The sequence below is a fragment of the Pseudochaenichthys georgianus genome, chromosome 8 (genome assembly GCF_902827115.2).
Source record: "Pseudochaenichthys georgianus chromosome 8, fPseGeo1.2, whole genome shotgun sequence".
NCBI classification, from domain to species: Eukaryota; Metazoa; Chordata; class Actinopteri; order Perciformes; family Channichthyidae; genus Pseudochaenichthys; species Pseudochaenichthys georgianus.
This window is the reverse complement of record NC_047510.2, coordinates 21915814-22059992: the sequence shown is the minus strand read 5'-3', so window position 1 is coordinate 22059992 and position 144179 is coordinate 21915814. Positions and strand designations below refer to the sequence as shown.

The window sequence follows — 144179 nt, the reverse complement described above, 5'->3', positions numbered from 1 at the left end:
CTTAAAATCCTCCCCCATTGCTCGGCACTGGGAGTTTTATGGGCGCAGTCGATGGAGTGTCACTGAGGAATAGCTGCACCATCAAAGCTCTAATGATCCTTAATAGCATATGCATGTATTTTACATCTGCGCTGCTCACAGAAAAAACATAATTATATGTAATATCATTCACAAGGTGTAGTAAAACATATATATTTTTGGAAGGAGGAGCTTAGTTTGTGGTGTTAGGCACCCAGACAGGAAACAAAACGTATTTTTACAGGGCTAGGGCACCCGAAAGTAATTACTTATAATATAGGTTGAGGCTTTTAATAAACAATTACTTGGATTAAACCAGCGTATAGCCTCGTAAACACTGTGTGTCTGAACAACACCTGAGTTTTCAGCCCGTCTGCTGGATGGGCCAACGCACTACCTCATAGGAGAACCATGTCTGACAGCTTGGCAGTTCAGTAAGTACAGGTTTTTACAAATGCTCTCATCATGTTATACTTTATTAAGATTATCCAAACTGTAATAAGGAGGTAATGTCAGTAAAGAATGGTCTCGAGACAGCAGTATAAACTTTTCCTGAGAGAGAAGCGACAGAGATCTGTAACTCATGATCTTTCAAAGAGTTGAGGATCATCCACAAATACACTGCAGACCATGTGGCCCCCCCTATCCAGCATAAATGTTCTCTTCCTTTTTCCCCAAAGGCAAATATAACAAACAGCATGGACTCCACAACACACTAACCCCCCCCCCCCCCCCCCCCTGAGTAGATCACTCTTTTTCTCCTTGTCACATTTAACTCCTGGACTCCTCTCTGCTCTGCACTAGTCAATTCTCATAGAACTTTGTAAACAGTAGATACATGACTAGATGAAGTAAGGAAGAAAATAAATGGTGGATTGTTTTTCATTCTGCCCTTTCTTTCTATGCTCTATCCTTCCCTCTTTCCTTCACTGGCCTTCTTCCCGGCCAGTAGGCGTAATGCTGGAACTCTCTGTATGCATGTTAGTCCTGAGCCTAGCCTGGCAGCTAAACAGCCCAGCACCCCGAGACGGAGCCAGGAGGAGTGGGATTAACATGAGCCTGGAGTCATTACACTGTTCATGAGCCGTGTCCAAAGCAACAACTTTTACAGCACCTGTAACACACCAGCTAATCTGTCCGACACCCCTGGCCAAATAAACACAGCCAATACCCCAGCCAACAAACACACACACACACACACACACACACACACACACACACACACACACACACACACACACACACACACACACACACACACACACACACACACACACACACACACACACACACACACACACACACACACACACACACACACACACACACACACACACACACACACACACACACACACACACACCACACTAAAGCTGGCTTTGCCCATACTCATACAAGTTGCCTCGAGTGTTTGTTGTGATTTTAAAATGCAGTAGCTAAAGGTGAAGTGAGGTTTATTGACCTTTGACTTCTGGGATGGTTTCTTATGGGCAAAAAGCAGGAACAGGATAGCATGCTCGCACATTATGCCAGACCCTTCTCTGTCTCCACCAACACACCACTGCCTCTGTCTTACCCATCAGTCAATGTCAGGGCTAATCAGTCAAAAAATAAATCCAATAAACCAAAACGCAGACCCCTGCATTTAATTACAGGAATTGGGATGTTGGAGGAGGGAGGACTCCACAAACACACATACTGGCCCCTCTATTGACAAGCATACTGGACTAATTGCAGCGACTGTGATTATATAATTTAACTGTATTTAATAACATTACTAGAATAGTGTGCACTACGGGCAGTGGACATAATCCTCAGGAAGAGGAGATGTATATAATTGAATAATTTCCGATTCACAGGCTGATAAGGAGCAGAGTAAAGAAAAGCAAACCTCTCCATGTTGGTTACAATACCCTACCATAGTCTTCTCATTCGGCATAGTCAAAGAAAGCCTTGTGGGTTTGCCCTGGGACTATAGCTCTGTGAGTGAGAGAAAAGGAATAATGGTATTCCCAGGGAAGAGGGGGTTCAAAGGTCACCAGTGATCAAGATAGTAATGGTGGATGGTACATTCTCATACTTAAACATATTTGGGATATTTAAAAAATGCTACATATAAATAAGGACCCCAAACGTTTTTCTTTCTTAAAAGGTCCCTTATTATACTGTTTTTCATCAATGTATTATAGGTCTCAGATATATAAAAAACATGTCTCTGAAGTGTTTGGCTCGAAATACCAAACAGATCACCCATTGTAGCATCCCATAATCCCCTCTGTTTCAGCCCTGTTTCCAAAGTGCTGATTCTCTGTCTGTTACTTTAGATGAAAATAAGGAGCCCCTCCCCCCTCTGCGATATATTTGGTTAAAAAGAACACAATGGTGCTCTAGGAGGAGATTCAGGTGATAAGGTGGGGGGTGTCACCTTGGTTGGTGATTGGCTAATGGTTACACAAGCCAAAAAATCTTTATGACATCATAAAGTGGCCAAAATCAGATCAGCTAATTTTCAGACAGGTTTTTATATAAATGGATCAGGACAAAAAGTGAGCAAATCTTTATTCCTGAAACTTTTGGAATCTCTTTACGCAGAGGGGAGGGGACACATGTTTATGTATACAAGACATGAAAAAGTGGATTTTGCATCATAGGGGGCCTTTCAGTTAAAGTTAAATACGTTTTACAAATGTTCTTTCTTTGCCAACACAGGCTACTCCTTTTAATAAGACAAATCAAAGTATAATGTACTGTGACAACATGTGACAAGACCTTATCATTCCACTGATGTGGTGCAGACACAGTCAGGCACAAATATTTTCCGGTATACTCCTGAACTTTAAAAAAGTAAATCTATATATAAACTATGATGATGATGACGACGATGAAGATGTTGTTGCAACATGACAGCGCTGATGAGCCGGGAGATTTCTCTGGCCTAGAGAGGAGCAGAGAGGCCCCTTCAAGCGGAAGTGTGGGTGATCAGCCGACGGACCGGGACATGTGGCCGGGGTCGAGGGTCATCTCACCCCCACCCTCGCTCCCCCTCACCACTGCACACAGGAAGTCTGGAATCATCACACACACACACACACACACACACACACACACACACACACACACACACACACACACACACACACACACACACACACACACACACACACACACACACACACACACACACACACACACACACACACACACACACACACCCACACACACACACACACACACACACACACACACACACACACACACACACACACACACACACACACACACACACACACACACACACACACACACACACACACACACACACACACACACACACACACACACACACACACACACACAGAAGTGAGTGTGAACATACGTTTGAAGACAAGCATATTCACACACAGCAAGGAAAAAAAGATTCCTGGTCGTTGCTCCGGGGCTGACCCAGAAACAGTTCCCCTGCAGCCGCCGTACTCTCAGCGCAGTGATGACCTGCTCCTGGAGCTCGTAAACACAGGCCACCCAGAGAGAGAGAGAGAGAGAGAGAGAGAGAGAGAGAGAGAGAGAGTGGCGGGGGTGGAGGGAACTTACATTAGCCTAGAGGCTGCTCTGCACTGGCCAACTGTCATGTCCTGTGACCTGACCTTCTGGACCTATAGCTGTAATAACACGCTCATAAACTGCACTCACACATCTGGAAGAAAATCCAGCCCTGTGAGGAAGACATGTTCCGCTTCTAACGAAAATGTTGTTTGGCTAAAGGTATTTTTTTTAAATGGAGGAATCTAAGAAACAAGACACCAAGAGATTCTTCAGGGGAAGTTATTTAAAAAAAAACACACACATTAAAGTCCCATTTTTAGACTTGAATGAGGAAGAGGTGTAAATATGCCACAGACTTCGCTGACGGATCAGTATTACAGGTGGAACAGACATGCTTCCTCCTTAGGTGTTCATGCAAATATCCCGTCAGGTGAAGGAGGAAGTGAAACCTGTTAATGGGTTAACCCCTGGCCAGCATTTGCACATTGTGCTTGCCAGTAGGCCAAACCAAGCCTGATGATCTCACTGTTGGTTTATCTGCCAGAACGCCAACACTAACTTACATGATTTATTTGCATAGCTAACGTTTTTTTTTCTCCTTGTTCTCAGTAAATGTCTTATATCCCACTTTGCTGCTAAACTGGGTTCAATATCAAGCTCCAGCCTGAAGCAGAAATTAACAACTGCAACTGCACGGTGGCAGTGTGTTTCAGAAGTTACCAAATGAACTACAAATGTTCTTTTAGCTTCTAAAAACGTCTATAAATGGCTCCTTTCAACCAAACTTTTTTTTGCTTGTCCAGAGTTAGTAAACAGAGGTTCCTGTGGGACAGAGCATTGATTATGTGCAGGATGTGTTTGGTACTGAAAGATGTTGGGGGGGGGGTGTTCCATGAAAAAACAGTGTGATGACTGTTCAGAATCCCATCACAGACACAGACTTTCATTAATGACTAGGGGTCTGGTCGTGAACTTGTGGCCTGGTCAAATAATGAGCGCGTTTGTGGCCCGCGAAGAAAATAACTTCTCTCACTTCTGAAAAGTAGCAACTGAAGGCAATGTGTTATGTTGCTGCTGATGTTGTTAGTATGTTCCTTTGAGACCTCTCCTAATTCACTTTATCAGCAAATGTGTGTATTTGTGTGTGTTGTGTTGCACGAAGTGCCAGATGTGTCGGGCACCTGTAGTGTGCTGTCAACGCTGAAGAGAGGACCCAGCGGCAAGCAGGACAGTCGAGCTTGTCAGGGCAGACACAGATGCACAGGGTCACACAGGGCGGCCATTGTGCTGACACCATTCATGCACAGACACACACACACACACACACACACACACACACACACACACACACACACACACACACACACACACACACACACACACACACACACACACACACACACACACACACACACACACACACACACACACACACACACACACACACACACACACACACACACACACACACACACACACACACACACACACCTGGGATGGGAGGCAGCAGCAAAGTGCCATTGTGTTCAACTGAATCAGAAAGACAGCTGCTGTCTTGCTGTTACGGGGATCAACCAGTATGCAGTCTGCATCGTTCAAGTCCATTGCAGTTGTGGAACTACAAGTTATATTTCATGTGGACACTTAAATTAACAAATACATTTATAACTCAGTTTAAGAGATAGGTACGTGCCAACATGGACACCTTTATTCTATAAAAGGAACGCTTCATGCTGCCATGGTTATCCGGTGATGATTTGAAAGGAAAGTCCCATATATTATATTTTGGCAGTTGATGCCAGTGAGGCGATGATTATATTAGCCGGATTTACAAAGAATGAACCCATGTGTAGTCAGTTTATCCGATCAAAAGACCATCTATTTGAGTTTGAACACTAATATATAAACCAGATTTACTGCATATATCCCAAGTACACCAAATTCTGAAACATCAATAACAAGAGCGGTGTGGTGGAAGACATTTGAAAGCATTTCCCTGAATCAAATTAAGAAAAACTGGAGACGTGTTTGCATCACTATAACGGCCTGATATGGAAGCAAAAATAGCTGCAAAACAGGGTGACTCATAATTGATCATCACATACTGTACTGATATCAAATAAACACTATTTGTTAACAGTGTAATGCCAGCCAGGTTTCCCCTAACAAACAAACCTTGTATTTATTAATCATTATGTTGATTGCATGACCGAAAGAAGCAATGCTACGGTACACATTTGATGATAAATGGATCAGCAATGATATTTAAGTACGAGAGGGTGTATATCTGATAAGAGGTCAGATCATATTGTAATTAAATGCAAAACTCTTCACCATTGCGGGTTGATGATAACAACATTCTTCCAGTGTTCAATGTTTAAAAATGCAGATGTCAGATAGGCCCCCGCCCTTTCCCTGCATCCCCTCTTCTCGTCCACTCTTGATCTCTCCTCTTTGATTTATTCATTTTCTATGTTGGCGAGCCAGACAGTACAATGGCTTCTTTCATAACTGAGGCTGTGTTCCCACTACCAGCACCGAGCGGTCCCCTAAAGTCCCTCATCCACCATGCCAGTGATGTGACCTGGTCACGGAGGACTGCTTCAACATGGGAAGGACACAGAAACTAAATTCTATCGGGTCATATATGTGTGGCGGATACTATTACACTGTAGAACTGTTGTTGGAATTGTTGCTTTTGGTTTGGCTTGTACGATATAGTATGGGACTGCTTCATCACAAGTTGAAATGTTACATTGGAAATCATATACAAACAGAAGCCAGAAAATGGTTGTACCTAAAAGAAAAAGATGAAAAGCCTCAATGGATTCTATAAATCACCGGAAGTTTCATTTCTCAACAGATGAATCAATTGGTGTGGGAGGAAAATATGTAATGAGAAAAGAGGGTCAAAAGCTGAAGGGAACGAAGGAGAAGAGAGGAGTGTAGTCAAATGAGGAGGGAGTAGGGCTGAGTAGGGGTCATGTTGCCTCCCCCTGTACTTGCTCTCTGAGAGGCTGACTGCATAGCCAAGGCTCCTGCTTAGAAAGAGAGCCTTTCTTTCCTCCAGGCCCTCTCTAATGCAATTGAGAGAAATTAGTATAATTATGCTCCATATTGCAGATTGAGGAGGCAATGTGGCCCGTGGGATGAGAATGGGGAGGGCCAGCTAACGTGGGTATTTGCTGAGGGGAATAACTAATTCATCAGCTACTTTTGCCATTTGTCAGAGTACATTCTTGCATTTATAACATTACAGCTAATCAAATAAAGAGCTCCTGGAATGCGGCATCTTTCTCAAAATGGGATTCTGCTAATGCGAAAATGACTCCTCCTCCCACTGGCCATGTGACCCTCTTATCGACCACATTCCAGCTGCTTTGCCAAGTTGGTCGCAAGAAGAAGATTCTGTCCAAGCACCATTGTCCCTTACGCCCCGTCTACACTACAGGCATCGAAAAATGCTTTCAACGCTTCGCCCATTCATTTGAATGGGGTGACGTAGAAGATTTTGAATCTTCGCCGAACTGCATTGTGGGGAGCGGAGCATGGCTTTACAAGCATCGTGAGCATCAAAAGTTGAGCAATGTTCAACTTTTGATGCTCCCGATGCTTTCGAAGCTGGCATCAGCCAATCAAATCCCGTTTATGCAAATCCCGCCAGTACAAGCGCTAGCCAATCAAACCGCGTGCAAGCTGGGAGAGCCAGACTGCAGTTCATTTCCTCATATTCCAAACGAGAAATTACGGTAGCAACTCACCCAGTTCCTTACGACCAGAACTATTTACCGGGATACAAACCGGAGGAACCAGGCATGGAGGGAGGTGGCAGAGACAGTGGGTGAAACTGGTAGGTTTTCACCTGTTTGGGGAGTTTATATCCAGTTTACTTCGTTTTAACATTGCTATTGCTTTGTATGCCGGGGGCGGGCGGGAGATTCCTGACTGGATGTTGGTCGCCTTGGGCGCGAGAAATCGCCAAGCCTCAGACACGCCCAGCTTCAAGATTTTGTGATGCCTTTGACGGGCCGTTAAAGTCATTGCCAAAACTCCAGTACCATTGTCTTTCATTCAATAACAGATGCACATACGGTGAAACACATGTGAGTGCACTGCAAATGGAAGATCCATCTGATGAATCCAAAGACAGATGTCCCCAACTCTGACGCGTTTATGGAAGAAAAAGTTTAAAAAAGAAGCAGTGCAAAACAAATCCATGTCAATAATGTATTACCATACTTGACGTTGGCTCTGGACTTCTGACGAAAAGCACAGGAGGGGTTCTTCCAAGCCTGAACCAGAAGTATGCATTTCTTACCGCAGTTTGGCTGAACATGGTTTTAGAGCCTTGATCCATGATTTTATATGGAACTGTGACAGTAATTAAAGAGTGCTGTATCCAGGGGTCAAAATGAGGCGCATAATGATGAAGAAAGATTGATTTAAGTACAAGAGAGCTTAAAAACAACACCAGGATAAAGAAAATGTAGATTCTACTTAATTATCAGCAACATATAAATGATGTGTAGAAGTATTAAAGGTCACCAATTATGCAAAATCCACTTTTTCATGTCTTTTATACATAAACATGTGTCCCCTCTGCGTAAAGAGATTCTGAAAGTTTCAGGAAAAAAGATTCTCTCTCTTTTTGTCCTGATCCATTTATATAAAAACCTGTCTGAAAATGAGCTGATCAGATTTTGGCCACTTTATGATGTCATAACGATTTTTTGGTTTGTGTAACCATTAGCCAACAACCAACCAAGGTAACAGCCGCCCACCTTATCACCTGAATCTCCTCCTAGAGCTCCATTGTGTTCTTTTTAACCAAATATCGCTCAGAGGGGCGTGGGGAGTGGGTCCTTATTTTCATCTAAAGCAGGGGTGTCAAACTCAAATACACAAATTAAAAAATCGGCAATAGTCGAAAGGCCGGACTGGTTCAATGTTTATTGCAAAACGTATTGAAATGAACTTATTGCACATATTAAACCTGGAACTAACAAGCTTAGATTATTGCCTATAAAAAACAATATTAAACATTAAATAATCAGTTGCATTCATTTCTTATGGCTATATCTGCAGTTTTTCTGGAGACATTTCTTATGATTACATTTTTCCACAGGCCAACAACAGCTTCAAAAAAACGATTTCCCTCAAAGAAAAAACCAAACATGCCCTGTTGTCGTGAGAGAAAAAGTGCAAAAGGAAACATCCATTGAAACTCTGTTTGCTGCTCTGTGATGCTAGTTCAAGCCAGATACATGGCATCTCAGATACATGGCAGTTCATCAATGTTTGGGGTCAGGCTCTGAGCTGAGGAGACCCTCAGGATTGAGTGAAGGTGTGCGTACAATATACCGGCAGGCCAGATCTAATAGTAATTAGAAATTATTCTGCGGGCCGAAATTAAATCCACCACGGGTAAAAGACAGAGAATCAGCACTTTTGAAACAGGGCTGAAACAGAGGGGATTATGGGATGCTACAATGCATGATCTGTTTGGTATTAGGTGCCAAACACTTCGGAGACATGTTTTTTATATATCTGAGACCTATAATATATTGATGAAAAAGAGTATAATAGGGAACCTTTAATATCGAGATGATTCACAGGAAGCGAGGAGGATGCAGCCTGTGTGACAATGAGATCACGGAACACTCTTGAGGATGACCTCCTCTTCTTTAGGCCGTGCGTCCGGACCCCACCCTGCAGAGAGGTGGGGAGCAGTGGGGGGGGGGAAAGAACACCATTTGATCCCTGCTCCAGAGAGCACCAGGCCTACACACCATCTATATCCTGTTTGGGGAAAGCAGTCTTTTGAAACGCATCTGCTCATCGCTCCCAATGGCATCATCAAAGTACATAATGCTTGAGACAAAGCCTGCAAAATGAAAGAATCCGGAACCAAAAAAATACTTTTCTTGATCAAAACAATTCAGGATTTTTAAGAGTTTTAAAAGCTGTTTCACATATTTATCTTCAAAAAAATGGAAAGTAAATACATGAAGGGAGATTCAGCCACAGAGCTGATGTCCACCCACTCAGATGTCCACTGATAATATATTAGATTTTCTTTCCTTTTAGGAGTTCGTAGGTCGAAAACCAGATGATGCCTGGTTTTAGTCCGTTATATTATATGCTTACATCATGTGTGTTGCAAGTATGAAACAAGAGTCCTTCAGAGTATGAATACACATAAGGAGAATAAGACACAACATGTTTTGAAACTAATAGATTTGAACAGGTTTTAAAGCTAAAATAATTAAATTCAGAAAAGCAAGATAGAAGGCCATGTGAGAGAAATAAGCCACACATCTGATTAAACCAGAAAACAACTTATATTGAATCTGAATGACATAGATTTGTTTGCGAAACAAGAAAAACTCTCAGTGGGGTTCACTAACATGCATGGGGAATGTGAAACAAAGCAATAAAGACAAAGAAAAAGAAGATCAGATGACATTTTCTAAGTTTCAATGAAGATTACAAGATGTAAGGAAAATGTCCTTTCCACATGGGACATTTTATTTATTCATCTATAATTGAAAATGTTGTTTTGTGTACAAAAAAAAAAAATAGTGTTGATGACAATGACACAATGTACAAGAGTCATCATCTCTACTGTGGAACTTTTTTAAATAAATGATCTGAAAAGATGTAACAGATGCTGCAAAGCAAAAACATATGACTGACACAATAATGTAACAACCCATCAGTAGGCGACCATTAAAAACACAACATTAAGAAAAAATCATTAAATGATATTAATAAATATTAATTACAGAAAAAAAGGTTAAAACTGTTTAACTGCTCATTGAAAAAAATGGTTTGAGAGGAGATTTGCACTGGAGATTTGTAGCAGTGCAGAGTAATAAAATATTTTGTGACCCAAAAAAAAGACTGTCAAGGTTGTCGAGACACATAATGTGGACCGTTAATCAGTCACGGAGTGAAGGGACGGCTCCCTCAGGAAGCAATTAGCTGTGTTGGACCAGTTGCTAATAAAACACTTGGGTTACAAGCTACCCACAGCCCAGCCAGGCCAGAGGACCCACAGTACTTGGTGTGTGTGTGTGTGTGTGTGTGTGTGTGTGTGTGTGTGTGTGTGTGTGTGTGTGTGTGTGTGTGTGTGTGTGTGTGTGTGTGTGTGTGTGTGTGTGTGTGTGTGTGTGTGTGTGTGTGTGTGTGTGTGTGTGTGTGTGTGTGTGTGTGTGTGTGTGTGTGTGTTACGAGGCCTAATAGACACAGAAAGCTACAGTAGCAGCAACTGGTTTGTCATTTTCAGTCGTTGTTTATCCTAAAAGGCTCAAAAAGAGTTTGTCATATGGCCAGCCAACCGTGTCTCACAATGATCCATTCCCAAACAACTGAACTGCATTATGTTTTTTTTTTAAAACATTATTTTCTCCAGGATTACAGTAAACATTTTAAACATGTGGTTAATGTTTTAATTTGAAACATTGTAAAAATGCAAAAAGGTGGCTCGCTTACATTTAGGTAACACAACTACTTGGTTAGGTTTAGTAAAACATTGTGGTTTGGCAAAGAAGAAAGTTTGTTACATCATTAAGATTGCAAAATTGTTCTGAATTAAATGAATGTTGACTCTTGGTTTCACATTTGTCTCCTGGAAGTCTAATGTTTGTTTGACCCATTCATCAACAAGCCCAGTTCAACTTCCCTCCTACTGTACGAAGACTTTGCAGAGTAGGACAAACAAGTATTTGTGATATTTAAATAACATGTTGCACCGAAATGTAATTGACAATGCAAATCATTGTATGTGACTGGATTTTTAAAGGTGACAGAATGTGTCAGTTTAAATGACAGAGTGAAAAAGTAACTAAACGTCAACAGAAATATCTCCTCATTCATCTAGGCCAGAAATAATACAGCCTTCATTGAACCATATCTGCCTTACGCTGTACATGTAGATGTATTTTGAAATTATGAATTTGGTGGCACTTGGCAAATAACAAGAGTATAGACTATAGTTAAACCAGGTAATGGCTTCCATTGAACTTTGAATTTCTGTGAGTAATCTGAGCACAACACAATTGTTTAACTACAGGTGGATAACACTCTAATTTAAATGATCAAGTTAGTAGCCTTTGAATAAATATCGATGATGAAATGTGCTTAAGCTAAAAATGATTTTAAACTAAATATATGTGTGGCTCAACACGCAGCATCAACAATAATTAAAGTGCTTATTGAATCTCAATAATAATCTAAAATATGTGACATCAACTTTTCCAACTGGGCCCTGCACACTTTTAATAATAATGATGGTATGAATTTAGACAGAAATACACCTTTTTCTCAGGTGAAATCACAATAAAAACCTGTTTTAATGTTGTAAGAAAAAGCTGTGTCTTGACAGTATGTAGGACCCAATCATTCACAGTAAAAAACGAGGCCTTTAAAGCCTACAGGGAATTTGTTTTGAGTATAACATTAGAGTAAGCTATACCAAAAAACAGTTCAACCAGCGGGGGTAGTGGAAGGCACAAACCATTATCTTATGATGGAAAGCCATTGCCCTCAGTAGGGAGCCTGTGAAGTCCAGAATAAAGCGGCCAGCAGCCACTAAGAGGATCCCAAAAAACACTTCTTGCGGTGTGGCGGTCGCCGATTAGGTTTCAGCTCAGCATCCATGAGGCCCTGCTGAAGCCCAGACACTAGACACAACAAAACCAGCCCGTTTAGGAAGCAAAGCCAAATAAATGGTACTTCAAACTCTTCCCCGGGGGGAGAGACAGGGTGAGAAGAGATAGAGGCAGAGGAGAGAAAGACAAGAGAGAGAGGAGGAGGTGGTGGGGATAAGTGGAAGCACATTGACAAGCTGTGGACAGCAGGCACTTCTCTGCATGTTTAATGTCCCATCCAGACTCCAATGTTTAGGAGGGATCTGTTGAAAAGATTGGTTACTGACTATACACTTGGGAGCCAGAACTTCACTTGATGGCTTTTTTTAAAGGAGTAGTATCCACAAAAGCTCCCATTTTTTAGATTTTGAGGAAGGTGTTAACTTGTAAGCCCATTTGGCTGGCAAATAATAAAACACTGCTTCTCTCAAACATCCATCTTGAATAATAACACAGGAACTAAAGGGTGTAAGTTAAATACATCATTTCAATTATTATTTGTTGACATATCTAATGTTCATTATCACCATTTATCATTTTACCAGCTCCATTTAACTTCTTGTGTAGCCTGCATGTTTGAAGTGAAAGTGAAGCAAAGACTTGTGTCAAGGGGAACTCATTTAGATGCAATCTTATTTTAAAGGTTAAAAACAACAAGGATGTTTTCTGCAGCCTTGTCATGAAGTTGGCTTGTTAAAAAAGTGACAATTCATTCATTATTATTTGACATCCTATTTTTATTATGTATCTTTATTCAATTAGTTCAAGTTTACTTGTTTGCCATGTAGAACGTAGAAGCAGAAGCAGAATTAACAGTGGAAAATGTTAGTGAAAAAAACAAGGATTTGACTCGAGGAATGCCACAGTGGTTGTTTTTAAATGATGACCAACAAACTTGAAATGTTTAAAAGAGCTTTCCAAATGCAATTAGTCATAGCAGACACACACAAAGGCAGAGTTTATTCAATCTAATTAGAACCGTACAGGTCAATGTAATACATATTTGGAGTCTTTCAGGACGCTAATTAACAAAGAAATTAAATTAAACCAGCATTTTAACTCACAATTTGGCCATCTGCATTTAACAATAGCTAAATACATTCCTTCTTCTTGGCAGACTGAGCAAACAACATACTAATTCAACTGAGATCCAGACAAATCCTCTGTTTGCTTTCAGGTATTTAGACTGCACCAGCCAGTATAAAATATCACCCACTTTAAGCGACTAAACACAACTAATCCTGAGTTATTGCTTCATAAAAAAGAGGAGGATTGTGCATCTGTCAACTGGGGTGTGAAGTCATTTGTTGTGGGAAAACATTTATGTATGTTTCATTGCGAAAGGAAAACCGAGGTGTGTCTTCGGGGCCAGATTTTCACACACTGTGTGGTCCTGCCTCCAGAGGTGAGGAGAAGAAGAACCTCACCCTTTGTCAACAGAACCTGAGAGTGTGTTCTCTAGAATCTCTGTGGAGTGCTGATTTGGTTTTTCCCAGAGAATGACTCAACAGAGAGGGAGAAAGAGAGAGAGACATTATTAGACCTGGGGGAGCCAATGGCAGGCCAGATATTCCCAATAAGGCGGGTTTCACAGAAGAGATGAGTCAGCATATACGAGCAAGTAGAAATCCATCAGTCAAAAGCCGGATGATTTAACAACGAAAACAGAGAAAGATTTTCTGATGTCCGAAGATGAAGAGGAGTGTGAGGGAATGGGGAAGAACCAAGGAGCGGTGAGGGAAGGTGGGGGAATGCTCCGAGGAATACTCCATCCACATCCTTCTTTTTTTATTGAAACAATTTGGGTCAGGCGTGCCCTCCTCCCCCTCCTAGCCTGAGGGTCTCCCCAGCACACATGTTCACTCTGCGGCCAGCTTACAGTGATTAGCCAGGCCTTCCTCTCTGACAGGTGCACCGTCACACTCTCACAACCCGGGTGAAGACCCCCCCCCCCCCCCCCCTAGCCCTGCTCCGCCGTAAATAATACAGGATACGCTTGGGGCATCCCTCATCCATGTTCATCTGTGTAGAAACACCAGCAGCTAGAAGTTCATTCAAACAGGAAAATAGACAGTCAATTACATGACGCTAGCTCTTCAGGTGGAATTATATTCAGGCAATACTTAGATGTTGGAGAGTATTACTGTCTATTTTATTCCAGATGATGCTTTTCTGTATTATTACCGATATAAAATTCAAAGATATCTTCCACAATTTATGATCTATGGGTAACAGCCACTAGCATTTCCTCTGGATAAATCACATTAAGACAACATACATTATTTTCAAAGTTGAAACATTTAATGAAACAGATTTTAGTTAGAACACTTTATGTTTCTCGAGTTCTGCGAAAACTCAAAAAAGCTTGCTGCTTCGCCTTTTTCTTTAATTGAAATGGCCTGTAATTACTTTCAGTTCATGGAATCAACTTTGGTTTTTACAGTTGGCACTTAAGGAAAATTATTTTCTTGGCAACTGAATTCCACTGTGGCAGAGCTCTGCTTCCCAGGTCCACACCAGTCTGATCGAAAAAACACCGGCAGCAGCGCTGTGGCAGCCTCGGCGTTTGGCAGGCAACACAATGCCGCAAACGCAGAGAAGAATCGTAAAAAAAAGAAGGAAAAAATCCAGACACGCCGTCTGTCCGCTTTCCTATTCATTCTAGATGTACGGTAAAGTGTGACACTGCTTACTAGGGTGGTGGGTGTACGTTTTACAGTTAGGAAATGTAAGGACAAACAATAATAGTGATTGTAACCAGAAGAGATTATAGTGCTGCAGGCAAAACAAATAAACCAAAAGCCCACTCGCTTAGTGAGGATGCGTTACACCTTTCAAATAGACAGCATTATTTATGATTCAGTTATACAAGACAAGACAGGCTTCTATATCGCAGAATTAAAATTCAAATGTAGCTATAGACTACGATCTCAAAATTACATCACTCTGTCCGTCCCCTCAGTACGCACGGTGCTTGGGAAAAAAGCCATATCATACTCTGCCCCTTCGACCTGGAACACACTTCAGCAGGAACTTAAAGAGCCTGTGACACGGTTTTCCCCCATCATCCAAACCCATCAATTTGAGTACATATTGTCCCCTTGAAAACCGTTACTGAACTGATTTTGGATATTTGTACTTTGATAACCATTAATCTGCCTTCAATGTTGACAATTTTCTGGATCTTCTCACGGATTCTTCAAGTCCCGCCAAATGATGGGTGACGTCATTGCGGGCACAGCGCTCCAGCTGCACCGTCCAGGATCCCAGCATCTGCATGTAAACCTTTATATATATACAGTCAGATGTAAACGCACGATGGCGCACACAGCAGCAAGCTCAGACAGCGATGACAGGTTAATGTTGAACGTGTCTGAGAGCTCATATGAGGCTGAAGGATCGGTTTATGTTGTATCTGTTAGAAGTTTAGGAATGAGGTGCGTCAATATGGGCGATCATATGGTCATGTAGCCAGTGGGACTGGGACTAAAAATCATCCCGGGACTCTCGACCGGCCCACTTCGGTACCGCTAGTAAATTGTCAACGGGGGGAGTGGGGGATGTCAGGGGCGGCGGGTGCTGTAGATAGTAAATGTAAATATGTAAATATTTGTGTCACTGCATCCTGGTAAAATACAAATATAATGTATAATGTCTGTGTCTTTGACATTAGCGCTGCTAGCCACCTGTGCTCTGCACTACGAAGCCAGTTCAACAGACCCTGGATATGTTTGAGTAACAAACTAACTAACAACAACAAACTAACAAACGAGATCTCGCTAAGCGGTCCTACGACGCTGGTTATCAACTCGGTAAATCAAGCCAGGGTTTCTCTCTCCAGCTGAGAGCGCGTTCACGTCTAAGACACGAGTGGATCTGACTTTAATTACATTTGTCTCGAGTGTTTCGTCAACATAATGTGTTGCTTAAAATAATACTTCTGCATACAGTCTGTGACACTGTGAGTGTTGCACGGCCAGATGAGGCTGGAGAAGCTGACTCAGATAAGGAAATATATGATATATTATGATATTATATGATCGATGATCTGATTGATGATGTAATATGAATGATAAGTGCGACACGTCGGCGTCTTCTCTGCATACGGCAGTTTAAACTGTATTTCCTTTATCCTGTAATATGACTTGAGAGATTTAAACTCCGCACACTGAGTTGATCTCTTTTCTATAGACGCCGGAGGCGGGCAGCATCAGGTAAAATAAGTTATTTAGCCTTCTCAAACCTGAGCCTCACGCGCCGCCTATGGGGGATGTGCTAGTTACTTATCCGACCGGCCCACTTCGGTACCGGCCCATCGGGATTCGTCCCGATGGCCAGTCCGCCACTGCACCCAGCCCACGAAAACTGTCAATGGGGGGAGCCTCGCTGCGGGGAAACGGTGGACCTAGTGTCCCGATCGGAGTGGGAATAATAATAATAATCCGTGCATTTTATCCATTAATTTCCCCAACATTGTGGTAAAAAACCACACGTTTAATCCATGTTGTTGGTGTACTACAACTACAAAAAGCATCGGTTTGTTTTCTCATCAGGAAATGCAGACCGGCTCAAACAAACGATTTTTAGTCATCATCCTCACGATCATTTAATGTATCATATGTTCGCCGAATTGACATGAAAGCACTAATAAATGTAGTTTCATCCACTTGAGTTTACAACTACAAAAATAATCGATTTGTTTTTATATCACATCCGACGGGAGGAAATTCAGCAGCTCTCACTCCCGATTTTTAATCCTAATGTAATCATCATCTTCACCACGATCATTTATGTTTATGTTCACCGAATTGACATGAAAGCACTGACAAATATGAATATACTGTAGTCAACGTCATTAAAACGTTATTAACGTGCCTAATCTCAGTAATTCACCATTTCTACGCATGACAACACACTTTGTCCGTGTTTGGCTCTCGAAGCGTTCCCGCATTGACGTCACTTCCGGCTTCCCCCAAAACTTCAAAATGAGTCGAAGGAATTTCCCCGCGATGTTCGAAATTATTGATATTTAACGGAACGGTATCGCTTTTTCTTTTTTAAACTGACGGTTCGAGATTACTAGTAGCCCAATATTTCATTGCACAACAGTTGTTGGGATGGTGTCACAGGCTCTTTAAGCTGACCACTTTGATACCCATCACAGATTTTAAACTCATTTTAAAAAAGCTGGAGAAATCATCTGTGGGTGTTTGCACCTGCTATATCTCACTACTGTATATGGATTTTAATGACTACTTTTTTACGATTATTTTAGTGTTGCCATGTGTTTAGTGTCTTGTCTGTCTGTAACTATGTGTGATAGTGTTACCACTGACAGGTCTCTCTTGAAAATGAGAATGTGTCTCAATGAGATCTACACCTGTATAAATAAAGGCTAAATTAAAAAAAAATATTTAAAAATGTGCACAATATCATCCAAGTCTAATGTCTTGTTACACAATGTTAATGTTCTTCATGAACAACACTAAATAAAACACATATTTTCTCAGTCATTATTTCACATGTTGTTCTGCCTACTTTCATGGCTTACATTTCAAAAGCAGGATTTTCATCTGGATGTATCTAAAGAGAATATATTTGCTTGAGTTCTTTAGATACATGTTCTTCTTTCACTTAGACTGAGCCTCAGTGAGGACATGCTTCTGTGAGTAAGTTAGAAATGAAGCACTTTACATGGCCAAAACGCTCCACGTTAAAGAGTGTCCAAGTGAGTTTTGATGCCTCTGCTGACCTCATTTGAAAACTGTCCTGCAGATGCAAATGTTCACTTTTGCATTTTGTTTTGCATTCAAAACTTTCCAGTTAGCTGTGGCATGCTGTGCTGTATGTGTATGGAGGCGCAGGCCCGAAAAGAGAGTGGTGGTTTTGAATAACCAAATAAGTTCGGGCTCAGCTCTATACATTTTTCATATGGCCAGGGCCTTTTTTTAAATGCAAAGTGGCCCACTTGGAGAGATGCCTATCTTTACATATGTTGCTGTGGCTGCTGACAAATAGGGAAATTAAAAAGGTGACAGGTATGACAGTTAGCTGGTACTGGCATGTCTTGCTTACTTCCCTGTTCTGTTGGAGTTCAGTTTGGCTGTTTGCATGTTTCATCCTCACACGACATTTAAATATACAAGGTAAAAAAATTAACAAGAGTTATGTTAACAATTCCTGTAAGTATGAGTGTATGACAGTAACATCTCATTAGGTGCAAGGTTGGACATCTCTCTCCCTCGCACACACACGCATAGATAGAAAATAATTGTATTGTTGACTAAGCACATAATAACACACAATCCTTGCAGACCCCCTCCCTGGGCTCCTAACTTCTGTCCCCCCCCCAGCCGTGTCCCGGGGAGGTGAAACCCAAACCAGAGCGCAGAGAGCTCTCTCAACTCCTCAACCTCTCAACACATCCTCAGCACTACCCTTTGAAAATAAATCACGCCGGCAAGCCCCCGTCTCAAACTCGCGCCTCAAATGTGAGCACACATGCCCCTCTCTCCGCTGGGAGCTCTTTGGAGACGCTGTTTCATGAAGCAGATGTGAGAATGGCGGCGATCAGACCTGACGCTTCACAAGGCAATGTGGAGACCATTACTCTCACAGTGAAAGATAAGCAGGAGAGGTGTAGCGCGTCCTCTGCAGAGTTGGTTTAGATGACACATGTAGAAGAAAACATGTAATCAGCGCCTATCACCAGCATTTTGATTTATATCGCCAAACTTCTGACCTGGAGTTTGACACAGAATGCAGGGCTTAACAAATGTGAAATGACAAATGAAGTGATGTAAATGAATGTGATGGGAGTGTGTAATTGGCCAAAAAAACGGCACAAACAATAACTTCCACACACCCACGAGTGAGCACAGAGTTGATGAAATATTTAGTGATTTTAGACCAATGACACTGCAGCTTCCCACACTCTAAAACATGTGGAGAGATGGAGCTCCAGATGGCTGGAAGCCTGCGTTTTCCGAGATCCACCTTCTAATGATGATCTCTCTCACACTTCCACACAAACTGTAATGTGAGCAAGTGAGGAGCAAACAATGTGTTTCTGCGATATCAGATGAACCTGATGACTGATAAGCAATGGAACAATAACCTGGAAGAATGCATGAGGAGTGCGTGAGGGAGTCATGGTTGCTCAACTATCTGAGAGAAACTGATATTGATCAGACTGCAGCATCTCTCAACATGGCTAATGCCACATGATTGACGGAAGACCACCGGCCCATGAAAGGAATGGAAGTCAATCAGAAATGATGAAAGAAATGACAACTACATGATATATTGCCAGTGGAAGTACTTACTTTTTTTACTCTAAGAGACAGGGAAGAATCAGCTCGATGGAAAAGTAGCAAAGAGAATATTAGCATTATGTCATTTCATCGAGGGGCGGGAGAGTCAATATAGCATTTTTAAAAGGATTGGCTTCAGAGAGAATGAAAACACTTTAAACACACAGAGACAAACTCACAGACAAGGACATAGGAATTGAAGAGTGAATATTCCTGGTAAAACATTGATGTAGTTGCTGGTTTGACAAAAAGAGAAAATATACTGTACGATTGTTGTTCAGTGCTTGCTTGCAACTGGTGATAGGGATGTCTGCAAGTATCTCAAGGCCAGAATACTAAGTGTGAGGGACAGAGGGCTCTTTCAGGGTACAGCCCAGCGGCGCATAGTGTGTATGAAATGACATTCACGCATTTCCAGGGTAGGACAGAAGGACTTATTATCAATGTGGCTAAATTATTGCTCACGCGAAGGGGGACGGGTACACTTAGGAGTGGGGGAGGGAGTCATGTGCGTCAAATCTGTCATCAAGGATACAGAGAGGCTTCAGTTTAAGACACATATTTTATAAAGCCGGGAAAAAAGTTCACAAAGCCCACAGCATTTCAAACTGTCCAACTCGTTTGTATCTCATTAGCATATTGCTTTTATGATTATCAAAAAAGCTTGTTTTTGGGACATGACGGCAGAGAGAAATCATACGCAAACAATTCATCCATATTTTGGTTGGGGCCTTTCCCTCAGAATGCATGTGTACAAAAAAGCTAATTAAGGCGGAAGATATTTTTAATACCACCAGTGTGTCTACAGTTCTAAAGCACATCCACGTTTTTATGGATTGGAAAATCTAATAACAAAGCAAATCTGTGCATGTTATGTCACCTTGGTGCAGCATGGTGTCCCCCTGCAGAAAGGATGGTGTGATATTTGATCTGCCTCAACAAGAACAGGAACACTCGCCTGCAGGACTTCCTCTCCTTTCTTTCATTCCTTTCCTCTCTCCATCTCCTACCACCTCTGTTTGAGCTGTGCAAAGCCGGATGAGGGTCATCTTACCAATGTCCCTGTTGCGATGCAGAAATCCAACATTTTGGCAGCACCCCGACTTGTTAACATCTAAACTTCACAAAGCTGACAGGATCTTCCTCTGCTTTCTGCAGCACGATCACTGTCCTTGTTTCGACTGCTGTTAGTGAAATCATAAAAATACACAACTTTGCACAAGGAGTTTAAGTGAGGCAGCACTTATGGCAATGTTTGTGTGTTGTTGTAATTATTTGTGTTGCTTTCTAACTTTCTGCCAACATTCTCCCACAGTATGAATGATTCCAGTGATGCACACTCGTTTGAGTGGGCCGTATTTCCACTGAGGCAGTCCTTTGACATGTGCATATTGCTGTATTGCTGTCTTGTGGGTGTTTCTGTGTTTGTATTTTGACATGGTATAATGTTTGTTTGTGTGTGCATGCTGGGGTGCTATGAGGATGTGTGTGCATGTGTGTGTGGGTGGGGGAGGGAGGCACAGCTCTGCAGCCTGATATTCTGGGAACGCCAGGGTGGCGTTGTTGACCCACCTGCTCCCTTCTCTCTTCAGCTGGATCTAGTCGAATTTCAGCAGCTGCATCCCTTCACAAAGCACCTCTTTGTAATCTTCCCAAGGCGCACAAATACAACTGCAACCAGGAGAGGAGAGAGGAAAGAGGAGGGAAGATGGACAGTGGAGACGGAAAGAGGAAAAAGGGTGGTAACTGTTCTGTCACTGGCAGATCATACTGTATCTTTAAAAAGTTATATAAAGTAGCAAGTGCATTTTTAATGGAGTGTTCCTTGTTGGAATGAAACAAATTCTACACACATACACACACGCACACACACACACACACACACACACACACACACACACACACACACACACACACACACACACACACACACACACACACACACACACACACACACACACACACACACACACACACACACACACATACACACACACTTAAATAATCGGTTTAAGAAGGTAAATGCAAAGCAGTTTTGCAAATGAACGCCCTTAAAAAGGGAAGAAAAATCTAATGCAGCAAGCATGATGAATGGTGACAAGAGCTGCGAAGTGTGGCCCATTTGTTTCCCATTAGTAAAATGTTTCCCTGACATTCTCACTTGCAATGGAACTCAGGCCTCCTTTATAAGCCATGCCACATCCATGTCAATTTGCACTTCACACAACACAGAAAAAGCAAGACTCTGCCTTTTCTCTTACCACCTTCTCAGCCACAGACACAGTTTAGTTCAAGCCCTGCTCCCCAGAATCTGCACCCCTAAAACAAGGCCCCGTTCCCCCCCATCCTGTCTGCAGCACCCGGTCCCTGTGGCCCAAACCCAGACTCACTGGTGGCAGAGGGAAGGAGACGTCATTAGGAGATTAACTACAGCAGCCTACTTTACTGCCATCATAAATACATGTACCTGAGTTTAAGGCCATAAACACACCCATGAAGCCAAAATTGGGCTTTTGGGTTGGGGGCCGAGGTCATTGGTTCTGATTAAATTTGGTACCAATTAATCCAGCGCACATGTGGATAACTCATGGTGGGCTAGTGAAATAGTCTATGCTCCATACATCCCAACACAAACATGTATATGCACATATAAAGGCGCAAAACAAAAACAATTTTCCAATTTATCCAATTAAGGGTATTCTGCTGTTTTATCTTCAAATGCTTAGCCTGGCTTTAGAGAGTCATATCAATGTCAAAATGTCAAATTAAAGATGATGAATTAATCCCCAAAACCAAACAGGGGAGCTCAGAGCTTTAAAATACGATGCAATAATCAATCAAATGAACCAGCAATGACATATTCTTCATATAATCCATAAAAGTAGGCCGAGTTTTGCACAGAACCATAAAGCAGCATCTTGTTAAATGAGAGACCCTATAGCTCAGTGGATTTATATTCTATGTTAAACGTAGCCAAAGCTGTCCCAGGGGCTGCCGTTAGCAGACACAAGAGGTAGGTGGTGCAGGGGAGGGGGGGCTGAATTTGAATTTGGCCCAAAAAAAAGCAGAGCAGTGGAAATGAAATATTTGGTCAAATTGAAAACAACCAAAAAAACACACTAAAGAGACTAGAGAGAGAACACACACGTACACTCACACGCACACAGACCCACACACAGTCCAAGGTGAGTGGAATCAAGTTTTGTTGATTTGATCTGCAGTACATATGTAATTTCATCTGAGCACTGATATTTGCCGGAGCTGAACAGAGTCACCAGTCAGTAGAGGTTAAACGCTCTGAACTTCACAAAAGGTGATCCTGTCACCCACACTGATCTGTTTCCGTAAATGCAACACTGGATTCTCGATTAAAGTGTCAGCCATTCAACAGAAACAACTTTAATAACTGGTCAGGGTTAGTATGGATACACAGCAAGCTACTAAGGAAAGTTAAATTCCTCTGTGAATGAGAAGTTCATACTCGGTGGTCGACTGAAAAGAGTCTTTATATCCTTCTTGTAACAGAAGGACTTCCGTGGTCTCTTTTGTCCCCAGCTACACTCTGCACCTCTTTAAAGGGAACAGGAAGTGACCTTTGTGACCTTGGACTCCCACACCATGTGACATGTAGCTGTGCACCAACATGGCCAAAACTTCCCACAACCAAAAAAACTCAACACAATTAACCTGCTTTGATGACAGCCATGTTCAAGTGTGATTTTACCCTTGAGTGCTGTAAGAGATTTTACATTTATTTTTATAAAGAACCTGAAAACTACAAAATGAGACTTTTTTTACTCTGTTGCTTTGCATGTCTGCAACAGTTGGAAATAGTGAAGTGATTACCAGGACACTGTCAGTGGAAACAGTTAAGAAGTGCTTCCTTCTTTCCCTGCCTAAGGCAAGTGATGTCTATTTGACAGTTGGTATCACCTATAGGCCTACAGCATTTTATGGATTAAAAGTGTCAACTCAAAGTAGAGAATGACATATCCAGTTACTGAAGGTTGAAAAGCAAGGAAACTATAGCAGGAATACTTATGGATAGAAAGATAACTCAATAGTCAATTGCTTTATAAATGTAATCACAGGATTGTGTTAAGGTACACTGACTTGTTGAAGCCTCTGGCTGTTATAATGGCAATGCTAGTGTTGGCTTAGAATGTTACTTGCATCGAAAAATGTCTTAGATTACTTGTTAAATATTACAAACTTTAAATGTAGATATGTTACTCTATTAGTCAAAATTATTTGGCTACATGGCTCAGCTCCTTTAAAACCTTTACACACACAACACATATCTTGTATTGAACACATGGTAAACAAATAAAGAAAAGATGAAAGTCTGGTTTACATTTGGGAGGTGTTTACAGACCATCAACAGCTAGCTTAACGTTAGCACTCCAGAGGTCTAGCCCTCGTAGTGAGGCTGAGTTCATACATCCTCCACCTCTGAACAAAACCAGCTGATTCCTGACCGTACCGTAGGCTAACAGTACCAGTGGCTTCTTCTTCTTCCTACAATGTTTTAGCCTTGGAAAATTCCAAAAACAAACCACAACTTTTTACCACCTGATAGATCACATAGCTCCTGAAAATGAAGATGAAAAAAATACGCAGTTTTTACCATTTCATAGAGGATTTAGGGAATGCTGCCCCGGCCCAGTTGATAAAGTGCAAGGCTAAGCAGAATTCCCATGGTGAGGACATGTCAGGCAGCATGATTTCATTTGAGCCTTTTTGACAGAGATCTGAAGCAATGTGCGGAATATGTCTGTGCATGGTGCTAATCTCTGGATAATGTTGCGATGCTGGTTCCTCTAGTCCGTATCACAGACCCAGATGGGTGTTTATGGCATTACATGGATACGCTTTGACAAAAGACAGCATGTCATGAAGGAGCAAATGTTTTTTCTGCAACTTTGAACATTCCTAGTTCGCCTATGCATACATATTGATGTATATAAATCTATAACTATGTAAGCCCCATGTATAAAAAGTAAAGCTATATTTTTACTATACAGTAGGGGAAATTCTCAAGCATAAACCAGTTTTTAAGTGTGCAGTAAAATAAACCCCATCAACCCATTTTTCCAGAGCTAAAGCATCATATAATATAATGCAACACAGATAATCAATCAAAACTTTATTACAGACTCAGGGTCGAGATAAAGATGATAATAACCCACTTGGACTCTTCATATGTTTGTCAGCAGGTGTGTTATGTATTTTACACTGCATTATCTGAATCAGATGTTACAGGCTGGAGACAGACAGCTGACTGCTGCTCATAAACATTGAACGTTTTGGCTGGTACACTAAAAGCCTAATCGGAGAATTTGATCTACTTCACCAATTGTCTTTTTCATGGCTTATAAATGATCCTGTAAAATATGAATTGTACACAAGAGATTAGTGTGCTTCTCTGTAAGCACTGCACTCACTTGCTACACATTCCTTTTGTGTAATCATGTGTATGCACGTGCACATTCTGCTCGTAAAATGGTACATACACATAAGCAGTGCAAATGGCTTTTTATTCTTGTTTTAATTATCTGCAAATAAAAACAACCCACCACAGTTATCTTAGCGCTGTGCGGCAACGCCAGACAAGTCTCTAAATAGTCTCTCTTTTGTGAAGCTGCCTCCCATTTCCCGTAAAGTCAAGGGGTGGGCTCTCTGTTCTCTCGCCGCCCCGTCCTAAATGTCTACATGTCCCGCACCATCTAATTCACAGGCAAATTAGGGAGATGATTTATGAGAATCAAGGATCAAAAAAGTAGACAATGTGGAAGACTGAGCACACCGCAAGTTTTATTCAGAACATATGCCGTGAAGATGAGAGGGAAGAGAAACAGACAGAGGGAGTTGTAGATCAGAAAGTGTAAAACAAAAAAAGAACCCACATACACCCACGCTTCTCTTGGGACAACTTTGGGACAAGATACACCATGGGAAGTGTCATCCCTGCTGAACATCTTAGCATTTATGCTCTCATACCAGGAGAAAGATAACCAAGAATAAACAATTAAATATGTCCCCTGCACAATGAATATGTAATGGAAGTCTGTTCTCCTCAATCAACCTTGAGCTCAACGTGCAGGCAACGTTCAAGCAGAACTTCTGTGTTAACAGCTGAAACTATTATGCATGTGAGAAATGTACGAACGATGTCATGGGAGTCACACAACTAAGATCAGTTTGCGGATCAAAAATGTACAGGAAAGCCTTGAGGAAACCAGAGAAAGATGTAACATGCTCCCCCCCGACCTGCTACCACAACAGCTTCCAAAACCTCTCTGTCCATAATCTCTAGTTCACATGAACATACAGAACTATCACAAGCAAAACCGCTGCCTCAAAAAACAGTTTATATGTCAGGGAGAAAACACAGCAAATAATCTGGAAACACTTGAGCTCTTTTATACCCTTGACGTTAAAAACGAGTGTGGCCGAAGGCCAAACACACCCTGAGACGTTTTGGACTAATTGTTTCCTTCAGTCTCTAACACTCCCCCTTCAATCTCTTCAAAACTCCCTTCCTTCCCTCCTCACACTGCAAACCCTACCCTCCACCTCTCTGCTTCTACTAATAGGTTTAAATAAAACCTGCAATTGGTCCAGTAAACTCCTCATTATGGTGTTTTAATAGAATGAATTTAGGATGGTGCAGGGTCAGGGGTCAATGGGAGGTCCTAACAGACAGCAGCTGTCATGGGGGTTGGACCGTGATTAGAAGCAGTGGAGTCAAACATCCCCGGGTCCTCGACCTCACTAAGTAGAAAACCTGGAAAATAGATCTGGCAGGGGACCAAAATGGAAAACATCCACCGTGCAACCTCCAGAGGGGAGGGTGGAGATGGGGCAGAGAGGAGGAGCAGATACATCCATCACTGAGAGTCCGCTTTAATGTTTGAACCTGGCTGGAAAATCTTTCCAACTAAAGATGCAACACATCTCAGCCTATAAGTTCACCAAAGCTGTAGGAAAATAAATGTTCTGTCAGTGCCTGGATATTGCCTTTCAGTTCAGTTTGCTGCAATGTACATTTTGCACTAATTACCTTCTTTCAAAGATGGACGTGGTCTGGTTGATGTGGTGCTGGGGTGAAATACGGCTTGTTAGCAGCCCAGGAGCTTGTTCCACATGTGGCCAGACAGTGGTTGGGATGGTCTGGGTGAGAGGGAGGGCATGCCAGTCCTCCTGGTTCAGAACGTTTCCACTGACTCAGTGAGCAATCAGGGAGATTAGAGACACTGGATTCCACAGTCGTTACTCATGTGGAAATTAGAAAATAAATCTATTGGATCCTGCAGAATTTAAACATCATGCACCACCACATGAATATAAATAATATATTTTTGTTGGATGCATAGCAGCAAATATTATTATTTTCTCATGGCCTTCATGCACTCCTCAATCAGTTCACATCTTGCCATAATATCTAAAACGTTTCTGCACAATGCTATGCCAATTTAAGTTTCACTTTTTGACATACTTTGTCCGATAACTTGGCTCGAGTGAAGAAATGTGCCTAAATGTATTGAAACACAGAAGCAGAGACCAAAGGGGGAAAGATTCCTGTGGGTGCCTGTGTAATTTAATTGTGTCTGCACATTAGAAGCCATAGAGTATAATTTACACGTAGCAGAGAAGTGACTATAGGGCCCGGGAGAACTGGGCTAACATGCTCTGCTACGGCCTGAGAAAAAAGGAAATCTGAAAAACTTTACCCTTGTTTTTTCTTTGAGTTCCATCTTACAAAAATATGAAAATTAGAACCTTCCTTCATTCTTTGGAAAACTTTAGGTTCATACGCGGTTACCTCTCCTCTGTTGCTCCTTCCTTTTCTAATCAAGCGCCCACAAGCTCTGTTCAGAGTTTCTCCCCACAATACAGGGAGGGGGAGGCTGGAGTCTGTTGAGTCTGTCTCCTTCTCTCAAACCAAGACGGTCTCCTAGTTACTTATTCACGGCAGCTGTCAATCACATTGGGCTCAACCTGATTTATCTCCAGTGTTATCGAAAAAAGGAGGTGATTGGTGAGGAGTTTTAGGTTTGGTCCTTCTCTTAATAGTAGAATAAAACCCCAAATGGCTCAATAACACTTAACTTAATATTGAAATAATGTTTACAGATAATGCTTTCTTTTGTCCAATAATTACAAAACAATAGATGCACTATTTTTTGACACACTGGTTGGATTAATGTTGTTTTATCTGTTGATCTGGCTGTCGGCAGGAGACATGAACCCTGACGAAAGGTTTTCATGACATTTGGTGGGGAGACAGGACGTGAGGCAGGAACAGTTGATTGGATTTAAATGGTGATTGAGAACAGGGATTACATGTGACACAAATAATTAGTTTCAAATCCAAAAGGAAAATTGTAAAAGGATCATTCAATTTGATTTATGATTAAGTGACAGGAATAATGTGTTAAAACAAATTGATAATTAGTGGTATGTTTATACTCACTAGTTAATTGGGCGTATGATAATAAAATATATGCTCACATAACACATGTTTGAGTCTACATATTTGTCCTCTCTGACACATGCATGCACACACACAGTAAATACTTTTCCATGTGTTGGGACGAGAGGGAAGCCAGAGTCATTCATGTTTGACAACTAGCCGCTGTCCTGTCTGTCTGTTCACATACACACACTCTCACACAGACACACACATACTCTCACACACACACACCCACGTGCACTGAACTTGACCCAACCGCGCTTTGACAGCAGCTGTTAGAAAGGCAGGCTGGTCCAGACTAGCCAAAGGATAATCTTTTTTTTGTGATAGAACTGTTATTTTGTATTACATACCCCTCTCCAGACATGAAATACAAGTCATTGAAGTTGAAAGCTTTTTGCCTCCTAAGCTTATTGTTAGAAAAAGCCAAACAAGGAAACGTCCTACCTTACTTTCTTTGGAAGCTGTTTGCTTTCTGTGCTGCATGTTAAAGCCACATTGTCATTATTTCCACACTCTCTTCTTCTCTCAGCCACCTGCAGTGTGCATGGAGCGGGGAAACTGCCGTCCAGCACACACACACGCACACCTTGTCTTTTAACGGAGAGGCCAGTGATATAAATCATCCCACAATACATGAACACAAAGACACCTTTAACAAAGGCAGTGATTCCATCTATCCTCTTATCTCTGCCGCTCTATATATCTTTAGTGTCACAAAAGATAGTGAGACATGAACTTCCTCATGTGAACTTGGCATATTTATTAATGATTTGTCTCTTTGTTTTGTTATTGACACAAACATATGTTTTAGTTAAAAGTTGATTCAGGAATTAGAGTTTTTGTTTGGAGTCATGTTTGGATTGGACACAATTAAATTGCCTAAAAATGTTGACATTACTAATTAATGAATTGATCAACCAGTGATTAATTCATTATTAAATATGGTATTGTAAGCAAATAAATAAATGCAGCCGTCAGTTTAATTAAAGAGGGGGGTGGATCATCCTGCCTCTTTGAGATAAAACTTACGTTAACTATTTATTTGCTTTAATTTGCAACCCTGCTGCAAATTAGTTTATTACAAATTTACAACTAAACTAAAACATTTTTTTTTAAAACACAACAACTAAAATGCATACAGATAACAAAAACCTGAATATCAATCTTTACTTTAGTCTTTTTTTGTGGTTGATTTTTGGTTTGCATTGGATGTTAAAGCTTAACATTCCTCTATACAAAACTAGTTGTGTTTGAGGTATTGAATTTAACAAACTTATATTTGTTGTCTTCTGCATATAAGATAGAATATGTTTGCTTTTGCTGTATTAATTATAGAACAAATCAATAACATTCAGAGGGTTTGTTCTTATTGCATTATATAATTGTTTGTCATACATGTAACTTGTGCAACTTTAGTCAAATCAGAACAATGTCACAAATGTAAAAAAAGAAAAGACAATTATTATTATAATGAAGCCCACATAAAAGATTGAACCAATGGGGGTAAGTGGTGATTTGTTCCAGCCAATCCTAGGAGATGGGTGGAGTGACGATTTTAAAACTCCAACTCAAGTTGCTGTAGCGTGCTGCTCCTCAGCTCATATTGTGGACCACAACTTTCACGACAGCACCTCCCATGACAGCATAGGAAAACAAGGCTGACGAAGACAAACAAACAGGGAAGCAGAAGCAAAACAACGGACTCTTATTCAGTGAAATTGTTTAAAGGAATTTACTGTGGCGCACCGTGCGTAAAAGGCGCACTGGCCACTCTGCTGCGTGCTTCCCTACAGTTGTAACATTTGATTTTTTTGTTCACTGAAGATTGTCGGATTTGTAACAGATAATGTTAAAAATGACCGAGGAGCATGAGAAGTGTGGAAGCGACCAGCCGTGCAGTCCATCGGGCACAAACAGCTCCATGTCCCAGGACGACTCCGACTCCGATGCTCCGTCCTCACCGACGGGCTCTGACGGCCGAGGGTCCCTGATCGCCGGTTTGGGCAAGAAACTGGACCCGGAGGAGGACGACCGGTTCCCAGCCTGTATACGGGACGCCGTGTCACAGGTCCTCAAAGGATACGACTGGTCCCTGGTGCCCATGCCGGCGAGGGGGAACGGATCTCTGAAGAATAAACCTCACGTCAAGAGACCCATGAATGCCTTCATGGTTTGGGCGCAAGCGGCCCGCAGAAAGCTGGCGGATCAGTACCCTCACCTGCACAACGCCGAACTGAGCAAAACTCTGGGGAAACTGTGGCGGTAAGGACACGTTTTTATTTAATTAAAGAGAAATGCAGGGTTATATAGCGTGTACAATAAAATTATTAAAAGTACAAATATCAGTACCCTTCAAGTGCATGGCTGCTGAATGGGACATGGAGACAGTCATTTCATAATAATTGTATTCATTTACAGCTTTGGCAATTATATACAAATATAGTTTCAAATAACTAAAAAGAAAGCTTTGATTTTTAATGTAATTATTTTTGAAGAAATAATGAAAGCAACATCGGCATTTTCTTATAGCTTAATTCTTTACAAAAAAAATAAAAGCTTTTGAAATAAATTGGGCTCTCTCAATTTTATCTTTTTATTTCTCATTTGTTTGACTACAGACATTTTAATGTTTTATGATTTTCTTCCACTATAGTTTGCTCTCAGAAGGTGAGAAGAGGCCATTTGTAGATGAAGCCGAGAGGCTCCGAGTTCAGCACAAGAAAGATCATCCAGACTACAAGTACCAGCCACGGCGACGGAAGAATATGAAACCAGGCCAGAGCGACTCAGACTCAGGAGCTGATCTGGCTCATCACATGTATAAAGCTGAGCCGGGGCTGGGACTGATGGCTGATGGACACCACCACCCTGAACATGCAGGTATATTGTCAAATTGAATAGATGAGAAAATAAGAAAATATACAACTAGTTTGTGATGTTTATTTAAGAAAGTCATTAAATTAGGCTGCTGAAATCTTTTTGAAAAATGTAGTTTTTGCAGTGATGAATCCTTAATTTAAAAAAGGTACATGCTTTTTTCCCCCCAGGTCAGCCTCATGGTCCCCCTACTCCACCCACTACTCCCAAAACAGAGCTGCACCATGGGTTGAAGCAGGATCTGAAACATGAAGGCCGTCGTCTAGTTGACAGCAACAGGCAAAACATCGACTTCAGCAACGTAGACATCTCTGAGCTCAGCACCGATGTCATCAGCAACATGGAGACCTTCGACGTGCACGAGTTTGACCAGTACCTCCCCCTCAACGGCCACGTCTCAGGCCCCTCCACCCTGCCTTCAGACCACAGCCACGGGCAGGCTCCAGCACCTGGGGGCTCTTACACTTCCTCATACAGTCACGCAGGCATCAACGGGTCAGTGTGGAGCCGCAAGAGCACCATGTCCTCCTCCAATGCGTCCGCCAGCGACGTGGGCCAGCACCGGCTCCATATTAAAACAGAGCAACTGAGCCCCAGTCACTACAGCGAGCACTCTCACGGGTCACCCTCTCACTCCGAGTACGGCTCCTACAGCAGCCAGGCCTGTGTCACCTCGGCCACATCAGCTGCAGCCTCTTTCCCCAGCTCCCAGTGTGACTATACTGACCTCCAGAGCTCCAACTATTACAACCCTTACTCTGGCTACCCCTCTAGCCTCTACCAGTACCCCTACTTCCACTCATCCAGGCGGCCCTACGGTAGCCCCATCCTCAACAGCCTGTCCATGGCTCCGGCCCACAGCCCCTCTGCCCCCAGCTGGGACCAGCCCGTCTACACCACGCTGTCTCGACCTTGAGGTGCCAAAAACAGTCGGTTCCACCACAGACTCATTCAGATTGATGCACTACTAATGAAGGAAGTAAGGAGCAGGTGGCAAGTTTGTGTAGTAGGCTACCTGTGACCATTTAAACATGAAACAAGACAAAAAAAAAAGTGCCTGCTGATTTTATACAAAGTTTTATCGCTGCAATTAAAACACAGACTTTTTACACAAAGACAATTGTGTTGATGGCGAGCCAAAATTCCTCCATGAGGACATGTCGCCTACGCCTACATCCTTTACATCCCCCATATTTTCAAGTTTAAGATTGCACGTGTTTGCACTCTTGAGGTAAAGCAAAGGCCTGCCACTGAGTTGTGTAGGAGAGAAACCGTTTGGCTCGATTCCGTTGTGAAGCAGATGGAGAAGCAGATACATAGGAGAACATACATGGGAAACGTTATGTGACTTTGCAGTCAGATTTACAATAATGGCCAGAGATATATATCACAGCCATTCGCATCAGTCTTAACTAAATGGCTCATATGAATCTATAAGTGTCATTTTGGCATAAAAGTCTTATATGTATTTATGTTTATGCATTATTGTTTTTTTTCCGTTTTTAGGTAGATAAACACATGTAATGTGGGTTTGGTTATTCACAGTACAGTTTGGCTTTTAATGAAATCAAGGTATATGAAGTAAAGGACGATACAAGTACAATACTTATTTTCAAAATCATTCCATTAAAGACCAATTTACATTAACATCTCATTCCAAGTTACAAGAAAACAGGTCTGGACCAACAGTCTATACGCGGGACACAACAGGTGTCTGAACGCTACGCTTGGCAAATTGCGATTAGTCATGATCTAGGGTTAAAGGAAATGGGGTAAAATAACACCACACACTCTGAGTGACATGTCAGCTGGACCTCCTGTATACACGGATGGACAGCACACGGATATGTGTACTTAAATGCATCTGTGTGTGTGTGTGCGTGTGCGGGCGCGCGTTTGTGTGTGAGGGTGCATCGTGGGATAAATTACTTTTGTACGTGTGAGCCATTTTCTTGGGAAAAATAAACATATCCCACGACTTAAACAATGTGTTACTGAATCGTTGAATTGATCCGTTCCTCAAATAAGTGTTTAGATAAATTAGGTGTGTGAGTATTTGCCCATATCTATCTAATCAACCATCAAGTGCCAACTTACTGCTGCAGTCTCGCGCAAAACGTTTTTGTGCCTTCTAATGCTTATTGTCAGTATTTCAATATGAAATTGAATTATTAACAAACTTCAGGCAGCACGCAATCAGCAATCGCCACCAGGGATTCCGACAGTTAACCTGCTCCTGATTATATCCTTAATTTGATATCATTCCTTACAGCCTTGGTTTGTAATGTTCTGTGAGAAACATATGGAGCATCGGGCTCCAGGTTTATCCACAGAACTGTGTTTTGTATATTATTCTGGTGTATAATTTTGAGAAAGGCTTTGAAAATTATTGTTGTTCTATTAACTAGTTTCATTCACACATGCACAGCTAACCCCTTTGCTGGCCTTTTCTTTTTTAAATAAAAATATTTGTTTTCTTGATATTTGTCTTTGTCCTTCTTATTGCATCCATATTCAAGTTACCTTGTATATTTATATATTGAGGAACAATTTGTGAAAAATATAGAACTAAATAAATGTGGTAATATTTATGCATTGTTTTCCTTTGCACTGGATACCATCTGTACTGTAAGCTACAGCTGTGAGGGTTAGTGACAATCATTCTCAGTTTTCCAAAGTGACAGAAATTAAATCTTCTTAGTAAATTAAATTGTAGGCTGCTCAAATTAGATAGACATTGAAAACTATCAAGTACTTTTGCAAAATATGCTTTAGTATTCTGCTGCTGTAAAGCTTATACACTTATCAAGGAATAGTTTTTTCATAAATGTACAGGCGTTGAAATAAAACGGACACATGTTGCACCTTCTGACCTGCATGAGTAGACACTTTATATCTGGCTATAGAAATATATACATATATATAAACCAGAATATTAAGTTCAGATTTTTTCGTTAAAACACTGACAAGAGAGAAATGAGCAGAGATCACATCTCCTCCGGTCAGGCGGGTAGAATGCTCAAGTTGGCCCTGGCATGCATGCCAAGCAGCCGTCCCTAACCAGCCCAGGGAGAAGCCAAGTGCCAGGGCCTCGCTGCTGAATTTTAATGATTCATTATGCTATGGAGGGGCCCCATTGTGTCCCTTTATCCGGAGAGCTAGAAAGGAATTAATTGGACAGAAAATGGAAGGGCAAGGGGAACTGACAAGCCATTAAGAGGGTGCTGAATGGACAATTAGATGCACATGGGGGAGGATTTCCCCCCCCCTCGCTCTCTGATATCACAGTGATTTACAAACAAACAAAATCAACAAGAACAACCACAATGACCACATAACTGTAGAAATCATATCAGCGCACATAATCTGTAGATAATAAAAGAAGATAATACCACAGCAGATGGGGTGTGGGTGGCTCAAGAACGACTTGTTGTTTTCTTCCCTCAAAGTCTTTTTTTCTTCACCAGTGTTTGCCAAATACTTTCAGGAGGAACTCTTGAGAAAGAACAGGAGTGAATAAAAGTGAGGCAAAAAGGCTCTTCAGGGTGCTTGGGTCCTGTTTCCCTGGAACCTGTCCACAGTTTCTGATTGGGCCTCTTGAAAGCCCGACTGTAAATAGCCAAGAAGGAAAAAGGAACGAGAATGGAGGTACTTCACTGAGTTACATCAGCACAGTATACTGAATGAATGAAGGAATGAATGAACATTTTTACACGGCAGTTTCCAACTTTGCCTGAGAGGGCTGAGCATTTGAAGACAGAAAGTCACATTGGGTACAACCATTAAGCACCATACAGAAGATGCTTCCGTCTCCCTCCCCCACTCGCATATATGTAGAAATTGGAAATGAAATGTAATTTAAAATAATTGTAACAATGCAGCACTGAGGCTGTGCTACATTCCAGCTGTCACAGTTATTGTTTATGGAGGAAGGGCGTTATTGGCCAAAGTGCGAGTCGTGGTCTCGGACCCGGAGGACGTGGGAGGAGGGGGTGAACGAGACGAGATGAACCCAGGGAAACTGGTGCTTAGACCACCTGACCAGATCCCATTGTTAGGAGCAGGATAACTCGCCTGGTAATAGTCTCATCCTGTTTAATGAGCCTGGCTGACTCAGGGCTCGTTTCGGGGAAAAGAGGGTGCTGGGAACTGTGAGAACTCTGAGAACGCAAGGCTGATTTGCAAGTGAAATGAAGTGGACATAAAACATGGTTATTGCTTGCCACTGAATCTGCTCTCTCTTTTAAGTTGTCCAAGACATTACAGCCAATATCCCATAACTGATAGAATGTGTGTGTATCTATAGAAGTAGAAAATATGTAAGTAAATGAGGAAATAAGTTAGATAACAGATGTAGTAATGATGGTGTGAATGTTTTAATTAGTAAGTACTATATCACACTTCCAGACACATGCCTTTGGCACTAGAGATGTTCTCCTAGTTTATTTTACTGTGAAATGTCACCAATTTTCTAGTAATATTGTAATTAAAATGTTTGCATTTGGAACCTTAACAACGTATAATAAAATGCCAAGTTGTATTCTTTTTTTTAAATCTGCTCCTTCCAAAGCAAACACGTTCAACTGGAAACCGCTCCGCCCAACTAAATGACTTCCTGAGCCTTATTTTGCCTCGTTTCCATGTTCCTGTTACCAAATATAGTCATTTGTATTATTGGTGTCTCCTGTACATTTTCTGGTGTGACCAGGCCAAGCAAAATAAAGAAGCAGACAGGACCAACATTGCCTTCCCCATATTCCTCACGGATGGGCCGTCACAGAAAAGAAGGAAAGGAAACAGCTAGCTGCTCCAAGGTAACCTAAGATATCCTACATCTACCGGTTCCTGGGAAGACCTAATGCTAATTTAAATCAGTTTAGCTACTGAAACAGAAAGAAAAGTGTAAAAGAAGAAACATTGAAGTGTTGAGAAGTCCAAACAATAACAGTTTAGTTAATGACTATAAAGTTAAAGTTTGTTTGTACTTTAAGGATTAAAATAGTTCTTGGTAAAACAAGGGAGATCAATAAATAAAGCTCTTTGAAACTTTTCAGATAAACTAAAATCTGGGGCTTCAATCAGGCATGGAAAACAAATACCATTTTCAAGTAAATCTGTCCCAATGGAGCCCCTGATTATTGTTGTTTACTGAAAAGATAATCAGACCTGGGTCTAAAACTTTTGCAAATGATTCTCAGTGTCTCTGTAAACCTGCTCAGCGTGCCAGATGGGGGGGGGGGGGGGGGGGGATTACTGCACCACGGAGAGGCAGAGTGTCAGTTTACTTTAACTAATATTTTGATTAATGAAACTTTCTGGCCCTTGTCAGAAAATTCGTATTTAATAAACCTTTTTTACAAAAATGACTCACTCACTCACACTTTACTACAATAAAAATGTGGATATTGTTTGAAAATAAATGAATATTTTACCAAGTGGGGTTTATCGTGACTGTAAATGTGTGATGGTGGGGAAACAAAATGCCACCACAGGTGCAGTGTGGCAAAACATTTTTTTTAAGGAGAAAAGCAATTTGACATCTGGTCATGTTCTGTTCTCTGAACAGTTGTCCACAGTCTTTCACTATCTTTTTTCATTTGTTCTCTCCTTTTCACTTTTTCTTGGCACATCTCAATTGTGAATGGGGTGGCAACATAGCTGCTCATCTTCTTTCCACAGCTTTAAGACTTGTTGATTAGTAACTATGGCTGTGTTTTCATTGTCACAGCTTTCTGCTTTTGTTGAACTGTGGCACGGTTCCATCGTCATGTACTTTCTCCATCTTAACTTGAAGTTGTCTCATCTCAACCTTATTCTCTTCACACTTCCTTTCTCTCTACTAATCACACCTTGACTTTACTGTCCTTTTTTTGTCACACTGAGACATTGAATGATTGACAGTTAACATAGCATGTCTTTGTCCCCTTTTAAATTCAAAATACAAAAGGAGTAGATTTTAGTCAAATGAAAAAATATCCAGATCTGCATGTATTTGAAAATGGGCAAGTTGGTGAGGTGGTAAGAGAATAGAAGAATAGAATATCTTTATTTGTCACCATACAAAGTAGTGAGAGGCCACCATGTATCTTAATATGACCATTTGTTTTTACAATGACTGTAATTTAAGGTTCCCAAATCATTATATCTCAAAATAAGGTAAGCCATTTCATCGAAAATCCAGCATGTGACCCCCCCTTTACACACACACACACACACACACACACACACACACACACACACACACACACACACACACACACACACACACACACACACACACACACACACACACACACACACACACACACACACACACACACACACACACACACACACACACACACACACACACACACAGACCCACAAAAGTTGCACTCCTGCATCACCGATGACACAAGAGAGAGAGAGAGAGAGAGAGAGAGAGGAACTGTGAGAATGTGGAGTGTGGGAAGAACATTAAACTCTTCTTCTCATGTACAGAGGTAGTAGAGGAATAGACTACAAGATAATATATCATAAAAGGGAAGAGAAGTCAACAGAATATGATGAAGAAATGACATCTCTCCTTTAATCCTCTTGTGTGCGGAGCTTCTTGGCAGAACGTGCGGCAGGGACAGCAGGACCAGAGTTTTAAACGTAGCTCAGTGTTGGCAGAGCCGTGTGTGAGCGCTCTCTGTGGGAGCACCAAATCTTGTCGCCCAGCGAAACATGGCATTTCAGACAAAACAGCAGAATCCATGAAAACCCATTTACCCTGCTATTGTGTGTATACCCCACCGGCCTGCGATTGGATTCTCTCTGCTTACTATATTAATTCTCACAAGCCTGTATACTGTAGTGCCACGAGGAATGCATTTTAAAACCTTGTCTAGGATGCCACACTTTCTCTGGTTTCTGGGTAGTACTAAAACGGACAGTACACCGCAACATATTAGGTGACCAATGCAATATTTGTTTAATACGCATATGATCAGCAACACATGCATATCCTCTCACACTTGATATCTTTTGTGGTATGACAAAGAGCAGTGGATAGGGGGAGAGTGGGGAAAGGGAGAAAATAGGGAAGAGTTTATTCTCCCATGTGGTTTTGGCCCGTTCTGATGGGCCTGGAGCAACGCCAGTCTATCCCTGGTCCAGCCTTTGATATGGATGGGGTTCATTATGTAACTGAATCTATTGTCAAAGAATAAAACAATATGGGACCAGCAGCGGAGGTTTGTGTGTGTTTTTAGGCCAGAGAGGACCTAAAAAGCAATTGGTTAAGGGGCATTTTCACAACCCGTCCTCATCAAAGAGGAGACGCCGTCAAACTCTCCTGAACCTTACTTTGGCATCTCCTAAAAGGTTTCTTACATCCTAGTTGTAGCGTAATGTGTTACAGCATTTTGAAACAAATCTTTCAAGAACTAATTCACAGTCTTTTATTCCTGTTTTCACTCCTTTTTCTTTTTGCATTCACACCACAGTAAAGAAAGCCTAATCGTAATTTCAGCAGTTGTTGCCACCTTCCAAATGTGTAGCACCAAATGGATATGACACTGCTCACCTCCTCCCTGCTGTTTACTTCTGACAGAACACAAAACTATCAACATTTTAGACTCAACACCAAACCCAAGAACTTGATCAGACTGCATTCAGTCAAAAAGAGAATCACAACAGTACCACGACAAACAAGAGAATAGCAACCATGACACTTGCTTTCCCCCACATTCTCTGCCTTCTCCTTCTCCTGCTACAGTTAGACCCCCATTTGTCTGCGGCCTCAGCCAGGCTGGGGAGCTGGGGTCTGTGCCTGGTTGTGAGAGGAAGCCTAAGCCTTTTAGTGGTCTGCTGAGTTCATTACGGCTGAGCTATGGTGAGAGCAACAAACCTCGGTGTGGTTTCAAAGGTCACCCACTGCACAATGCTCTGGCGCCTTCAACCCGTCACTGGGTCCCTGACCGTCGCATGCTCTCGAGGAGACAGGGGGGGACATATAGACCCTGAACGTGTGGCTTTAGGACATTGAAACAGTGTTTGATGTCACCGCTGTGCTGGAGATCAGCAGTTTGATTTGACTTGCAGCAGCTACAGTAAATGCTGCTCAATGCAAATGAGTGCACCAAGTTATATTTGGACCAGCAGAAGCTGATGATAGTTTGAATAAATGGAAATTAGAGCAGCGTATTTGCTGTTTGAAGGCAAGATATTAGAGTGTAAAAGATAAAGCTTGCACACACTTTACAGCCCTTTTAACTTGTTGCCAACCACCACACCAAATTTGGTGTTTGCAAAGCGCATGACGTGAGAGGGAAGCGATGACTCGGTGAAGATTAATGGTCAAAGGTGGAGTTTGTGTCTGGAAGGGTGAACCTTGACCACAAACAGCCAGTAATACAATACATGGAATAAGACTGAAGTCTGTGGTTTCAAATCCTGCTTTTTCTACTCCATATTCTTAAAGGTAATGTTTTGCTTGGTCCTGCGCCATCATTTTTTCCCACGTCAAGAATCAACTTGACAACAGTCCGTGCTCAGGGACAATTATGTTCATGATATTTCATAGAGAAGCAACAACGATGTTTGACAGCACTATGTTGACTTTTCAGGAAGTCCAGGAATAAGCATAATGCTCAGCATTCAGTAAGGACACCCACAGTCAAAACGCCAAAAAGTAAAACGGCCTGGTTTGGGTTCAAAATCAACAAAGCCTATGATCGAATATGTGTGCTTACTGTAAATAGCCTTTAACCAGCTTACTGGATGCGTAATCAGAAATAAAAACTCTCAATAAAAAGATTAATAAAACAATTTAAATTGTTCATGCTGGATGCTTAAAAAGTCCCTCTTACAAGTCTCTCCTCAGTTCTCAGCCAAGAGTCAAAAGAAAAGTCCAACTAACTTCCAGTCACTTGTGTCAAACCAGCAAGCACACAAAAAGAAACAACTGTAGACAAAATAAATCAACAGTTATCGCAACTATGATGTCATATTGTTATGAAGTAATGGCAGTGTCAAGTTTTAAAATCTGAGACAAACACATGAGAGGACAGAGGGAAGACGGAGCTGCATGGCTGCAGGAAGGCTGACGTATAGAACCTCACCGGGTCCAGAATAACAGACTAACTGTTCACTGTAGCAGCTAATGAGCTTGAACTCTGACTCGTGGCTAGGCAGGCGGCCTGGTGCCCCTGTACTGCCTGACTGTTTTTATGGTTTAGGCTGAAGGGAACATATTTAGACTTTCCAGAGAACAAGAGAGAATATATGTTGCTACAGAGTTTACTATTACTCCTATTTCAGACATGTAGCCCGAAGTACGTGACAACAGAAGTCCATGATTTTAAATGATCTGAAAGAATGCTCGTTCTTTTCTCCGTCCCTGTTCAACTTTGTTCTAATTCAATCCGGATCTCTTTGTATTGAGTTAGAAATGCTATCATTATCTTGTCTCTGCCAAATAAGAAAATGCATACAAATATACATGCACAGCCAGACAGGTCGCTAGCATTTCACTTCCTGGCCGTGTTCAAGTGGGGTAGAATGGTGTGCAGGGATTAAATGATCAAACGGGAGAACTGATCCGTGGTATGGGAGGACTGCTTTTTTTAATAAAACAGATCTTTCACTGCTTCACGGTGTGATATCCCTGAGAAGAGGTGCTCTCCGTGTTGCAGGGGAGAGAGACGGCACAGGGCAAACAGATGGGCCGGCTAACTGGTGAGGGTTACTGGAGGTCAGAAATCCACTGAGTAAGAGGTTCTCTCACACAGGTTATCTGTATTGCAGTTTAGGCAGAAGAAATACAGGCTTTTATAACACCATCTCAACTACAGCACACGTGTTGCCTGTATTGTGCTTAATGGCATGAGTAAATGGAACAGAAATAAATAATGTATTAGATACATCTTGCTCTGACAGTCCCCCCCTAAAATAAAGGTCTGAAAATCCTACATCTAATTCTTGTCATTGTTTTGTTTAGCTTTTTTGATTAGCCTTCATAATCGCACTTGGGATGCTATTCTCACCAACACAATGCTTTTTTACGAAAAAGTAACTTATAACTGAATCTTAGCTCTGTAAACTACATTTCACTTTGGTGAAGCTGACTTTATTTATGCTGCTGGTTGTGGTTACTCAGGAATTCTTTCTTTTCTTATTTCTCATTTTCCCATCAGTCTTGACACTTTCCTCTCTTTCTCAGCTTTGCTTTCCTTCCTCTGCAATTAGAGGGTGCATATGCATGGTAGTGTGTGTGTGTGTGTGTGTGTGTGTGTGTGTGTGTGTGTGTGTGTGTGTGTGTGTGTGTGTGTGTGTGTGTGTGTGTGTGTGTGTGTGTGTGTGTGTGTGTGTGTGTGTGTGTGTGTGTGTGTGTGTGTGTGTGTGTGTGTGTGTGTGTGTGTGTGTGTGTGTGTGTGTGTGTGTGTGTGTGTGTGTGTGTGTGTGTGTGTGTGTGTGTGTGTGAACCTGCCTGCACACATGTAAATGTAGCCTCTCTCCCAGGATAGGACTAATCCCGGGGTGGCAGGAGAGCAGGGGGAGCCAGCACATGTGCAAATCTTTCAACTGTGGTTTGCGATGTTTAGTCTTGCTTCGTCAGCACTTCTTGAATCACGTCCAGAAAAGCTTTCAATCGCCCATAATTCTAGACTCCCTCTGCATCCTAACGCCCAATCAAACTCTCTGCCCAGAGGACTTCCCCATCACAAGATAACTAAATGAATATAACAAAATCATCATCAAAATGTGATCAGGAGGGAATGAAGGAGCACTTTTGGTCTTTCAGGTTGTTGCCCTGCAGGGACTTTCCAAATATCACTCATGATCTTTCATCGCAAGACAGGTTGGCACCACCATACGGGTATAACTTACTTTTCATCCCCAATTCTCTTCCGCCTCGCTCTATCATGCAGCTGATTTGACTGGCAAAAGAAGTCGCCTTCTGGCAGTGGTTGAAGGGGGTTTCCCTACAGTGCATGCTTATCAAAATACAACTCAGGCATGTAATAACATCAACAAACATCTGAGAGGAAGCTCCACGCTTGTCACATGTCGGTTTAATTACATATCTTAAGCAGTGGCGGTTCTAGACCAATTTGACTGGGGGCGCCACTGGGGGGCCAGTTATTTTCTGAGGGGGCACAATAAATGCAAGACGAAAAAGAGAACTAGACAGTATGAAGTAATTGCGCATAAGAAAACAATGCAATACAGTTATTGGTATTTATTCAGTACACTTATTTATTTCAGATAGATCTTATAGTTATTACTGTTAGCTTCAGCTTAAGTTATAGTGCAATGTTTGCACTAACACCATATTTATATAAAAATAAAGGCAATGAACAGTTACATCTCTACTTTACATAAGGGTGTCTGCACAATCTCACATTACAGCAACAAAATCCTGCGTTTTTTGGCAAACCGAGTACTAGAAAATATAGATTTAAAAAAACAAAACAAAAAATTCATTGTTAGGGGGGGCCACAGGGGGATCAGCGGTCAGTGTTAGGGGGGCAATGGCCCCCCCTAGAACCGCCCCTGATCTTAAGGACATTCATTTAGCTTAGCAATACAATCTGATTTAAGTGTACCTGCGTCATTCTTTCGTTTTTGTCTTTTGCATACATTTAGACACACAAAGTAATAAAATAATTAATTGCCGTTTACTTATACATGCACATATATAAAAAAAGGACATCTTCTCTGCCCTTACTTTCTTTGTGGGCTCTGCACCTACAGCTATAATAACACTCAGTTGCAAAACACATGACCAACTGCTCAGCACAGTAATAACTTTGCATCTGTCGACCAACAGATGCAAAGCTGTCCGGTCACCCAGGTCTTCAGTTCATAACAACAGCTGAGGCCAAACCACTTTCCTTGCAGCTCCCTCTCCTGTCATGAGCGGCAACATAATATCAGTCCCTCTAAGGCTCTGCTCAAACATGTCTGCTGATCATTTTAACTTTTTATGATCCTAAACAATTCCTGTAAGTAATTTACAAATCCTCTCAATAATTATCTAAAACATAATAAAAGCTTTGTCTCAATTCAAAGGATTTTCAACCCATTTAATCCAGCAGAGCAAAGAAGAAGAAAGCTGGGCGCACGCACGCACGCACACACACACACACACACACACACACACACACACACACACACACACACACACACACACACACACACACACACACACACACACACACACACACACACACACACACACACACCCACCACACACACACACACACACACACACACACACACACACACACACACACACACACACACACACACACCACACACACACACACACACACACACACACACACACACACACACACACACACACACACACACACACACACACACACACACACCATGTATACATCACTTCAGGGGACATTATATTGACTTACATGCATTTCCTGGAGACTTATCCTAACCTTAACCATAACCAACACATGCCTAACCCTATCCCTTACCCTAACCCTTAACCTTACCCTAACCCTAATCCTAAACCTAACCAAGTCTTCACCCTAAAATGAATGATTCCCCTTATGGGGACCTGAATTTGTCCCCATAAGGGAGGCGAGTCCCCACACGTGACTGTGAAAACAGATTTAGGTCCCCACAAGTATAGTAAAGCTGGGCGCACGATACACACACACACACACACACACACACACACACACACACACACACACACACACACACACACACACACACACACACACACACACACACACACACACACACACACACACACACACACACACACACACACGTCCTCTTTCTGACCAGGGGGAAAGGGACAGCATTAAGAAGAAACTAAAAATGTACAAAGTGGGGCATGTGTGTGTCATCTTGACTTTTCCCTGGAAAATAAAAGCGCCACAGGTGGTTAGAGCAGCTAGAGAGAATTCTCCCCAAAAAAAGGCCGAGTTACACCTGTTGTCCCGGTTACCACAGAAACCAGCCACAGCTGAGTAACATGACATTTATGAAGCAAAGCTGTACATCGTTTCGGATTAAATGTGAAAAAATGTGTACTTATAGATATGGTATGTTGTTTAATATGGATGACTTATGTATTTCCATAAAGAGTAGTTCTGTCATTCAAAAGGCCTGAGGACTGACTGTGGAGACACATTGAGGAGTTCCACCACAAGATGGCACTGCAGCACTAAAAATCACTTCATTTTTCATCCTGGCATCTATTGCTCCACCGAGTGTTCAAAAGAAAATATTACACAACAATATACTACTTTCACTTAAAAACAATCTGCTGACACTTGATAAAGCACGAAATCCATAACACCTGTCTAATGCTCATATGAATATTCAAATAGTGTGACCCAATTACTAACCAGTCACAGTAGAAATGTGCATATTTCTATAGGCTTCCTCATGAATGAACCACTGAATGAACATTACTGTTGTTTTGATGGAATGAAGTAGCCTGCCAAATTAAGATTCATTCGTGTCTAAAATGACTAATTTCCACTGCATAATTCGCAAAAATTCGCGTATAGACATAGAAGCAGAGAATGTTAATCAAGTTTGCCTCAAGACCAAATGAAGATGTGAACTATGTCATTCTGTCGGCACATTGCAACAGAGAAATCACAAACGGCACAATTTAGCTCTTTATTATCCCGTTTCACTTGCCAAACTAAATTGGTCTGCATTCATTTCCTGGGCTCGCTAAATTATTTCAGATAGATGACGCCTCATTAAACTCGTATCCACTGTGGAACCTAGCAACCCATCTCCATTGCACATTTCTATTTACCTTAGCAACATGTGGAAAGTTTGATTCTTAAACGCAATTCAAGTTAACTGCAATTAAGTTGAAGGCATGGTGGGTAAATTCCTGGTTAGTGTAAAATAAAAAGACAAAAGCCCTAGTAGGCTACAATGTGACAACTGATCCCATTGCAACATTGATGGTGTATTAAAGTTGCATTCAATCAACAATAGTTTTCCAGTTAAAGGGAGGCATTGGCTTTTAACAAAGTGACATCATTGTCAATCCGATGGCCAATGACACAGCTGTTTTTAACAAAAATCTCCGATTGAGTGAGCAGCACCAAACAGACAAAGTTAGCTAGTAGCTAAACATGGGAAAGTATCTTACTGCTAAAGGGCACGATTTTTTTTAGTCAGGAGAAGCGAAAAGCAAAGCTAAAGAAAAGTAAATATTGGATTTAAATAATCAGGTGACCGGAAACAGGATTCCCACCATTTCTGCTGGATATGTAGTTAAATATAGTAACTGTTTGCTAACACTTCATACCTGCTCTAAAGATGTGTGCTGACCCAAGAGGCCAAAAACACAGCAAAACTATGAATGTAGTTTTAAATAAAAATATATACACATCAGAGAAGTGTTCTTCTATCACTTGTTGAAACATGTGTTGTTGGGTCATTTGACCATACCAAAGAACTCTGGGAACTGTAGTCTGTCTCAAACTCAAAATTATTGATTTTCTGGGAATGAGAAGCCACGAGTGACATTTGGCGAACATTGTTTTTACTTAAAACCCGTTGTGTGGGTTTCATGTCATTCCCATGTTGTGGAGAGACTACCTCTTGGCTTACAATTTATCGAATGAGCTAGTTTTGGGTTCTAATTTTTGCAAAACACCCCAAAAAATCTGTTTGACCATATTGACAACATTGCTGTTTTTTATTATCACTTTTATAATCCCATCACTTCACCCATTTTCATTAAGACAAATGAAAATGGCAAATTGACAAGCTAAGTGAGCCACTCTCATAACTATTCAACGGTTCTGTTATTGAGCCCTGGCGTTAGGCTGTTACATGTGCGGAGGCTCTGTTCTTATGAAGTAGGCCTAACGCAGCGAGATCATAATGAAAATCAATTTTCTAAACATACAATGCTGCTGGGTGATGGCTCATTGATTTGACTTACTGTGCCTCTGGAAAAGTGGGTTTATTTGATATAAATAGGATTGAGGCCACGGGGAATTTTGTGGAGATAATAAAATCCCTAGTCAGTGGGCCTTTTACGAATAGGCCTACCATTCTTCTAGAATAAGAAACATTATCCAAAACAAAAATCTAATTTAAGCAGATACTGTATCATATGTCATGACCGAAAGAACGAGATCGCGGATACAAGCGGCCGAGATGGGTTTTCTCCGCAGGGTGGCTGGTGTCAGGGATAAGGTGAGAAGTTCGGTCATCAGGGAGGGACTCTGAGTTGAGCCGCTCCTCCTTCGCGTCGAAAGGAGCCAGTTGAGGTGGTTCGGGCACCTAGTTAGGATGCCACCTGGGCGCCTCCCTAGGGAGGTGTTCCAGGCACGTCCAGCTGGGAAGAGACCAAGGGGTAGACCTAGGACCAGGTGGAGGGATTATATCTCTTCGCTGGCCTGGGAGCGCCTTGGGAACCCCAGTCAGAGCTGATTGATGTCGCCAGGGAAAAGAAAGTTTGGGGCTCTCTGCTGGAACTGCTACCCCCGCGACCCGACCACGGATAAGCGGGAGAAGATGGATGGATGGATGTATCATATGAAAAGAAAACATTTTCCATCTTTAATGAATATTTAATCAAGAAGGATTGTATTTGCCCCGACTGATTGATGTACTTTTATAGTCAGCATTCAGTTCTGAAGCATGCATACATATTGATGTGTGCTAAATATAGATACAACTTATTAAAATAAAACAAATGAAACAATTAGACATGCCCATTACCCTCATAAGTAAACAGAGATTTCATTTCCGAACTCATATTGACATATTTTATTAATGCCATTTCGGGCGGGGAAATGAATGAAGCCAGATTAGTTTGCAACAGAGAGCGAGGCTTGTGAGCTGAGTCATAAGTGCAGACGTTAATGTGGCTGCTCCATAATAATGGGCTGGCTGCACACAGCAGATGTCTGTTATTACAGTAGGCTGTGGGCAGAGATTTGTTCAAATTAACTGAGAATGAACACGTTTGTGTATGCATACCCACGTGTAACACATTCTAAAGGTGCTATGATTTACAGTCAACAATCATTAATTAATCAAAAGTCAATAAGCTAAATAAATCATCATACAAAATAACTCTTAAATGTATTACTTTATAAAATAATTACAGTTAGGGTAATTTGAGAACATTACATTTATCTCAAAACCGCTCTCTAGAGTCTACTGTCCATGTTCTGCCCACCCACAAACGCAAACATGAAGCTAGTGTTATGAATATCGCATCACTGAGCTTAATGTGTGCTCAGCCTGTACTGTACATGTGTTCTGGGTTTGTCAGAGAAAAGAAGAGGAGGTGGGAGGAAAAAGAGAGAAGGTTTCATGCAGCAATAAGGCCAATGTGGCAACACCTTCCATCTGAGTCCCTGTTGTCATGGAGACAAGCAAAGCATGCATAAATGTGTATTTCAAAAGCAGACCCAAATCACAGTTGTAAAGTTTGTAAAAACCATACTACAATCAACATGTTCTTATGATTTAATGTTGATTGAGCATACCACACAACGTTCAATTACCATGGATTGATTAATTCATTTGAGTTCAATTGTATTGTATGGTTTCTCTGGACAATGAAACACTTGCACACACATCCACAGCCTATTGGTGGTGAGAGAGGGGGACATGAGCCCAACATTGTTTTGCATTTAATAGATTAATAATAATAATAGATGTATTTTGTTAGCGCTTTTACAGGTGCTCAAAGTCGCTTTACAGAGATAGTGAAAAGAAAAGAACAACAAATAAATATAGTTAAAGTCAAATTAAAATCAAGCAATACAAAAACAATCACACATTAAAAGCCAGATTGAAGAGGTGAGTTTTTGAAGTTTTTTGAAGGTGGTGAGATCAGTGCAGTCTCTGATGGGTTGTGGGAGTGAGTTCCAGAGGGAGGGGGCAGCGACAGAGAAGGCTCTGTCTCCCCAGGTCCGGTGCTTGATGCGGGATGGATAAGAGGTTGGCTTCTGATGAGCGGAGGCAGCGGGAAGGGGTGTGGTGGTGCAGCAGGTCTGTGAGGTAGGGGGGGTCTGATTGTTGAGGGCTTTGTGCATTACATTTGTCCTACATTTGCACATTTCTTGTGAATGTCAACCTAAAAAGTAAACATTATAATCTGTAATCACTCACATTTGCTGAGGAATTATAACAGGAAGAGAGAGCATTTAGAAAAGTAAGATGGACCATAACTTTGATCTTTTTGTAATGTGAAACAGACAAACCAAGACTTAAAGGTGACATGTCATGCTTTTCCGGTTATTACCCGTCCCCTTGTGTGTTATGAAGGTTTTTATGCATGTAAACAGTGTGAGTCAAAACCCTCAAAGTACACCATGTACAGTAGGGAGTAAAACTCTAAAACAGAAAATACCTCCCCAAAACGCCTCGTTGGAGATACGTCACTGTCCATTTGATTCTTCCGGGGACATCATGATGTCATGTCGTCCCCGGAACGAAATGGACCAATCCGTGGAGCCGTTACGTTACGTCCGCGGAGCCGTTACGTTAAGCCCCCGCTGATTGGTCCAAATTGACCAATCCACGGACTTCCTCACACACTCAGTGCAGGCAGCTCTGCTGATCTCTCCTCCCTGGCTGCAGGCTGATAACAGACAGTTGGGATCGCGGCGAAATTCTCTCTGCAGACCCATTCTCACAGCGTTTATCAACCTTTGTCTTACTCAATATCAAGCCACACTTATTGTTTTTACTTCGGCTGTGACTTTATGTGTGCTCAGGGTGAGTTTGGCTGTGGTTCGCTGTGTATCGCCAAACAAGGAAATCACACCTCCACGGAGCTTAGCGTGATTCAACGTCCCGACTGGTCCCGACCAATCGGAGCACACTGGGCCCACAGGGAGGGGGGGGGCAAGAGCTGCACCGAGCCGTTTAGTGGAGAAAGTGAATACTGCTAAATACACATACTTTACACTTTACAGAGATGCTGTATGCGAAACCAATGTGAGTTTGGAAAATTGCACAGTATAAATCTATTCTAGTAGACCTCAACAATGGAATTATGATCAGTGGAGATGGCCATGACATGTAACCTTTAATTCCATATAGTTTTCTCCCGTAGAAGCCTATCTTACATTGGTACAAATACTGTGCTGTGTACACATAGACTACTGTGATGCTCAACATCCTGCACATACCAAAAGATAATCACATATCACTGTCACTTACTTGTGTAAGTTGCGAAATAACAAATATGCAAACACATAAATACAATACTCCTACTGGTAAAGCCCATGAAAACATTACAAAAACATGATGTCAACAATCAACTAGCTCAAAATAATAGTTTTAGGAAAGGGTTTTGGTTTTAGGGTTAGTAGTTGCCAAAGTAAAGCTGATAACTTCACTAAAGCAGCTGTTCATCACAGAGAGCTTCTGCAGAAGATTTGTCTGTCACCTGAAGTAGGTCCTGTGTGATAACACACACATGTTATATAATTAATTGAACTCGAATCTTTTGTATTGATGTCAGCCTGCCTTTTTCTAAAACCCTCTGTCCCTTTTCACTGTTACTGCCTTCAATTATGCCCAATTTGCTAGCTTTTGCTTATGTCAGAGAGATTTTGAATGAAGCAGACCATGATGAATAGCCTTCACATGAATGTCAAGGATATTCAAGACAGCTGCCTCGGGTGGCGTCGACATGCATGCACACATGCACACACAGAACAACTCACTCCCATTTTAACCCCAGCTACCCTTGGAGGATACTTTTAGGATTCATAGCTCTGAGAAAGCGACCACACAAATTATTCAAAATCCTATCCTTGAAATATTTATAACATATTATTATGCCAATTGATTCAACTTCAACTTCAAAAAGGGTGTACATGTTTTAATAAAAGCATAATTTTATACATTAGCCTGGTTATAGTCTATTTAAATGAATATGCTTCATCAGAAGGTGATTTGAACTAAATTCTATACAGTCATTTTGGTGAATTGAACAGTTGCTTTTGGTTATTGCAAAACATAGCGATTTTGATATATGGAGTATCATTAATCACCATGTATTTTCTGACATTTACCACACAAACCTGCAGATATGCTCACAAGGCCACTAGATGGCATTTCAATACAATGCTGAGGAGCAATTCATATTTTTGTTATCTGAAGACTGAGCTTAAATACACAGCTTAATGCAACAACAACAAATCTAGTGGCAATGTATCTTAGAATTTTACAGTAACATTTTATGTATTTAACTCTCCTGTGGCCCTTTGCTGCATGTTGTTACTGCTCTTTTCCTCCTATCCTATATTTTGACTCTACTATAATAAGGGAAAGGGATGTGGAGGTGATTTTGACGTGTGAAGGGATGTGCATGAAAAAAAAGCACTTAATGCAATACATTATTATATCCTGTGATGAAAAAGAACTGTAATAAAATAGCAACAGATAATTTAAATAGTAATAATTTGAATGCATTGTATTGTTCTCTGAAAAATACTTAAGAATATTTATGAGGGTTGTGATGCAGCACACTTTTCAGAGTGAAGGAACCCCAAAGAAAACGTGATTTTCGCACATCATTTTATACCTAATTTTAACATTGTTCCCTTAACATCTGCTCAAATCTCTGATGCATCCTTTTTCCTCTTTTATATTTAAAAGAAAAAGCGTACTTGTTGGAGAGAAATTAGTCAGCTTATACATTAATCATGTTTTACTTCTCCAAAGCACGGGTAGACATCAAGAGTTTCACTTCAGCAGTTTTGTTCGAGCCATTAGTGAGTCACAGTGTATGACACACACCTGACGCTCAAAGGACAAACCAGCAAAACAAGAAGCAGCAGAAGAAAGGTTCTACTAAACGACATGATGTACCATAAAGGTATAATTAATAACACACTGGGCTGTTTATTGTCCTTAAACGCATCAGGATGATGTAAATAAGTCTGTTTGACCTGTCTGAGTTGTGCAAATATCAATATTATTTACTTTAATTATTATTAATTCCCTATTCTTGCCTTTAATTTCTACAGAAAGACACTGTACTAATTAAAGACATATTCATAATAATAATAATAATAATAATAATAGCAACTTTAGCCTAAGGTTTAATTTGTAAGGTTTAAAATGTTACTCTTTGAATATACATTGTTTAATTTATATTACTTTAATGGTATTTATTGCAACCTTAAATGTAGTCCTGAATGTTGAGAAAAGGGCTGATTATTCAAGGTTATCATATATTGTTCATAGTTTATAGCCACAACACATATATTATTTTAATGTAGTCGTGACAATCATTTCTTTGAAACCTTAAAACATTAGTCTCCTTCTGCACATTTTATAAATAAAGTTCCAAGACAACACTCACATATGTATGACATTTACCTACATATATTTTCAAAGCCATATTTCACGATGCTCATAAAGTGTTGTCGGATTGTGTTTGAGTCATATTTAATGTTACTGTAGCAACAAACAGAACACACTTACATTCTAAAAAGGATACTGGGATTATGTACTGCTAACATTGCATGTATCCATATAACAGCATCTAAAAGAATAGTGCAGTGCGCCTTTCCTACTAAATCCCATCTAAGAGTTTGATCACATTTAAACTTGCAGGTCAAATACAAATACAAATTACATCTCTTAATGTAATATGTGTATCTGATTTATACTAAAACCAAAGTTCCTATTTCATAATGGTAGAAGTCTGCTGAGCAGGGCATGGGTGCAGCTTTTTAAAACTGAGGGTTTGTGTTTTTTATCCTTTGTTTCCACAACATTGTTTTGTAATTCAATCACAGTCTCTAATAAAAAAGCTTATAGTGTTACCTGTGACCCCATGCCTGTAGCTACAAGTGAAAAACAAGTTGGAGTTTACGGAGAATTATCTGTCACCAAGAAGGACACAAACACAACACAAGAGTATACTAAAATGTCTAACGGTGTTTGTGGCAACACTGTTCTGTTGACCGACACCAGCAGAGGTTAAGAAGAAGAATATTCCCAAATAGAAATATCCTGTATAGTGAGGGAATCGAGATACATCAGGGTTACTGTAAGTGCATTTAAAACAATCTGAATTCAAACCCTCAGACAATATGAGAGTAATGTTTTTTTTTTTAAGTGCCGCCTAATGGTAGTTTGAAAAGGACTGAGATAGAAGACATCCCTCTTATAAATGAGACACAGTCAACAGTTGCATAGCCACTTGATTGATTTAAGCCTGAAGGAAAGTTACATGTTTTCCTGTGCTGAAGAGCAGTACATTTCTTTTTAACGGTTCAGCAAAACAACCACAGTGAGGTGTTTTGAATGAAGGGGTTCTGCCAGACGCAAACAAGCGCCAGTCGAGGGCAGTGGGAGTCATTTGTTTGCTCTAATGGGGCTGGAATAAAAGTGAGTAATGGAGGGCAGGGCAGGGCAAACAGTCTGGCCTCTTAGCATTCTCCCTGTTATGCTCAATGGAAATATAAGACAAGTAACAGAAGCTCACAGGTAAGATTGCAACTGCTTGACTGGATAAAACAGGAATGGTGACTACTCTGTCCAACCAACTTCAACTTCTTCAAGGTAACCGCATGAATAACATTTTATGAAAAAAACACAAACCAAAGTTACCATTTAATACAACAAATCAATATTTTGTTTAGGGTGTTGAAAACATTAACTGTAGAGTCACATAATAAATACACTGAACAAAAATATAAATGCAACACTTTTGTTTTTGCTCCCATTTTTCATGAGATGAACTCAAAGATCTAAAACATTTTCTATATACACAAAATAACCATTTCTCTCAAATATTGTTCACTGTTACGCTCCCTATTGGGCTAGGGGAACCAAAAGGGAAGCAACACGACCAGATTGGAATTGGTAATAGTTATAAATGGTTTTATTATAAAGCAAGGTGTAACAAAATGGAAGGCACGCAGCCTGAACAAACAAAAGAGCCAAAAGGGCACCGGTTGACGAATAACCGAACAAAAGGAGGACTCAAAAGGAGTCTAAAGGCATTCAGAAAAGAATAGATAATAACGGAACTATTTAGAAACAAAAACCCTCACTATAAAAGTGGTACAGACTAACACAGGAAATATATACAACACACACAGCTAAACTAAAGGCAACAGTCCCAAAACCTAAGCTACTCTAACTTCTAACTAAGCTACTCTAGGCACTACTAACACACAATATCACACTACCTGACACAGACCGCACAAGTTAACCACAGAACGAAAGTAAGTAGCGAGAGGTGTCTGTCCCACAATACAGAGCCTCCAGAGTGGTGATAGTCCGCGGCCTTTGTACTCCTCCCCAGCAGATGTGCGCCAGCTGTGCGCTGCGATTGGACGACGTCAATCCAATCACCATCTTCAGAGGCGGACCAGGAGATGGGCAGCCAATGATGTTGGAGCAACCACACAGCTCATTTACATAAACACACACACAGCTGAAAACTATAGGTTACTTACGTAACCCCAGATCTCAGAGTAACATGTCGTGAGATGTCTCACTATGGGATGCGCCTCATCGCGGAGCAAACAGAAGCATCAATCTCATTACGCCAATCCTGATTGGCTGGTGATCTTGACGTCAGCGTCAGGGAAATGACCCCCTATAAGTAGCTTGCGCCACGACGCATGCGTCATTCAAAATAAGCACCTCTTCTCGCTTCACCATAGCAAGGAGGGCCGTCTGGTGAGACATCTCACTTCATGTTACTCTGAGACTGGGGTTACGTAAGTAACCTATAGTTCTCATTCATAACACTCCGTTCGATGTCTCACTATGGGAAATTGTAGCTCCCGTATTGTCAGACGAGCTTATCTCGAAAATCACCAAACCAACCAGAACTTTAACAGGTAGAGCTCTGACTCAACCAGGTGCCCAGCACTGCTTGAGTCACACTGGGAGTAGAACGTCCAGCCTGTTAAGAGGCGGACAAAAGTGAGCGGCGAGGACCAGCTCGCCGCTTGCACCAATGTCTTGGATAGGAGACATCCTGGACAGAGCCCAGGATGCAGCCAGACCCTGAGTCGAAAGAGCTCGCGGACCCGAGGGTGCCTGCGAACTCTGACTCGTATGGGCCCCAAAGCAATTGCTTCCACAAACCAGTGGGAGAGCTGTTGCTTAGTAACAGGCTTGCCCTTATAAGATACTGTCCAGAGGTATACCACTGTATGCAGACTGGACTCTACATCCAAGGATTGTGAGCCAGCTGTGGGTGCATTACGGCAGAGCCGCGGTGGATCTGTTCACATCGAAAGACAACGCTCAGTGTCAGCTGTTCTTTTCGATGCGTGATCTAAATGCACCGTTAGGCGTGGATGCACTCACGGTACGTGCGTCGCTCTCAGAGAGAGGAGACGTCAACCGCTCCATAGGATAAGTTTGCGCGCCAGTGTGTATAACTGGAGAGAACGCAAACCCCCTTGGCGGTTAATATACGATATTGTGGTCGTATTGTCTGTCCTCACAAGGACGTGATGTCCCCTGAGGAAAGGCAGAAAGCTTTTTAGGGTGAGGAACACCGCTAAAAGCTCCAGGTAATTTATGTGCGCCCGCTGGAGGTCTCTGCTCCAGAGACCCCTCACCGGGCGACCTTCATAAATACCTCCCCAGCCTGTCAGACATGTGTCCGTGGTGACCACTTTCCGTGAAAGGACAGCACCCATAGGCACACCTCGTACTAGAAAAGTCGGGTGCAGCCAGTGGTGCAGTGCCATTACGCATTTCACAGTAACCATCACTCTCCAGCGCTGAAACTCCCTCATGTGTAAGCGTCCCAGTCGTACGACCAGGATGGCTGACGCCATGAGCCCCAGCAATCGCAGGCATGATCTGAAGAGAACATGTTTGCGCAGCTGGAAAAGAGCGAGACAAGCTCTGAAAGCTTTCACTCTTTCCGCTGACAAGCGAGCTGAAAAGGGCACCGAGTTCAGGCGTAAACCCAGGAAGAGTATAGTCTGCGCGGGGCACAACATGCTCTTCTCTGTGTTTATTATGAAACCCAGGTTGAGCAGGTGCTTTACGAGGACATTTGTCTGCGTAACAGCCTCCTGCTCCGACTGTGCGAGAAGCAGCCAGTCGTCCAGGTAGGTCGCCAGGCGAATACCCTGTTGTCTCAACGGGGCTATCGCGGCTTCCGTACATCGTACAAACACCCTTGGACTGAGAGACAGACCTTAAAGCCCCAGCCGGCACTGCGCATGCACATGACGGCGGTGTCTTCACAACTCCAGCCGGCACTGCGCATACGCGTGACGGTGGTGCCCTTAAAGCCCCAGCCGGCACTGAGCATGCACGTGGCGGTGGTGCCTTCACAGACCCGCCTGTAATCCACCTTTTGAGAGATGCCGTAGCTGCTCTCAGAAGGGGGACAGTTGACGGGCTGTTTATTGGTTTTATTGTTTTTCTTTTCATTTTTTTGAGCTGCGCCCTCGGCCTGAAGCCTGGATGCGTCAGCGGAAAATGTTTTATGACAGAAAAATCAACAAATGTGTGACATGTGTTTGTGCGGACTTGAGGATGTTGTTGAGGCATCTCTCGAGGCGGCGGGAACACATTTAGAGCTGGGGAACCGTGGACTTCCAGCTCTGTCACAGAGGGGAGAAGGAGGGGCTGTCACTCCGCTCGCTTCTTCTTCCTCGACTGCTGGCCTAAATTCTGGGTTGGCTGCGCCTGAGCTGCAGCCGGAACCGGAGATTTTCTAGGCCAGGCTGGAGACGAGGGCGAGCTGCGACCTCTGCGTCTTCGGTGCTTTAAACCGAGCAGGGTTCGAGGCAGCTTGGGCGAAGGACTGCTGCTGCGAAGGACTGCTGCTGCGAAGGACTGCTGCTGCGAAGGACTGCTGCTGGACCCTTCGAGGGAGGCAGAGGTGGAGTGCCTCGTCCTCCATCTTTTTCGACTCACACCTCCTTTGCATGGAGGCGAGAGCGGAGCCGAAAAATTCCCTCGGGAACGATGGGCATATCCAGCACATCTTCCTTTTCCCGGTCTGGGAGGTTGGTGAGGTTGAGCCATCTCGCTCTTTCCTGCACCACCATGATCCCCATTGCCTTGCCCGTGGCCTGGACGGCGCAGCGTTGGACACAGAGACACATGTCCGTGACCGCTGCCATCTCGTCCAGAGTGGCTGCCCCCGGGTTACCCGACAGGTCCTCGCAGAGCTCCGCTTGGTAAGCGGTTAGCAGTGAGGACACATTCAGGGCCCTGGCGGACAACGCTGCGGATTTGTAGGACCGTTCAGTCATTGTCGACTGAAATCGGTCCGACTTTGCTGGCAACGTGGGGTTCCTGCTTGGTGACGGGCCCATCCTCGGTAGGAGTTGGGCCGCTACCAGCGGTTCCATGGGCGGTATGCGGAGCAGGCCGAGTTTCTCCATTCCGTCACAGTCTAGGGAGGAGGCACCCTGGATTGGGACCTTGTTGCTGAAGGGCCGGTCTCTCCACGAGACCGACACCTCATCCAACATCTCCGGGAAGACCGGAAGGAGTTTCCTCTTCGTCCGCGCTGGTTGGGGAAAATGTTTCCCTTCGTAGCGGGACCTGGAGGTGTCCTTGGCCATTTCAGGCCACGGGATGTCGAGTCTGGCCGCAGCGCGTTTACACACGGCCTGCAGGTCCATGCTCAGACAGGGCGAAGCTGGTGTGCTATCGCCCGGGAGCGCAGCCCTCGTTCCAGGCTTTGCAGCCTGAGCCGATGACATGAAGGTGTCCTCTTCATGTTCATCCGACTCGGACAGGAGGAACGCCAAGGCGTCCTCTTCGTCCTCATCGTAGTCCAGCTCGAGGACATCCTCCGCGGGTGAGACCATGGTGAGGTCTAACCGGGAACCCCAGCTTGTAAAGCGTGGGGTCCCGTTCTCGCGTGTCTTGCCGTCACCGGGTCCCGGCCTGCCAGGGCGCGGGATTCCGGTTCTATAGCCATCGCAGATAATGAGCCCCAGACCGACACGGAGAGGGGTTCACTCTCTGCGGCGGACGCCCCCGTGTCTTGACTGCCGGCCGTCGGGTCAGTGGACATAGGGGGGTCCTAGCTTGGCGCGCTAGCCGTCGGCGGAGGCTCTTCACGGTGAAGCGGACACAATGTCCGCAGGAGCCGGGGTTGTCGATAGCGCCTCGGGCGTGTGCCAGCCCGAGGCAGGACGAGCAGACCTGGTGTGTGTCTGCGCCCGAGATCTTCAACCCGCAGCTGCAGAGTCGAGCCACCAAGTCCCTGACTCCTCTGGTGTGAGGGAGAGAGGCGTCCATCTTGTTCGCCTCGTGGCGTGGAGAGGGCCCGCTCTCAACAGGTAAGTTGGGAGAAAAAGATGTTACCACCCTGTCCTTAATCCGGAGAAAAGGACGGTGTGGGTCTTTTATTCCCGGAGAATACTGACTGGTGTGACAGCATGCTCCTTTAATCCTTTCTTCCTCCGTGGAGAAGAGAAAAGAAAAAACGTCCTCGCTACCGTGGTGTCGATAGTGAGGGAGCGAGCTAGCAACAGGTGTGTTGCTAGCTTAAAAGAATCAGACCTACCTTACTTTCCGGGGGAAGAGAAGGGCGAGGTCGATTTTAATACTAACGGCGTTCGTATTACCGTCTTCCTGCAAAGCAGAAGGAGTAGCCGGCGAGCGCCCATAGACCGAAATGGATATTTGGGTTCAGTCTGTGGACCGTTAAGCTTGTCCGGCTACTATAGAGATGTGCTCTGAAGCGAGAAGAGGTGTTTGAATGACGCATGCGTCGTGGCGCAAGGTACTTATAGGGGGTGAATGCCCTGACGCTGACATCAAGATCACCAGCCAATCAGGATTGGCGTAATGAGATTGATGCTTCTGTTTGCTCCGCGATGAGGCGCATCCCATAGTGAGACATCGAACGGAGTGTTATGAATGAGAACACTCACAGACAGATTAATGAGCAGACAAACAGCAACCGTAACATTCACAAATCTGAAAAAATCTGTGATAGTGAGCACTTCTCCTTTGCCGAGATAATCCATCCCACCTCACAGGTGTGGCATATCAAGATGCTGATTAGACAGCATGATTATTGCACAGGTGTGCCTTAGGCTGGCCATAATAAAAGGCCACTCTAAAATGTTCAGTTTTATCACACAGCACAATGCCACAGATGTCGCAAGTTTTGAGGGAGCGTGCAATTGGCATGCTGACAGCAGGAATGTCCACCAGAGCTGTTGCCCGTGAATTGAATGTTCATTTCTCTACCATAAGCCGTCTCCAAAGGCGTTTCAGAGAATTTGGCAGTACATCCAACCGGCCTCACAACCGCAGACCACGTGTAACCACACCAGCCCAGGACCTCCACATCCAGCATGTTCTCCTCCAAGATCGTCTGAGACCAGCCAGACTCGGACAGCTGCTGCAACAATCGGTTTGCATAACCAAAGAATTTCTGCACAAACTGTCAGAAACCGTCTCAGGGAAGCTCATCTGCATGCTCGTCGTCCTCATCGGGGTCTCGACCTTACTCCGGTTCGTTGTCGTAACCGACTTGAGTGGGCAAATGCTCACATTCGATGGCGTCTGGCACGTAGGAGAGGTGTTCTCTTCATGGATGAATCCCGGTTTTCACTGTTCAGGGCAGATGGCGTGTGTGGGTGAGCGGTTTTCTGATGTCAATGTTGTGAATCGAGTGGCCCATGGTGGTGGTGGGGTTATGGTATGGGCAGGCGTATGTTATGGACGACGAACACAGGTGCATTTTATTGATGGCATTGTGAATGCACAGAGATACCGTGACGAGATCCTGAGGCCCATTGTTGTGCCATTCATCCACGACAATCACCTCATGTTGGAGCATGATAATGCACGGCCCCATGTTGCAAGGATCTGTACACAATTCCTGGAGGCTGAAAACATCCCAGTTCTTGCATGGCCAGCATACTCACCGGACATGTCACCCATTGAGCATGTTTGGGATGCTCTGGATCGGCGTATACGACAGCGTGTTCCAGTTCCTGCCAATATCCAGCAACTTCGCACAGCCATTGAAGAGGAGTGGACCAACATTCCACAGGCCACAATCAACAACCTGATCAAATCTATGCGAAGGAGATGTGTTGCACTGCGTGAGGCAAATGGTGGTCACACCAGATACAGACTGGTTTTCGGACCCCCCCCCAGACCCCCCCAATAAAGCAAAACTGCACGTTTCAGAGTGGCCTTTTTTTGTGGCCATCCTAAGGCACACCTGTGCAATAATCATGCTGTCTAATCAGCATCTTGATATGCCACACCTGTGAGGTGGGATGGATTATCTCGGCAAAGGAGAAGTGCTCACTGTCACAGATTTTTTCAGATTTGTGAACAATATTTGAAATAAATGGTTATTTTGTGTATATAGAAAATGTTTTAGATCTTTGAGTTCATCTCATGAAAAATGGGAGCAAAAACAAAAGTGTTGCATTTATATTTTTGTTCAGTGTAGAACCCAGGATACTATGGCTTTAATGGGCACATGATGTCGTTTTAAAAGAAAGCTCAACCCATGCAGTCTACTGTCATATAATAATAATATTAATAATAATAATAATAATAAGACATTTTATTTATCAGGCCCTTTTAAAAGTGCTCAAAGACGCTTTAGTATAGGGCAACATAAACTATTGCAAAATGATTAATAATGATGTCTCTCTTTCTTTATTCGTCCTTAGGTGTTAAGTCGATCTGATGAGACTCTGTTCCTCAGGTATGGGTTATTCAAGACTATTGAACCAAATCTTTCATGTGAAAACCCTTCAAATGTAAGATGGCAATAGAAGTGATGCCAGTTAAGGGACTTTGGCTCCTACTTTTAGTTTTATAATTAACTTAAGAAACAGAAAAAAACCAAGAAGAAGAAGTAGAAGTTGGGCTGTTTGTTTATGCATATCGCCGAAGCCCCCTAGCCGGCGGTGTACTAAGATCAAAATCCAAACTGGAATGTTCTCAATGGCCATATGGCAGAGCAGCGACTAATAGAAAAATAGCCAATGGACTCTGATCACTGCCATGTGTGCATGGTTGCAGGTCCCGATGTCACACGTGCAGTTGTAGTTTTGCCAAATGGCCTCGGGGGCCTGTTAGCAAATGATGTATGTTAGTTCCACATTGAGTACATGGACCAACAACTTGATGATTTTACATTCATCCCAATAATCAATAATGAAAAGACCATCTCAATATGATGTCTCTTCCTGAAAATAAATCCTAAACTCATGCTTTTAAAACATTAATCTACTTCGTTTTCAGGTTGATACTGTATCTCAGAGATTTGTGATGCCTATGTGTGCCTGATAAACAATAACCAATGAGTGTGTGTCTTTGTGTCAGTGTGTTTTCAAGTGGATGTGAACAGAGCACGTGTCTGGAGAACTGAAGGAGACGTCAGCAGCTCAGTGGGATGGTTTCAACGTTGCTTTCATGTGCTCGACAGTATGTTTCTCTCTGAGTATAACCTGGATCACCCAACCTGTTGCAGGGTCTGTTGTCTGCTTTCATACTCATCCACCTCAGGTGATAATGATTTACAGGTGCTACTACTATGAATACCTGCTCTAAATGCTACAGAGATACGTTTGAACATTTAGTTGAAAAACACTGTGTTGTCATCCAGCCTCAGTGGCTATACTAGTAGGGGTCACTATTACATTACATTACATTGCATTTAGCTGACGCTTTTATCCAAAGCGACTTACAATAAGTGCATTCGACCAAGAAGATAGAAAACTTGAAGAGAACAGAATCATATAAGTACATCAGGTTTCATAGAGCCATCATGGATCATTTATAGTTTGAAACACTATGTACAATTGCCAGAACATGCAATTATCTAACATGGCGTATAGTACAAGCTGTCTACACGCATATTCACATAAACAATTACAGAGATACTCAATTACAAAGTGAAGAGACATTTCCAACAATACTCAAGGTAGTTTTCCCAAGTGACATTTTTGAAGACAGACAGTTTCTCTTTAATCAGTACCATGATTAGGGTCAATTATGGTAAACTGTGAGCATAATATGTCAGCAGCAACACTCTTGGAACACCAGCACAAGATGTTACAAGAAGTGTAATACGAGACCTGATCATTGAATCTGCATGATGGCTACACAATATTCATCACACAGCATTGCCATGGAAAGAAGGCAAGGAGGTAAATTAGTTAGCCCTGCTTCATATCATATCAGAATTAATTATTAACAATGGAATGATTAAGAAGTCCTTGGCTGGAAAAACGACTTAGTCCATTACAGACTGTCCTGGACAAACGCTGTTTCTCAGAAATTATCTGAACACCAATGAAAATGCACTCATAAGAAAAGCTCTTGTGTTTAAATTAATGCAATTTATAGAATGTCACATCACTGAGAGTTCTGAAAAATACCAAGATGAAGAAATGAAACGCTGCCCACCACCACCAAAGACTAGTATATGGCTCACTTTTAGGGAATATTTGGACTCCCCTGCAATGAGGATGTCAGTGAGTTAAAGGAAACATCTATATTCTGCTTGTGTTATACAGTATAGAGTATAATGACATTTAACATCTTGTACATTTCCAATATTGTTTAAAATAGCCGTGAATAAATTATCTCTCTAAATAAACTGAAAGAAGAACATGACCCAGTTTCCAGTTTAATTCCTAAATGTTCAGCACATGGTCATTCTATATTTCTGGAACATATAACAAAGGCCTCAGCTAAACAAGATGAACATTGACCTAAAAACAACAGATCAAACAAAGCAAGCGGTGTCTTTACTTTTAAAGACACCGGCTTTTGTTTAATTATCTATTTATTCATTTATTTATTTAGTTATTTATTTATTCATTTAGTTCTTTATTTTTAATATTTAAAACATAACATAGGATTTCATAAAGTATTTTTTAAATAGTTTATACATTATTCGAATATAGGAATAGTAGATAGGATTACTTAAAATATAGTACCTTATATTTAATCTTTTTTCCCTTTAGACCCTTGCGGTTTATTCTTAAAAACCCTTACCCACCCCCCATTTTCCCTCTGCTGGTCTATGGCCTTGTAGAGGGTAACGGGGTACAGAGTCGCTTAGATAAGCGGGGGAGTGCAACTGACGAAGAGATAGGTTGTTGTGCTCCCTATCTCTGTTTCTTATCCTATATCTAATAGAACTGCTCGGGTCTTGATATATTGAGTGGGGAAGTTCATAAGATCTTTCTAGAGGGTTATCAAGAATAACTTTTATCCAATGACCTTTTCCCTCTCTGTCTGTGTCTGTGTATTATCTTGTTCCGATTAACCCAGCCAAATCTCTTTTCTTGTTTTGTATCTATATCTATGCCGGGATCCGGAGTCGAGGCTGATCCTCTTGCTGTAGTCCTGTGTAACTGGATCCTCTATCTGTCACGATCTGTCTGTGTTGTGTTTTGTCTTTTTCTGTCTTTGGTTTCCTGTTTTATTTTGAAAAGTGTTCACCTCCTGTTTTGCCTGTTGGTTTCTGTCTGTTTTCCCTCCCTGATTACCCGATTGTGTTCACCTGGTGCCCCTGTGTTTTCTCCTCCCTCCTCACCTGTCTCTTGTTTGTTTGATTAGTCATGTGTGCATTTAGGTTCTGTGTTTTCTGTTAGTCTTTATTAGTTCCTTGTTGTAGTTTGACGTTGTTCACGGGGAAGAGTTCTGTTTTGCTCTCTCTTTAAGCCTTGAAATAAAGGTATTTTCTGTTTTTCTGCATTTGGGTCCTGCCTGCTTCGCTCTCAACCCTGACAGAAGGAACTAACCAAGGATGGACCCAGCAGATCCTTTTGAGTTGGAATTACTTAGTTTTTCCTTTTCTTTAGCTGGCTGTTATGATAAGTGGAGGGGAGCATCTGGAGTTCAGCAGCGAGAGGCTGCTCTGGCTGAGGCACACCAGATGGCTATGGAGAAGCCAGATTTAGTGAAATTCTTACCTGGCTGGATTTTGGATTTCCTCTCGGTGTGTTATCTAGCCTGCTAGCCCCAGCCATGCTGGCTCCCTGCCTCCCAATTCCCATTATGACACCACACGCATCGGTGTGTTCCGTCTGGAGTCAACCCTTGCTTCTGCCCCAGTTCCTGCTCCTGTCCAAGAGTCGTTCTCTGGAACTCGTCTGGCTTTTGGAGGTCCACGGAGCCTCCAAAAGGCTCTTAAAAGAAGGAGTTGCAGGTCCAGGCTAGCAGCCCTAGCCACAGAAGCCATGCTTTGGGCTCCAGTACAGGCCCCATCAGCCATGGTTCCAGCCCCAGTTCTGGCCCCAGCAGCCATGGTTCCGGCCCCAGCAGCCATGGTTCCAGCCCCAGTTCTGGCCCCAGCAGCCATGGTTCCGGCTCCAGTACAGGCCCCAGCAGCAGTGGCGTAGCCAGGAATGATTGTGTGGGTGGGCCTGGAGAAATGTAGGTGGGCCAGGGGGAGACATATTAAGCGTGGGGTCTGAGCTGAAACGTCATTAATGATTTTTTTAATGCACTAATAGAACATAAGCATACATTAGCAGTGAAAACAAAAAACATAGGCACGGTGGCCTCAGAATGTGTGTAAAACTGACATCCACATAGGGATGGGTATCGTTAAGGCTTTAACGGTACTACTACTTTTATCGATGGCGCTTATGCTTATGCTCCAGGTTCAGTACCAACCACATCATAAAGTACGCTGACGATACAGCAGTGGTGGGACTCATCAGGGACAACAACGAACAGGCCTACAGGGAGGAGGTGAAACATCTGACAGACTGGTGTAACACCAACAACCTGATGCTGAATGTCGATAAAACAAAAGAGATTATTGTCGACTTCAGGAACAAAAAGCACTGTCACCCACCACTCCACATCAACGGCACAGCAGTGAAGACTACAGCCAGCACCAAGTTCCTGGGGGTGCACATCACAAGCAGTCTGACCTGGGGGGTATACTGCGAAGCAGGATTTTCGCTTAGCCGGCTAAATTCAGGGAAAACTCCGGCTTTCCGGTCATCCGAAGCTGGTTCTCTTTTTAGCAGGCTAGATCTCCATGGTAATATATGCTAAGCAGCTAACCTGGTCGGGACCAGGTTAGGTTGCAGGCTAAGAGCTCAACTCAGTGAAAGCACCGCCTGCTGACCAATCAGAGCTCAGTGTGCGGAGTTTAAAGCGATCAAGTCATATTACAGGAGAAAGGAAATACAGAAAAACTGCCGTCGCAGGAAAGACGGCCGGCAAAAATCACCGACTGTGTGAACGTGAACATCAATAGAATATCACCTCCCATCTTCAGAGCAATCTGACTATTATAACATTAGCGTTAAGAAAGCTTACTTAAATATCGGCCACAACATAAGTAACCGGATCAGAGTACATTAAGTACAGTCCGCGGCATATCACTTCATAATGTATCATATCTCCTGATCTGAGTCAGCTGAGCCGTATCTGGCCGTGCAACACTCACAGTGTCACATACTGTATGCAGAAGTATTATTTTAAGCAACACATAAGTTGACGAAACACTCGAGACAAATGTAATTGAAGTCAGATCGTGTTTTAGACGGGGCAGTGATATCATAAACCTGTTAATGTACGCATTCAAACACTTTTTCTTTTGCCAGCTGTATTCACCTTGCAGGTGCAGCTATGTGGCTTTGATCCTGGATAAAGTGTTTAAGTCATGGATGTTTAAAGTTCACTTTTCATTCAGGAAGTATGACGCTGCGCTGTCAGTACGCTTCTCCATGTTTGTGATTGGTCGAATGCTCCAAATACCACCCCTTTCATGTGAACGCGCACCTAACTAGATAGGACACGGCTGGCTTGAGCGATCCACTTGATAACCAGCGTCGTAGTACAGTTTAGCGAGAGCGCGTATGTTTTGGATTAGGCCAACCGGCTAACTCAAACATATCCAGGTTAGGTTGAACCAGCTTCGTAGTATAGGCCCCTGGTCCACTCACACTACATCACTATTTAAGAAGGCACAGCAGCGCCTACACTTCCTGCACAGCTCCCCCCTCCCATCCTCACCACGTTCTACAGAGGAACCATAGAGAGCGTGCTGACCATCTCCATCTGGTCGAGAGACTGCAACGTCAGCACGTCAGCACGTCAGCACAGCACGTCACGTCACTATTATTTATTTATATGTACAATTTTAGCAACAGAATAGCTGAAACTTTAACAAAATAAATAACTCAGTTTCCTCTAATCATAACCCATGTTTGTATAATGTAGTTAACTCCGTGTGTTGCTGCTAGCATACATAACACCTGACGTGGAAACGTTACTCGTGGATGGAGCTACAGAGCTACTAGAAAGACAGTCCAACCCGGTGCATTCCTCCGTCTGGATGTGGAGCACTTTTGCTAAATGTTTAGATACATTGCTCGTGTTACCGCCCTTAAATGCTAAACTCTTATTCCACTTTTGGTAACTAGTATTGTCCCCATCGACACGGCTATAGTTTAACCACACCTCGGAGCGCGTTCTCTCCGCCATCTCCTCCGTGTGTGTGTGTTGCTGCATGTAGCAGCTGCGTGTGTGTAAACTGCCCCGCCCCCTCGCACGCAGACGGGGGATAGATCTCTTAAACGGAGTTGGCGACACTTAAACTGCAATGTAATGTTTGTGTAGCAATAATACATACAACATATATCGGGGGCACAGGTTGTTTATCCTTGACAGTCGCACAGTGGGCACACACTGAGTGTTTTCATATTCAGCAAATGTGTACACGCTAAACTGCAGACCTCAAGAAGAAATAATACTTTCATTCACTCACGGCAAAAGTTACTTTACTTACTATAAAAACTCACGGTAAAAAAATGCACTCCCTATTCCATTGTCATGAAGGTGGAATCTAACTATATCCAGAATACGTTTTTATTGGATCCAGGCTAGAAACATGTTTATTTCTGCTGTAAAGTTGGCCATTTTAACATGGGGGTCTACTGGAATTGCTCCTTTTTGCATCCATCCCCTGTCGGCCACTAGATGAACTGCAGTTTGTGGCACTTCCTTCTGGGCTTCCCGCCTCTGCGCTATGAAGCACTGATTGGCTGTGGGTGGGCCAGACGTGCATGTGGGTGGGCCCGGGCCACAGCTACGCCGCTGCCCAGCAGCCATGGTTCCGGCCCCAGTTCTGGCCCCAGCAGCCATGGTTCCAGCCCCAGTACAGGCCCCAGAAGCCATGGTTTCAGCCCCAGTTCTGGCCCCAGCAGCCATGGTTCCGGCCCCAGTTCTGGCCCCAGCAGCCATGGTTCCAGCCCCAGTTCTGGCCCCAGCAACCATGGTTCCGGCCCCAGTTCTGGCCCCAGCAGCCATGGTTCCAGCCCCAGTTCTGGCCCCAGCAGCCATGGTTCCGGCCCCAGTTCTTGCCCCAGCAGCCATGGTTCCGGCCCCAGTTCTTGCCCCAGCAGCCATGGTTTCGACTCCAGCCCCTCGTCTCTGGCCGACGCCAGCTCCCAGTGTCCTGTCGGCGTACCGGCCGACGCCAGCTCCCCGTGCCCTGTCGGCATTCCGGCCGACTCCACCCCCCCGTGTTCTGTTGGCGAACCGACCGTCTCAAGTCTCCTCTCAAGTCCCCTCTCAAGCCACATCTCCAGCTCCCTCTCGAGTCCCCTCTCAAGTTCCCTCTCGAGTCTCCTTTCAAGTCACCCCTCGAGTCTCCTCTCAAGTCACCCCTCGAGTCTCCTCTCGAGTTCCCTCTCAAGCCTCCTTTCGAGTTACCTCTCGAGTTCCCTCTCAAGTTACCTCTCGAGTTCCCTCTCGAGTCCCCTCTCGAGTTCCCTCTCGAGTCCCCTCTCAAGTCACCCCTCCAGCTCCCTCTCGAGTTCCCTCTCGAGTCACCTCTCGAGTTCCATCTCTAGTCACCTCTCGAGTTCCATCTCTAGTCACCTCTCGAGTTCCCTCTCGAGTCACCTCTCGAGTTCCATCTCTAGTCCCTTCTCGAGTTCCATCCTCTAGTCCCCTCTCTGGTCCCTCCCCGAGTCCCTCCTCTAGTCCCTTCCCTAGTCCCACCTCGAGTCCCCTCTCAAGTCACCTCTCCTCTAGTCCCTCCTCGAGTCCCCTCTCTAGTTCCCCCTTGGTTCCCATCTCGAGTCTCCTCTCAAGTCCCCTCTCGAGTCACGTCTCAAGTCCCTACCTAATGTCCTGGTCCGTTGGAGGTTCCGCTGGGGGTCCTGTCAACTCCATGTCCTGTCCTGTTGGAGGCCCTGCCGACTACTCCTCTGCCGGGGGTCTTGCCAACCCTATGTCCTGTGCCGTTGGAGGTCCCGCCGACTACTCCTCTGCCGGGGGTCCTGCCAATCCTATGTCCGTTCCGTTGGAGGTTCCGCTGGAGGTCCTGCCAACCCTATGTCCTGTGCCGTTGGAGGTTCCGCTGGGGGTCCTGCCAACTCTATGTCCTGTCCCGTTGGGGGTCCCGCCAACTACTCTTCTGCCGGCGGTCCTGCCAACCCTATGTCCTGTGCCGTTGGAGGTCCCGCCGACTACTCTCCTGCCGGGGGTCCTGCCAACCCTGTGTCCTGTCCCGTTGGGGGTCCCGCAGACGACTCTTCTGCCGGGGGTCCTGCCAACCCTATGTCCTGTGCCGTTGGAGGTTCCGCTGGGGGTCCTGCCAACTCTATGTCCTGTCCCGTTGGGGGTCCCGCCAACTACTCTTCTGCCGGGGGTCCTGCCAACCCTGTGTCCTGTCCCGTTGGGGGTCCCGCAGACGACTCTTCTGCCGGGGGTCCTGCCAACCCTATGTCCTGTGCCGTTGGAGGTTCCGCTGGGGGTTCCTGCCAGCTCCATGTCCTGTCCCATTGGGGGTCCCGTCGACTACTCTCCTGCCGGGGGTCCTGCCAACCCTGTGTCCTGTCCCGTTGGGGGTCCCGCCGCCGACTTTTCTGCCGGGGGTCCTGCCAATCCCATGTCTTGTTCCGTTGGAGGTCCTGCCAACTCCTGGTCCTCTTCCGTGGGGGATCCTGCCGAAGCCTGTCCCACCGGCCCCGGTTCCTGTCCGGCCGACACCGGGTCCTGCCCGGCCTCCGGAGCTGTCCCGTCAGCACTTTCCTGCCCGGCCTCCAGAGCTGTCTGGTCTTCGCCCTCGAGCCCGGCCCCCTGAGAGCCGCGGTTTTTGCCCCCGGGCCGTCCGCCCGAGTCCCCATCCTTGAACTCTGCCTTGCCCCCGGGCCGTCCGCCCGAGTCCCCCTTTTTGAACTCTGCCTTGCCCCCGGGCCATCCGCCCGAGTCCCCCTTTTTGAACTCTGCCTTGCCCCCGGGCTGTCCGCTCGAGACCCCTTCCGGGTCCTCCGCTGTGCCCCTGGGCTGTCAGCCCAAACCCATCCTCCAGACCCCCTCCACCCACCCTGTTAGCCCTAGTTTTGCAAACAGAAGAAGACGCCATGTATCAACAAACCACCGCAGCCCGGACTTGTATCGGAGCAGCGGAGGAGTGATGTGGTATCTAGAGATCTGAGTCCAGCGGGCTGCTTGTGTTTCTGTTCATCAGGACATCATTATGACCAGAAGATCCTGTGTGAACGCTCTACTTTAGTCAGTGGACGTACGACAACATGCACACTAACTTATATTACAGCTATAGTATAAACTTTGGTTTAAATTGCATGAATAAACTAGCTAGAGAGCTACAGTTAATTACATTCATCCAATGTCAGAAGGATTACCTTTTAACAAACGTTTTAATGGTTTTCTTTCATTTCAATTTGAGTAAAACATTGAAGATATAACATTGTATTGTTTTCTTTTTACACTGACTCAGCTATAATGAAAAGACTACGTCAGTTGAAGCTCAGCTTTGGTAAAGAAGAGACAGGGAGAGAGAGAAAGTGATGGAAGTCAGGGAGGAACTGCAGGTACAGTCACACAAAAGAATGTAGGCGTAATAACCCTATCTATCTATAACAATAGTCTTCATTTACAATAGGCATCATTTTAAAACATCATACATCTATTGCAGTTATGATGTCATGATAACATACAATTGTATAAAACACCATTTGCTTACATCTTTGTTCTCTTTTGAGAATCAAACAAAACTGATTTAAATTAAAAAAAATGCAAACAAACAAGTGAAATGAACTAAATGGCTGAATTGCTTTTAATTCACTGGCAGGAGCAACAAGTGAACAACGAGGGAGAGATTGAACAAAGAGAAAGCGTAGAGGACAGAGAGAGTAATGAACAGGAAGATCACAGAGATACTAAAGAAGACTAAAGAAGATGGAAGAGAGGCTGCAGGTTATGGAAAGGAGAGAGACATGGAAAATGAATGTTGACAATGTTTGTGATCATTTTAGCCTCTTCTGCATGTCCAGATCATTAATAGTAACAATCAACTGATTTTTGTATTACTTCAAAATAATGATGCTGACATTGTCAGCCACTGACATGGTTTGAACAATATATTATCCAATTTGTGACCCCCCACAGGACTTAAAAAGCACCTAACTAGATCAGGAAAATCCCAAAAATCTCAGGGGGTATCCCCCGAACCCCCCTACATGTTTGGACCTCGGTATTTAGGAAATCCTGGATACGGCCCTGCTGATGGCTTCCACAGGATTGTTGCTGACATCCTCGTGGATTCATCTTCTTATTACAGACACATGCATTTCCTAACATTCAGTCTATATGCTGTAATGTATTATCTCTTCGATTTACACACGGCATCTATTGCACGTCTGTCCGTCCTGGGAGAGGGATCCCTCCTCTATTGCTCTCCCTGAGGTTTCTCCCATTTTTCCCCCTTAAACTGTGGATTTTCTCTGGAAGTTTTTCCTTGTACGATGTGAGGGTCTAAGGATAGAGGGTGTCGTTTTTCTCATACTGATATTCTGAACAATCTGTGCTGTTGTATTTGCTGTAAAGTGTCTCTACTGCAGGCTATTTTTATTAAATGTACAGCACTTTGGCTCGACTAAAAATCTATATATAAATAAAACTTGATTTGATTTGATTTACATTTTCTGAATTCCTTATGATACTTTTGGTCTGACTATACTGTTCACTGTGAAGCAATATACATTTCTTGTCAAAAAAAATGTTGGTCCTTTTGGGAAAATAATGTATATTACCTTTATACAGTCATTTTTAACCGTTTGTAGTTTTTGCATAATTGCATAAATCTGTTCTGATGATTTTGAGAAAAACTCCCCACTTCTTGTAACCAACTAATTCTATGGTAATTGATTTCCTGTGTGTGTGTGTGTGTGTGTGTGTGTGTGTGTGTGTGTGTGTGTGTGTGTGTGTGTGTGTGTGTGTGTGTGTGTGTGTGTGTGTGTGTGTGTGTGTGTGTTCCCCAAGTTTTCATGAGAATTGGCTGCACATTGTTTTCACTGTAAGCAGAATCAGCTCATCTCTTTTACAGCCTTTTCGTGGGAAATCACATGCAAGTACAGACCATCATGAACATCAATGTACAGCCATTGAAATCAGAATACTTCACACAACATGTTCAATGTTGTGATGAAGGCAAGAGAGGCCAAAACATTTTGTGTAATAAAATCATGCCCACATGGCCTAATATAAAGAGATATAAGGAGAGAGGAAACGTTTATAGTAAAAACTTGAGGTCTACTTTTAGATCTTTGTATTTTAAAGGGTAAGATTTTGATCACAGTAGTACATTTATTCATTAAAGAAGGGAAGAAATGACTACGATTTACAGGAGAGAAGCAACACTAACATGAAGCTATAACAAAAATGGAAATAAATGAAGCCCAGCTGTTAATGGAACACTGAGTGTATCTTTTTAAAATGAGATATTTTTCTATGCCATGCCACCCACCTCCAACTCATCAACACTCCAACAGGATTACATGTTTTGTCCAACGCTGATGCAGATTAGTGTCGTGTTTTCATGCAAAGATGTACGGCTTTCTATTCGGTTCAATCAAACTCTTCCTCTCCCTAAAGAGAACGGCAAAAACCACATTGTCCCTTCATATTGCTGATAGGTTAAAAGAGATCTGATTGTGCAGTCTGGGGCGGTGGGTGTCCTAAGCAGGAGCTGGTCACAGTTTCCTTTTTTGTCTAAATAATGGAAAAAAGGAATCTATCTGTGCTATCTCCAAACAAGAACAGTAGGCCTATGTGTGGCTCAGCTGTTCGGAGGTACAAAAGGGGGACAAGTCAGTTGGAAACAGGAGTCAACAAGGTGTACAAATGTGCACTTGAACAGTACACACACACACACACACACACACACACACACACACACACACACACACACACACACACACACACACACACACACACACAGAGGGAGAACAGCTTGTCCAGTGTGTGGGAGTGTGTGTGTGTGTGTGTGTGTGTGTGTGTGTGTGTGTGTGTGTGTGTGTGTGTGTGTGTGTGTGTGTGTGTGTGTGTGTGTGTGTGTGGTGTGTGGTGGGTGTGTGTGTGTGGTGTGTGTGTGTGTGTGTGTGTGTGTGTGTGTGTGTGTGTGTGTGTGTGTGTGTGTGTGTGTGTGTGTGTGTGTGTGTGTATGAGACAGGGAGTGAGAACAATGTGTCCTGATTGATCTGGATAAACAGTTTATTGTGAAGATGAAGAAAAAGGTTTGTTTATCAGATTTGTCTTTAACCTTGACGGACACATGCAAGCACTCACACAGATACAGTATGCACATTTATAATCCTTATGTTCTGATTTTATTGGAATAGAAGGCTCATGTTTAAGGATATGAGTAAATCCAGCATGCTGTTGCAGCTTAGATTAACAGCACTATTCAAGATTTTGAACATAAAGGGAAAACATGGTACACATAACATTTGTAATTATAAATGTGCATACGACTAATGTGCTATGCAGCTTTTATGGATCGCTGGGTCCAACAATAACAAAGACATGTATTGGAGGGCAGGTGTGTCCTTGTCACCAGCTGTACCGAGGGACTGCATGTCTTGGATATCCGCCCCCCCCCTCCCAGCTGCTGAAACTCTGTGTTCAGGGCTGTCTGCTTCTTGCATGTGTTCCAGCGACTGCATCGTCCTACTTAGATCTTGTTAATGTTAATAACGACACAAAATGTTGTGTTCTTGCTCGTTTAATTTACTTGAACAGAAAGCACATATTTACAAAATGTTTGGGACAAGTTGAGCACAAAATAGAATCAGAGAAAGCTAAAACTTACCCTATGACAAGAGCACTGATGTGCTTGTCCAACAAAACATTCTGGATAGAAACATGTTATCGAAAGTTGTTTCAATCTTACTCTATATTCAAAGATTCTTCCAATGTCCAAAAAATATCCTAACTATTGTGTGACTTTAAAGTCATATTTTCCAGCAAAGCTCAGGCTTTGTAATGACACATTTGTATGCATTTCCACAAATAGTGCAGGAATATTACCATCTTGTCAGATCCAAATTATTATACAATGATGTTTTAAATGCTCTTGTAATCTGAAGATTAAAACACATTCTATGGTTGGGAATGACATTGCATGTAATTTAGATACTTAAAACAAGATCTCTTTGCATGTGTAGTGCATAATTCAAGAACATTATGTACACAGGTTCTTAATTATTATGGTACATCTTGTATAAAAAAAATTATTTGTCACACACATTCATTAAGGATGAAGATGAAAGACTGATTGTGTTTTTTACATGAGTTACATGAACGTGAGTGTACAGGCAAACACAATTCAGATGTAAATAAACAAAGTGTGCTTGTGATTAGCTATAGTGGCACCTTGTATAGCAGTTAGTCATCAGCAGGTCTCTGAAATACTTTACATCATATTAGATTAATACCAAGGCTCGCTTACAGAAAATAAACAAGTTATAAACACATTTGCAAAGAGCTACACAATACAACTTTTTTTCCAGGTTAAGTTTGGTGCTATTTTTAGTTTTAATTTGATACAAGCATGTTTCAATGATATGAAGCTTTAGCAACATTTGGTATTTCGTGCAGAATGTCCCTAAAGAACACCCAAAGAGACATACAAAAACAAGTATATCCCCCCCGAGAACAACAACAGCATATTTTGTTCCAGTACGTGCCCCAGAACTACATCCGTGACCATGACAACACTGCTCCCTTTATTTCAATTACATATTCATTTTAACCCAACCATCAATATTTTCCTCAACATACCAAAGTATTTTTACGCCTGACCAAACATTAACCTTATTAGAGCATTGTGACATCATAGAGTTGATTTATTTTTAGAAAAAGGTCTTGTTGATAGATGCATGAGAAATCAAAATGCTACTATGTGTTTATCAAGAGGTGATGGACAAACTAACTATTTGCATTTGTATTTAAGGGAAAACAGCTACACAAATTCAACTCTGCTGCAGAACTTCTCTAACAATGACAGGACTCTCTTGTTCCAGGTTGTGGAGTTAAAAGAAAGTTACCATGGATGTCTAGTCCTTCTCTACTGCAGCGTACAGACCGTCCCTGGAAATAATGGCCACTCAGGGTCAGAGCAAGAAACTGTTATAACTGTGGGAGCTAAGTGTGAGGATCTGCAGTACTTCCTCCTTCTTTTCCCCCGTGTTTGTTTTGTCTGTTTGTTTGTCTGTGTGTCTGTCTTCCTGGCTGGGCGTGGCTGACCTACATTCTGATTCCCGCCAACTCAGCTCCGCTGCTGTTGTTCATCTCACTGATTGTCACTACTCACCTGCTTAAAACCCTGGTTCCCATCCTCAGGGACGGTTATAGGGGGGGGGGGGGGGGGGGGGGGCAGGGGGGGCCAGTGCCCCCTAACACTGACCTCTGACCCCCCTGTGGCCCCCCTAATTTAAAAAAATAAAATTTAAATGTATATTTTCTGGTACTCGGTTTGCCAAAAACCGCAGGATTTTGTTGCTGTAATGTGAGATTGTGCAGACACCCTTATGTAAAGTAGAGATGTAACTGTTCATTGCCTTTATTTGTATATAAATATGGTGTTAGTGCAAACATTGCACTATAACTTAAGCTGAAGCTAACAGTAATAACTATAAGATCTATCTGAAATAAATAAGTGTACTGAAACAAATATCAATAACTGTATTGCATTGTTTTCTTATGCGCAATTACTTCATACTGTCTAGTTCTCTTTTTCGTCCTGCATTTATTGTGCCCCCCTCAGAAAATAACTGGCCCCCCAATGGCCCCCCCAGTCAAATTGGTCTAGAACCGCCACTGCCCATCCTCAGACTTCGCCAGTTCTTCGTTTATTCTTCAGTGGTAAACTATCGTCCAGGCCTACTAGTATTTTTCCTAGTGATTTTTTGATGCTCCGTGTGAAAGGATGTTCTTTCCTAATCCTGCTTGTTTTTCCTGTTCCAGATCCACATACTCCAGCCGCTCTGCCTGCCTCCCCTCCTGGTCAGCCCAGCTCCACGTCTATGTGCTCTTCGTCAACTCCTTGCCAGTGTCGTGGACAAAATAAAGCCTTTTTTTTACACTTCACCACTGTCTCAGTTTTAGTGCTTGCATATTGCCGGTTCTCATCTCCAGTCACTTCTCGGAAGTCTAACACTAAGCTACAGAGATGAATAGAGTAATATGCATTACAGTGCGTGTTGATATATTCTGCATGCTTGACTTTGAGTAGAGTAGGCACACAAAGTTGCCTCCTATAACCTGTCCAAGATAAATACAAAAATAAAAATTGTTTCATCTAGCTTGCAATGAGTTTCATTTATAGATTTTAGTTTAAGGAAGCGGTAGTTGGTGTTCTTGTAATTATATATTCTATTTTTCACCACGTCACCAAATAACAAAATATCAAAGACTCTGCTCTTCTACGATATTGAAAGGCTCCAAGCTCCAAATTTTATTTAAAATAAAAGCGAGACCCTGCTATTTTTGTGGAAGATAGCCACGCTCCGCACATTTAAGTAACATCAACAAAAAAATGTCTCAGTCACTGTAACACAGAAAGGCTGAAAGAAACCCCTGCCACCTCCTCTCCACCTTGATTACATAACAGATGTCATTAAACCATCACATTGGTGAGCAGTGTGGAGAGTGACTATAAGAGGCCAATTATATGCCTTATACTGTATATTTAAACTGCTGTCCATTTATGTTTTAGATACTCTACACTCTTAACCATACAATCCATATAATGATGCATAGTACATGTGAAAGTGTCAACAGGGTGGCCACACTTAGCGCAGTCAGGGAACACTGAGTTATTCAACATTTCCCATCTGCCTTTCACCACCTGCCTGCCTGTCGTGGACTGTTTCCATTTTGCTTGCAAAAAAAGAGGCGAAGGTTGTGTAATTTTTGGCTGAACATAGGGTTGGAAAAAGTTTTAAAAGTAGGAAATGGAAATTGAATTGAGGTTCAGTGCAAGATTCTCTTTTAGTAAAGAAGAAAATACATTATATACACCATACATACAGCATACATTATAAAATATTATAGAGGTTTAGCAAAGAGATAGATATAACTATGATTATGCAAAGTGATAGCTGATAATTGTTGCTGCCTGCTGTGCTACTGAGATCGTTCAGCATTCAAGACACTGTATTTTGTACCTGTGCTCCCACAGACTGTTGACTTCAGGAAGTTTGATGAATTAATACAATTGATATTTCTAAAGTCATTGGACACCTCACATATTTGAACAATTAGGAAAATACAGTGTCCAATACAGCCTCAAAGGTATGCACCACCAAGTTCAAACAGTGACTATGTTGTACATGAGGTCAGTACTCCACAAAGTCAAATAAAGTTTGACTTCTCTCCATAGTCTTTGTCTGTTTGTGCTCTATGTGTCTCTCTTGTCAAGAAACCTTTTCACACAGTACAATCCCACAAATGCACACAAAACAGGTTCTGGGTCTTCTCCTGTAATTGCTTTTTTTCTGCATTCTTGCTGCATTTTGGTGTTGTTGCCTGTTCCCTAAGACGTTTAAAATTTGCTGGGGTCATGAGGACTTTGGAAACTAAAATAGTTGATCAATTGAACCCTGTAACTGTTCATTTTTTATTTTCAGCTGTTTTCTACTCGAAAAACAGAGTGCAGGGAGATACAGTACATGTTGTACTTCGTAAGGCTTAAGAAGACAGGTTCCCTGGGGTCAGAAAAACATTGGGTGCACAAGGTTTTCACTCGGGGCAGTTGATCACTATCAGGCTTCATAAACATGCTTAGCTAAATTAAGATATGATGGATATTCTTAACACAAAAGCTGCCATGACGCAGGGCAGACTGGGATGGCTCGTGGGTTCAGGGGGGAGCTCAGGTTGCCGAGTGCATCCAGGTTCAGTATTTGCATGTGCATGAGTTCGTACAGATCCTTATGTGCATCTGTACATGTGCTATGTTGTCTGAATATGTTTGCACCACCTGTTCATCTTGGAGTCCATTCTCACATTTCAGAACATCCTCCATAAGGTTCATCACGAGAGGAGTGGTGGGTTCAGGCCCTCTAATAAACACAATGCTGCTACGACCATTATACACAATTAGCTTGGTGCAGTCGCTATAGGCTGGCCAGTATTGACCCAGTCTGTCATTTAGTCAGCTCTCTGCATGCTCCTGCTGTTGGTAATGACTGGCCGGAGAGTTCCTAGGAGGTGGTCACACACAGATGGGAGGGCATGACCTTGTGTCCCCTTGACTTGTCACATGGTGTCTGAGAGCTACACACATTACCGCCTGCCACATTTAGCTACATGAGTGGAAATTCTATTCTGGTCCTTTTCACGTAGACCTTTTGACTCCAAACTGCTAAGTAATGTATTCATATTGTCACTGCAATCCCTCTCTCTTTAAATATATGTGTGCTGTCCACATCAAGTTGTCCTTTAATTAATCAGCATACTAAACGAAATGGTTTCCAGAAGAAGGGAAGAGAGACAGGCAAAGACGACTTTGTCCTCTTATCTTTAAGCTCATGCCTTCTTATATTTAATTTACTAAAAGTCTAACAACGTATTTGGGGTAAATTACCAGTAGGTGAAACTAGCAGCGTTTCACAAGTTTCCCGCACCAAACTAAATGAAATCCTCATTACATTCACTTATCTACTAAATGTTGAAAGTTCTCTTTTATAATTTGAGTGTTTTTATGTGCAATCAAAACCATTAAGATGTTTTAGCTGAACTCACCCTGACAAACAGACTTTTTCAAGGAAACAGCATGTGATTTTTAGACTCCGTGACCTGTTTCTAAAAATGTATTTTGTACTGAGTCAACTTTGGACAAATTAATAAAGAAAACTCTTATAATTTTCCACAACAGAAAATTCAGACACATTTTCAAATGAGACACAGGACACAATGTCCTGGCACTCCACTCAGCCCTCTTAGTGATCCATCTCTGCTTGTCTGTCTTAATTCACTGTACATTTTTAAATCAAGGTTGCAACAGCGGAATGACTTCAGTTAACAACAATCATTTTAATTTGGAATACAAAAACATTATCTGGTGGGTCATAGAGGACAGGGTATAATCACAAACTCTTTCTCCTGATTCGTTAAAAAATAAATGCTATCTTAGTTTGTTTCTGTATGTTTCAGGGTTACACCTGTACTGTACTGTCTGACATTTCTCACCTCATCATCCATCTCTCTGCACAGCTGTCCTTAGTTAAGTCATGAGCTCCTTACTATAAATAGCATAATATTCTCTTTCCTCTCAAGACTGTAAACGTAGCCAGAAAAGTCATCTCACCGTCCTTCGCAGTGACATCAAACACGTCAGATCAGATGTGAACATTGACATTATCAAAATGTTACTTACACAGCCCAGCACATGTAGTAATTAAAGTTTCGCTTAAGGCAAAATATATTTGCAGTTTGCCGTGTGAACTGTACCTTACCAAAACACAATACATACTCTGTTGCCCATAAAGTTGGAATCATTTTGTTTTTGCTTTTTAGAATAGAAGACCGAGGATAAGGCATCTGAAGTTGCTCCAACTGAAGGAAGCTTTTAGGACCTCTTGCATGAAGCTGAAGTGGAGCACATGGTTTAATGGCAGATTATAAGAATACTGTAGGTGATCAGGGGAAACAAGATATTTCGGTGCAGCTGGTGACATTCAATCCTAGCCATTATTTACTCTGTGTTCTTAGAATTATGGTAACCACTAAATATGAGATTTTATTTCCACCAACGAAAATAACTTTGTTCACACAAAACATTGCAACCAGGAGGACGTAGAGTAGGTCACACAAAATGAATGAACATGTAGTGATTTATTGAATGACATTTTGCAGAAACCCAGTGCCTGTATGAGACAAAATTGAATAAGGAAGCAATGGTCTTTCACTGTCGGTGGTACAAAGGCAAGTACAAAGCTGAAGAGTCGGGCTGTGAACAGCAGGAGAAGAGCTTCTCTCGCTGTGGACTAATGAGAGCTCAGGGTCTTCCTGTTAGCATCATCACTACTAGCCGCCATTGACAGTCTTTAAGAGTGAAAATGTTATGTGAGATGCTGTATTTCTTGAGAAAATAATATGTTTAGCTCTAAACTAGAGTTTACAGCAGCTAAACATCAATAAACATCAATAAACATTTATAATTAACTTTCATATTCTGTGTAAAATGATATTACTAATAAATGTAATAGTTTTTACTTTTATTTTACCCACTACACAATTAAATGTGCTACTTCTAAGCTAAATGAAAGGTATTAAAATGCTTTAAAATTAAACATTGAAATAAAATTGTATTTGGATAAAAGGGTTAAAAAAACACATAGAATGATAACGTTCTCTTTTTTATGTGATCTTAGCTTTTAGAACTCTACCCGTGATCCATATTCCGTATCAGCCAATGAAGAAAATATCTTCAAGCACAAAAGCATCTTCTACCAGATTGACAGGGCTAACGCACTTATTGGTTTATACATTATGATTTTGATGTGGATCTTCCATTCCAGTTATCTTGTAAGATGAATTTGTTAACATTTTAACTGTTAAGCTTTCACAATCCATAAGTATTTTATATTTCTGGTGCGGTTTGTCAAGCTGTTTTAATGTTGCTAAAACAGATTAACAGATTGGTAATTTAAATAAAATAAGAATAAAGAGACATTAATCAATGAAGTGTCTACCATAAATTGATGTTTCAATCTATCAAAAGTTCAGATACTTCCTAAATATAATAGTCAATTACATTTTATTTTTAAATCAATGGGGTGTGTTTTTGTGTTCCTAATCATATGCAGCATGTCTGTGGTTTCTTATCCATGGGATTTAGCTTCCTGTTTACATAATTTGTTCACTACAAAAGAGGCCAACACTTGACACACACACACACACACACACACACACACACACACACACACACACACACACACACACACACACACACACACACACACACACACACACACACACACACACACACACTTCATTAGGAGGGCTAGGATGTGTCCAACTTGAAGCCCCCCAGTGCAGCGAGCATGCCTGTGCATAATGCCTGTGTAATGATTTGAAAAGAACACGTATATGTGCCTTATTAGCTGAACAGTAGGAATGTCTGTGCCGGCCACTGAGCGCAAAACATCCCTTCAAGTGGTTGTATTGGCGTCACACTGAGTCAGAACGGGCGCTGTTTGCACACCGTAGATGTAAACAAAAACTGAGGAAATGGGCAATACTGTCCATGTGTGTGCATCATGATTTACTGTGGCTCATCTTGTGTTATGAAATCTTGTTTTGCAGAACCCAAAGAGATATTCTGTCATACAGCCTGGATCAAATGTGAATCTCTGAAACTCTTCATATGACTTTAAAATTGATACATTGAGGGGGATTTAAGTGGTTTTAATCACAAAAAGGTGTTCAGTAAACTGTGATGATTTGTGATGCCGCCCTGACACACAACCTTTAGAAAACGGCTGTCAGCTGGTGAGAGTGAATGTGTTGTGGGTGTGAATTAGGTGTCATTTCAGTAGGTTCAAACCATGTTGGCTGAAATTTTAATTCCTCCAGAGATTTATTGAGACCACGCTAAAAAATACTTGAGTCTTCAAACACAGTTTAATACAGCACAGCTCAGGTATATGTCCGGAGTTCATGTAATATATATGTAGGGGTTGAGACGAGGTGTTGGTGGGAGAAAATGCAACTACCTAGAGGGTGGTAATTCATATTTGATATTAAATGTTTGTGTATGTGTGAGGTTGAATTAAATATATAAATCCTTGTCAAAGACTAGCTACCCCTCTCACCCCCTCCCTCTCTTTTTATTTTTCTGTGCGAAGCTATTAGCGTTACCTAAACAGTGCTGCAAAGGTCAGCAGCTCACTGACGTCTATGGTTAAGCATTTATAATATCACTCAGTGGTAGTCACATTTACCAACTACACTGCGCTGTGAAGTGTTACAGGATTGAATAGACCATTACCTCTGATTCAAGTCTGCAGAATGCTTCATGGAAACAGTAAAGCACCTTGGGCCAATTTTCCAAAAAGTGCCCTTCACAAAGCTCCTTTGTCCACAGATTCACAACGAGACAAATTCTATTTTGACATGAATCATTTCATTTCAAACCTTTATTTATACAGATAAATCCCATTGAGATCATTGATCTCTTTTTCAAGGGAGACCTGCTCAAGTAGTTCCACATGAAACATAAAAACATAAATAGAACAACAAAAGGACATCATACAGCATCATTTACATAATTATCCACATAAACAGGTACCAATAGCTTCCGATTGACTAGCATCCAACCGAATAACAGGCTGGAGATATAAAATGAATCTGTGTTTCTGAAGTTGTTCTATTTGATGCTTTGTCAGTTATCTACACCACTACCACAGATATGGCTAGAAAATGTAGGCCTTACCTGGTCTGTTTTTAACAAAGAAGAGACAACTTGGTGTACTTGCTGGGAGTAAGAATTGAATTCTAACGGTTTCTTGTGTATTTGATAAACTAATATTGCAGACTCCTGGCTGTAGCTTCATATCTATTGTACAGACATGAGAGTGTAATAAAATCTCCATCTAATTGATCTAGCATATTACCTTAAATGTCAAACTTCTCTTAAGGTTGACATGCTGTAGCTCAATAGGATTTTTCTCTGTGTTGGATGCTGATGACAGTGTTGGGGAAAAGCCTGTCCTGCTGTTTCTTTCAAGAGGCCAGCATGTATATTGATCTGAATGACCTCCCTCCAACTTCGTGAGGTGAGTTCAGGTCTACCGCTCCGTTTTATCTGACGTGTTTTTCTGTGCATTCACTGCTCTTCAATCCATTAACGAAATAACCACCTGTTTAGAAGAATCGCAGGTCAGACAGGTCATACAAAGAGAAGAACCCTCTGAACTACCTTCTGTCCAGTGAATGTGAGGTTATCCACTTATGACAAATCATTTCTGATAACTCACACAAATGGTTGGAAAATCTGAAAGTACACTGCTGATAGTTCATACAACCTGTTCTGTCTTCAGAGTTTCACCGCCTTCATCTCTCTAAAAGATAATTACATTGACAGTTCAGACATAATAATTTTCTCCGCCTATTTTCCTCAAAGTGAGATGAAATGAGTGCACAGCGTACAAACAGATGAAATTAGTGCACAGCGTACAAACAGATGAAATGAAATACTAAAAAGTGTTACACTACTTGTGCATGGCTGCCTTACATACAGAGTTACAGTATGTTTTGCTTCACATGTTGTACGTCATGCAGGCAGTACAACATGAGGTTGCATGTCACTGATAATAACACAGATGACAGATTGCTGATTTATCAACATATACAGGTGGTGTGCAAACCAAAGCTAAACTCAGAGCAGAGCTTTGATTGGCTCTGAAACATGAAGCCTTTGTGTTGGAAACCGCCAGCCCATACTTCATTCAACAGTTTCTCTGCACTATGGCCCGGCCTGACACGCAACAGCCCCTAGTCTCACGCCATGAAAACACAGAAAAGACCCCTCCCCTCCCCCAAAAACACAAGATCAGACGGCCCCGGACGAGTGAATAAATGAAGTTTGATCTCTCCGCAGGGGCAGACTTTATGTCTGAAAATGTATCTGAACAGTAGGGATTCCGCACAAAGAAAACATATTTATTAAGCATAATATAAATGATGGTTATATAAATAATTTAACTTCGAAAAATAATCTTTTCTCGAAGGTTCCAAAAATCACTAGACACAGGCCAGGTATCTCATCAATGCATACATGGTCCAAAGATGATTAAGTTGCATCTTGGTTTTCCAATTAAGAACACTGCACATTGCATGTAACTTTAATGTTCTCAGGGAGCACAAACTTTTTAGTTCCTAATTTTGAATAATGGTTTTGAGAAAAAGCCACCGTAAGCATTACCTCTGCATCTGATGTAATGTGTCTGGAACCACACCTGTGCTGAATCAAGGGAAGACTATATTTGATTTTTGCAAATGCACCTGGAAAAATTGTGAGATGGATCAGCTACTATTAAAAATAAAAATGTTTAAAAATAAATCTGCATCTATGTATAAACCTGCATTACAGCTCAATAATAATAATAATAATAATATATAATATTTTTATAGCGCCTTTCAGGAAACCCAAGGTCGCTTTACAAGTCGGGTAGGGGGGGGAAGTAGTGGAAAAATAAACCTATTAAACTAACTAGTGGGGAAAGCCTTAGTAAAAAGGTGCGTTTTGAGGGCTTTTTTGAAAATGTCCAGGGTTGGGGCGCTGCGGATTTCGGGGGGGAGAGAGTTCCAGAGGGTGGGGGATGCCACACTGAAGGCTCTGTCACCAAAAGTCCGCAACCTGGTGCGGGAGGTGGAGAGGAGATCCTGTCCAGATGATCTTAGCTTCCGGGATGGAGTGTGGTAGCGGAGCAGGTCAGACAGGTATTGGGGGGCGAGGGCATGGAGGGATTTGTAAGTCAGAAGAAGGAGTTTATAGGTGATAAGCTCACAAACTGATACATGGTATTGTCTCTCTGACATGTTGGGCCATCAAAAGGCTAAATGTCATCAAATTGTCTGTAGAAGATCTCAATGAAATAAAAACAAATATTTAACTATTTGAACTTGTCTCAATATGTTGCGTATACAAATGTATGAATCATGTGAACCAATAGTGTATGAACAATAAAATGAAATACTTATATGATAGCTGGTATACATTTTGGGATAATATAGACTTTGCTGTCTCACAGTAAAATAATCTGTTCATGTGTTTTGAAAGATATTGCTGAAAAAACAATGACACATAGGTCCACATTACCTCTGTGATTTGAGCCGAAAAGAACCCCAGAAGTCCAACTTTTCACATCAATATGGATCATCTCTACGTTTTCTCCTCCAGCCCACTCGAACACAACCACACTCAAACACAACCACACCTAATATATGCACATAGGCAAACACGATTACACTCTCATAAATTAGACTTCTCACTATATGATTAAGCGTCAAGCATGTATACCCGCACGGGGCTGTTCATGTGTGATACAATATCATAAGGAACGGGGGTTGATGTCACAATAATAACAACTCTAGCATAATCACGTTTCTAACATGTGCATGTCACTGCTGTTTGTGAAATTGGTCAGTCGTTGTTTTTCTTTGGCTGTTTTTGTTTTAATGTGAACCCCAAACACTATAAAATAATCTTTGCATCTTCATTTCATTTCATTTCAAACCTTTATTTAACCAGATTGGTCCCATTGAGATCATAGATCTCTTTTTCAAGGGAGACCTGCAGCATATAGGTTCCACATGAAACATAAAACAATAAAGGACATTATACATTATATTTACAGGATACATAGTTATAGACATTTACAAGTGCCCATTGTATCGGCAAGCATTTCATTTACCCTAGCTTTAAAAACATGCAGAGGAATGAGATTGCTCAGTTTCAATTCTTGCTGAAGATTGTTCCAAGCAAGTGGAGCTGCGCACATAAAAGCTGTCTTACCTGAGACAGTCCTTGCTCTTGGCACATCCAACAAGACCACATCATGTGACCTCAGACAATAGCTGCTTGCAACTCTCTGTGTTATCAGCGAGCAGATATAATACGGGAGTTTACCCAACAAAGCTTTATAGATAAAAGTGTACCAGTGACTGAGCCTCCGTACAGAGAGAGATGGTAAACCTGCCTTGGTATACAGTGTACAGTGATGTGTAAGCGCTTTACAATTTGTGACAAATCTCAGAGCACTGTGATACGCAGCATCCAATTTGCTCAGGTAATTGGCAGGTGCATTCATATACAACAAATCCCCATAGTCCAGCACAGGTAAAAAGGTCACAGTGACTAGCCTTTTCCTGGCCTCAAGCGAGAAACAGGACTTGTTTCTGAAAAAGAAACCTAGCCTAACCCTCAGTTTTTTTAGCAGGTTATTGACATGAAGTTTAAAAGAGAGACAATCATCAAGCCAGATACCCAGGTATTTGTAACAGGCAACAACTTCAAGTTTTGTTCCTTGCGTAGTTACAATATCTAAAACAGGCTCTGGAGTCTTTTTAGCTTTTGAAAAGAGCATTACCTTGGTTTTCTCAACATTTAAAAGAAGCTTTAGTTCAGAGAGCTGAGTCTGAATAGTGTTAAAAACAGCTTGTAATTTAACAACAGCCTCTTTAATGGAGGGACCTGCACAATACATTACAGTATCGTCCGCATAAAAATGTAAAGTAGCTTCATCCACATCATCACCTACACTGTTAATATATATGGAGAATAAAAGTGGTCCTAAAACAGAACCTTGTGGTACACCATTAGAAATGTTTAACCACTCAGAAGACAGCCCATCAAAGTGAACACATTGGGACCTTTCAGAGAGGTAGTTCACAAACCACCCCACTGCATGGCTGGATATGCCTATACTGAGTAGCCTCTGCTTTAAGATGCGATGATCAACGGTGTCAAACGCTTTGGAAAGGTCAATAAACAGAGCTGCACAACTCTGCTTATTATCTAAAATAGTAGTAATGTCATTTACCGCTGTTCGCGTCCGGATATCGCCATCGTAACTACAACCTCACACACTGGTACTGAATGTGCATCAAAGTGTTCCTATCCAGCCAAATATACCAAAAGATTTATGTAAACGACAGAAGAAGCGATCGAAATGTGTATCTCTGTCGAAGGCCACGCCTCCACATCTGTCAACCAGTTGATCGGGGAACCAGTTAAACCGGAACACCTGTAGCACAGGCTCGGAGAGGAGCGGCGATACGCGGTGTGAGTAGCGGCGAGAGGAGCAGCAAGAGGAGCGGCAAGAGGAGCGGCAAGAGGAGCGGCAAGAGGAGCGGCAAGAGGAGCGGCAAGAGGAGCGGCGATACGCGGTGTGAGGAGCGGCGAGAAGGGCGGCGAGAGGAATTCAGTTTGCTTCTCCAGTCTACCACAGCTGAGCCTTTGGCCTTGGCATTTTTCACAGGCAAAATCCATGGTCTTATGGAAAGAGGGCACAGTCTTATTCCTTTAACAAGATTGGTTACTTCCCAATAAAACATGGCTTAGTGTCTATACTGGTTCAATCACTTCACCAGATAAAAAAAAAACATGATTTCCTTCAGCTGTGTCCTGACTTCTCTGTCCTCTTTACTAATTGATGAAGGCAAACACGGCTGAGAAGGAAATGAGGCTAATATGTATGATTGGCTGTGGCCTGAGTGTGCGGCAGCTGGTGTGGTTACTCTACTTGAGGGCCGCGTTGCCAGGACATTGCATGCAAAGGTCCAACAGAACAAGCTGCAAAGAGGCTGGGACACAAACACATGTCAACACTGCAGACAGGAGTCAGGATGCACACACACACATGGGTTGTACCTAAAAAAGACACAAACTGTGTTGTATGTTTATGTGTTCTGGTTTGCAGGTGAACACCCAGACTAGTGTGTTTGTGATTTTATGCTATTTTCAAAGGTATTAATTGAATAACCTCAGGGCATTTCATACAGAGTTGCTTTGCTTTGCTTTGCAGAGACAAATAAAGATGTGTTCCCTGTGGGTGAGACATGATATTCCCTCCTTTGTGTATTTGTGCAGGATAGCAGTGCCTCGCTGAACAAGCCTTCATGCACATGTTCTGTGAAAAGCATCGCTGGGAACATACCGGCTTAATTACAGAGCAATAGTGAAGGGTGAAGCGCTGGTTCCCTCCGGCCTGGTTACACAAACCTGTCGCTCAAGCATGGAACAAGCAGGCTTAAGTACACCTCTCTGATTTCATCCTCAATGCCTAACAGAGGGACCTAAAGGTCATTATTGTTGGCACGTTTTAGGTTTCAAAATCAAGGTGAATACCAAGACTTATTAATACACGTCTTTCTTAGAATAGTTGTTGATATTGTGTGAAATATTAGAAAGGGAGTAATTAATTATTCAAATGGAACCTTCTAAATGCTTTTACATAATCCAGTGATACTGCAAGATTGTAAACTCAGCTAATCTTGATGATAGCAATAGCAACTGCTGTCAAAATGGCCATTAAATAAGAAAATATAGATAACATTGATTGGGAAAAATATCCAGGGAATAATATTTTATAATTTATGATCATAATAGCTATTCCCAAATAGTCAATAATTGTGTGGTTTTGATGAATGATAACAAGTTACAGAAATAATAAATGAAGAAGATTGTTTAGAATAAATATTACAGATGCTGCATTAGTAAAACATGAGTCACACACTTTCCATTTAGGAGTCGTGTTCCCTCTCTACACTGATTTGCAGGTGAGAAGATAAGTAAAAGGTGATAAGTAGTTAAGGTGGCAAAGTCGATGTTTGACAGCGGGCTCTATCTTTAGGCCGGTGGTGGGATACTTAACTCTTACGAGAAAGTCAATACCAATGGGATTCGATGCCTTCCAGGCAACAGTCCATCCAGCAGTTCCTCCATCTCATTGTGACGTTTAAACATTGCTGCTTGCATTTAGGATGATCTGATTGTGTTCTTTATGTAGTTTTCTTTTTTTAAATAAATGATTTCATGCCATTGTATTTATCTTCATTGGACATTGTTCTCAATCTTATCACATGTGAAAGTTGTTATATGGCTGATTGGTTTGTATGGTATTTTTTAATAGTTTATTTTTGTAACTGTTTTTAATACTATTTTATTGCCAATCATTATAAAAATAAATATGACTAACATTTCATGTTTGACCATGAAATCAAGGAAAATGAAATTAACTTGCACATTGTAAACTATAATACTTTAAGCTGACCCAGTGACAGTGAAATGGTAACAGTATAACCTCATTTACTTTATTTAGTTATCTGCTTCGCGCCTTTCATTGAAGCAAATAAATTGAGTAAATGTAATAATAATAACAATAATAATAGCATATTTTAAAAACACAGTAACATCTCAAGGTGCATTTGTAAGGCTGCTACAATATCATAAATGAACTTTCAGTTATGCGATTTTAAGGCTGCTTAATTTCCTGTACTTATGTGGGGACACTAAAAAGAAAGAGTGTTTAGGGACATGCACAATGTAAATGTGAGATACGTCTGTGTCCAATGAATAAATACGCATTGTTTCAATTTAATGCACTTTAAAGAAAAGTTTGAATACAATATACATTTAAAAAATATATACCAATTCACATTATTGCCATTGCTTATGTACCTAATTTGTGATAATTAACAACAAAATGCTAAATGTCTTAACAAACTAGCATTACCTTCTTCTGATAATGAGGGGGCTGGGCTGACGCACAAAAACTGCCACAGTAACATTATGATATCGGGTCTTGTTCCATCTCCCCAAGCTGGAGCAGACGCATGACGCATGAAGGAGGCGCGGCCAATTTCCCCCATAAATCCCCAGCCTTCTCTCCTCAGGCTTCAGAGACACAGCAAGGTTAGAACCTCTCCCATCACAGAAAGGACTTAAAACCACCACTTTCTACACCATCGACCTCCGGGTGCATCTGCTGTAAGCATGATTAAGAAAATATCAATCTCCGAGAATGAGTTCGACATCCCGGCCAAGAATTGCCACAGGATGGTGATTATGGGCTCCACTAAAGTTGGGAAGACATCCATCATCTCTCGGTTTCTGAACGAGAGAGTTGACGACCAGTACACACCAACTATTGAGGACTTTCATAGGAAACTCTACAGCATCAGGGGAGACGTTTACCAGCTGGACATTTTGGACACATCTGGAAATCATCCCTTCCCTGCAATGAGGAGGCTATCAATTCTTACCGGTGAGTTGAGCTCTGAAACTTTAAGCCAATAACCTGTTGCTGTTTGCAAAGTTAATTTGCTGCTATTAAAATGTTATACAATTATTGTATATTGAACATTTCTTCTTATTTGTTTTTCCAGGTGATGTGTTCATCTTGGTGTTCAGTCTGGACAACAGAGAATCTTTCCAGGAGGTGCAGCGTCTGAAGCGACAGATATATGAAACCAAGTCCTGCCTGCGAAACAAAACAAAGGAGAACGTGGACGTCCCGGTGATGATCTGCGGCAACAAGTGTGACAAAGACTTTTACCGTGAGGTGCAGGAGGAGGAGATCGAGCAGCTGGTCGGTGGAGACGAGCACTGCGCTTACTTTGAAATCTCAGCAAAGAAGAACACCAACGTGGACCAAATGTTTCAGACTCTCTTTAGCATTGCCAAACTGCCAACCGAAATGAGCCCCGGTCGCCACTGCAAAGTTTCTGTCCAGTTCTGCGAAGTTCTTCACAAAAAGTCCCTAAGAAATAAGAAGTGCAAAGATGGGAACGCATATGGGATTGTGGAGCCGTTTGCGCGGAGACCCAGCGTGCAGAGTGACTTGATGTACATAAAGGAGAAAGCCATAGGAGGTAGCCAGACCAAAGAGAAAGGCTGCATCATATGCTGACACTTTATTTGTGTGCGCAAATGACTTTATTAGACTTTCCAGAGCTGAAGCGGAGCCGTTCAACAGGTCACATGACATGAACCCAAATACTATAGACTCCAGCGCTCGAGTCGAGAGACGCAATGTGATCCAAACTGTGATGAGACACACGGGGCAGGTGCCTCGCTCATAGGCCTGTCCCCTATGTAGTGATGCAGTAGATGCTAGGAAAATGTTGTAACTTCTGCTCACATTAGCTTGCCAAAAAGGCACTGGAGAAAAAAACCGTTTACATTTTGCTATATTCATTTTTTTTTACTTGGGATATACTTGAATTTTTGTTGCATTGAGAACAAATCCAAATGTGTATTTATTATGTCTATGTCAACTTTTAGATAAAAGAGAAAATAAAAATAAAATCACTTGTTATAGTTTGTCTTCCTCTTCTCTTTACTTTCGAGCAAAGCACAATGAAGTTACACAAAACACTCCACAGTGCCAAACGTATGGGATAAATATATCAAATATATATCTAAAGTCACCCCATAGCTCATCCTTTCCATTCATACACAAGATTAATGTAACATACTGACCTGAGGGTCCAGAAACACACTCACCTATACAGTTTAGAGCACTTTCACTGGGACTTTTCAGCCATGAGCCACCAGCTATTCATTTTGGATAAGCATGAAACTGAATGATTTGATTTAGAATGCCTAACCCCCTTCATGTCTGAACACAACAAACATAGTGAATAATTGCTTTTTGTACTGATAGAAGTGTGTGCCAATAATGTACTTAATTAATGATGAAGGCCACAGGCTCGAATTAATGTGTGCAAGCAGTATGCTGATTAAAAGACTTTAGACCAATACTCCTTATTCAATTCAATTTATTAGAAAAAAAGAAACACTTTCAATATAATAACATAAGGAAATGATAAACTGTAAAACTACATTTAATATAAACACAACACAACTAAGTTTGCATTCTAGCACGCAAACAAAAGCCAAAAGAAGACATTGTATGTCGTTCAAGACATCTTTCAAAGTGATGCAACTGAAGGAAAAAAATCCTTTCTCATTTAAACGTCCATCTTGTATTCTTGAATCCCACATCTGCTCCATATGTGAGAATGACCTCGACTGTCTGTGAGTGTCCTTCAGTCAGTGCTCTGTTTCAGGATGCTTTTGGCACGTCAAACATGCACAGACCTTTGTATTTCTGCAGCAGCTGGTTCTTGGTGCGGACCTGCTCCCGCAGCGTGGCCAGCTGCTGCTGCTGTTCCAGAGGACTGCTGTCCACCCCGGGCATGGTGGAGATCTGATCCCGAGCCTCCTGGATCTTCACCTTCAGCTTGGCCAGTTCTTGGTGAACATCCGGGCTGTCTTTGTCCATGCTTAAGCAGATTGAGGGGAGAAAGGGAATATGTTATTTCCATGTTGACATGTTATTTTCAGAGGTGGGAGAAGTACTCAGATCTTGTACTTGAGTAAAGGTAGAAGTACCATAGTGTAGGAATACTCTGAACAAGAAACAGTTCTGCATTGCAAATGTTACTCAAGTTAAAGTACAAAAGTATTGCCATCAAAATATACCTAAAGAACCAAAAGTAAAAAGTACTCATTATGCAGATTGGCCCATTTCATGATAATATATATGATATGTTTTGATTATAATTATTGATGCACTCATGTGTCATCAAAGCTGGTAAAGGTGCAGCTAGTTTGAATGATTTTGTATACTGCACAGACCAGTTGGAACTTGAGTCTGATTTAAGAGTTGATTATATATCACATTATTAATCCAAATCTGCTAAGTAACTAAAGGTATTTAATACATGTAATGGAGTAAAAGCACACGATTTACCTCTGAATTGTAGTGGGGTAGAAGTACAAAGAAGCACAACATTGAAATACTCAAGTAAAGTACAAGTATCTCAAAATTGTACTTAAGTACAGTACTTGAGTAAATGTACTTAATTACTTTACACCACTGGTTGTTTTGGACGTTTACCTTTTCTTCTCAGCCTATCAGTAGAAGTTAACTTAGCTTCGGCTAACAAGTCAACAAGCTTATCAACCCCACCATAACGACTTTACGACAAGTAATTACGTTTAAACCGGGCGGCGGTTGAACATGTAACACATGAGAATCTGCAAGTAACCTTACCATTTGATAATATCATGAACTAAAGGTAACAAAGAGCAATCCTCGCTCTCTTTCTCTTCTCTTTGTTGAGGAGCCGCCATCACGCTCCCTGCTCTGCGGCGCGGATTGTGTACGTCATGCGTCGTATGATGACGTAACGCCATACAAAATATACATATGCTCTTCATACATACATGCTCATAACAAACAATACTGTTAGAATAATGTCACAATAATAACTGTTTCAAAGTGTGTTGACAAAAAGTATCTAGCCTACGTATTCTTATGAGAAAATCGTTTAGCATGAAAGTGATTTCAAGCAGAAAATCAATGAGAAGAGGCTGAAGTTTATTTCAGATGTTCTGTGTTCTTATTAGAATGCTTTGCAATATATACAAAAGATCATCTTTTACAGTGACACTAATTTAAATGTGTATTCTTACTACTTTTCTAATTCAGTTCAATTGCTTTAGCTAATATAATTAATAAATGTCTTGAAGAAATAAAGACATGCAGTCAGATTGCCAATCCAAAACAAAGGTTTTATTTGGCAAGAGATGTTTTCCCATCATCTGATTCAAATAAGCTTATTGGAAAGAGACTTTCACCAACTGTCTTTATGAGTACCATATAAAGAATAGCCAGTCAGCTGCTGATCATTAATCATTCCACATTTAATTTAACAAACAATGCGTCATTGTCATGAATATGAGGGGTCATTTGGTCATGATATCCTGTGTATCTTTGGGTCCAAAACAAAGTTGAATCCTTCAGTACAAATTGAATGACTGCTTGTGCTTAAGTGTACTCAGAACTAGCTCTGTCACATCTAAATGATTACCAAAGCACTAGTTCATACCCATCAGTGTCTATTTCAGCATCTGGATTTCCTAGAAAGCAGTGGCCCAGTTCCAATGAACCTTGATAGTCTACTGGCCTTTAGTGCACTTCTTTTGTACCGTAACTGCATTATAGTTGTTTTTATTGCTGCAAAGGAGACATGCAAGCTTTGAAACAACAGTGTAGTTACTGATAAAATAAATAAATTAAGCATTGCAGGAGAAATGACATGACTGTTGACAAGATAAACAGTAAATTCCATGTCATAAGATTCTGGTATGGTTGTTTAATGACCTATACACAACTACGGTGTAATTATGTTATGCATGTAAACCTTAGATTGCAAGTTCCCCAACAGTACAATTACAAGACATACACAATACATATAAAAAAGTAACAACCAAAACAATGCAAATATGTATACCTAGTTTATTTAAATATATTATTCAAATTAAAATATATCATTGTTTTGTCTATATTAACATTATTTATATGTATTTCCTATTAACACCACCAACCAATTTGAATATACACACAACTACAAACCTACTGTACAGATCAGAAGACCTGCAGTGCCCCCAAGTGAACAATCAAGAGAATTGACTATTTATTTCAACACATTTTTACAGACTTTTTTGTCAGATTAGCCAATATTACTTTTTAAATATACATTTGAAACCTAAATTAAAGATGAATTGTCAGGCTTCGTATCTGTACATAGACAACCAAGTTGACTTTGCAGTTGAGTTTTTTATGTTTTGTATAAGCAAATACATACATCCTATGACCACTAGATGGTAGGCTTTAATTGATGAAACCAAATGGGTTGAACGTTTATTTTTATAAGAAAGTTGATGTACAAATTCATGTGTCGCCTAGAAGACTCGGACAATCATGTTATCTCGATTTTAATTAACCATGTGAAGAGTTCTACCCGGTTCTCTTCCATGATTTGGAGACATTGGCGCAATAGCCTATACAGACAGTGAGCATTTGTGGCTAGCTGTGATTGGACTGATTTTATGTTTTTATTTGTATCTGTTAGTTTGTATCTGTTTTGTGTTTAGCTTTTTATCTTATTTATTGATGTGTGTTTTGTCTTTTTGTATGTGATATGGACCTTGAGTCTGGAATAAAGATTGGATATAAATAATATACTGGGGAATTTCACATTGAAATATTTAGTTTTAGGACTTCTTTTTTTCTGTCAAAGACTATAACACATTTCAATTTGTTTTACTATTGCACATCATTCCAAAGTTTATCCAATACGTGTATCCAAGTGACAGATGAAGCATTTGTCGAACAGCCATCTGCAATGATTGTCCTAAAGAAAGTGACATACATATTTGGTCCTTGTTGATAATGTATCCTTTTAAAAAACATATTACAGCTTTGCACCATACAGAATAATTTTACTGTGCATTTGATATAGTTCCACCCTATCCTGTAAGGAAGGTGATTTATGTTACGGTAACGCCATTGATGCATCCTATCTATGTTTAAAATAATAAATGCACCCACACGGAACACATTGGGATCCAAACCAAGCGCACCCAACGTGCGCAGCGAACCAACGTAGTGACGTAACGTCTTTGTGTTGACAAATCACGGTGTACGCTGGGCGGGCATTGTGAAGCTGTAGTTGAGTGTTAGCAGGCTAACTAGAGAAAGAAAGCTAACTAATCGTGAGAGTGGAACTGGAGCTAACGCTAAAGGAAAAGACAACTGTCAAAACAGCCAGAGGAGCAGAAATCTTAGAGAAGTGATAATTCCGTTAGGTGACTACATGATGTGTAGCTAGTTAATCAAATACCGTGTTTGTCAGATGCCCGAGGAGTATTTTGGATACTACATCGATTGTCCCATTTCCAAACGGAAACCATTTCTGGACATACAGTTCGTGCTAGGTAGCTAGCTAAGTGAATCATCCAGGAGACTTTTCATTGTCACCTAAAAAACCCAAACTGAATGTTTTGTCTGTCATGAGTCCGGCCGGGTGCTCCCATGTGAACGGTTATAAGGTGGATAATTGGAAACAAAATCTTCGAGTCATATACCAATGCTTTGTTTGGAGTGGTACTGCTGAAGCCAGGAGACGCAAGGTAAAAACACAGGAACTGCAACGTTAGCTTCAGAAAAGTGAAATGATTTTAATGTGGCACCGACAAAAACGGAACTGGAGTGCAAATTATTCCCCACATGAAGTACAAACAATGAACGGGTCGAACAAATTAGCGGTTGAAGTTAAACTGCACTCTTGCAGCAGTAATGTTGCGACTACTAGGGTTAGCCTGCTAGGTTATCACCGGTGAGTTAGCTAGCAAGACAGCTTGGTGTGCTGCGGAGACTGTTTGCTTCTCTGCCAACTTAACTCTTTTGTTTAATTTCTGCTTATTAACTCAAGCAATGATTATTAAACATGTTGCTGCAAGTCAATCGGTTAGTTAACTTAGCATTTCTCTTTGGTAGATGCTGAGCAGTTAGCCGCATGGCTAAACTTCGGTTTGAGGAGAGTTGTGGCTATAGGCTAACATTACCACACCAAATGTACCCATTGTGTCTCCACACGCACACACTAGGTCCACAGATTAGCGGTTCTTTCCTGGGCGTCCCAGGTCAGTGTAATTTTCTGCACTGGTCATTCTCTCACGAGGGATACTGGGACGTCAGCTGATTACTTCATTGCCAATTTATTTTTGGGTTTATCCCACACCTGCTCGGCCTACACAGATCCGAATAGCTTTCTACATTATGATGTCATCTCTGGACAGTGTTGCAGTTTCTTTCATTTTCACACCCTTTCTCTTCTTTTTGTTTCTTTTCAACATACATTTGTTGTTGTTTTGTGTGCAATGATGTTCATTATGAAAAAAAAAACAAGATTACATTCTTCAATTTTATTGTGGATTAACATCGTTTGTAGCTTGCCTGACTGTTGCACAAAAACCCATTCTTCTCTTATATATGTCATACATTTTTATGTCGTTGTGATATAATAGGTGCTTCAGAGTGATGCAGGATGGACAGAGCTGGTGAGTTGATGCTTATCCCCTCCTCATCTTCACTGACATTCAGATGAGTACACACTGGCTTGTTCACCTATCTTTGTGCCTCAGTGCGTTTTCTTTTAATGGACTGAATATTAGATGTGAAACTACGTAGCGGAATAACTCAGACCCATCCCTGTTTCTGCTGTGGTACACAGCTACAGCCAGGGAGATTACAGGGTGGGAGGGCGGTCTATGAGCAGAACAGCAAAAAACATAGCTAGTTACATTGCAGGCATGTCAAAGCAAATGGCTAGTGCAAAATAGTCGATTTTTTTTTTATACAGTGTTGTGGTGACATGCTTTAGTTTGAAAACAGCCTTTAGTAAGGCTTTTTACACCCTGATGTACCTGTCCTTTAGTATTACACAGTGCTAGAGAGCATCTCAAAATGTATGGCCTGTCCTCAAATGCAGTGAGTTAATCACAATGCAATAGTTTTTTTCAGCATCCGATGAAAGTTAATAACAAATATTTAGTCTTTCACACACACTACCTGGCACAAATTTCATTTAACAGGAGCTCAGTCAGTCGGTTAAACAACTTTCTGTTGCTCTCGACGTTTTAATGTTCTGCCCAACCACACATGCATGTTTAGCTGTTGCAATCCTGGCCTTTCGATAACTTGTGCGAGAGCCTTGTCTGTATCAGTTATTCAGGCCTAATTGTCTCAGCACTGCAACTTGTTTTACCAAGACGAGGTGCTCCACAGCCAGTGCTAGAACCACTTTACTACTAAGATTCACCTCTGATAAAAAAAAAAAAACCTGTCATTTTGAGATAAACACTGATATATAATTGAGGGGTATTGTGAAATGTCTCTTCCCTGTTTAGTGTTTATCTACCGTGCCCTGTACATGGCAGGGAGCTGTCAGGGGTAGATTCAGGCTGGATTGCGTTATATTTTTAATTTGTATGCTTTGTCATCCACCAAAAATGAGCACCACCTACACCACTATGTTCCTCTCACATGCTACTGTGCCGCAGTACACCATTTTACATAACTGATATTGCAAATGCAAGTGAAGGAAAGGCTTCCATGTTCCTTCATTTATGAGAGACATGCCGCTAGCTATGTTAATATTTTGTCAATTTTCTGAGCTTTAGTCATGTGGTTGCATTACTGAAAACTGGAATTGAAGTTGATTAATGTCCTTTAAAGTCACATTTTCCATCCTTTTAGATTTGCTTGGGATGTTGTTGTTTAACAGCTGTCTAATATCTGTAACGCTATGTACTAAGGGTTTCTGCTCTGCTCTTATGGACCCACACACACTGTTGATACAGGTGACTAATACAGAGAAGAAGGAGAGTGACTGAATGCAGTTTTCTCTCTGCTGCCTAATTGTACTCAAAGATGGCTATCTGGGATTACAAATCCTGTCTCACGCCTCCTTGACAGAGACTCTTTACCCTTCCGACATGCAGAGCAGGTGTAGTGCTGCTCCAGAGGTACGCATCCAGAGCATTCTCCTGAGGCGAGACAGTATTTGATTTTGTTCAGCTCAGAAATATGAGCTAGAAGACCAGAAGCTTTTACATCACATCCTGGTATCTTTAAATTGTGGAATTAATACACATACAAATCCTGCATCTCTCCTTAAAGGTAGGGTAGGTAAGAATGGAGAAACCAGCTGGAGTGCGCTCGAATTTGAAAATACACAACTGGAAAAAATCTGGCACTTCCTTACAGAGCCCCTCCTCCAACACACACGAACGCGCACATGACCAAAGAGGGCACGAGAGAAGTATGTGCACGAGATGGAAGGCTGACAGGCAGGTAGGCCATCCAGTTATTTTAGCCGGGCCGGCTCAGATGATTGGTCGTGCTTTTTACAGCGCTACGGGTTCCTCAGATGAAATGTTTTTATGTATTTATTGTCAAAGCATTTAATATATTCATTGCTATCGGGATGTGAAGAGCATTCCATGGAATATAACAAAGTGTTTCTGAAGTGAATTACCTACCCTACCTTTTAATATGTTGACATTTGAATGTGTGACAATGCATGTTACGGCACTGCTTATTGTATGTTCGTCTTTCAGCAGTGTAAGATTTTAAAATGCTATTGTAAAAGAGGCATATTCTGCAATGAGGGAAGTGGAAAAACATTTCCATTCAGAGACTGGGATGCTTTTTAAAAATAATATCAGACCTGGCTTCACTTGCCCGTGTCTTTTATCCTGAATTGCTGTTTTTAACCCCCCTTTCCCCCCTCATTCCCTTACTCACCGTCTGTCCTCAGCAGCCTCTCCTCAAACTGCCACCCTCTTTACCTCAAGCTAAAATCAATTCCCAGGCTATGTGCAGGAACATTAGTGGAAAGCCTGTCGCCTGCTCTGCATGCACAATCTGAAACCCCCATGGGTAGCAAATGAAAGAGTGCCAGAGATAGGAGTTTACAGAGATGACATCACAAGCCATTGTGCCTTTGGGTCTGCTATCCTTAATTAGTGAACATTAATAATAATTATTTTTGCAATGATGCCGTTCCTAGATGAAATGCCGCATTAGCTTGGGATGCGCATGTTGGTTTTCACGATTGCATTGTATTGTACTATTGTAAACACACAATTGTTATCCATAAATTATTGATTTAACTTGGTCACAAATTTGATTTTGTTGTGCCCTCTTTCAGACCTAGAGTCTGAGAGGCTTTTCGCATAAACATGTCCGTTCACAGGCACTTACTATTCCAAATAATTGTATATGACATAAATGCCCCATGGAGTAAACAATGCAGATGAATCACTGTATTCAAGATGTCCTAGCCGGCAGGAATAAACCAGTATGCAATAGTGTTTTCACATTGATGTTAGTGCGCTTGTTTTGTTCATCCCTGCTTCATTATATTCTGCTCTAGTCGAGGTGTGCTATGTGTCATATAGCCAGAGGGGCTACACCCCCCCGCAGACTGTCAGTTTGTGTCATGTAACAAACATTGGCTCCATTTCAGAATGCAGAGGAGGAACTATTGTTCTGATGTGCTTCCCCTTCTATCTTCCTGAGTCCTCCCTTTGATTCCTGTCTCTTAATCTATTATTACTGGGTGTATAATAGTTTAATGAGTCTAGTGAGCAGTTGTACGGCACGTGGGCCTTTGTCTGCACAGATTTTGAATGTTTCCTCTCCTAATTGAGATTCATGTTACACCAGATTGCCATGTGCCATTTAAGCAGGCTTTCACAGAAGGATGCCAGAACAGCTCCAAGATGGAAGCCTGCCCTGCCCTTGCTTTTGACGGTTAAATGTATTCCTCTTCAGGCCCAGCTCTGGTCATATTTATGATTTATAGTTTGCGAATGGCTATGGTGGTGTGAATATTCACGAAGGTCATGGTTATTTATGTTGTGTGCTGCTCCATTCAGCAGAGAATACGGTTTATACTGTCTGTAAGTGGAGGTTCTATCTCTACTAAAACACTGCTGCCATGAAGGAATCTGCCATGCACTTAAACCAGAGCTATTGTCTTCGGGAAAGAATGAGATGAAAGCAGGGTGGGTGGGGTCGGCAGGATTTTACAGACATCATTTCTTTGAAGAATTTGCAGTCACTTTGATTAAAGGGGTGAGGGTTGTGATTAGAGAACTGACTGACTGACCCTTTTATCCTAGTTTTTTGATAAATCATATATGATATGATCAGAGGGAACCATACCCCGTCCCTTTCCCACTAGTGCAAACCCCCTTTCTGCTTGTCGTGAGGGAATGAGAGGATTGGTTACTAGATGTTGCTGGGAATTCAGAAGTAGAAAAAAATTGATACATTTTCAAGGAGGACACATTGACTTCCTCGTGTCATTCCTTTCTCCCTAATGTCCTCTTATTTCACGCACACACACATGCGGGCGGTTGCACGCACACACACACACATGAAATGCAGGCACAGCCAACCCAAGAGAGTGGCTGATTCCTGTGCTCTGAGCACATCTCTTTGTCAGATCATTCTCCATCACATCACAGGCCTGCTTTCTGACTCATCAGCATACGTTTGTAGCACCAGGATCTGTTCCTCCAGCCTCTTCGTAGCCCTGACTTCCTCTTCTGCTTTCACTCCCACGGTTTTTCTTCCTCCTTTCCTTGCTTTCGCTTTTTTCTTTTATTTGCAGACATAGCACACATTGCCTCTTGATTATCCCATTACATTTCTCTATTTGTCTGTTCTCATTTATTAAAATAATGTATTTGAGTTGTTACAATTGTTTTATTACACAAAATATAAACTGCATTAAAACGGCAATACCAATTCTGAGGTTTTCATGTGAATGTTTGGATCCTGCGAAATTCATAGCAACGCCTGTAATCCGCCCTTTCTCCCTGCTTCCCATCCTTTCCCTTCATGCCTCTGCCTCACAGACAACACTCAGTGGGTTTGGTGATGTCAGACTTTGGTTTCTGGCCCCTTCCAGCTCTATTTCTTCCATGTCTGCGCTCTCTGTCACTCCCAGGTCTTGTCTGATGTGGCTTTTGGTTTGTCAGTCACTGTAGCCAAGGCTCTGTGACTCAGACTAAATAAATGGTAAAGTTCTGTAACTTCCTCTCTTAGTAAATGGGACTTGTGTCTCCCGTTGTGTCGTCCCTTCTGCCTCACAATTGTTCAGCCTCAAAGAATCCAACCTCCCACATGTAATCAGCATATTAACTAATCGTATAAAGGCACTATAGTGATCTTGAAGTCTTCATTGTGCCTCGTGCTCTGCCATAGCGCGTTCATCTTTGCTGTTATTTAAGATCATAGATGCTAAAGGTCTCTTACTGTGCTTTAGAAATGTTCCATAATAGAGCTAAGAAGATGCAACATTGGTATAGGCACAATAGTGAAATTGGTGGTAGAATAGGTGGGTGGGGTGCCGCATCAGGCTGTATGTTGACAGCTCCTCCGGAACCGGTTGAAAACGTATATTAATATGGTAATCATAAAAGCAGCAGTTGTTGTTTTTACGGCTGTTATTAGCTGAAGGCTAATATGGATTCGGGATGGTTGGTCTTAGTGCCTGAGGATGAGCATGACTTTGCGTTTTAATTAGCCTAAAAGTAAACTGAATCCAGCACTCCTCCCACCCCCCTACCCTTTGCATTTTTACAAGTTGTCTGACTGAAATTCTCTTCCATCTCTCTCCCTGACCATGTCTTTAAGTTTGCCCTTCCTTAAAGTTAGAGATAGTACTTCTCATTTGAATGTCCACCAGGCTCAGTAAAGACACTGCTGCTACAAAGCATGCTGGTCATTACTTGAGCCGGCCAATGAGGCTGCTGTCCACCCTCCCTCAGTTCTACCATCTGGCTAATGAGCTGTCAATCACTCCCCAGGGGCCGGCAAAGCCCAAAACCAAGAGGCAATCAATCTCTTGAAGTGTGGACACTCAATTATTCCCTATTGTTAAAACCCCGGGACCAAGTGACAGCTTTTCTTGGGACTAGGCATTTTGTATGTAAATTGTTCTTTGTCCTTGTGAAAAAGGTGAAGATATGGCATTAAACCCTTGCCAGATCATTTATTACTTAGGTCTCATCGATATGTAGTCACTTTTAAGACTCCGCAGTGCACGAATAGCCCCACTGTGCCTCTTTTCTGTAGGCTGTTCGCATAGATTTGTATGGAGGTAATGATCAAGGCTCAGTGATACAGCTATGTGGATAAAAAAGAATTGAACATTGGGTTTAAAGGAGAGGTGTCATGGCCATTTCCACTGATCATAATTCCATTGTTGAGGTCTACTAAAATAGAAAAATACTGTGCAATTTTCCAAACTCACATTGGTATTCAGCAGTATTCACTTTCTCCACTAAACGGCTCGCTGCAGCTCTTGCCCCCCCCCCCCCCCCCCCCTCCATGTGAGCACAGTGTGCTCCGATTGGTCTAGACCAGTCGGGACGTTGTGAATCGCGCTGAGCTCCGTGGAGGTGTGATTTCCTTGTTTAGCGAAACACAGCCAAACTCAACCTGAGCACACACAAAGTCACAGCCGAAGTAAAAACAATAAGTGTGGCTTGATATTGAGTAAGAAAAAGGTTGATAAACGCTGTGAGAATGGGTCTGCAGAGAGAATTTCGCCGCGATCCCAACTGTCTGTTATCAGCCTGCAGCCAGGGAGGAGAAATCAGCAGAGCTGCCTGCACTGAGTGTGTGCGGAAGTCCGTGGATTGGTCAATTTGGACCAATCAGCGGGGGCTTAACGTAACAGCTCCGCGGACGTAACGTAACGGCTCCACGGATTGGCCCATTTGGTTCCGGGTACCGCATGACCGTATCGTGTCATAGTTCTGGGCGTGGCTACTGGATGTTCACACGTCACAATGTCCAGGAAGAACATGGAAGAAGGTCAAATAGTTCCAACGAGGCGTTTTGGGGAGCTTTACTCCCAACAGGGTGCACTTTGAGGGTTTTGACTCTGCAGCCCATTTACATGCATAAAAACCTTCATAACACACAAGGGGACGGGTAATAACCGGAAAAGCATGACATGTCTCCTTTAAGTCAGGACAGTAGTCTCTCTTCGATGCAGCGTGTATGTATTTTCCTTCGATGGAACAAAGTGTTCCCACACCCTTTTGTTAAGCTTTAGCTAGACTGTTAACCATCTGTGCAGACAAACACACTTCAGTCTGAATGATCCTCCCTCTTGCTGAACTTGTTTGTCAATTTTCTTTTGGTAGCCTTGGTCAGTGAATTTGATAAATGTGGAATGGTGCTCTTGTGTTAGGGCTCTGTTGTCTTTATTAGACAGTGTGGCAGTTTCAAAAGCATGTGTATTCAACCAGTCCATCCTTTTGATGGACTATTTTTGGGCGCAGTTTGAGCATCACCATAAACCATAATTAAAGTAAAAACCTTTCTGCTGCCCCTCTTTTTTACTCCTATTTCCTCTGATCTCTGAAAACCAATACAGATTCACAGGCTGCCAATTTTTCCCTTATTGATTAATTCTAATCAGATGCACACAGGCCCACCTATGCAGATCCATCCCATGTACTGCCAACCCTCTTTATATTTAACCAACCCCCTCAACATGCACACACCCACAACATAGCATTGTACTACATTTTTCAACATGGCACCAAAACCACTCCACCGTTGAGTATCTCATCCTCATTTGATTCTGTTTTATTTGTTTACCCGGAGACGGCAAGAAGCTACCATGAAAAACTAGGCTGGAGCTCAGGCTTTAGCCATAATGTCCTTATAGCAGTGTGTGACAGTATGAGGCCAAACTGCACTCTCCAACAATCCGTCATCCCTCCCACTGATTAATTTGCATGTGATGGGAATACATTCTCATACAAAGACCATACAACATGTCATTGTCAACAGAGGTTACAATGAGCTGATGAAGGACGGAAGCCAAAAGAGAATATAAAACATTTGTATTGTGTCCCCCCCTAGGGCTGCTCACTGAGAATGCATTTTGCAGGCAAGGCTTTGTCATTGGGGGATAGTTGGAAGGAGGGAGGGGGGGTGGCGGTTACAACATCATCCTGCCAAGGCTCTGACAGGCAGCAGCCCCACGGGGTCAGTCGGCAGCACGTTTCTGGAGCATCACCATCAGTCTCCTTCCCCAGCCTCACTGTGCTTGTTCGTATTAGTTAGAGAATCAGAAAGGACTGTGTGTGTGTGGCTGAGTACTCGTAGCAAATATCCTGGTGTGTGTATATAAGCCTGTGGAAAGATCTGTGTCTTTTCTTGCATATATGCAGTATGCATGTCAGCCATTGTTAATTTCATTGATGTGTAAGTCTGTGTGGAGAAGCATGCGGAAGCTTTTCAGTGTGAGGCATCTCGGTGAGTCACTGCTCTCATATATCTGGACTCCGCACTCTACCCCGTATTGACTCTCTCCCCCCTCCCTGGTCGGTTCTGCAGCAGCAGGAGCGTGCTCAGTAGAGCCAGACCTTTGTCCACATCATAATCATTGTCGTCATTTTCTCTCCTCCTCAGTTACAGCTCATCACGTTACTGGCTCTGTTTGAATATATGAATGAATTAACCTACATGCTGAGGTAGGAGTTATGCAGTCAGTTTGAAATAATGCAAGAGGAGACGGAGAAGCTGAGTATGGACGTTGCTTTATTTAGATGTATATGTATGCAGCTAGAACATTGAAAGCTTCCTGCTGTTGTTGAACATGGGTCATAGCTGATGGCCACTCAGTGGACCCACAAAGCATGTAATGCTATCTTGCCCTCACTATAAAGATGTATTGGAGAGACCTATTCATCCAGCTAATGCCTTTGTCCATCCGTTCTTTCATCAATCAGCAGCTGTGTACTTTAGTGGGTGATTCCCCTGGACACGGTGCCCAGCCTCGCTTGCCTCAAAGAGCTCATCCCAGATGGGAAATGCAGCACGGCCGTGAGCTTGCTACCTGTCCGATACTTGTTCCATTCATCTGAGCCAGCGGCTGATCAATAGCTGATCTAATAGAACATTAAAAGCCCAGGGTTCAGTGAAAGGCAGGACTGCTGACAGTAAGGAGTAGACGGTCTGTGAACCATGGTGAGAGGGAGAGGCCACAGAGTCCCGGGGGGGGAAGGGGCGGTGCAAGATGGATTTTCTCCCAGCTAAAGGGGTGTTCAGGCAGTGAAGGATGTTTGGGCGGGCGTGGCATGGCAAGGGCAGAGTTACTTGTTTTTTACTGTGAGTGCTGGTGCAATAGAGGTGAAGTCGGGGAATAACAACATCACTGCTTATGTAGGATAGGCTTAGAGATGTGTTACTAACATTAAGGATTTGAAAGTGCCCTATCTTTTTATATATGTGTAGTGCAAACAGAGTTTCATTTAGATTCTCAAAACACCCTTCCCTTCTCTTCTCATAGCCTGTCAATGATACAAGCTCTTCGTTGAATGTTCAAAGAATCTGCTGTAGATGTTGTTGGTTTTGGTGACAGTCTACATTTTGTTCCTTCCCTTCACTCCCCATGTTTCCAACCTCGAAAAGCACCACACTGATTCGCCCCTTCTCTTTCACAGGACCCAAACACACACCCATTTAGAGCTGGTTGGCTAACAGACCCATATGAATAAAAACAGAGCTTAGTGTCTGCGACCCTGAATACCCCCTCTACTGCGATGTCATCACAATCCAGCCCACGCCTACTAATGCTCAGCCAAAACACAGACTGACTGAGTTTTGCAGCCCATCTCTGCGGCAGTGCCTAGTAGCATGTTTGATGTAACACCCAAATACTTAGCCTACCACGATGAGAGCAAATCAATATTGAATTGCGTCTCCATTTTGTCGTCTTCTCCATACAAACACAACATTTCCGACCACTCCCTCAGATGAGACATTCAGATCTCTAACATCAACATTTTTAGTTGTTGAAAACACGTCTGTTAGGTAGAATGGATATTTTTGTGATTTATTTGTATTTATTTATTCAGCAATATTTCAAGCCACCCTTTAGAAGTGCTTCATCATAAATATTTAAAAAGTAGAAACTTGCTTAGGCTTTAGGTGATAGAATATCTGCACTGCAAATCCACTGGTATCCACATTTGTGTTGGTTCTAGTCGGAACTATAAGCTCCCAAAAAAGCTACATGACATTAACTTACCATCTTGTGGCCTTGGTTGTGGAAGTATTGGGTCACTGAACAATAGCAAGTTATTTAGTGATATAGCCACTGTTTTCTTCGAGCACATGAGTGGTATTGGTTTTAGTCGTGTAGTCATCTCAATGCACAGACCATTCTTGGTTATGTGTCATCCAGTGAGAAGGAAGTGAAACTGACCAAAAAACCTCTTTCCTTCTCTGCAACAATAGACTTTAATGTTGGTCATATGGTATCAGGTTCTGCTCTTGTATTTCCAGTCAAAAGACAATACTGCACAGGCTCTTTGAGTTTCTATCCAATAGCTAAAGCAAGGTGTGTAGGAGTGTGAGTCTTTCTTCCAGGCTGGTTTCACACAGTGTACCAGAAACTGGTAAATCTCTCCCGCCAATAGTCCTCATTTTGTTTCTCTTCACCTTTGCTTCACACCTACTTTCTCTCCGTCGTCTGTCTTTGAGTGGGCGGCTCAATGCGCCGTAGTCTGCTGCACCCTGTAAGGTTCTGATTAGATCGCTCTGTCTCTCCTCTCTTATTCACTTTCTGCTTCGCAAATCAGGCTGGCAGACTTTTTGTTTCTGTGCTTTCACTCACATTACCAACGGAACTGTATAAAGCACAGAGTGAAATCATTGCTAAAATATATACTACATATTTTAGAGCACTAATGATAAAATGGAATGTGTATTCCTCATGGCCCATACAACCTATTTTCAAATAGCTTAATCGGACAGTGACACCTCACACAGCTCCAACACACTTCAGACTCCGCAGCAGCAGACAGGTATGCAGTTTAACAGCCTGTATGTCTGGGAGGCATATATTTCTGTGTTCATTAGCTTGAGTGTTATAGGATGTGGGGTTGTGTGTTAAATGTTAGACCACTTGCACAGTTGTTGGTCTTAAGGCCTTCAAAATGCAGTAATAAGTTCTTCAACATTTTGATTCAGAATTTGTAATTCTCTTTATCATGCACACATTGTTTTCTTCATCTTTGCCCTCATCTCTCACTCCCTTTCCCACTAATAGTTGGGCATCGCCACTCATGCTATACTTACTAACCTTCTCTGTTGTTGTTCAACTTTAGCGCACTATACCAATCTCTATTGTGCATAAATCGTGGAGCTGTATTCCTGTGACGCCAACGTAGGCCTCCTTTCTGACAGGTTTGCAGACAGTTTCAGGCATTGTAATGTTCTTTTTGTCCCGTTACCTCTCAAGTCAAATCAATTTACACACACTCCAGCTGCTGTTAGAGAGCGCCTCAGACACATTCAAGTGACCTTCTCCAGTTAGCCTGCCAAGCATTAAATCCCATCATGATTTGAGAGCGAGCGATACAGTGTGGAAATACGCTGTCATTCTTCTGCGTTGATATCAGTTCATATCAGGTCTAGTCGAGCATCGTGTCTCTGAGGTGTTAGTGTGAAGATAGACATCTGATTCAGCTGGCAGGGGGTTCCTCTCTGCCAGCTGACGCCTCTCTACAGTATCGCTCTGTCCTGCTGCAGAGGGTCCTTTTCTCAACACACTGACTGTTTTCTTCTGACCCTCAACCCCGTTTCTCCTTTTTGTCTTCCTCTTCCAGGCCAAGTCGTGCATCTGTCACATGTGTGGTGCCCACCTGAACCGACTCCACTCTTGTCTCTACTGCGTTTTTTTCGGCTGTTTTACGAAGAAACACATCCACGAGCACGCAAAAAACAAGAGACACAATCTAGGTAAGACACACACACACACACTCTCCTTTTTAAAGTGTTTTATATCTATAACAAATCTGAATTGCTGTGTAGTATGAATTAAAATACAACTTTGATAATAATTATTTTTTAATCTGAACAAATGGCTCACACTAGAGCTAAAAGGATGGTCGAAAACATTATACTGACCCTCCCTACGACGTCCAAGGCTCAGTCTCATTACCTCATTCCTCATATTCCCATGCACTCCTGTGGCCCACTGCAGCATCAGCTATTACCAGCAAAGGATTACAGCATTACTTTGAGAGACTTCCTCCCCCTCAGACAGGCAGCGAGCTGAACCTCACTTTAACTGCAGCACATTACCATTCTGGTGAGCGCCTTAGCCAGTCAAATGTCATGGGTTGAAGTTCCTACTCTCCCTTTCATACAGCAGTAAGGGAGGAGCAGAGACGGCTAATCCACAGCTACCAGAAAGCCTATTTTCCACCTTACATGCTAATTATGCAAAAGACGATAATGATACTAGCGAGCAATATTTTTACATTACACCAGTGAGAGCGTCTAAAAATGGCAACCAGGGAGACGGTAGGCGTTCGTGGTAGCTGTCTGGATGGCCTTAATTGATTTAATGCATTTCAACAGTTTGGACACACACACACACACACGCACACGCACACAGTCTTAATTACCTGAGCTTTCCACTGGAGCCTCTCTGACAGTGGCGCCCTGTTCCTCTCCACCTCTAATCAAATTAACCAAACTCCCTGTCTGCTAGATGGCAAGCTGCCCTCTCAGGACTCCTTTTCACATCTTTTTAACTTATGAGTTAATTAGAATGTGCAGAGGTGTCCATGATGCCCACCTTTCTTTAACTCCGGATGAATGCCTGTGTGTTTGTCAGATAGCAGAAAGAACAGGTTGGGGAGGAACAGACATTAGATTACATGTCATTTGTTAGACGCTTTTATCCAAAGCGACTTGCATGCATTCAGTACTGTGGGCAATCCCCACATTTGGGGTGAAGTGTCTTGTCCAGGGACACAACGACATGCTGACTGCAGTGGGACTCGAACTTGCTATCCCCTGATTCCAAGTCCGGCACACTATCCACTAGGGCGGCTCGATTATGGCAAAAATCACAATCTCGATTTATTTGGGTCAATAATTGATATCACGATTATTAAAAACAATTATCCATTTACTTTGAAAACATCCATTTATTGAAAACAAATGTGAAGAGTATGTTTTTAACAGTTGATTACCCCGAACTTTAAGTATAATTCAACTGAAAAACCAATCCAAAAAATTTATAATTTGAAATAAATAATCGTTTTGTTGTTTTCATAACCGTTGCAAGCCAAAATCGTAATTGCGATTAAAATATGATTAATTGAGCAGCCCTACTATCCACTGATCCACAGCCTCCCTATGGGGAGATTGTACTATTGATTACAACTACTAAAATGGGTTGCCAAACATGCTTATGCAGTATCAAAATAACCTGGGTGGCTCACTGAGTCTATGCGTGGGAAACACTGCTTCTTCTCCTTTTCTTTCACCTACCAGTCTTTGGATTCTTCACTCAAATGAGTACGATTTATGAATTCCTGCCTGCATCTTGTTCAGTACTCACTACTCAATCGACTTCTTCCTCTTGTGGCCATGTCAGAGTTTTGTCAACTAATTGTTACCCAATGATGCCGTGTTTTACAAGAGAAAAGAAAGATGAGATGGAAAGATGGTTTTTCAACTACATTTTTTGTTTTACTGCATGACTTATTTCTTTGCACGTTTGCTTAAACACACAAAACATGTCCCTGGGACAATGATATAACAAACACCAGTCAGGTTTTCTACATGATGTGTTGGCTCACTTTGTCAGTGTGGGTGGCACCAAAAACAGAAAAATGTCCAGTTAAGCTAAAAATAGGTTGTCACGGCAACAGAGCTGAGGTGTTGCTGCCGTGGAGTTTGAAAATGGAACAGGATGGTGTTAGTTGAACGCCCAGGTGTGGGTGGCAGACAACTACACCTATTCCATCACTACTCCCCTCATATCTGTTAATTGCCCAGTGCAAGCAATGAGATGGAATGCAGTGCGGAGAAACGCGTGTCTTGAGTCTGGCTGCACCAGCGAGGTTGGACAATAAAATAAAACCCAATGTGTGTTACTGTGCTGGAAAAATCTATTTGTAATTATGGTGCAATCTCTCTTTCGTCCCCTCTCTCTCCCTCTTCCCTTCTTCCAGCGATAGACTTATTATACGGTGGCATATATTGTTTTGTGTGTCAAGACTACATATACGACAAAGACATGGAGCAGATTGCTAAAGAGGAACAGAGGAAAGCCTGGAAATTGCAAGGTAGAGCATTGTGTATTCTCTCAGATATCATCTTTTCTGACAAGTTGATATCGTGCCGTCTTATTGGTGATTCTTTGTATCCACAGGCATAGGGGAGAAATACACAACATGGGAGCCGACCAAGAGGGAGCTAGAATTGTTACGACACAATCCAAAACGGAGGAAAATCACTACAAACTGTACCATAGGTAAGCACTAGACTGCACAGACTCCTCTCTAGACAGTGTGTGGGATCCTTTAGAGCTGGGTGTTATCTTCATGTGCCTATGGAGCAAGTGTACTTGGGGTCACTCTTGCATTAAAGTGTGATACCCAAGGTCGACAGGATCCAACAGCATCACAGTGTTCCCTCTCCGACGCTGTAGAGGCGCCCCTCAATCTGTTTCTCCGCAGAACATGTTTTCTTCCTGCCAATTCTGTCTCTGATAAAGTACATGAGCTTTTGGTTCTTCCCCCCTGCCATCCTTCAACCCCTTCTATTATCTCCAAAGAGCTTGGTTGGTAGCCCTGATTGTGCAGGTGTGTGTGTGTGTGTGTGTGTGTGTGTGTGTGTGTGTGTGTGTGTGTGTGTGTGGACCAGTCTGAGGCAATAAACCTCACGCTGAGCGCTCTCTTCCAGAACCAAACCACGCTCAATTGGATCAAGCCCAAAACCTGGCTGTGTCTCACCTGTTCTATTGGCCATCACTGGAACATCGTAGCTTTTCGTTTCTCACTTTAAATGAATCCAGTAACAGCTCTGGAGTCAGCTCCAGGATACACACGGTTTTGCTGGCAGACCTGACCCAACACCTTGATAAGAGAACAAACATTCGCAAACATATTTGAATATTTACACTTTTATGTGTTATAAATATTCAGGCAGATTAAGATGTGGGTGCTATATTTATGGTTCAATATAGGCCCGTAACAAATATTTACACTGTCCACCAAGTTGCCAGTTAATTCTAAGAATAATTAATTTAATGATATCCAGAAGAAGTAAATAATTTAAAAGTATCAAAGATGCCCATTTTAATTTCCGTAAATCCACGGTGATGTTAGGGATGGGTATCGTTAAGGTTTTAACGGTACTACTACTTTTATCGATACCGCTTATCGGTCCGGTCTTTTAACGGTACTCTTATCGGTTCTTTTGGAGAAAAAAAATAAGGTAAACTAACTAAACAAATTGTGAACAAAACTAACATTGCTTTTTATTTAAATTAAAAACATCAAAAGAAACAACAATGTTTTAACAAATCGTATTAAATAATGTGATGACAGAACTGTAAACGGAATAGCTGAAACTTTAACAAAATAAATAACTCGGTTACCTCTAATCATAACCCATGTTTGTATAATGTAGTTAACTCTGTGTGTTACTGCTAGCATACATAACACCTGACGTGGAAACGTTACTCGTGGACGGGGCTACAGAGCTACTAGAAAGAAGAGAGTCGAACCCGGTGCATTCCTCCGTCTGGATGTGGAGCACTTTTGCTAAATGTTTAGACAACTTGCTCGTGTTACCGCCCTTACATGCTAAACTCTTATTGCACTTTAGGCAACGAGCATCGAGGCGGGTAACATTTAACCACACCTTGGAGCGCGTTCTCTCCGCCATCTCCTCCGTGTGTGTGTTGCTGCATGTAGCAGCTGCGTGTGTGTAAACTGCCCCGCCCCCTCGCACACAGGCGGGATGCATTTTGCAGTCTTTTTGCATATTGGAAACGGAGTTGGCGACACTAAAACTGCAATATAATGTTTGTGTAGCAATAATACATATATTTTTTACATGTCTCCAGTAGTACCGATAAAAAGACCGATAACGTCGGAGCTTAACGGTACCACGGTCTTTAATAATTCAGCCCCGGGGCCCGTTTAATACCGGGGCTCGGTACCCATCCCTAGGTGACGCTGTGAGATGCTTCTTTTTCTGATATATAACAAAACCATTATAGATTTGGTCCAAAAGTCAAATAAAAATAGCTATTTCTCACAAAAAAAAGGAAAATATCAATACATAGTTGTGGTTCTTATGGCTACTAATTCAGTTTTGCTTACTAATAAAACTGGCCACAGATAACACGTGGTCAAATCAGGGATCAGGTAATTATTTGGGATTCAAGTTCCCTCGTTTCGCAGCATTAGGAATCAGAAGAAGCACAGTCATGTTTAGCCTTCAATGCCATGTTGTGCTTACACTTGTCTTTGTCTCTCCTTGTCCTGCAGGTTTACGAGGGTTAATAAACCTGGGCAACACGTGTTTCATGAACTGCATTGTTCAGGCTCTCACACACACGCCGCTGCTGCGAGACTTCTTTCTCTCCGACAGACACAAGTGCGAGATGCAATCAAACTCCTGTCTGGTGTGTGAGATGTCGCAGCTCTTTCAAGAGGTATGATCCACAGTTAGTGTTTGAACTTGTTCACATAGATTTGCTCGATCCCACATAGAAAAGGATGACTTTGGTCCAAACTGAGGTACAATTATAGGTCTTTTTTCAAACCATGTGATGCCTTCTCTCGCAGTGCAACTCATTGCAGCAGGCTGAGTCACTGGTGAGCTCTTCTGTCGAGTTCGAAGAGAGAGGCAGGGAGAGGAGAAGAGAATCCTCCCTGAGAGGAATGAACAGGGCCTCATGCAAATGAATAAGCAGAATTATACTTGTATCTAACCTGGTTAGTACATGCAAATGACTGTATGTTGCACAGCTGTTTATAGCCTCTTAAGCCTATCTCTTTAATACAAAAGTTTGCTGTTTCACATCTAACAAACTCATCGGCCCTGGACGTTATGTAATATCTGCCTGCTCCGCTCCCACACGGCCTCGCTTTTTGTTCTTACACCCTCTCACTTCCCACTGTATATGGGCCTACAGATGGCAAGTGGTGCTATAATGAGTTTAGTCATCGCCGACCAATCAACGCAACACACGCATACAATATATAACATATGAAGGAGGTAATCGCTCACCTCTATCACGCCGAGGCAGACGGTGATTGAGGATTCCAGCTGTGTGTGAGACGGAACACTCGGGGTCACCCATACAAGAAACACTAATCCATTCAAACACTCTCTGTCCCACACATATTACCACTCACGTCTTCCTAGCAGACTTCCATCCCGCAACTTCATTCCTTTTTTTAACCAGCCCAATGTCGTCATCAGATGCCGTCTTTTGACTCTGCAGACACACACACACACACACACACACACACACACACACACACACACACACACACACACACACACACACACACACACACACACACACACACACACACAGCTTTATATATTTGAAGGTAAGAGACGCGGCACGCTTTGATCAGCCCCTCTCCTCCCCCGCACAGTTACCCCCTCTTCTCGTAGCGTCTTTACTTTGTCAAGCCACCTTCACACGGCTGGGAAGAAGCAGCGTTTGTAAGATTCAAAATAGATGTCAGTGCAGCTTGTTTTCTCTGAGCAGCTCAAACATATTTCAGAGAGAGCTGTGTAGAATAAAGCAAAACTGTTTGCACCATCACCACATTGAGAAATGAGAGCCCTCTCTGGCATTAATGAGCTCTGGTTGGAACGTCATTGCGGTGTTGAACCTTGCTCCATACGATCACGTTGTTCAACCATGTCTTTGAGTACTGTGTCTTATGATCAGATGGACCTTTATTGATCCATGTAGGGAAATGCAGACGTTACAGCAGCAACAGAAGAGAGAAACACAGACATGGTTAATAAAGATAAAACAAATTGCATACTGTATATACATATATCACACACACCTCTCGTCTCGAGCTGGCATTACTGCTTTTGTCGTTAGGTGATGTGTGTTGGAATGAATTCGTGTTTCTGAAGATGCCTGTAGAAAGCAGCAGCTGAGAGAGATCACCTCGTACGGACGGAACGTTTGCTACGGTTCAGCAATGAATTATAGATGACCAGTGGGCATTGTGGCAATGAGCCTGTCACAGAGGTGATCAAATATGTCGGACCTAAGAACACCTGGAAAACTAGGCTAACCACCCTCTCCTCTTCACCCCCATCTCTCTTCCCCGCTCTCAGTTCTACTCGGGCCACCGCTCACCCCACATTCCCTTCCGGCTGCTGCACCTGGTGTGGACTCATGCACGTCACCTCGCAGGATACGAGCAACAAGACGCCCACGAGTTCCTCATCGCAGCTCTGGATGTTCTACACCGGCACTGCAAAGGGGACACCATCAGTAAGCCATATAACCAATCAATGTCTTAAAATAAAAAATAAACACTAATGGGTTCCCTTTAAATTCAGCGAGATTCAAAGGTTTACCCTAGATTTGTTTTCAGGTGCTTTCTCGAGTATTATTATTATTATACATCAGCCAGGATTGCAGCTTTTCCAAGTCAGGCTGAATAGAAAACGCAGCAAAGATCGATGTCGGTGACATGGAGTGTGTGGGCCACCTACCGCCTCTGATCCGCCGTGTGTAGTTGTACTTTAGATCGACCAACAGAGCATACTGCCTGACTTCACTGGAAGCATGCTGAAGGAGATAGGCAATCTTGTATACCAAAGGGAAAGGAAGGAAGCTAGCAGTGTGAGGAATGTCAATAGGACCTGCTGCAGTGCAATGACAGGCTGACTCACCCTCAGACCCTGCAGTGAGGCTTCCATTAGCTACGACACGGAGAGTTGTGAAGTGGCTCAGAGGCGCCGCTGCAGGGGAAACGTAAAGTGAGAAAGAGCGGCAGACAGAGCGCTTTAGAGGTGCTAAACAGGTCGTAGGTGTTATCTGTTTGTCTATTTATACTTTCTGCTCTTCACAGGAGATGACAATGGGAAGAAGGCCAACAATCCAAACCACTGCAACTGCATCATTGACCAAATCTTCACTGGGGGCCTGCAATCAGATGTTACCTGTCAAGTGTGCCAGTAAGTTTGTTGTTTGTTTTCAATTTAAAAATGATAAAGAAGCTATTTTTCAAAATGAAGTCCCATTTGAAAGCCTTTCTCTCCATTCATCTTGAGGGAGCACCCCCCTTCTGTTCTATACACACATCCATCATCTATCTGTCCTGCGATTGCGTAGTCTCCTCTCTCCGCTTGGCTGATCGATGTGGACACCACCTGTCCTCTCAGAGTTGGTCAACCACAGGTTGTGTCCTCTCCACTGCTAATGTTTAAAGGCCCAGTCCCTGCAGAGATGCTGGGGGGGGGGTTGTCTAGACATCAGCACAACTCAAGCGTTGCCTGCCCCCTAGAGCTGTCCTGTCACATTAGCACTAGCGCGCTGCACTGAACTGCAAAGCACCTCGTCCAGGCTTGCGGGCAAGCCCAGCAAAGTGCATTGTTACCTGTGAAGAGAGTCCTCTGAAGCTGTCTCCAGCATCACTCTGCCATAAACTGAACCCCCCTGTAATGGTTAGATACATCTTCTGTAGACTATAGATTAAGGAGATGCATCCCCCAAAGCTTTATGTTGGCAACAGAAATGGTACCATAATGGTTCCATATTGCTGCAGGGTTGCTCTCATGCATCATTAATGCATGCACACTTGCCTTAGAAGCCACCTACTGGCACCACTTGGTGTAACATCACCATCTAATCAACAGCAGTAATTTGCGGCAGCCTGTGCGCATATTTATGTGTAATGCATGCATTCTTCACTGAAGCCTCCATTTTGCCCCTGCTGCAGACCATCACTCAACGGTATTGGGTTGTAAAAATACAAATCCCAAGCTAATATTCTCTGAGTGGGGAATATTATTCACATCATGCACCCATTCATTGTTCGCTGTTCAAGCAGGCTTTAAACCAAAACATGATCAGTGTCTACAGAGGCTGTGAATCTAAGCTTGGGCATTGCCATCTGTGTCATCATCCTTTCATCATGACCTGTAATAGATGACACACAACTGCACACTATTTATTCAAACTCATAATCAATCCCTCTTTTCTTTTCTTCCTCTTAGTGGGGTTTCCACGACGATAGATCCATTCTGGGACATCAGCCTGGACCTTCCTGGCTCTTCCACACCTTTCTGGCCCCTCAGCCCTGGAGGGGATGGCGGCACAGTGAATGGAGAGAGCCACCTGTCAGGGGCCACCACCCTCACAGACTGCCTGCGCAGGTACGGATCAGCTGACACCTGACAGTTTTATCTTTTGCCAGTGTGGTTTCCTTTTTTGTATCTATCTAAACTGAACTAAAATCCCCATCTCCTGGGTTGTAGAATACACTTGGAGCCAAATCATAAGCGCTTCTTGCCAAAAAACACAATAACATGATGCTATTAAAACGTTGTTAGTTTCAAAATAAATGATGTCATGACATTTGGTAAAGGAAAGGAAGTACTTTTCTTTCAATAGGCGTATTTTCCTGTATCCTTCTGCCACCTCTCCAGATTGATGGGTTTCAATCGTCTCCACTTAAAAACAAATCTCATCATCCTCTCGCTTGTATGAGAGGTCACGTATTGCGTCAGCTCAGCCACGACAAACCTGTTATCCCAGGATCTCATCTTCTCCACACTCACCAGGTTTGCAGAGCAGATGTGACCTCTCATATCTCCTCTACTGCCTCTTCATTCTTGCAATTTCTTTCCCTCCTCTCCTTATCTTATTTCCCTCCCTCCCTCCCCTCTCCATATAACACTTTCCCCCCGTGCCCTCACTCTCTACCTCTCGCATTCGTCTCATCCTCCCCCTCTTTCTCTCGCCTCCTTTCCTTCTGACTTTTTTTTTTTTTTTTTACTGCAGCACCTTACACACCCCTAGTTGCTGCAGCAAGTCTCTTAAAGGTACAGAACTGGTTGGTGTTGTTGCCGTGGTGATGGAGGCTTTGGCATTACCAGCATGGCTCTGGGTTGGTCTGACTTACAGAGAGGCTGCACAAACACTCTCCATGCAGACAAGCCCTCGCACAGCTTCAGATCAACTTCAGATCTGTAGGACTTGGTTTAGCGGGGTGCAAAGGCGAGATCAAAAGGGTTTATGTAACGCAACTAAATAATATAGAACCTAATTAATCTTCTGAAAGTTTTCACTTCCTGTCTCTCGTTTGCCCACATTTTGTCTTCTCTTTAACACCCTCTCCTCTTGTTTTTTTCTTCTTCTTCTCGCTCCGACCCTCCCTCTGCAGGTTTACGCGGCCCGAGCATCTCGGAAGCAGTGCCAAAATCAAGTGCGGCGGTTGCCATAGTTACCAGGAGTCCACCAAACAGCTGACGATGAAGAAGCTCCCCATCGTAGCGTGTTTCCATCTCAAAGTGAGTCGGCCGGTGACAAAGTGCTGCCAATGATCTCCTGTTACATTATCTGTCTATATAATTTAATCATTTTAGGGTACGGGGAGCTTTTATCGTTCACACATCTTATTTTGTTGTTAGTCCAAAGACACTCCAAAAACAATCCTCCAAATGCAGATGCGTTTTAAAATGATTTCTTGACGGTTTTGATATTTCTACAGCCCTATATATACGTGATCCATTTTGCCCTGTGTGTATGCAGCCTTACATCCGATGCGTGTGATGTTGCTTGTGCGTAGGTGTGTTGATAATCTGATTCAGTTGTTGGTGCATTACTTCCATCCCTTTCACCCATTGTCCCAGGACACCAATGACTTCAATGACTTGTCCAGCCCTCCACTGTCCATGTTTTATTTATCATACCAGTATTGGGGGGGAAGGTCTATAACGTATTTATGATATTCATGGGACTAGGCTTCCAAGGAAATTGTTTTGAGCTCAATCCTGTTATTATATTGGTGTGAATGCGCAAACGTGAGGCACACAATATGTCATTTCACTTTTCATTAGCTGCGTTGTATTTTGCATGTTGTGAGTATATCTGTTATTTCTAAATAATGTGTCCTCTCCCCTCCCCCCACTCTCGCTCTCTTGCCATGTTCCTGCCCCTTCCCCCTCTCTCCTCTCCTCTCTCTGGCCATCTACAGCGGTTTGAGCACTCTGCCAAACTGCGGAGGAAGATCACTACATACGTTTCCTTCCCCCTAGAGTTGGACATGACGCCCTTCATGGCATCCAGGTAAGCCCCCCACCTAGGGCCCATAGATTTCCCCCTGATAGTGAATCTGGTCCCGCCAGTCCACATCAAGGTCTTCTGTTTAGATCTAGGAGCAGCTTTTTTACGTGGTTTATCGTATGTTAATGTTTGTAGTGCATACTCTATGATGCACTATACAGACATTGCACTCACAGTAATTTAAAATATTTGCATATTAGACAAAACATCATTATTAAATGCTTCCAACAAATGTATATTGATGTCATTAAAGCATGCAGTTGCAGTATTGCCCCACCCCTGGCAGAAGCATCCATTCAGCTCTGTTCAGAGACAGAAATATCATTAGGCTATGGCGCTGGCAGGGAATATATTGGCTTTCAGAGATAGAAGAATTCTGCCACCTAGTGGATTTCCGTGCCATTGTAACATGTTTACCAGTGCATGCAGCTTTAACAAATGCTAATGTCTTGCTTTTGTTTTTCTGCCTCCGACAGTAAAGAGAGCAGGATGAACGGGCAGTATCAACTGACGGTTGATGTATTAAACAACGACAATAAGTGAGTACCTTTGAACACATGTACTACAGCAAACTGATATATTAACACTCTGCGGCCTCAGAGCAGTGCACACATCATAGTAGAAATGTCTCTTCCAGCACAGCAGCACATGCTAATGACCTGAAGCACCCGGCTGTGACTTCCCCAAATTAAATCAACTTGGAACCAATTAAACGCTGCTTAATTTTCTTCATCCATGACAGTTACAATAGCTTTCATTTTCAAGGACATTTACGGGGAATTTAATATCTTAATACCATTGACAGGCTGCTTGACATACATGAATTGTATGTTGAATGTGAGCTTTGGGTTTCATGTGGCATTATGAAGAGAAGACTCCATACATGAGGTCTTATAATATGTGAGACACAAAGTCGGTATTCAAGGGGATGATTGATGAGGCGTTTTAAATACACAGGAAAGACCTGAAAGAGCAGCAGCATGACGTTCAAGACAAATGAAGGCACCCATGTATGGGGAGGATAACGGGGCTTTATGAGATATTTGTGCTAAAGTGATTCAAACAACAAAACAAACACATATTTACATTTTCTTTGTTTGTTTTTTCTAGGTATTCCTTGTTTGCGGTGGTCAACCACCAAGGCACATTAGAGAGTGGCCACTACACCAGCTTCATCCGCCAGCACAAAGACCAGTGGTTCAAATGTGATGACGCCATAATCACCAAGGCCAGCATTAAGGATGTACTCGATAGTGAAGGGTGAGTCCAGAAACAAGACAATGACAGTACTAAGAAGTGTTACGGCCCGTCCACACTACAGCTTCAAAAAAAGCTTGGAGCTGGGCGTGTCTGAAGCTCGACCAACAACCAATCACATGAATCTCCCGCCCCTGACACACAAGCAGCGGTTTGATTGGCTAGAGCTTGTACTGGCCTATGATTGGATTGGCTGACGCTTCCACCGAAAGCTTCAGAAGCTTCAAAAGTTGAACATTGCTCAACTTTTGCAGCCTGAAACGCCAGGAAAGCTCCGCTCTGCTTCCCACAATGCAGTTTGGCGAAAAGTGACGTCACCCCATTCAAAGTGAATGGGCAGACGCGTTGGAAACCGTTTTTGAAGCTGTAGTGTGGACGGGCCGTTAAACAGTATGAACTCTGTAACAAATCTTACTCTTTCCCCCCTCTCTCAGGTATCTCTTATTCTACCATAAACAGTTCCTTGAGTACGAGTAGTCTTTGTGAGGACTGACCACGAAGAACCACTGCTTCTAACGAGAGAGTCAAGGGCCTGGGGACAGGATGAAACACAAACACACAAACCTACCTGAAACTCTTTGACTACCAGTCTACTACAGAGTCCAGCTCTGGAGGGCAACACATAAAAAGACGTGCGAAATCATGCAACCTTTCAAAAGAATACAAAAAAAAAACAAGCACTGAGCTACTTCTTGGCATCTACTTGACAAAACTGAATGAAGAGGAGAGATGGAGGAGGAGGAAGAGTTCGTGCTTCGTCAGTTCCAGGCTTGGGCAGAGGGAAGAGGCCTCCCCCCACCCCCTCACCCTCCCTCCCTCCCCCCCTACCTGCTGCAGGGGGCGGTCTGAGTGTGACTGGCCGTCATCTCCATCGGGCACATCTGGATTTTTTTCACAGTATTCTGACCCCCTTCACCACCCGCCCCCCCACTCACGCCCTCCATTTCTCTCCCATGGTGCTCTCGTTTTCAACTGACCAAGCGTTTAACTCGATAGAGGACAGTTTGTTGTCATATGCATACAGGACTGAACGCAAAAACAAAAAAAAAGTAAGAATAATAAAATCAACGTATTATGAACTTTGCAAGAACATTTCTAAAGGTATGGTTATGATTCTTATCATTTGTGAATTTTGTTATGAAATACTGTATGAATCTAGTACACATTTATTTTTTAAGAGCAAAAAAACAAAACATGGGGGGGCTTAGAGACGCTGCCTTTGCCAGTTGCTGGGGAAGTGCTGCCATGGAAACTAGGCAGATTTGGACCTGAGTGTGCTCATGTTCCATTATTTACTGTTGATTGTTTTATTTTTAAGTCTGGTTGAGGGTGGGGAATATCTATTTTTTTTTTTAGCAACTCATCACATTTTTGTTTACTGTTCATTTGTGTCTTTTATTTTTTAAATTTCAGTACAGTCATGTGTCCCTCGCTGTCCTGGTACTGGAAATGTTGTTTGACGTATTATACTTTCATTCTTGTGGAATTGTTGGTATAATGATGGTGATGGTTAAATTGGCTACCTTTTTGCTGTTTATGAATTGTATGTTGAATGTGAGCTTTGGGTTTCATGTGGCATTATGAAGAGAAGACTCCATACATGCTGTGGTCTCTTCTCATTGAACACCGTGGATGCTCTGCAAAAAAAAAAAAAAAAAGCCCATTTAACAACACTGCATGCGACTGGGCTCTCATGATCTTATAATATGTGAAAAATGACCCTCAGTAATGCCTCAAGGCCTGCTGCCCATCATGATTTTTGTTCTGTAGTTTGGGGATGGGGAGACGATCATGTGAGATGTATAAAGGATAAAACACATTGCACGTATACGCGCACTGTGCGACCACAGCCTCGCTCTGAATCCATCAGTGTTAATCTTCTCCATGGCAACTGTGTGGCTGGTGTAGACCGGTGTGGTCCGTGGTGTCTTGCCTCTGCAGTGCAGTAAACCCAGTGCTCCATTCAATCAGTATGCTGTCAAGACTTTAGATAATGCACATACACATCAGGGTGTTGTGGTCTGTTTTGTTTGAATATCACATATTGTGTATGTATAATAAAATACAGAAATAAACAAATATTCACTCATGTATAATATGAGGTCCCTAACCTATCACAGTAATGCCACATAAAAACCACAACCCCTGGTTGTGTAGCTGCTCTTTAAGTCAAAACCAACATGCATATCCTTTGGTCTGCTGCAGAACCTCAGCTAGAGGGCAACGGTGGGTTTCTGAACAGTAATATCAAAGACTTTGGTTATTGGTGTATCATGGAGCAGTTAAGACCACCCAAGGACATTCAGGGACGCAGCTGAAATGAGGAGGAAGAGGAGAGCTTCATTATCCGTTTCAGTGATTAAACTCGGAACAAAATTGGAATGTATTTGTTGTTTTTTTTCTTATCTGACAATCAAACTGCCCTTCATCGGGTCAATATACAGAATGTACGCTGTAGTGTATTCTGGACTTTAAGAGAAAGTACGGAAAGGAAACGCATCCATTTAACAAAGGTTTAACACATTTTAACACTTGACATGCATAAACCTTTAAGCTTTCTAATGAACTGTCATATTTCTGTCCCGAGAGCATCTCTAGTTACGTGTTTGAGTATGGCGCCACCTGGTGGTCAGACTAAGCTCAGAGAAGATCTGGGAGAAATCAAGTGTTGGCCTGCCCTCAGGATTTAAAGCAAACCTTAGACCCTAGGATTAAATTAATGTAATAACAATATTGTTAATACATTGCAAATGTTAAATGTACTGTAAATATGCAGTATTTTACCATATTCATTTGGCATTCACAATATTACACACAAACAAATGAATCACTTAGAACTTGCTTTATTTAGTTTCAACACAATTATGCACAATCTTTGTTTGCTCCGTCAAACTTGATGTTTCATTATTACTCAACAGAAACTGGAAGAACATACATGATGCACTTTCTACAGAAACAGTCAAACTTTCAATTTTTTTTTTTTTTTAATCTTCATGAGACATAACATTGGGGCACTCCATAAAAAAACATACCAAATTACAACACCGATGGAACAAATGGCAAGTAGAACATCTACAATATAATATTAAGAATGTAAATATTTAAGATGAAAAAAAACTGTAAGCATTGACAAAAGGTCTTTGCCCTGATAAATTCTAGAATGACTGCAATAGCTAGATGATATTGTACAGGTGATGGGATTTACATATCTGTGTACACAAACCTTCCTATACACTTAAATCAGTGTTTTTGTAACTGTTGTTTTGTTTCACAGCCCTAATGCAGCCTTTCTTTTTCATCTGAGCAATGTCCGCATTCATAATTCATGTCCAGTGTCATATCTATTATGCTAATTCGTGTAACCATGGGCCCGACACTCTTGGTCACTGTTGCTATGGACATATAAGACATAATAGTTGTGTCATCTTTTTGGATGAGAAAAATACAAGAGGTAACAAATCCCAAAATACCACAGATTGGATAATGGAAGTTGATTTGTTGTGGCTGGGCGGTCACAACTTGTCAGTGTGCTTGTGTAATTCTGTTTTTCATCCACTATTGACACAAGAAAACCACATGTTGAGAGTGGTTAGTCTCTTTTGAATGTATGAATTTAAATATCAATGATAACACATACTCTGCCTCACAGTTTTGTAAGGGTTTAGGTGATTGAGATTAACACACACAGACACTCAGGATTCTAATCTGTCACTGGTGTTGGTGTGTATGGAGGGAACATGTGCGGTCGTGTAGGGTAGAGTTTTAAAGTTATATAGATCTGAGGAATCTGAGCACAGCCACAGACAGACAGTCACAGGATGGCAGGGTGCACGTTGGACTCTTGGAGCAGCACAGCCGTCACGATGATAAAGGAACCTCAGAGCCTTTATCAGAGTCGTCCTTTACAAATTCCCGTCACTCAGACACCCGGAGGAGAAAAAAAAACACTTGAAACGTGGCATCTCAAATGCCACAGATGGTGAGAGGAGGATGTGTCAGTGTCATTATACAGAGTCTTTACAAGTAGCTAGCTATGAGAGGCAGCATTCGACAAGCTAAGCCTCTCACATTATGGAAAGTCGAGGAAAATAGAAGAACAGATGAAAAACAGCAGTTTACAGATAGCTACCGAACATTGCTTCCTGCAATACAACATAATGAAACATCAATAAGCTGAAAGTCTGTTTCAAATGAGAAAAGTGTATCCAGCTTAAATCCAAGTACATTACTTCTCTTCTTGGATAGTGATCCTTTCGCTTCACTGGAGTAAAATGATCCTTCAGAAAATATGATATGAGCAGGTTTTATGGTGTAATAAGTAAAATATATGAACTACCCAGAATTCTAATTGAATCATTTGGAACAATGCAGTCTTGCATTTATGAAATAAGAAAATACATTCAAAAAAACAATGATAGCAACATTATTTTGTAACATAAATAATAAATAAACAATGAGAATGAACATCTCCCAACATAAATTCATGAATCAGGTTTACAGTGGCACAACCTCATACGCTATACAACATTAGAGGAGAGTTTCTATACATCTTAGCAGCAATTTGGTTAGAGGCTGGCTTTGTTTATCGAGTCAGTACCTTTAATGTAATATTAATTATGCATGTAGCTACACTACAGCAGCGAGTGACAAAATACGATATATGTACCGCCAACTGAACACTGTTACATTTACAATTGATACGTTTCTTCACAAGTACATTTGGTCACACATTTAATCAGACCATTGCACCACAAAACACAATATTCAAGAGAACTAACATTCATAATGTTCTGTGTCTGGAAAATAGAGATTACATTTGACTTTTTTTACACATTCTCTTCCCCATTTCTACATATATTTACAGTTGAAAAGAGAACATAAATTGCAGACATGACATGAACAAAATAAAGGAATTGCCAGTTTGTTGTTTTACAACATGTGATATATGTTATTTCAACACAATGCAGGACTCTGGAGACTTGGCACAGCCCGCCGCTGAAAACTACGAATATATACCTTGGTCTCCAGGGAAAATTCATGTCACCCAGGGGACCTTTGTAAGTGGGCGTTAGTGTCCGTTCCACCTTTCCTCAGAGTCAATACACTGAGCACAGTCAAACAGATTTCAGTTACAGCATAGAGCAACAAACAGTTTTATGGACGCACGATAACATAATAATGGATTTGTTTACAGCCAAGGAAATCAAACAATGTGTCAAAGGCAGATAGAGGAACAGTGCAGTTTGAAATTCTGATGTTGCTTTGTCCCCCTTAACAAGGGACATGTTCCTTTCTTTATTAATGTCCACTTCCTCTCTGATGTGACCTTAGAGATGCTGATAGGAGCTCACTGTTATTTATTTCAGATATGTAGGACTCTTGTGTGCGAGTCCATCCCCTTCCTCTCAGATGCTGGTCTGCAGGTCACCATTCAGCAGAGTGCTTTGGGTCTCTGTGGGTTCATTTATCATGCGAGACTTATCCTGTCGGCTATCGCTGCGGTCAGCCTCATCCAGCCCTCCCACCTTCTTAAGACACAGAACATTCTGGAAACTCTTCCTAAAGTTTTCTGACAGGAAGGCGTAGAGAATCGGGTTGGCGCAGCTATTGGCGTATCCCAGAACCACCACAAAAGCAAAAGTGCTCCTCAGGAAGGGAGTGGTGCTGATGGTCCCTGTCACCGAGGTGACGTTGAAAACGTAGAAAGGCAGCCAGCAGAAGACGAACACTGCCACTACGATGGATACCATCCTCGTCACCTTCCTCTCTGAGCGCTTCCTTTTAGAGGAGCCCACACGGATGCCCGAGGACTTCACCTTAAAGATGATAAACAAGTAGCAAAGGCAGATGACCATGAGGGGCAGGAAGAAGCCCAGGATGAAGGTGTAGAACATGAACGCCGTCTGGTAGGCCTCTTGAGGCTCGGGCCACACGATGGTGCAGAAGCAGCCGTCTTGCTTTACGATGACTCCGCTGTAGATAACAATGGGCAGGTTCACCATCAAGGACACCCCCCACACTGTCAAGTTAATAGTCTTGGCCATTCGCGGCTTGCGCCACTTTGTGGACTTAATGGGGTGCACCACAGCCAGGTAGCGATCGATGCTCATGACCATCAGGCAGAAGATGGATGTGAACTGGTTCAGGGAGTCGACCGTCATCACCACCCTGCAGAGCACCGGGCCAAACGGCCAGTGGACCAGAGCCAGCTGGATGGCGATGAAGGGCAGGCCCATCATGAAGAGCACGTCGGCCACTGCCAGGTTGAGGATGTAGATGTTGGTAACCGTCTTCATCTTGGCGTAGCGCAGGATGACGTAGATGACGAGGGCATTTCCACAAAGCCCCACAGTGCAAACAAGGAAGTACATGCAGGTGATGACCACCGTGCTGGTTTTGTTGAAGCTGTGGTCTGTGTAGGTCCCATTGTATTCAGACTCATTGCCCTGCACGAAGCTGTCATACATGAGGTGATCCGACAGGTTCGGGGGGGACGATGGGAAGATCCAGGAGTCCATGATAGCTCACTGTCTCCCGTGAATTAGGGCATCTCACCTGCACACATAAAGACTTATCTCAGTAACAGTGCAAACTCATTTAAAATAACCTTTTTTTAAATCATTATTACAATTCTGACATTTTTGTTCATCCACATGCACGTTAACATAGATTGTTTCCTTTCAGGAGAAGAACATTAAATCCATCATCTTCATCAGATATGGAATGGGATCTCTCTTCCTTCCTCCCTTCTTCCTGATTGATGTTAGTTTGTTGAACCAATAAAACAAGTAGCTATCTATATGAGTGATCTCTGTGACGCCATAAATCAATTTTATCAGTCAGAAAAAGCATTTAAATGTTACGGCATGTTTACCCGAGATCTTTAAAACAGGAAATGTTGTTTTTGTATCATCCTTACCAGCAGAGGATTGTATAGATGTTGTATCTGGATCCTCTCTCTTGAGAACAGACCTGATGATGGTATGTGTAAAGAAGAGCATCAGGCTGTGTTGCAGTGCCTAAGGCCAGATTCCGTGTGTGTTTATTTGGTCAAGCACTGCTATGTAGGGAAATCACTACACCCTACAGTCATAATCTCACTCTGGGGAAATATGCTTGCCCTTCACATTCTGCTATAACCAGCTGTGATGGGTAACACTGAATTGTTTGCTGACACATTTTCTTTTATTTATTAGGGGGTGGGCATGGATGTAAATTAGTCCGAGCCTAAGTAATTGAATGAGGGGAATCACAGTACTGCCAATAGCCGTGCTGCAGTCAGATTGAAGTGCTTGTCACTGCCAATGCACAGGAGGCAAGCATGGTCTGACAACTTAGTTTGGTGCCAATAACATAAGAGGTTTTATGATGCCAGTTTTTCTTTTCAACCATGGCAAAAGGCATGGCATTCATCTGACGGATAGACGGTTACATCTCAGCAGAGGGGGTGTTTGAGATCAGTTGTTGGTGTCTATAAATCTGGAGGAAAAGGCGGATCTGATTCAGGGGAATGGATAGAATATTGTAACATGTAGCATATGGTAGTTAATTCATCCGACAGAAACAGACCATCCGAATAAAACATATTACCCTATTGAAGCACTCAAGCTCTGATGCTAGGTAAACAATACATTGAAGTCATTGATGACTTCAATGTATTCAACTTGATTATTTTGGCAAACTCATGAAATACTATTCTGTGAATGGTTCCATTGCCATATTTGATGAATTTATCAAAGTGTGCAACAGGTTTTCTTTCTATAAAATCAGCACAGAGCCTCCAAAGTCAAAAGAAAGATAACTATCTGATTTGCAACCAACAACAAAACAATATTTTAGTTAAGTAGCTTCTTAAAGCTCCTGTTTTTTTCATCAAGTTATGTTTCTCCTTCAATGCTGCAGGCCATGAATTCTGCTCTAACTTTTGCTTTAAGTCCCTAAAAAGTAGAAGTTTAGAATATTCAACTGAATAAATTATTACTAGCTCATCGTAAATTATGCAAATCCATCTCAGGGGAAATAAAACAAGACTCAGGTCAAGTCAGGATTTACATTGGCAATGTTAGCAAACTCATCTGAGGGTTTTGTGGAATGAGATCACATTTGTTTTAATGCCAGAACATAATACTTTTACCAGACTACAGAACAATTGCATAATAGTAAAACAACAGTAGTTCATACAAGAGTGAATGATTAACATGTTGAGCATGTTCTATTTCTTCAACTTAATTTGAATGGAATAATCGGATTCATCTGGTAATGATAGGCTATTTTAACACATCTACTGATCTGAGACAGTTTACTATTCACTACGAAGAGGCAAAACAAAGTACAATCTTACCTGCAACTGGATTCAATCTCACTGTCTACGCCACCTCACTTCTGTACGGATGATAGTATTTCAGTGTTTACATCAGATATATCCTCTTCACTTCCAAATATTCAAGTTTGCCTCACTGGAACCGAAGTGTGAAACCTTTTCTCCTTATGATACTCCCATATTGTAGCCTGAATGACATACGATGGTAAAGGGGGGAAAAAAGAGTCGCAAAAATAAATAAATGACTAACGGGATATGCACAAAGCTCCGATGCGCTTGTGGTGTGGTGCGCGCTGTGACTGCCTCAAGCTAAAGAGCGCGCATGTGTTAAGGGACGTGCACAAAAAGCAGTGATGAGGTGCTGAAGAGACTCACCTCTGATCGAAAGGAAGGCTCCTCTCCTGTGATATAGATCCCCTATCAAATGCATCGATGCACGGAGTAAGGCGGTTGTTGAACATATTGATGCCCTGACAATTAAGTGCGTACAAAGACGTAGAAAGATAAGGCTACAGTTGAAGTTTTCAAACGTTAATAGTATAAAGACGAAGAAGGCACTTTGGGCACATCAGAGTCAATACTCAATACCGTTCTCTTCGAGGCGAAATGCTATTCAATCTGCTTTTGAAAAATCTTACCGGCTTGTTTCTCACTAGGGGATCAATGGTAATGGTTTAATACACTGGTCGGCGAAACTCAGGAAATCATATCACAAATATATTTTCTTTCGGACATTTGGACTCAAAATGTATCTAAAATGTACTTTGAAATGACGACCAAATTAGCAAAGCCACTTTTACGCACGCCTCCGGGGTGATCTATATATAAAATACTGAATAAAAACTATATAGACCCTCCAGTGTTCGCACATAAGCCTTCACGAGTCACGATCTGGCACTCCTGCTAATTTACAAAGTTTAGTTAGCCTCCGGACCATGGATGTATAATAAGAACGCTCCGGACCCTGCACAGTGACACCACCTATCCCACTGCTAGCCAGAAGCTATATTACAAGTCCATGCTTCAAAATAAACGTTATGTTAACGCCCAGCCATCAGAGGCAGCATTGAGCGCAAAGGTTTAAAGCTGCAACCAAATTACGCGCGGTAAAAATCCCCCCCACACCTGACAGAATCGAGTTTCATCATTAAGATAAACGTATATTGTGTGGAGAGATGCATACCTCGAATTCGTTACCTTTGCAGTAGGCCTATAGCCTACTCATTTCTGCACCCATGCCTTGGCTTGTTTGCCCTGATTCATTTGCCAAAATAGCTGATTATGTGGCGTGACAAACCCAAATCCAGTTTCCCAAACATTTCTTCAGTATGCAGTGGGTGATACTGTGGATACTGTAGATGTCATGTCCACGTGCGACACTTGAGCCCTTGATAGAAGATCCCTCACACTGAGTGTGTCCAAACTGATCTGCAGGTAAGGTGCATTTGAACTCTTTTATTTAAACTTGTGTATTGGTGTTATTGATGATTTATTATTGTGCAAACACAATCAGTGTTAAACAGTTTTGACAGTAAGACAACAGTGTTGTGGTTCCATGCCCAATGTTTAAGTGTTGGTCAAAATGGCAGACCACTGGGTTGCTGCTGAAGCTTTTAAAGCGGCATACTGTAGAGGTGGATGTGTTTCCACACCAGCAGTGAACAGTGACCACTGATCCCACAGGTCTGCCCTCAGAGACCTGCTGCCCTCACACTGGTGTCATGCTAGCCTGTTCTTTGAAAGGTCTTCCACGTTTTTGGCCGGTTATATTAAATGGACTAAACATGTCAGGTATCATCTTCTGTTACCTAAAATGATGGTTTGGCTTAAGTTATTCATCGCATTCAAATGCCTTTGGCATTGGTTGATATCCATTTAATATGCTGTGACCGCTGTGACCCACAACTGCAATGATAGGATCATATATCTGATATGTAAGCCTCCATATATTCACAGTATGACCATCATGCAGTCACTCTCCAGCCCTGCCCTGACTTAATGAGATTTGAAATAAGGATTGTTTTATTTTATGTCATTGTTATAGTTAACATTCTACGGGAATAACAGTAATTGAGTAGTGTAATGTTAAACTATTATTGTTCGCTTTTTTCTTAAAAACCACATGAGCCCACTAAACCCTGTGTGAATTTACATTATTCTTTGGACAAAAAGTATTTAATGAGAGCTGGAAAATGAACATGAGCCATCTGTTCAAGAGAGGAGAGGATGTAGTGCCCTCTTTTGTGTTGACATTAAACATGATGCAGGTGAAGAAGGCCACAGGAGGAAATTAAACACATTTAGAAGGGACATATTTTATTATTAGGAGTTATCTTGCCTCGTGAACAATCAATAGTCCAATAACTTGATTTTTAACTACTGTGTTTTCATTTACCGGATGTTAATGGAAAACAGTCTAATTGATGACCCTTGAGGTGGTAGCATTGTTTATCATTATATATTTATTTTCCAAGACCAACAAGCATGCCGATACATATCGACATTGAATGATGTCGACAGGGACATCCTGATGGCTTCCTGGGTTATTTAGTTTTATGCTACTTCAACAGTGGTGGTGTAATGCAAAGTAGAGCTTGAAACTCAGCTCGGTATATTTGCTTTCCAATTATTGAGGCACGACCAGGCCCTTCTCTCGCTCAGGGTCTGAATTGAAAGCATTGATTACACATCCAGCCAGGGTAGATTGAAAAACAATTAGCAACCCGAGGCAGCAGCAAAATGGATGATGCTTTTGGCTTTTTTTTAATGAGCAGCAAAATATTCAATGGATGATGCTTTTGGAACAAAGTAACCAGGTGTCCTGAAAGATATTGCTGCAATATGTTCAACTTTGTTGCACTCTATGAATTTGGCTCATTTGAATGACTTTCTTTAATAAACATATTTTTCTACCCGTTGACATGTTGCGTCTCCTTTTTGTTGTGGCCTTTTGAGCCAGGTCGCAACAAATGGGGGCTCGTCCAACGGGTTATTTGTTTAAAAAATGTGTGTAGTGTTCAGAGCACATGGTGTCATTGAGCAGCTGATTTATTGTTGTGGTCCAGCTGTGTGCTGGCTTGTCGCTGCTATTTGGGGGACACATCATATATTTTGGGTTTCAAGAAGATGTAGTGTTTGACATGTCGTCAGGTTTTGTGTGCCAATCAGAAGGTAAGATGTTGCTGTTTGTTACGCTTTTGTAAAAGAGATATTCCCCGCTAGGCTTAAGTGGCGTTTCCCCTTGGATTGCGTCTGTTTTTTGTTTTTTTCATAGTGTTGTGGATGTGGTTAGTGTCAGCTGTTTTCGGACAGCTGTCTCGGGGGCACGTCCGCGTGAGTTCTTGGTGTTACCTGCGTGCAGGTCGCTCCATAACTCCGCCGGGTTCCAGTGCGTAATTACCCACCGCAAGCCACATGAAGACTAGGTGAGATTAGGAAGATTTTGTTTAGGCAGTTAGGGGGAAGTTCTCTGTTGGGTTAATCTTATGCCCATGCGTGTTGGCAGTTTAATACTTTGCTTTCTGATTGGCTATTATGACTTCTTTGTCAGCGTTTGTGGATGCGCCCTCAGTGTCTTTCTTAGATGATTGCCAGAAGGTCGAAATAGCAGAGCACTATGACATTGCTGTTGTGGGGAGCAAGCGGAAACATGACATTACAACTGTCATTGTGTCATCTTTGTTTGAGCAGGGGGTGTTGCAGAAGAGTGAGTCTGGTGCGGCAGGGTTCGTGCCGGTAGTGGTTCAGACAGCTGGTTTGACGTTCGAGCAGCAAAAGGAGCTTTTGTTTTGGCCATGCAGTTTGATCAGGAGAGATTGCAGTTGGAGTTGGAGCAGGAGAAGTTGCAGTTGGAGTTGAGGTTGGAGCAGGAGAAGTTGCAGTTGGAGTTGAGGTTGGAGCAGGATAAGTTGGAGATGAGGGGTCAGCAGCGGGAGGTAGAGAAGCATTTAGAGGTGGAGAAGATGCTGGAGGTGGAAAGGATGAAATATGAGGTGGAACATGCTAGATTACGGCTGATGGGAGAGGGCAAGTTTTCTCCAGGGGAGGATGGTGGTGATAGGTCGGCATCAGGCAGTGGCGATATCATTTCTTACCTGCGATTAGTGCCAAAGTTCAATGAGCGTGACCTGGACATTTTTTTCACTCGATTTGAACGCATAGCAGAGGCAAGAAACTGGTCAGATTCGGACAGAGTGCTGTTACTTCAGTGTGTACTCACTGGGCGAGCACAGGAAGCCTATTCAGCTGTTTGTGGCGAAAATGCTTTGGACTATGATAGAGTAAAATCAGCGGTGTTGAAGTTAGGGCTGTACCCGAATATTCGAATATTCGTTCGTTGGTCAACTATTCGGGTTTTAATTTCATTATTCGGATATTCGTTTTTTTTAATTTTTTCCTAAATGTATGCTATCAATAAAGGCGAATTTCCATATTCTTATACTATATTTATACTTTTGAATTGCACTGTTAAAATGCGGAAATATATACAATCTCAGCCTGTGCTCCTGACATCGCGTTCACTCACAGTCACGAATGCAAACGGCACGCTTCACCTCGCTTCACCTCGTTTCACACACCTGAACACAAAATGCCGAAGACTTCAGCTGTGTGGGACCATTTTAAATTGGACGATGGTAAGAAGAAGGCAGTGTGCCAAATATGCGACAAGAAACTGGCCTACCACGGTGGCACAACAACTCTGAAAAGTCACCGGATGCTGTAAGTACTAGCCTAGCTTAGCTTAGCTGTTGTCAAGTTGCCATGATGAAGCTGCTTTATCCGCCGTTTAAACAGTAACGTTACACATGATAAAATCGTGCACTTACTTTGCTTGGAAAATAGTTGCAAGCAAGCAACCGAATTGTTTTTTTATATTAGTTTTTCGATTTGATCCGAATAGTGAAAATAATAGGAGCAATGTGGGAACATCTGGGACTAAGGCAATTATTGGCATACAGTTCGTTCATTTATTTTTCGTTCTTCATTTAAATACTGTTTACTGTATCGGTAACAAGTATTACACTGTTAGGCCTACTGTTACGGCTATGTTATTAAAAGCATTGTTGTTATAACATAATTATGTGTTTTGTATCTTCAGGTTGTAAAACGTAATGTGGAACCAGATTTTGGTCCCCAGGCGCTGCACTGCGGCTCGGTTAAATGCAGAGGACACATTTAGTTTTAATGTATGCGAGTACCGAGACAATAAATAAATATAAATCGTAATAGTATGCTCTTTCTGCACTTCTGCTTAACAGCATGTTGTCAGGTGTCTCGGAGCGTGTTATGCAATTTTTTTGTAACAAAAAAATGTTATTTAAAAAATAAATAAATTAATTAATCTTTCCGCACCGAATATTCGAATATTCGCTGCTGATTACTACCGAATATCCGGAGCCCGAAAAATGGTATTCGGGACAGCCCTAGTTGAAGTCTTACGAACTGGTTCCTGAAGCATATCGTCAAAGGTTCAGAAGTTGGGTCAAGGGAGATAAGCAGACACATGTGGAGTTTATCCGTGATTTAACTTCTCATTTTCAGCGGTGGTGCGCAGCAGCAAAGGTTGCAAGTTTTGACGGTCTTTGTGAGCGCATTGTCTTGGAACAATTTAAAGACATTCTCCCTCAGCATGTGGCCACTTATGTGAATGAACAGAAACCTTCCACCGTGTTTAGAGCTGCTGAATTAGCAGACGATTTTGTGTTTACACATAAGGGCAGTTTTACTGAGAAGTATTCTAGGGGTGATTGGAAACGTGGAGAAGACAATGGCTATTCCCGCGGTGGTGCAAAGTTTTCACCAGGCTCCTCCCGTAGATTTGTAGGTACATGTCATTATTGCAGAGGAGAGGGTCATTGGAAGGAGCAGTGTCCGTTGCTGGAAACTAAGGGGAAGCCTCGTTTGTCACCACATGCTCCAGCCATGTGTTGTTCTGCCGTGTTGGATAAAAAACCGTTGGGTGTAGGCTCGGGCATGGTGCCTGATAAGAAGCCGGTTTGTGCCGACCCGGATGCGGGTTCTGGTTTTGAGCCGTTCATCACTGAAGCTGTTGTATCAGTAGTCGGTAGTGACAAATATGTGCCGATTAAGGTGTTGCGTGATACAGCGGCTAGATACTCATTCATTGTTGAGTCAGTGTTGCCTTTTTCGTCAGAGACAGAAACGGGGGATTTTGTGCTGATGAGGGGCATGGAGATGGGCTTGATCCCTGTGCGACGGCATACAGTAGTGCTGGATTGTGAGCTGGTACGGGGAGTTGTGTCTATCGGCGTGCGTCCCGCGTTGCTACTTGATGGGATACATATGATTTTGGTGTTTTCCAGGCCGGTGGCATCTGGGGAGCCAGATGAAAGTGGTTTGCAATTTCCAAGTGTGTCTCCAGTTTATACTATTACGCGTGTAGGATGTCCACTGACCTACATGTTTCGGAGTCTGGAAAAAGTGGTCGAGCACGGTCCTTTGACTTTGAGATCGAGACAAAGAAGAAGGAGAAGACAGTCAAAGTGGTGAAGGAGAAGAAGGAGAAGAAAGAGAGGAAACCCCGCAAAGCGAAGGAGAGGAGGCCGAAGGAGAGGAGGCCGAAGGAGAGGAGGCCAAAGAAGAGAAGGCCGAAGGAGGTCGGCGAGGCCGATGAGCGCCTACATGCTGTGGCTCAACGCCAGCCAACCCAAGGAGGAGTGGGACATAAAGGCAGTGGAGGCGAAGAAGCAGTACGAAATCGCAAGGCAAGAGTTCGAAGACAGCGGCGGAGGAGGAGCGTCATCCAGTCCTAAGAAGGAAAGTAAAAAAGCTGGAGTTAAGAAGAAGGATGTTGGGTTGTCATGGACCCCTTTGGGGCCCCATCTTAAGGGGGGGGGGGGGCTGTGATGCCCCTGTGGGTCCATCAGTAGAGAGGGTGTGGCTGTTCTGTCTGTGCTGCATTGGCTCCAGTGATTGCATTGATTACAGTTAGGGATGTCCCGATCACCTTTTTTTGCTCCCGATCCGATTCCGATCATTTGATTTTGACAATCTGCCGATACCGATTTTTCCCGATCCGATCTTTATGCAATGCATTAAGAGAAAAAAAAGGTAACAGATAACGGCTGGTCATCCAACGCGATACATTCAGCTATCTTGGCTGTTATTGTGTTGGCCTTTTCACTGTTCTGGGGCAGTTTCTCTTTCCTTTTAAAAGTCTCTGAAAGTGTCGGTTGTTTCAGTGCCGTTACCTGAGTGGCCGCTGTGTACTCGCCGTGTTGTTGTTGGTGTTTGTTTCTCAGGTAGCGTATTAGATTGGTCGTGTTGAACGTAGCTCTGTTCTTTCCACCACGCGGAACCTCTGCCTTGCAAACATTGCATCTGGCTGTTACACTGCCTTCGCTTTCAATTTTATAATACTTCCAAACTCCTGACATTTTCTCTGTCCCGACTCCCGAGTCACCAGCTGAACGTAGCCTCTCGTTAGCTTCCTGCTACTATTAGACACTGCAACCAGGTCTATGAAAACAAGCCCAAAGAAAGCAACACATACATGATGTTGTGTAATTTTAAACCAAAACTAAGTCCTCAGGATGACTTTAAAACGTGAACATGGTCATTTTTGTTTTGTAACATTAAATAAAAAAAAAAAAATGTATTAAAAAAAAAAAATCCTGATCCCCGATTTTTTTTCTTCCGATCTTTTGAAAATCACGTGATCGGCTCCGATCCCCGATCACGTGATCGGATCTGGACATCTCTAATTACAGTAACTCAGGGCACCTGGGTCTGGTGTCCTGCAGCCATTTGAAGCCTCTCTGCTCCTCTCTGTTCTCGCTCTGCTTTCCCCTGCAGACACCTGGGTTTTGGTTGAGTATGAAGTACGGGTTTTCTCAGTTGCTCCACTTTGTTGCACTCTATGAATTTGGCTAATTTGAAAGACTTTCTTTAATAAACATATTTTTCTATCCGTTGACATGTTGTGTCTCCTTTTTGTTGTGGCCTTTTGAGCCAGGTCGCAACAGCTTTCAAGATACTTCTTCTCATTTCAGATCCACTAAGAGAAGGTTAGGACTTGTTGGATTGGTATTTGATGGATCAAAGCATTATCACAATCTTTGAGAGTTGTTGTGCATTTCATAATGTTTCATGCTGCTATAGATGTAGGAGGAAAGTTACTCATGTCTTTCTCAAGGGTCTGTAAGTCAGTGCTCCTCCATGCACCTCATGTGATGATACTGTCTAGTGAGTCACTTCGTATCTTCTCACTGTCTAATTTGTTGTAATGACATTTGCCCTTCTGGGTCTAAGTGGTCATCAAAATGTTAATTAACTACACCATCAGTGTCTTCACCTCATCTTTTCTTATCATGGTCAGTAAGCCACTGACATGTGACCCTTCACAGTTTGAAGGCTAAAGGTTGTCATAGATTCAATGTAATCCCCTTTTTCCATACATTATGTTTAGGGATGTCCCGATCACCTTTTTTGCTCCAGATCCGATTCCGATCATTTGATTTTGACAATCTGCCGATACCGATTTTTCCCGTTCCGATCTTTATGCAATGCATTATGAGAGAAAAAGGTAACAGATAACGGCTGGTCATCCAACGCGATGAATTCAGCTATCTTTGCTGTTATTTGTTTGGCCTTTTCACTGTTCTGGGGCAGTTTCTCTTTCCTTTTAAAAGTCTCTGAAAGTGTCTGTTGTGTCAGTGCCGTTACCTGAGTGGCCGCTGTGTACTCGTCCTGTTGTTGTTGGCGTTTGTTTCTCAGGTGGCGTATTAGATTGGTCGTGTTGAACGTAGCTCTGTTCTTTCCACCACGTGGAACCTCCGCCTTACAAACATTGCATCTGGCTGTTACACTGCCTTCGCTTTCAATTTTATAATATTTCCAAACTCCTGACATTTTCTCTGTCTCGACTCCCGAGTCACCAGCTGAACGTAGCCTCTCGTTAGCTTACTGCTACTATTAGACACTGCGCCCACTCTGTTGCCAGATTTGAGAGAAATAAGCAACCAGGTCTGAAAACAAGCCCAAAAGAAACAACACATACATGATGTTGTGTAATTTTAAACCAAAACTAAGGCCTCAGGATGACTTTAAGACGTGAACATGGTAATTTTTGTTTTGTAACATTAAATAAAATAATAAAAATATTTTATAAAAAAAATCCTGATCCCCGATTTTTTTTCTTCCGATCTTTTGAAAATCACGTGATCGGCTCCGATCCCCGATCACGTGATCGGATCTGGACATCTCTAATTATGTTGTATTCTCAATATCATGCTTGCAAATGTGCTCGGGAAGAAAGTGTCAGTGAAATTCTCCTCAAAATTGAAATCGATAATAAATATAGAGTAGATACAAGCATGATTGAAATTGCCAACTGCTTATAGTGTGAAAAACCATCAAACAGAAAAGCTAGTGTCTGCTCTGCTATAAGACTGACTAATGACTATTTCCGTTATAACTTTAACCTGTTGTTTCTTGCTTTGATTAATCTGCTCAAAGATAATAGTGAAACATGTTCATAATCATTTTGAAGCCAATGATGATATCTTTGTCCAAAATAAAAGCATATTTAGCCAACTATCTTATATGATAAAGAGCCAAACCTCACATTTTAGAAGCGAAGACCAGGGGAAATTATTATTTGACCTGTGGCTTAATTAGCGTTTCCGCAAGGGGGGTGTCTTGCCGTAATTTGAGGGCGTCCAAAAATATTAATAATTTGAGAGAAGATCGAGAGTTTTTATCGCTTGAAATGACGAAAAAGGACAAGGACAAAGGAGTCTGGTGGGATTCTTTTCGGAGTATTGAAGATCGTTTCCCCGACATTGGCGGTGCCTGCTACAGGACAACACGGAACGTGCGCGATTTGGACGTGATGAGCGGGGCTAGTGGAGCACGCGCGTAAGCTGCGAGCACCAGAGCCTCGCAGCAGCGAAACTGAGGCTCTGCGGTAAACTATGGTAACACGAAGAGCCGTTTGGGAGCCGAAAGAGCCGGCGCTTTAAGAGAGCCGAGCCAAATGATCCGGCTCACTAACTTAAAAAGACAGTATCTATAAGTGACGGCTCAAGTCAAAATTCAAGCACCCCCTCGCTCTCGGGGTGGACGCCCTCTCAGCCCTGGTCTGGCGGAAACACTGAGCTTAATCCTTCTGAGGCTATGTGTCCAAGGCTTTTCTTGGACACACATAGGTGATTGGTATAGTGATTCTGGAGGATGCTGATCCAGCCACTATTGATGTTATTCTGAAGAAAAAGCTAAATAAACAGAGACAGACATGTCCCTATAGTAGTCTAATGTAGGGATATATCCGAATATTCGGTCGTTGGCCCACTATTCGGTTTTCAATTTCTTTATTCGGATATTCGTTTTTTTTTAAATTGAATTTATTGAAATCTCCAAAATCAACGTAAGAGCTTATGCCTATTCGGGGGGTGCTAACACTTAACCATACATGTTATCCTTTACTTTCTCCGTCTTTATATGTAGATATTACTTTTCTCCATTAATCTCCGCTCCTTTTGTCCGTCAAGATGTTTCCATAGTAGGGCTGCACGATATTGGAAAAAACTGATATATATTGCGATATGAAAACATACAGGAATTGCTATGCAATTGGTATTTTTTTAACTATATTTAACCGGATGAAGGATTTTAGTCACGGACGTCTGGATCTTAAGTTATCAGAGCAACAAGCTGAGCTAGCTCGGTTAGCAGCGCCGAACTGCCCTGGAGAAACACATGAAACTACTTTATTCAGTGTTTTTACCCTTAATCACCGGGTCCGTTTGCTTTGGTGATTTGATTGGTTGTTTGCTGTGCATGCAGAGCCTGCATGTCACTCACTCAAGTACCCCTGACATGAGAGCCACGCAAGTTTTCCTTTTGTAGCAAGCAGAAAAATAATTGTAACATGACGTGTTTGAGTTAATTTGCCTACTTAATATCACAAGTCCTAAAAAAAAAATGTGATTTTTTTTTTTTAAATCGTACGTCCACGCGATGTGAATATCGCTCAGGCGAATATCGTGATTATCGTCACGACACGATATATCGTGCAGCCCTATTCCATAGCAACAACAACTTCCTGTCAACAGCGCTAACTCTCCTTCAAAATAAAAGCACGTCCATACAAAATAGGAAGCCAAGCCAAATTACACTTAAGTAGGGTTGCAAAATTCCGGGAATTTTCAAAGATGGAAACCTTCCATGGGAAATTTTAGGAATAAACTGGGAATTTTCAAAATTGAAGGTTGGCTCTTCATAGGGAACCTAAATATAGTTGTCGAAAGTATATTTTAGCATAAGCTTGACTAAAACAAACAGATGCCATTCAAGTACACTTGAATATCCATGCCATTCCTCAATCACATTGCATGGCTATTGAGACCACACCCCCGACAGGCACTGTGCATTCCTCCATCACATGCACAGATGATTTCTAGAAGTAATATTTAACTCAACATTCATGTTTTTGTTCTTCAATGAAACAAATGATTGTTCAATAAAATAATTAAAATTTGTTCTGTTCTACTTACAAATAAATCTGTTGAAATGTCATGTTTTTGAATTGTATCATTTTGCATGGATGTTTCCTTATGACAAAACATGCTTATATTTATGCTTGCATATGACACAATTCGATTACATTACCCTCAATTCCCAGTTAGTTCCCATCAATTCCCATAATTCCCATGGAATGTTTCCAATATGGAATATTTCCCAGTTTAACTTCGCATGGAAATTTACCGGAAACTTATCGGACATTTTCCGCCCCTTTGCAACCCTACACTTAAGACATACAACGGCAACGAAAGTAACAAACACAATGCAATATCCTTTTCAATTTTAAAGAACATAAATTGGGTTATTTACATTAACAAATAACTATAAAACAACAATACTGTAGAATAACTAAATGAATGCCTTGAATAAACAGAAATACACGTGAATATTCGCTGCTGATTACTACCGAATATCCAGAGCCCGACATTTTTTATTCGGGACAGTCTAATGATAAATTAAAGGTAAGGTATGTAAGTTTGAGAAACCGGCTCGAGATACACTTTTTGTTATATTCCATGGAATGCTCTTAACATCCCGATAGCAATGAATATCTTAAGTGCTTTGACAAAAAATCCATTAAAAAATGTCCTCTGTGGAAGCCGTAATACTGTAAAAAGTACAACCAATCATTTTAGCCGGCCCGGCTAAAATAACTGGATGGCCGACCTGCCTGTCAGCCTTCCATCTGTGCACAAACTTATCTCATGCCCTCATTGGTCATGTGCGCGTTCGTGTGTGTTTGAGGAGGGGCTCTGTAAGGAAGTCGCAGATTTTCTCCGGTCGTGTATTTTCAAATTCTAGCACACGCGAGCTGGTTTCTCAAACTTACATACCCTACCTTTTAAGTTGTTGATCTCAATGAGACATTTACAGTAAACAGATTTCTGACCTTGTGAGACTTTGATTCTGGCATAAACTAATCAGAATCAGAAACGGGTTTATTGCCGGGTAGGTTCACACATGAGGAATTTGACTTGATTTACTACTTTGGTGGAGATTCTGTCGTACATTTCAGTCATTTTTTTCAATCGTTTTTGATATTTGACATTTTTATTGTCATCATTTGATGACTAATAATGGATATTCATGTATTGCCATAAACAAAAAACAATTTATAGATATATAAGAATATTCTACTTAACATGGAGTTTAATACTTCATTGTTGACCTTTTGGAGAAAATAACACTAATGCAAAGTGCACTTACTAGTTTTTCCCTGAGCTTATTCAAATGCATCTAAAACTATAGGTTACTTAGGTAACCCCAGCACTCAGAGTAACATGAAGTGAGATGTCTCACTATGGGATGCACCTCAACGCATATGCAAACAGAAGCATCAATCTCATTACGCCAATCCTGATTGGCTGGTGATCTTGACGTCTACGCCAGGGAATCCACCCACCCTTTAAGTAGCTTGCGCTACGTCGCAGCGTCATTCAAAATAAGTACCTCTTCTCGCTTCGCCTTAGCAAGTAGAACCGTCTGGTGAGACATCTCACTTCATGTTACTCTGAGACTGGGGTTACGTAAGTAACCTATAGTTCTCATTCATAACACTCCGTTCGATGTCTCACTATGGGATATTGAAACTCCCGTATTGCTAGACATGCTTATCTCGAAAATCACCAAAACAACCAGAACTTAACAGGTAGAACCCTGTCTCAACACGGGGCCCAGCACTGTGCGGGCCACACTTGGAGCAGAGACATCGAGCCTGTAAAAGTGGACAAAAGTGAGCGGTGAGGACCAGCTCGCTGCTGCACAAATGTCTTGGATGGAAACACCCTTGAACAAAGCCCAGGATGTAGCCAGTCCACGAGTAGAATGAGCACGCAGGCCCGTTGATGCCTGCAAACCCTGACTCGTATAAGCCAGAGCAATCGCTTCCACAATCCAGTGGGAGAGTCGTTGCCTGGTAACAGGCTTGCCCTTATGAGGGTTAGCCCAGGATACAAAGAGTTGGTCATTGCATCGAAACTCTTTTGACCTGTCCATATAGGTGCGTAAAGCACGAACTGGACACACAGCAAATTCGGCCGCTGTTCCTCAGAGGAACACAGTGGCGGAGGAAATGCCTCAATGTCAATGGGGGTACATGAGCCAACCACCTTAGGTACAAAGGCAGGGTTGGGGCAAACTGAGTGCACGAAGGATGTACAGAGAGCGCATGAATGTCAGAGTTGGGGGTATCAGAGCCAGGGGTGGGAACGCGTACAGAAGGACCGGAGGCCAAACGTGCGCGAGCGCGTCCACGCCTAACGGTGAGTTTAAATCGCGCATTGAAAAGAACAGCTGACATTGAGCATTTTCTTTTGATGCGAATAGATCTACCGCGGCTCAGCCGTAACGCACCCACAGCTGACTCACAATTATTGGATGTAGAGTCCAGTCTGCATATAGTGGTGCACCTCTGGACAGCAGATCTGCCCCGAGGTTCATCACTCCTGGTACATGCGTCGCTCTCAGAGAGAGGAGACGTCCGCAGCTCCATAAGATCAGTTTGCGTGCCAGCATGTGTAACTGGAGAGAACGCAAACCCCCTTGGCGGTTTATATACGATATTGTGGTCGTGTTGTCTGTCCTCACGAGGACATGATGTCCTCTGAGAAAAGGCAGAAAGCGTTTCAGGGTGAGGAACACCGCTAAAAGCTCCAGATAATTTATGTGTGACCATTGGAGGTCTCTGTTCCAGAGACCCCTCACAGGTCGACCTTCGTATATACCCCCCCAGCCCGTCAGCCATGCGTCTGTGGTGACCACCTTCCGCGATAGGACAGCACCCATTGGCACGCCCCGTACTAGAAAGGTCGGCTGCAGCCAGTGGCGCAGTGCCATTATGCATTTCATAGTGACATCACTCTCCACGCGCGGGGTCCAATCTGAGGGCAGATACCCAGCGCTGAAACTCCCTCATGTGTAAGCGTCCCAGTCGTACCACCAGGATGGCTGACGCCATGAGCCCCAGTAACCGCAGACATGATCTGAAGAGAACATATTTGCGTGGCTGGAAATGAGCGAGGCAAGCCCTGAAGGCTTTCACTCTCTCTGCTGACAGGCTGTACATTTTGTTAATTTCAATTTTCTGAATGAAATGTAAATAAAGCCTTTGAATACTAAGACTATTTTTAGACTTCCAGATTAGTGCCATGTATGAGCTTGGCAGCAGGGTCACAACCTGTATGTGTTGGCATTTATATTCTGTATTGCAGCATGTCTTCAGGGTTTAGTGACAGTATGGAGGCCCCATAAATGAACCTCCAAGTACTCAACATTTTATTTTCTTCTTGGTATAGATTTAAAGGGCCTTGAAATTGTTTCCACTTCACTTAGCATGTTGGGCGTCAGAGTTTTATGAATTTCTTAAGCACAGCTGTGACACTTTTTGACTCGAATTCCCTTTGATTACAGGCTGTTTGTAGTTGAGACTTCTAAGCTGCTGAATATGTCCCTGGGAAAAAATAACAGACCCAAATCAGTGGGAAGTTGCGACCACTGGAATGAATCATCAAAATTATACTAAATATAATATAATTTTCAGATATAGTTAACTTGCCATTTGTGGCTTGATGTTTCTCATCTTGAATAATTTGTCTCTTAACGCAAAATAAAAAATCTAACTGAAAAGCTTAAATATGTCATACTACCTTTTTATTTCTACTGCACAGCAATTCATAGGAAAATATTGTACTTTTAACACATTTGTATTTATTTGACAGCTATAGTTACTTTACAATATATTACATTAAAACATACTGTATGATGCATGTTAACAATATGACAAAATTATATATATTATTTAGTTTACACATTTGCTTTTCCACTCAGCAGTGTTTAGTTTTCGATATATATGTACGTAGGTGTGCAGATTTCACATTTTGCAGCTGAACAATAGCATGGACACTACAAGCCGAGTAGTGGAGCTGCTCTTCATTGTCTGCAGCTTTCTAATCTCATGGAACCAGAATTGGTTTTCAGTCTGCTTTTTAGAGCTAGGTGATGATGGATAATGTAGCTCATGGAGGAAGGCAGACGTCAGCTCAGATTTCTCAGGTGGTCTCTGCCTGAATGAGCTGTCGGGGGCACCCATCACCTGGCTTGACCGTCTGGGACTCACTGCGAGTGTCTGGCCCCCACTGGAGTTTTTCAACACCCAATCGAGATAAACAAAGCCTTTTCCTTCATACTGCTGTGGCTGGTTTTTATTTTTATTTTATTTTAATTTATTATTTATTATCATATTTGATCTCCAGCTCCACTGAGTCCAAACATCGCATTATTTGGTTTGCAGACCTTCTTTTAATGGACAATTGCAGTTTAAGCTTCACCTACATACCAGGGTTTCCGCTAGGATTTTTTCTCGCCGGTCAAATGTCCTGGCAGAATTTATTTTACCGGACAAATTTGAAACTTACCGGTCATATTTCAATAATAATAATAAGAGTTGTGTAGCAGAGTTTCCATTAGCAGGTAATTACCGGACTATGAGCAGATATGCTTCAGTTTAAAACTCAGTTAACGGGGCTCATTTTTATATTGCTTCAGTTTATAATCGTAACAGATCGAAAAATTCAGATTCATTTTTCAATAAATTATTCCACAAACAACAAACAACATAATTATTACATTCAAACAAACTACTTGTAGTAGATAACGTACATTATTCAAAAGTTTACATTACATTTGAATAATAACACGGGAGAAACGGATCCTCTCTTTTCCCCTCTCCCTCTCCTGACAGCCCGTCAGTTTCTCATGCAGCTCCTGCAGCTCGCTAAACAGAGGGCGGGGCTTCAGGTGATTATGCAGAGCTGCGTGTCTCGGTCTGACTCAGCAGCTGATCTGATCTCTCTCTCGCGTCCGGTTACACTTCACTCGCGTTTATGTCCATATTGATCAGATCCAGCTCTCCTGATCAGCTTTTATAGAGAGCACCGATCAAACTATTAAGAGTGAATATCGGCCGATAATGACCGGCGGCCGATCGATCGGAGCCTCCCTAATTATTACCAGACATTTTGACCGGCAGGTTTTGAATTTACCGGTTTTTAATAAATGTTACCAGCTAAAAACCGGTAATTACCGGCTAACGGAAACCCTGCTACATACCTACACCGACGGGTGAAAAATAGTGTTTTGGTAACACGGGGTGTTCAGGTAACACTTAAAGACTTTGTTATGGAACGCAAAGCAGAGTAGGGGGCTAGTACACCCTCCTGAGGGTCCGATTGTGGATGTCATGCGAGCATAACATGGTGAAAACAATCAGTCTAAATTAACAATCGGGACGGAAATGTTCGGATTTCCAAAGGGAGGTTCTGTGAATAAATAAAAAATCAAGAACCGAAATAATTGAACTATTCATATCTTAGACTGCACTGTAACTTTTATCTTTTAATGTTTATTTTATTAGCTTTTACTGTTTTTAAATGCCTTTATCTGAATGTCTTTCATTTTTTGTAAAGCACCTTGAATTGCCTGGTGCTGAAAGGTGCCAAATAAATAAACTTGCCTTGCCTTACACCTAGCACTCTGTCTGGGTTTTTAAATGACAGCTCCTTCACTGAATGTTGGAGTTACTTGCACTCTATCACTCTGTGGCAGCAGGTACTCCTCTTTGCACTGAAGCAAATGGCTTATCGTCTCACACTTTAAAAACACCTCCCCTATACCTGCTGGGCTCCTTTCAAAGGTCAGTGGTGTGAAGAGTTGTTTCTAATAAATGTTGCAAATAAGTCTGCTACATTAAAATCAGATCCCTATTCCTGGGCTGATAATGAAGACGAATGATTTGAAATGCATTTTATGCCTCGGGATCATAGAAAAATTAATGGAGTGTATAACAGAATAATTACAACCGCAGCTCTGTTCCTGCTTTTGTGATGGATGAAAATGTGGTTTATTAGAGCTAAATATCATAAATGCAACAGCTTGATGATAAAACAAATTGCTTATGTAGCACTGATCCTATATTAGTGCTGCACGATTCTTGCTCAAATGTGAATCACGATTTTCCTCCATAAGAATTGAGATCACGATTCTCACACGATTCTCATCGTTTCAATGAAAATATGTATTGCACTCTTACTCTTAGACGTCACGTGAGTACAATGAATTTAAACAGACAACATTTGTCTCTCTTGTAACAAAAACATAAATTTGTCTTTAGTCTGTAGTTGCTGAATACTGAACAAACATTACTACATTCAAAATGTGGCACCTGGAGCCAATTATTGTGGCTTTAAACCAGGGGTGGGGAACCTCCGGCCCCCGGGCCGTATACGGCCCGCGAGACCATTTGGTACGGCCCTTGAGGTAATTTATAAACACACGCAAAAAAGAAAAAAAATTAAAGAAATCTAGACCGCAAAAAAAATGAAACAAGCGAGTGCCTGTTTTTCCTGGCCAAGGTCAGGGTCCTTGAACACAACACAAGTCTAACGTGGCATCACGTGGTCTGACAGGGATGCAGTTCTGACGGAGAGCACCAGAACGCGGCTCCGGGCCGGGACTTCACAAATTGCAGTACCCATAAGGAGCCATACACATGCCGCAGTTTTTGCGTGGCTGTGTCTTTAGTTGAAAGCCCAGTGGCGATCTGTTCATCTGTCATACTGATCATACAGTCAATAACTGTGTTGTTATCATTAGCATCTGGTTAGCTAGCTATGCTAACGAATATAAGAAGCTTTTTCTACAACCAGTGAGGTAAAGGCACATCTTTATATGATCATTATAGTTATAAAAACACAAGAAAATAAAGTAAACGGGTATAAAATACTATATGACAGTAAACAAAAGTTCTTATTAATAAACAAGAATACAGTTTAAAAGGGGAGTGATTTGTAAAATATCCATAAAGAAAAAGAAAATCT

At 42.3% G+C, this 144179-nt stretch overlaps 5 protein-coding genes across 9 annotated transcripts; 3 read left to right on the top strand and 2 right to left on the bottom strand.

Annotated features, from left to right (window-relative positions):
* The first annotated feature begins 29592 nt into the window (after window positions 1–29592).
* Window positions 29593–33362, top strand: sox8a (SRY-box transcription factor 8a). The gene is made up of 3 exons (XM_034089723.2): window positions 29593–30266; window positions 30658–30884; window positions 31052–33362. The coding sequence occupies exons 1-3, from the start codon at window positions 29851–29853 to the stop codon at window positions 31795–31797; spliced, it is 1389 nt and encodes a 462-aa protein (XP_033945614.1). The 5' UTR covers window positions 29593–29850; the 3' UTR covers window positions 31798–33362.
* Window positions 33363–87630: 54268 nt separating this feature from the next.
* LOC117451654 (dexamethasone-induced Ras-related protein 1-like) lies at window positions 87631–88797 on the top strand. Its single transcript, XM_034090055.2, has 2 exons — window positions 87631–87901; window positions 88023–88797. The coding sequence occupies exons 1-2, from the start codon at window positions 87631–87633 to the stop codon at window positions 88544–88546; spliced, it is 795 nt and encodes a 264-aa protein (XP_033945946.1). The 3' UTR covers window positions 88547–88797.
* A 603-nt stretch (window positions 88798–89400) lies between these two features.
* On the bottom strand, window positions 89401–90855 carry med9 (mediator complex subunit 9). The gene is made up of 2 exons (XM_034089686.2): window positions 90698–90855; window positions 89401–89924 (listed from the first exon to the last, which is right to left on the bottom strand). The coding sequence occupies exons 1-2, from the start codon at window positions 90838–90840 to the stop codon at window positions 89705–89707; spliced, it is 363 nt and encodes a 120-aa protein (XP_033945577.1). The 5' UTR covers window positions 90841–90855; the 3' UTR covers window positions 89401–89704.
* A 2234-nt stretch (window positions 90856–93089) lies between these two features.
* Window positions 93090–119528, top strand: LOC117450954 (ubiquitin carboxyl-terminal hydrolase 22). 3 transcript variants are annotated; one of them, XM_034088996.2, is made up of 14 exons: window positions 93090–93621; window positions 94519–94551; window positions 105706–105838; window positions 108070–108183; window positions 108270–108371; window positions 110398–110564; window positions 112226–112385; window positions 112969–113074; window positions 114116–114274; window positions 115285–115411; window positions 116098–116189; window positions 116663–116725; window positions 117297–117446; window positions 117878–119528. In XM_034088996.2, the coding sequence occupies exons 1-14, from the start codon at window positions 93502–93504 to the stop codon at window positions 117918–117920; spliced, it is 1569 nt and encodes a 522-aa protein (XP_033944887.1). In that variant the 5' UTR covers window positions 93090–93501; the 3' UTR covers window positions 117921–119528. The 3 variants fall into 3 exon arrangements, with proteins under 3 accessions (XP_033944887.1, XP_033944888.1, XP_033944889.2); XM_034088998.2 differs by lacking the exons at window positions 93090–93621; window positions 94519–94551 and adding exons at window positions 94604–96018; window positions 96173–96346; XM_034088997.2 differs by lacking the exon at window positions 94519–94551.
* A 2385-nt stretch (window positions 119529–121913) lies between these two features.
* On the bottom strand, window positions 121914–126495 carry LOC117450955 (somatostatin receptor type 2-like). 3 transcript variants are annotated; one of them, XM_034088999.1, is made up of 3 exons: window positions 126139–126495; window positions 125785–125951; window positions 121914–123998 (listed from the first exon to the last, which is right to left on the bottom strand). In XM_034088999.1, the coding sequence occupies exon 3, from the start codon at window positions 123959–123961 to the stop codon at window positions 122849–122851; it is 1113 nt and encodes a 370-aa protein (XP_033944890.1). In that variant the 5' UTR covers window positions 123962–123998; window positions 125785–125951; window positions 126139–126495; the 3' UTR covers window positions 121914–122848. The 3 variants fall into 3 exon arrangements, with proteins under 3 accessions (XP_033944890.1, XP_033944892.1, XP_033944891.1); XM_034089001.1 differs by lacking the exon at window positions 125785–125951; XM_034089000.2 differs by lacking the exon at window positions 126139–126495 and having other exon boundaries at window positions 125785–126005.
* Window positions 126496–144179: the final 17684 nt, after the last annotated feature.

Coding starts and splice junctions, on each gene's coding strand:
- sox8a (XM_034089723.2), top strand. CDS start 29,851: ATGTTAAAAATGACCGAGGAGCATGAGAAGTGTGGAAGCGACCAGCCG. Junction 30,267..30,657: donor ACTCTGGGGAAACTGTGGCG/GTAAGGACACGT, acceptor CTTCCACTATAG/TTTGCTCTCAGAAGGTGAGA. Junction 30,885..31,051: donor CCACCACCCTGAACATGCAG/GTATATTGTCAA, acceptor TTTTCCCCCCAG/GTCAGCCTCATGGTCCCCCT.
- LOC117451654 (XM_034090055.2), top strand. CDS start 87,631: ATGATTAAGAAAATATCAATCTCCGAGAATGAGTTCGACATCCCGGCC. Junction 87,902..88,022: donor GAGGCTATCAATTCTTACCG/GTGAGTTGAGCT, acceptor TTGTTTTTCCAG/GTGATGTGTTCATCTTGGTG.
- med9 (XM_034089686.2), bottom strand. CDS start 90,840: ATGGCGTTACGTCATCATACGACGCATGACGTACACAATCCGCGCCGC. Junction 89,925..90,697: donor GTTCATGATATTATCAAATG/GTAAGGTTACTT, acceptor AATCTGCTTAAG/CATGGACAAAGACAGCCCGG.
- LOC117450954 (XM_034088998.2), top strand. CDS start 96,188: ATGGAGAAACCAGCTGGAGTGCGCTCGAATTTGAAAATACACAACTGG. Junction 105,839..108,069: donor AAACAAGAGACACAATCTAG/GTAAGACACACA, acceptor CCCTTCTTCCAG/CGATAGACTTATTATACGGT. Junction 114,275..115,284: donor CTCACAGACTGCCTGCGCAG/GTACGGATCAGC, acceptor CTCCCTCTGCAG/GTTTACGCGGCCCGAGCATC.
- LOC117450955 (XM_034088999.1), bottom strand. CDS start 123,961: ATGGACTCCTGGATCTTCCCATCGTCCCCCCCGAACCTGTCGGATCAC.